This window comes from Polypterus senegalus, chromosome 18, assembly GCF_016835505.1.
Source record: "Polypterus senegalus isolate Bchr_013 chromosome 18, ASM1683550v1, whole genome shotgun sequence".
Taxonomy (NCBI): Eukaryota; Metazoa; Chordata; class Cladistia; order Polypteriformes; family Polypteridae; genus Polypterus; species Polypterus senegalus.
In genome coordinates, this window is record NC_053171.1 from 36,356,805 (window position 1) to 36,497,566 (window position 140,762).

Genomic DNA, 140,762 nt, shown 5'->3' on the forward strand with positions numbered 1-140,762 from the left:
AATGAGACAGACACTGAAGATCGTCTGACAACAGTGGCCTTTTTTGTTTTCCGATGTGGACAGCACTTACAGAACTTGGTGGCTCCTGCTTTCTAGAGGTCTCTTTCTAAGTCCTCTCAATAATTTCTAACGATGGTCAAATCACTCTCCATTTAACTCTGATATTTTAATTGGTTTCTGTCTAATCAGCCCCTTCATTTCAACTGTTTAGATCTCCATTCTTCAGTATTGTCCACTCAAAATGACAGGCTGCGTCTCTTTCTCTGTGTTTTATTCTGTTGCTTCAAACTCTGAAGGACACTATACAACATGAGTGACCAACCAGTTTGGGGTCCAGTGACAAAATAGTGAGCATAGCAGCCTCCCAGTTTCAGGAGTTTGAACCCAGCTAAGTGTGAAGTTTTAATGCTCCCCTCATTGTTCTCCAGCTTCTTCAGTTTCCTCCCACATCCCAAAGACGTGTGTCTGTACGTAATATGGATGTTTGTGTCCCATGACAGACTGGCATCTTCTCCTGGGTTGGTTCCTACTGCACGGCAATGCTGCCAAGGCAGCCTGTGACTGGGCAGTTTGAACAAGCAGTCTTGGGACATGACTGATTCATTAAACAATAACTAATAATATTAAAGTTTTCATTTGCAGATATAGCTAATGCTTTGGACTTGCACTCACATAATACAACAGCTTGCCAGCAGTCTCACCAAACTCTCAAACCACCACTTCTAGAAATCATACAAAAGGGTCATTAAAGAATTAAGCTGCCCTCCACATTTCAAAATAAGCTCACTCCCCTTCATTTATCATCCCATCCATCCACCATCTTATCAGGATCAGCCAACTGTAGATGAAATATCATTGCAATCACAGTAATAAAAGAGGCTCAAGTGCATCTGAGAGGGACACAAAACAGAAAAAGAAAAATGGTTCTCCCAACATTTGGATGCAGATATAAACAGCACTTGCAATGTGACCATGTCTTCAAGACCTGCGGCTCATGCTGAGCCCTCGGTGGATCACCGTCTGTTCTGTATAATGCCTAAAGCCGATGTCACATTACGCGACTTCTAGTCAGACTTGCTGACCGCAGATGCTAATCTCATCACCAAACCATGTCCATCTGAACCAACTGTGTGATTACCTTCCAGCCAGTGACATGTTGTCTTATGGATCCGGTGGTGCACGAAGAATTAACAGGTACACAAGTTCAGATGCAATCTCTGCCTCTTTTTTTCCTTTCTATAGTGGTTTATAAAAATGCGACATCAGAACATCAAGCTTCTCTTCTGTTTGTTTGAGGTCCAAAACACCCACATTCTTTAGGCCTCATCAGTTTTTATACCTTGTACTTCAGGTTGAGCATTCATTGGCCGTCAGCTTGCACAGTTGTCCCTACAACTAAGGACAAATTAAACCCGTTTGATTTTACTAGGATGAGTCACTGGGTATGTCAGACTAGGCGACCGAGCTTGACGGGAGCGAGTCACCAACTGCCTACGATAGCTTAGATTACATAAATGAAGGCTACAACTGAAAATGACTGGAAAAGTCGTCTAATGCAATATTGCCTGTACCTCACAAGGATGCCAGTTCAATGACTCCACTAACTCAAGTTATCGAGCCTGCCAGTGCTCTTACAATCTGAAAGCGAAGTATGCTACACTCTGTTCAATAGCTTGTTATGGGAAAATGGAGAATAAGAGACCTTCCAAAAGAATTGTCCCAATCAACATGGCAGAACAGGGTTATTGTCTAAAAGCTTCTCTCACTCAGCTGCCCCTTAGATAAACTCAGCCTCCTACTTTTAGGTTATGGAGTCTGTCCAGGGTTTCTGCCTCTTTGCCCTCATCTCTAACATTTCACCAAAGGCATCCTATGTACACCATCAAGCTGTGCTTCATCCATCCCTGGAATGCCCTTTATGAACTCGAACAGGGTGAGACCCTCAGACAGACTAAAAGAGTGTGCCCATGCAGAAAGTGTGACAAGCCATGGCACAACCTCAGTGGCCTGTTTTCCGCAGTGCTGAACAAAACGAAAACAAGACATAAAAGTGTTGGGGGGTGGCGGTGGGAAATAATACTTATTTTCAAGTTCCTGGATGTGAAAAGTAGCCGCATCAATTATCACAGAAAAAGAAAAGCGATTGCAAGTGAAAGATGAGTTCAATTTAACGCCAAGTGTGAAATCAAATTTAATATTTAATATTCATAGTGCTCGGCGCGGAGCGTGTTAGTTTAACCGCAGTAAAAATGATCAATTAGACCATGAAAGCTATTATAAACCGAGCGGGCCCTACTGCTGCTGCGGCAAAGCGGAGAGACGAGAGCAGGGAATTAAGACACTTCCAGACCCGCGCTCGATCTTAACCACTCCCCAAAACCCCTGCCCCTGCCCCCCGCCCCTTTGTCGCTCGCTCTCTCTCTCTCTCTCTGCGCTTGTCGGCGGAGGCGCGTTTCATTTTGGACCAAGAAGCGCGGACCTCTGACTGGAACATTTCAAGCTGAAGTAGAAAAGGCGAACTTCAGTAACGAGTGGAGATAATTAATGAGACATTTTCAGCGGCAAACAGTGACTAATTGTACAAGATAGATGGAGCTCAGAATTAATAACACGCGTCGAGCGCGCGCCGCGATCCCCTACCAGTTTAATTTGCCGGGAGATTAAAATTACTGCCAAGTTGACTAAATTAAAACGGGACATGCATACGGTTGTTGTGCGTTTTCCCCTCGTCTTTTTATTTTGGTTTATTATCTCTTATTTACAGACTGCGATCTGCATATCATTTTCCTCAGAAACTTGTAGTGTGACCGAGGAAATTACGGAGATTACAGCGCGGCAGTGGAGGTATCCCATTGATAGCGGCGCTCGCAGCCTCCAGCCACCTGTGGCATTTCGCCAGCGGGGAACTCAGCCTGTTTGCCGGGTCACATTGCGAAGACAGTCGGCGGCAAACACGCGTACTGCTCCCTGGGGGACAAGCCGGCGGCACCTCGTCTTTCGTTTTCTACCTCCCATAAACGTCCAGTCCTGTGGCTTGTCGTCTGCTTGACCTTGCGCCGCACGCTGGACGATCTGCCGTAGCTGCCGGTGTGAGGACTGGTCGGTCACTACACTGCTATGCTTGTCATTTAGTAACACAAAGAGCAAACGTCCGCCCTGTCCGTCGTGGTGTAATGGGCAGGGATCATTTTAATCTAAACGTGCACTTCGTCCGAGCGGACATAACAGCACTGATGTCACTGTACTGCACACGTCATAATATGATACTAATACTTTGTCTGCAGGTGGCCATTCCAGTCCGTTTCTGCCCTATTTACATCACCCACAGTCATTGATGCCATCACTCATCCTGCTATGTTAACAGCATCTGTCACCCTACCTGCCACAACTCGTCATACCCTCCTTTATAGATAGATAGATAGATAGATAGATAGATAGATAGATAGATAGATAGATAGATAGATAGATAGATAGATAGATAGATAGATACTTTATTTATCCCGAGGGAAATTCTTTTCTCATATACATGCTCAGTGCAACAAGAGGAATAAAGATAAGGTAATAAAGAGTTAAAAAGATCAGTAATAATAGTGCAAACAGAATAACTAAATAAAAAGAATAACAAAAAAAACCAAAATATCAAATAACTATAATTATAACAAATAGTTTGTATTATAACTATATAACTAATTTGTGCAAAGCAACAAACAACTATAACAAAAACTATAACAGATATAATAAAACTACAGATTATTAGTGCAAGTGGTAATGAAACGTGGCTAGTGTTTATGCTATAAAGACAATGAGATAGCAGCATGTGATGATGAGAAGGATCACCTACAGAATGAGGAAGAAGTACACCGTCTTATTGCCACAGGTAGAAAGGATTTCCTGTGGCGTTCGGTTCTACACTTGGAGGCAATGAGTCTTTTGCTGTGTGTGCTCCGATGACCCATCAAGGAGGCATGCATGGGGTGAAAGGGGTTGTCCATGATACCGAGAAGCTTTTTCAGCATTCTCCTCTCAGACACCTCCGCCAGGTTCTCCAGTCTTACACCCAGGACAGAACCAGCCTTTTTAATCAGTTTGTTCATCATGGTAGGTTAAATGCCAGGCTGGTGACCACACCTTCCCTCACCAACTGCATGCCCCACCACCCTTCACCCAGGTATATACTGTCTGTAAGTGGTTATGCCATCCTTTACTTTGCTATAAACATAACCAAACTGTGCTTAAGTGGTGATGCCATCCTTTACACTGCCATACTGCCTCCATGTGACCAACCCATCATTTACTTCACTCTGTGCACTGCCAAGTTCCTGCAGACTTTCAAACCAAACTGTGGGTAAGCAGTGATGCCATCTTTTCATCTGCCTTGCTGTCTCCAAGTGACTAAGCCATTGCTTATTTGACATATCCTAATTATTTAGTCTTTCCCATTCTGATTGAGGAAAGGGCAACACGACTTCTCCATCGTGTTCGGCCCCTCATCTGTTCTGCAGCTTCCTCCCAGCTCATCTCCATCCATTCAAGATCGTTGTTGATGGTGACTTGTCAGCCCATTGTTGCTCAACCACATCCATTTTTACCTTCAGATGGTACCCAAGATACAGATTGTAGGAGGATCATTCTCTGTGCGTGGTCCAGCCATCTAAGTCTGCATTCCCAAGTGATGTCTTCAAGCCTTGTCATCCACACCTGTAAGATATAACCACAGGAGCAGGAGTGATTGAGTACTCCGAGGTCCTGCATATGCTAATGGAGACAGAAGGAAAGTCGCAGCAGACAGTGACAGAGGCAGCTGGGACAGGAGCCAGGGAGCGTGACTGCAGCTGACAGTGTCTCCGCCAGATGCAAGGCCTGGAAAAGGTGAGCTGAGGAGATGGAAAAAAAAAGGTGTGCTGGGCTGACGGGTGACAGAAGGAACAGAACACAATGTCTTACATTTTTACATTTGAATTGTGTGAGTTTTATTTATTGTTGATTTTATCCCCACAAATGAGCACTGGTTTTCTGGAGTATTTGACTATTTATTTGAAACACTACACATCAGCACTTTGGGGGATTTGAACCTTTGTTTCATGGGTATAAAAGAACAAGCATTACTGTCCTCATTTGCTTGGTTACGTTATCGACGCTTCTGGGTTCAAATGGCATGAAGGCTGATGCAGCCAACCCAGACCATCACAAGGACAGAATTCTCTTCTAGCTGGCTCAGAGCTCCACCTTGGTGTCCATGTTTAAACAAGACAGAGGTGGTTAGGATCCACGTGTTCCTTTTAACACACCATGCTTAACGACAATGGCATATGTTTCTCCAAGGTTACCTTGGGTGTGGCCTCTAACATGGAAGACCAATGGGGAAATAAAGAAGGTCAGCTTTGACTCTGTTGGAAAGCTTGGGGATGAAGCTTTCTCCTTGGAAGTGGAAGTGAAGCTTAAACTGGTGCAGATGCCATTGCTTTCTCCATCTTCATTCTGTTCCACTTCTCTAATGCCGTTTGCTAGACCCACCCAGTTGTCAACTGTCCTTTAAACATCTTTGACCGGAGGGTGGTAGTTGGCACCCTGTGTCTTCCATGTTACACTCTAACACACCCTCATCTGCTTGATATTTGCTGCTTGCTGTTGGTCCACCTCTGATCTTCTCAGTTTCTTCCTCTTCTGCATATGGCAATATCTGAGGTGAGCAGAACTGATGTGATTTGGGATCCTATTGGTTACAGTTTTGTGTGGGTCAATTGACACAGGTGAACATCTGAGCTGAGCGCGTGGGGACAGCAGTGAGGGTGTCTCTTCCCATCTTGGAATGGTCTTGAGTATCATTATAAAGTAGTAATGTGTCATTTCCCACTCACAGGACCATCACATGAATGTGAAGACTGTTTTCCAAACTCTTTTGTTACTCCTCAAACACAGTCAGAGGCTTTTCATAGGTTGGAAAAAGAGCTGGGGTCTGCAAGTGAATAGTCTGTTTGTTGAGATTAAGAAGAACGCAGATGATACTACCCTGCTGGCAGAGAGTGAGAAGTTGATCCTGAAGCTGAAAGAAGAAAGTGAGAAGATGGGACTTTACCTGAACATCAAGAAGACAAAGATCATGACTACCGCCAACAAGAAAGTCCACATAAAGATCAACAATTAAGAAATAGAAGTGGTTGACAGTTTTGTTTCCTTGGATGTTCCTCGCTGATAACAGTGGCGGTTCAACAGCAGAGATCAAGTGTTGATTAGCACGGGGTGTGCAACCATGGTGAGCATGGACCAAACATGGAAGTGAAAGGACATCTCAGTCACCATCAAACAAAGAGTGATCACTGCTATTGTGTTCCCAATCACAACATATGGGTGTGAGACATGGACACTCATAAAAGCAGATAGAAGAAAAATCAATGCCTTCAAGCTGTGGTGCTGGAGAAGACGTCTGCGCATCCCATGGACAACTAGGATCACCAACAGAGATGTTCTTGATCATATAAACCCAGAGTTGTCCCTGGAAGGCAAGATCACCAGACAGAAACTGACCTATTTTGGACATGTTATGAGGGGCGAATTCACTGGAATAGGAGGTGCTACTCAGAATGGTCAGTAGTAAAAGGGAGCAAGTGAGACCAAAGGACCATTGGTTGGATACCATCAAGAATAACATGGGAATGAACATTAAGCAACTAAAAGAAGCTGTAAAAAACAGGAAAGCATGGCGAGGACTGGCTTACAGGGTCAGACACGACTGAATGGTTGGGGGGGTTTTGATGTTAAACATGTAGAAGTTGGTGGGTACAACAGCTCAGCACAAGTGACGACTACAACATCAAGCAATATAATGATTCTTCTGATGGATCTTCAGACAGGGTGGTGGTGTGCTTGCAGTCCTTTTAACCCGGAGATCCTGTGGGCGAGGTGCTGGGTGGATTGACATCGGGTTTAGTGATCTTCATCTGGGACAGCAAGGTCAGAGCTGTAGAAGAAGTGGGCTCCCATGGTTTCCCCTGACATATCCTCCCTATGTTAAGCCCTGTAGACACAGCCAAAGGAGCACCTGCTTGACCAGCATACAGCAATAGAAAGCCATGTCCTAACTTACAAAGAGATATTTTTCCAAGCATTACACAAGCCCCCACATGCAGCAGAGGAAACGTCCATTTTTTAATGACAGTCGATCCAGTTTCTTCAAGATGTCAAAGAGCACATTACACACAAAGTCTTCGAGGGGAGCTCCCTTAGTTGTGCAGGTAGCCATGTCGTTCTTTAGCTCACTGTATTCACCACCACACCGTCATGAGTTGGCGATTCCACTCTTCAGCTCACCACTGTCGGCGCAGTGCCATGTTTAGGAAAGGCTCCTCAAGCTGCCTGCAGGAGCCCTGCCATGTCCTTATCATCTCCAGTACTCATCCCCCTACCTTTCAATCTGCTTTACACTCTCATATACGTTTGGTGTAAGAGTCTTTTTCAGAAACCTCTTAGTGCAGATGGGCAGCTTCCCACCTAACCAAAGTCTCCAGGATTGTATTGTTTGTGTCCAGGATCTCCCTTCTTGGCTCACATCAGGATAAACTTTACAAAGTGCCTGTCTGAGTTTCCGAGATAGTTGGAATTCAAAATGTTAGCTTCCTCTGCCATCTGCAGATGAATCTTGAACAGCAGCAGCCAATAGACAGTGGCTTGGCTACACAGATGAGATGAAGAAGAGTGAAACTTTGGAGTGCCGCACCACATCTTTCTTAAAATGCTCCAGACAGACAATGCTACTATTGTTCACTTTCTGAACGCATTTATTCAATTACAATGTCAATGCAGACAAGAAAATGTCCAAGTCATTTATCACCTTGTGTCCATTTAAATTAATGAAGAGTGTGGCACAGCTGTAAATCTGCTAAAACTGAGCGATGGACAAGAAGACGACTAGTGGGGGAGACCACCAAGAGAACTTTGAAGGAGATACAAGCTACAGTGGTCTGACTGGAGAGACTGGGCAGACATCAGCTGTTGCTCGGGTAGGGTTGCCAGACGTCCCTTATATACGGGACATGTCCCACGTTTCATCATTTTGTCCCCATCCCGTACTGACCTTTCAGGGACACCCAGATGTCCTGCATTTAGTTCATTATCAAATTTCATAATAAAAATATATCTTTACTACCCTTCTTATGGTACTTAGTTGTAGCTTTATAAGTAATTATACTTTCTTGTCTCAGATTCTGTTGATGAAAATAACCCAAATGTAACAAGGAAACGAGTGTTTGCTGCCTGTTTATGTCTTGTTCAGTTGCTGTGGTTGGCTGAGGACAGAAACACTCTTACCGTTGTGCAGTTCTGTGTCAGCATTGCAACATAACAGTGACTGATAACAAAGTGTGTTGTTACTACTCGCCACGGCCCACTTTTTATTAACTTAAAAACTAATCCATCCATCCATCCCAAGGTGCCAAACCGTAAGTGTAAATCTCGTGATGAATATTCCAGCGAATGGCCATTTATCAAACAAGGCAGAAGCTGTTTTGAAGCAAACTGTGGTGTGTGTAATTGCACTTTCAGTATTGGACTTGCCGTTTCTCGGTTTTGTTTCTTTTCCTATTCTCCATAAGACACAAAACGTTCAGTTTATTTTCTGTATTGCTTGTATTAAATAATAATTTTCAAAATTATTTTCCTTGACATGTTTATATTGTTTCTATTGAATAAGAATTTTGCAATGATTTCATTTTCTCAGAATTTCTTTTAGTTATCTGTATTGCCTGTATTAAATAATAATAATATTTCTATGTTGTCTGTATTAAATAAATATTTTTAAATGATTTCACTTTTACAGAATTTTTTTTAGCTTGTATTAAATAATTTTCAAATGGTTTTACTTTTGTTTTCCTCATAACCCATCAAAATCCTTGCTTTATGTTTTTAACTTATATCTCTACTTTTATATAATGTATTGGTCTGGGAGTGTAGGGAGCATTTATAAATTTATATATAGTAATATAGAGAGAGATTTTAAGAGTGTCACGTATTTCTGATTTTCTAATCTGGCAACCCTATGCACACTTCACCAGTTACAGCTTTATGGGAGAGAGACAAAGAGAAAAAACGCACAGGGCATCTCAGCAGAAGGCACCGTGGAGACCCTTAAGTCAGCTGGAAGAAGGTTCTCTGGTCAGATTACACCAGCATTGACCTTTGCAGCTGTCACACTAAACGCCATGTTTGAACACTGCAAAGTATCAAAATCAAGCCATGGCAAAATCAGGCTGTGAGGACGCTTCTCTGCAGCAGGTCCAGCCAAGTTTGTGAGGCTAAAATAAATGCAGGGACTTCCTGGAGGAAAACCTGATGCAGCCTACAAGAAACCCACACCTTGGGAGAAGATTTGTCTTCTAGCAGGACAACAACTCAAAAGCACAAAACCAAAGCTACACAGGAACGGCTTCAAAACAACATGTGAATGTCCTGGAGAGGCCGAGTCAGAGTCCACATCTCAATCCAGCTGAGAATTTGTGGCAGGACATGGACATGATGGAGCTGACGGCTGATGGAGCCGACGGCTGATGGAGCTCGAGCAGTTTTATAAAGAACAACGGAGAGAAGCGGCAGTGGCAAAATGTGCAGGGGTGACAGAGACCTGAGCACGCAGTCGCAAGGCTGTCATGGCTGCCAAGGGACCATCCACTAAATGCTGACCTGAAGGAGATGAACACTTAATGTAATTAATTATGTTTGTAATTCATTTACACCACTTTGCAGAGATCTGCTTTCATATTAAGTTTAAATAGTATTTTTCTGTTCATCAGTGTTAGAAAAAGTCAAACAAACTCCACTGTGCTTCAATGTTGTATCAGAATAATGTGAAAACTTCCACGGAGTGAAGACTTTCTACAGGCACTGTGTTCCATCATGAACAGCACTTTAACTGTCAGTCTAATGAGAAGATCTGACCACATTCTAATGTTGACGGTTTCTAGAATGACACCTCAAACACCTCCGTCACCATCTTCCTGCTAAGTCTGACCCACTGACCAAACGGCACAAAGTGCGGCCGTCCACTTCGTCCACCTGTCCCTTCAGAATCGAGCATGCGGCAGGAATCATCCCTGGATGGGCTGCAGATCCATCTCTCGGCACATTTACTTACATGAGGCCAATTTAGAATCGCCATGGAAAGAACGTGAAGAGCAGGTAACCCTTTCTGCCCCCACCCCCACCCCCATTACAATAGCAATTTCCACCAACAGCATTAGGGTCATTTCTAGACCTCCCTGAACTAAGTGGCCAATTGGGGCCCTGTGGCCAGTGGGTGGCCCCCTGTGCACACCTACAATAAGGGGGAGATGCAAATGGCCCTGATTGGCACAAATGTGGCATCTCAACTGGGGCAGCAGTGCAGTGAAGACAAACAAGCCCAGCAAGTGTCTCAGTTTTAGTTGTCTGGAGTAAATCACCAGTCTTATTTGAATAATAGTTGAATAATGCAAATTGCTTCAGGTTAGAAAATGATTGACTGGCTGACTGACAGATTGCTACAAATATTGCATTCCATAATTAATTCTAATCTGAAACTATTGTCTCAGTTTCAAAGTCATATCTGTGGTACAGTAAGTAGTATTGCAGCTGCTGCTTGGAGTGAAATCTTACGAGGTACACTTATCACATTCCACAGGGCAGTCTCATCCATCCATTATGGCATGAACTTAATCCGCTACTGGGGCTGCTGTGGTTCCAAACTCAAGGAAGGTGCCAAGCCAGGGCTGGGTGCCAGCAGTTCAAAGAACACATTCACTCCTCACCAGTTAACAATTGCGGCTTCTTCTAACTGGGACGGGGAGCAAAAAACAAAAACAACAAGAAAAATACACACTGGCCTTGCTGGGATTTGTACCCTCGACTCTGGAGGTGCGCTCATTTGGGATCTCCGGATATCAATAAAGTTCTAAAATAGCAGAGTGCTGGAAAAATGCAAAGTTATGTAATAACAATATCAGGATGGGAGAAAATGAAATTTCGGGACAACGTGTAGCGGAAAGATCTAAAATAGCAAGCACCGCGGACAGTCCCACTGGGCAGCTCCAGACTAAAATGCCAGGCACAGCGGGCATATCAGAGGGTTTCGCACCGACATCTTTGACACGCACACCTCATTGATTCGCTCGCACGGCCATTAAAGCAGCGTAGGATGAAGCCGGCCGTGCCTGCCGAGTTCGACATCAACGTTTCACTCCGCACACCGCTGGAAGTGAGCGAGGATTTGGCCATTCACGTGACGCGCCGACAACGAGCCGCACAGAGCGCAGCGCCGTCAAATCGATCGGCGTGCCTTGGGCGCCATCTAGTGGTTTCCATGCAGAATAGAAACAGTCAATCTCTGGCAATGAGCGTGCGCGGGCCGCACGTGCCGAAAACTGCCGTCAACTGCCGTCTAGTTGTGTGAGGACTGCGAGGACACAGTCGTGGCACCGACAATGACAGCGGTGGGCACAAGTCGTGACCCAATAACCCAACAAGCCAGAGGTGAGCTGCTTATTCGGTCAGCTCAGTGGGGACATGGAGATGCCAGGTTTTGTAAAGTGTTCACTGATTTCTGTTATTATAATAATAATAATTATTATTATGAAAAAAGAGATATTGTACATTTTAAATGAAGGTCAACTTTCCCGACCCGATGCGGTACACAAAATTATGGCCGGCAAAGGACGGCACGGCGTCACTTGGGGATGGCGTCATGAGTTGGCTGTAGATGAGCAATTTGGGTGGGGAGTTTTTGCGCCTTGGACCTCGACGGGATTGCCCAATTCACACCCTAGGGAGGAATATTTCAGACAAAATAAACATATTGTGAAGTGTGACAATAAATTAAAACTGAAATAATGAAATGCTACATGAAATTTGCTTTTTTTTTTGGCTTCTCATTTCATTATTTATTTCAGTGACACCGAATGCAGCATGCAATACACCCAATGCCATGAGGACTGTCACTTTGGGTCATCAAAGTGGAGAGGGCGGGCACTAGCGAGTACTGTCTTGTGATTGGTGATCTGTCGGTGCTCAAAGCTGTGACTGTGCAGTTCACTTCAGTGGTGGATACGAGTCCAAGAAAATGACTACACAAAGCACTCAGCTTAATCCAAGAGGATCCGCGTTCATCATCAGGAGCGCTGCATCTGAAGTGTCTGCTGTTAACGTGGCACTTGATGGCTGACGGTTGACGCACACTTTACTAACGATTCACCAATCAAAATGCGAGCCCACCCACTCACCGATGATGGGTGAAAATGTCAGTTTTCATTTCAAGGCGAATGTCATATTGTGTGTGCTGTCACTGAAATAAATACATAAAAACAGATTTTATGAAGGGCGGCACGGTGGCGTAGTGGTAGCGCTGCTGCTTCGCAGTTAGGAGACCCGAGTCTGCTTCCTGGGTCCTCCCTGTGTGGAGTTTGCATGTTCTCCGTGTGTCTGTCCAAAGACACGCAGGTTAGGTGCATTGGCGATCCTAAATTGTCACTAGTGTGTGCTTGGTGCTTGGGTGTGGGTGTTTCCTGCGGTTGGCTGGCACCCTGCCCGGGATTTGTTCCTGCCTTGCGCCCTGTGTTGGCTGGGATTGGCTAAAGCAGACCCCAGTGAGCCTGTGTTAGGTAGGATATAGCAGGTTGGATAATGACTGACTGACTGACATATTTTATTAAACACTTGATTCTTCATGTTCCTATATTGCTGTGTTTCTATGTATTTATTGTCACATTTCATAATACGTTTATTGGTGTATTTCTTTATTTTGTCCCAAATATTCCTTTATATCTACATACATTCTTCATTCTTTTTCCATTCAGTGGGGTTGAGGGGTTTTAAAATGAGGCTCGCTGCATCAGACTTTGGGTTCATTCAATCACCACTAGAGGGCACCCTGGTCCTCTTCAGTTTCCGTTCATAAGATTCTGCACACAACACACTGATCTGATAACTCAGGCCAAGACACAAAGTATTTAGGGTTCAAAACGAACAAATTAAAGTGACGTGGCGCAGTTAAACTGGGTGGCTCGGTGCTGCAACGACTGCCACTTTCTACTTGAACAGCTCAGGGGCCACGGGTTTGATAGCAGATGCCTGGCATGGAGTTTGCAGGTGGGCATGCGAGTGAGTGGCTCGTCTGATGATGACCATCAACCCACTTGGGCTCTAACTTCATGTTCGATGCTGCTAGCGTGAGTGGCCTTTCAAATTAAAAAAAATTCAAAGCTTTTAAAAAGTGGCAGCATATGCCCTGCAATGTCCTGGCGCACCTTTGCTGAATTGAGCTCAGTGCCAGCATATAGGCCCGTTGTTAGGGAGGAGGATGAATGGTGAGGGAGATGGCCGGCAGCTTATCCTGGCCAATACATCCACACTGCTAGATGGAGTCCTCCCTGCAACATAGAGGTGCCCCGGATTCCCGCAGGGCATCATGGAAAATGGAGCTCGGCTTCACAGCCCTACTGGATACCGTGGGGGCCGCTGCAGGGAGACACGGAGATTGTTGTTTCTGTTATAACCCGGAAGTACTCCCAAGTCATGGGGACGGAAGGACAGAAGTACTTCTGGGCTGAAGAAAACTATAAATCTTCATCTGACCCGGAAGTGCTATTGGATCACGTGGACGGAAGGACAGGAGCGCTTCCGGGTCACGGACTATTTAAAGGATTGTGGGAAACCCAGCAAGCTGAGCCGGAGTTGGGAGGAAGGGTGACGGAGCTGCTGGGTGGAGAGGAGGATTATTTATTGTGTTTATTTCTATTGATTATTGAGGATTGTGGAGGTGGAGGTGCTGTGTGCACATTATTGAAGAAATGAAAAGGATTTCTGATACTTTTACCAGGTGTCTGGATGTGTTGACTGTGGATTTGGATGGGCATTTTTTTTTTATAGATCAGAACTCAAGAAAGTTAACTTTCTAACATTTTTCCTTTTTGTATTTTAATATTCAAAATAGACAAAATAGACAAAATAAAAACATAAATTTCTTGTCAGAAAGCAGGGGAATCTGCAGAGAAAAGCCGTGCAAATGTGAAGGAGGCATTCAAACGCCACATACAAAGCAGCCTGCAAGGAAATAACTGCCATGCTTAAGAACCAAATACATTTAATAAAAGTACTGCTGATTTGTTATTTAAGACGCTCCAAATATAAACCGTTTTACTGCCATTGCTAGTGCTAGCCGTTTAAATGTTATGTAAGGTCAGCCCCACACACTAACCTTCCATCCATTACTTAACCATTTTAGTACAATTCAGATTTCGGAGCAAATCCCATTGGCCCTGAGGCTTCAAGAGCAAGTCAGTTCAAATGAATTTAAAAGAAGTTAATTAGCAGAAAAAACAGGTCACTCAATAAGAAAAGGGTTCAAATGAAAACCTGCAGCCGAGGTGGTCCTCCAGGACCGGAGTTGGCGACCCCTAGCATAGAAGACAGAGACCAGGCAAAATAAAATTAAATAATCAAAATGGCCAACGGACTGCATCGCTTGAATGCATTGCTAAAGGTCGAGTTAATTCAAACTGTAATCATCTCCCAAATGGGCTTACATTAAAACTTGCATTAAACCCACCAAACGCCATTCTCTGATGTTCATCACCATCTATGAGATTCGCTCTCAGGATGCTCAAGCAGTTCTCCATAGTCCACCTGTCACTGGAAGGTCAGGCATTGATCGGATGATTATAGTGCATTACCTGCATACATTCTTCTTCTTCTTCTTCTTCTTCTTCTTCTTCTTCTTCTTTCGGCTGCTCCCATTAGGGGTTACCACAGCGGATCATCTTCTTCCATATCTTTCTGTCCTCGTCATCTTGTTCTGTTACAGCCATCATCTGCATGTCCTCTCTCACCACATCCATAAACCTTCTCTTAGGCCTTCCTTTTCTCCTCTTGACTGGCAGCTCTATCCTTAACATCATTTTCCCAGTTTACCCAGCATCTCTCCTCTCCACATGTCCAAACCAACACAATCTCGCCTCTCTGACTTTGTCTCCCAACCGTCCAACTTGAGCTGACCCTCTAATGTCCTCATTTCTAATCCTATCCATCCTCGTCACACCCAATGCAAATCCTACCATCTTTAACTCTGCCACCTCCAGCTCTGTCCCCTGCTTTCTGGTCAGTGCTTTGTTTAAAGATAACAATTATACTTCAGTTTCATTGAATTTTGTCATCATATAAGTTTGTCAGTCGTGACGGATGGTGGAGCCTAGACGCCTTGGTAAAGGAAGGACTGCCTACCCTGGAGTGCTAGATGGCAGCCCCCCTGGGTTGTAGTGGAGCCGCAGATTCCCACAGGGCTCGTTGGGAGTTGGAGTTCAGCACAGCCATGTTGGGTACTGTGGGGGCCGCCGGGGGGTCCTGCACAAGTTTACTTTCTTGGGCTTCCACCACAGCTGGGAGTACTGCAGCATAACAGGAGCGGCCCACCTTCATTTGGAAAGACAGACTCAGGAGGAGGAGGAGGAGGAGGATGAGCAGAGGCAGAAGGAGACAGAGGGAATTGAAGTGCTGCACTGTACTGTGCACTGCAGATGGGAGACGATTGAAAATAAAAAATCACGCGTTGTGCTTACCTTGTGCCTTGCGTCTGTCTGTGTTGGGTTTGGGGAGCCGGTGTGCCCTCTGGTGGCCACAATGTTTATTTCATTAATTTAAATGAAATGAATACAGTAATCCCTCCTCGATCGCGGGGGTTGCGTTCCAGACCCCCCCGCGATAGGTGAAAATCCGCAAAGTAGAAACCATATGTTTGTGTGGTTATTTTTAGATATTTTAAGCCCTTATAAACTCTCCCACACTGTTTATAAATATTCCCCGCACAGTTATACAGCATAATCCCTTTGTATTCTCTTAGATATTAGGTAAGATTCATTGAAATTATGTATGTAAACACACTGTTTATATACAGTAAAACCTAAATATTATTTTAAAGATATCGAGCGTCTCCGATATCACATATATTACAGCCATTACGATAGACAGGCCGTCAGCAATGAATACGTACAATGCAAGAAAAATAGTATACAGTAAATGTGTGTACAGTGACACTAAACGTACGTACATGTACTAAGTACTGTAAGTAGAAAATTAATTATGGTTACTCACCAACAATGACACGATGACTTGTCCGATAACAATGAGTTTAATTTTACTGCACAACAAAGGAGAGCGTTACAGCTCTTCCAAACGAGCCACTTTAGGCGATTGTGTAGCACTGCCGTTGTTCTTCTTCTGGCAGTCTTCAATCCAAATCCCTAAAGCAGATTCCATCCAGACTACTGCCTTATTACATCCACTTGCAACTCGTTTTGCACCCTGGTTAAAAGGACACTGCGGCCATAGATCTTATATTCTTTTCCTCCTTTTTAAATAAAAAGAATCGTGGACTCATTGATGCCGTAATGGCGTCCTACAGCTGTGTAGCTTTTCCCTTCCTTCAACATATCCAAAACGTTTACCTTTTCGTCAATCGTTAACATCTTCCATTGGCGCTTGGGCACGGCCCCTGAAACAGTAGCAGATCGTTTTAAAGCCATAATAAAGGGCTTGACTATGCACAAAGATAAACACAAAAGAGCACAAAAGTTAACTCTTTACAAAGTGAAACACGTTGATGCTGAATGAGCGAGACGAGACTTCCTGGTTAACGCCGCGGAATCAAATTCAGCGCTCCGTTGCTGAGCCAATCAGCACACAGGAACTTAACTGCCTGCTCTGATTGGTTAGCTTCTCAGCCATCTGCATAAGCATCCCTTGTATGAAATCAACTGGGCAAACAAACTGAGGAGGCATGTAGAGGAAGTAAAAAGACCCATTGTCCGCAGAACCCGCGAAGCAGTAAAAAATCCGCGTTATATATTAAGATATGCTTACATGTAAAATCCGCGATAGAGTGAAGCCGCAAAAGTCGAAGCGCAATATAGCGAGGGATTACTGTATGCCAATGTTTAGGAAGCTGTCTTGAAAAAACAGAACTACATGGTCACCATCATCATGCAGAACCTGTTGGGTTGGCGGTTCAAATACAGAGCTGGAGGTTACCTTTACAGTTTAAGTGGTAAGTTGATAATGTTAAATATTAGTCTTGGCTCTTCTCTCGTGTCTCCAGGTTTCAATGTACAGGACTGGCGTAGCTGATTGAATTTTAAGCAATGGTGGTTGTGTGGCGCCATTTTCAGCTTCACTTGGGGAAGCAAAAATACTAAAGCCAGCTCTGATAGCTAACATAAAATACTGAAAAGATTTACAAGAAACCGGTTTACTTGACATTTAACTTTTCCAACATCTTATTCTTAACTAACTGGAGCTGCTGAGCTGTTCCATGCTGAACGAAACAAATCCAAGTGTACTGTTTATGGCTCCCACACAATTCAGCCCATACGCCTTCCACTACTTGAAAGAGTGCAGATGTCATTTCATATCAAAGCACTTGTTGCACATTTTGCACACACACACATTTTTACCGAAGTCACTTAAAGCCACGTGCACAGGCAGTGCGAGCTGAAGTGTGCGGAAACCTACAAGTGGAATGGAGAGAAAACTGCAGACGAGTGCAACCACCTCTCACGATACAACATGGAAAGCAGCAACGTCAGGTGAGGGCAACATCAGAAGTCGGGCCTTCATCATATGAGCAGGACCGGGGCGTCGGATGTGTACAGTCTGTGACGTCTTTTTGCCTTGTTGGATTTTTTTTTTGGTTACACAATGCGCGGTTCAGCCGCTCGCATATGGAAATGCAGATGTATAATTTAAACATATTTTTATTTTCATGGGATCTGTTAAATACGCATCAACGCAACGTATAACTGGACGTGATTGAATTTAATTTCTTTCTATTAAATAAAACGATTCTTTCGAATGTTTGGCTCTGAGATTTATTGTCTTTGCAAAAGCTATTCTAACGGGAAACTGTTAACGTTTTAATACGAATGGCATATCAAGATCTCCTTTGGTGTCTAATGTTATCCTACATTACCTTTCTTGGATACCTCCTTCTTTCTACAGTAATTCATGAGTTGTAATACCGGACAGTGTTAACGGTTGTAGATAAACTTCATGTTATTGTAAGTTGATGTTTTCATCTTCCGCACCATCACCACCAACTGTTTCAGCATAGTCTATTGATACGCATTTAACAAATTTGCCATGTTACTGATCAACATTTTTGGCATTAATTCATTTGAGTTCGTTTCTCGATGATAGGATTGCCCGTGTACTAATTTTTTATTTTGATAACCCTTTGTGATGAAATTCTTCAATAAGATTTGGACAAAATATGTCTTCTTTAATTGGGAACTTAAAGTGAGGAAAATGTTAAAATGTATAAGAGACATATAAGAGCTGAGAGAGTAGGAAGTCTGTCTGACAAAAGCATTCACACGAATGACAGGTGAGAGTACCGTGGTCTTGGTTGAAAATCTGTCTTCCAAAAAGTCTCATCGCGTCAAAGGATTTTTTTTATATAATAGAGAGATGTAATTACATTTCTAACGTATTAATATTTCATTTAACTCTTTTATTGGCTTACATGGTAAGGGTTGGACATCTCACCCCATCAACAGGACGCTCTCCCCGACTGTGATTGTCTGGACTGCTGTCATTTTATCCACAAGTGCTAGTAAAGAATGAACTGAGCTCTGTGGTTAATGGGCCTTCCACCTAGCTACCTCTTCCAGTTTCCAACTCTCCACCACAATCATCTCGGCAGCCCTGTCAGCAGGAGTAAGGCCATCGTCAGTCATGGAGGGAGATGAACGTCCAAATGACTGGGCACTTGGAACAGGCAGTCACGCTATGAAGCTAAGACCCCAACACGCTCACTCAGGTCTACAGTAAATGTCTGCGAGGCTCGTTTGACCCCAAATGTTCAACCCAGGGTGCTGATAGAAGTCCTCCTATTGCTCTGTGAGGCCTAAATGTGATTCACACCTTTATATCCACTGCTGTGTACACAAGAATATGAAAATCCACCCCATAAGCTAACATTTCAATGAATAAAAAAGGTCAATGCAGCAGTCCTTCAGTCAAACTAAACAGCTTTGTGACTTTATTTACGACTAGAGCTGTTCAAGAAGCCTTAAACCATAAATTGATCTTTTGCATCCAATCTCGTGTTATTTCATTATTGTGCTTTTCTCAATTTGATTATATTGATAATGAATCATTTTTATTCTTTAGTCCAATCCCCTTTAAAACCCAAAGGCTCACTCTTCATCTTTCCCACTCAGGAGACACAACAGGGCTTTTGGTTTTACTGAAGTCTTTATTTAGTAAATTAGACTTTGTTTGGGCTCGCCAGGTTCTTCACAATCATAGAAAATTCCATTAAAAACCATCTTTACAAGAGTTACACTGTACAGATTTTCAAAATAACTTACATAAGGGAAAGAAATAAAAAATAAAAGCATTGGACAGCACTTCGGGTATGGTGGCTGAAGAAGAGTTGGTATTAACTGCCAAGTGGAGGACAGGTAGGCCCAAGCCTCCATACTCCACTTACTACAATTCAGGGCAACCGCACTCCCATCAGAACATCACACCCCTTAAAATGGGAAAGGCAGGCCCCCCCGGCACGAGGCCTTAACCCTCTGTACCCTCACACCGGACCCAGGTAGTCAGCTGTGCAGAGGGAGCGATGCATGAGCTGGGGCCTCGCTCATCTGGTCATGCAGGTGAAGTCAGGAGCTCACGTTCATCGTGATGATGGGTCAGTCACTGACGAGGCGGCGTATCTCATCATTCTGCGATTCAAAGCAGGTAAATAATCGATTTAGGAAGAGCAACACAACTGGAACTGAAGAGAGCACATTTATATTTGCTCCTTACACATCTCAGGTGGAAACAAAACCAGCATCTTTCAGTGGAAAACTTGGGGGGTACAGTTAAATATCTAGTAAGACCACCTAGAGGCTCTCGAGATGGCGGATTCTGTCTCTTTCTATTAAGGACACCACTGCCCCCACTCACATTTGGGGGCTGCTCCACAGCAGGTGGTCCCTCCTCTGTCTTGTAAGATGTTGTTGCAGCTGCAGTTCACAATGAAAGGGAGTCGCCCCATGAAAGCAGCTGCCGGGCAGGACAGTGGGAGAGAAGCCAGCACACTCCCAAAAAAAACAACAGGCGGGGCTGCAGATGGAGCCCATCCTTCATACATGCGAGAGAGTGAAAGTTGAAAGACGGGAGATGAATAACCCGGGCAGTGCCTGCTCTGTGACCTTCCGCCTCAGAGTTTAGTCTGCATAGATAGCGTCCAATCTTACTTAAACACGCAGCATCACAACAGGGAGGAGCGCAAACAAGAATCTGAGTCCTCAGCCTTTAGGCCAAATGGTGGACTTGGAAGAACTTGCAGGGTTGGTTTTCTAAGCCACGTGCAACTTCATACCAAATACTAAAAGAGGTGGAGTGACTCAGAAATGTCCCGACAAGCTGTTAAATGTACTATTTACTCACACCCTAAGACGAGGAAGCCTTTTTGTAGCGTCATGTGAGCTTAAGAGTGGGCAAAGCCGTCAACCCGTCCACTTCCTGAACTTGCTTAATGCAATTTAGACACCACACCAGGCAGTAAGCCACCCTAGAAGGGCACATGCTCATCCATGCAGGACGCTTCTTTGTTGGGAGTGTCCTATGAAGAACATTGTCATCGCTGAAGCACTGCTAATGGCCACAGTCAGCAAGCACATTATGGACATGGGAGGCAGCTAAAGGGCTTGAAGGAGGGCAATTCCGAGCCAGACCGGGATGGGGCAGAGTGCACCTTTTCTTTATCTCGCTTTCTGCAGACCGTTCACGGGAAATTCCGCCAGGTGCTGAGGACGTCAATTCTGGTCCCAACACCTTTGATGTCACTTCCGGGTCTGACCCAATGGAGGATGACCCTTCCGGTTCCAATCCCTTTGAGGTCACTTCTGGGCCCGAGCCTATGGATGAAGACCCTTCCGGTTCCGATCCCTTTTGACGTCTCTTCCTATATTGACCTTTAAAAGCCACCACCTTTTCTCTATCCCCTCACTTCTGTTCACGACTCTGATCTGTGCTCCTCAGTACATCAAGTTATTCAATTCTGCAGCCAGGAAATAAATTACGGGTGGCTGCCCCAAACCTTCCTATGACTCTTTGTCGAGTTTGTGACAACAGAAAGGGGCCAACATTGACAAGGAACCAGGATTCCTTTGAAAGAGTTGTATCAGTTCAGAAACACGGTGGGACTGAAGACTTTCAATCAAGATGTCAGGTCACCTTGCAAAGACTTTACGAAAGGTGAAGGTGGTTAGCTATGGTGCAGTGTTTCAGTCTAGAAACACGAGGTGGATTGGCTGCCATGATTTTGTGAGATGGCGTTTAGCACCCCAGACCTGGACAGACGATTCTGCCAGAGTTACTTGAAAGGGGTCCAGTCCAACTTTATCTGTGCCCCCAAGACTGAGGTTAGCTTTGCTGCTTTCTTCCATCATTATTTTCGCTAAAATGGCTCAATGGTTAGTGCTAAGGCGTGTCGGCCTTAAATCCTACAGTTGGCCGCTGACTGTGTGGACTCTGAATGCTCTCCCCATGTTGGTGTTTGGCTCCAGGTACCCCAAATACCTAAGACTCCCCCACCCCACCCCACCATGCTTGCATGTTTCCATGGCCTCTCCAGAACAGCCAGGCCGGTGTCTCAAAGTGGGTCCTGTGACGGACCAGTGCCAGTCCAGTGTTGGTTTCTGCCTTGTAGCCAAAGCTGCTGGTCAAGTCTTCCTCTCCTGTGACACTGACACACCATTGAAATGTGCAGTTCACTACTGGGCTCCCAGTCACAGTGCGTGAAGCTAACTAAACCAGATGTGTTGTAGTAAATGTAGCAGAATGGGAAACAAACCCGCCAAAGAGAAGTGGAATGCCTTGAGTCTTGAATTCAGACTGGCCTGAAATCTACCCAGACAGCATGGCTGACTTAAATGATTATAAATGACGTAACCAAAAGAAGTGAATCTCTGTCTCCTCAAAGGGCATCTCCGTGCCCGACTTAAACATGCACTCCTGATACGGGGGGCCCTGCAGCAAGGCAGTCAATTTGTTGCCATTCACAAATCCCTTCTGTGGTGCCCGCTGTCTAGACAACAAGAGCGCAAAGTGACCCAAAAATACATCGCCTTGGCACGGAAATTCAAAGTAATGACCTACAATTTTGCCAAATTACACAGAATGGATTCATTTTGAATCCAGGGTCCAATGGCAGAAGAAGCAATGCAAAAGTACAGTTACAGCATATAAGGCCTTTGACGAAGACACTGGTGACATTTCTCCTGGCGTGAGGCCGCTGTGCGCGGCCAGTTCAGTTGCTGGTTAAACCCCCAAGGGAAGGCACCCTACCCAGTGGCCAGACCCCCCAAGACTCCCACCCCTTGCACTGAATGTTGCCGACAGCATCACTGCAGACAAATACCACAAAGGTATGTGACTCAAAAGTGAAAATATATTAACATTTCAATTGTAAAAACTGTACAAGAGTCCCAGAGTAGCAAAATAAAAATAAAGAAATTTTCTTGGTTGCTTTTTTTTTGACCTTTACCAAATTTAAAGAGCAATCTGTAAAATGTCTGCTAAAATATTTGATTTCCTTCCACAAAATCATTATGTAGAGGTAGATAGGACAGGTCGGAGTCTACACGACATAGGAGCGGGTGAGGCTGAGACAGAGATGGCGGCTAGGAGTGATAACACACACACAATTCATCCATGAAAGCGTTGGCTCACCTTATGTGAAAAAGCGCTGCCCAGGAATGCCAACTCGGACTAAAGAGCTGCTCGCCCCACCTCATACCTGTGCCCACAGTGATTACTAGAGTGGCAGCCTGCTGCCGTGAATCCTGGGAGCTTCTTTATTGGATCCACACATTTCATCCTCAGTCTTGTTAAACAAAATAAAAGCGATGGGCAGTGTTTAAAAAAGAAAAAGAGAGGCAATGTCTTCTGGTGTCAGATATCCAGGTCCTCAAAGGCTGGCGCTGCTTCTCCATTTCACTTTCAGTGCAACAAACCTCACCTCAGAAAATGGCACCTATGGAACTTCTGCTGTTTCTTTCCACATCTAGCAAGTGTCTGCTGCTGGAGCAGCCCAGCTCAGTCGATGGGCCCCTGAAAAATAAGCCTGGCATACCCCTGAGCGGGACTCAGTTGTGAGGCACAGAAAGGGCAGGATGCATGGAATGCGTGGGTGCCATGGGGAAGTTGGATTTCTGACCAATATTTTGCTGTCTTCTCAGAACACACGTGGCCACAGGGCACAAAGGCATACGTCGGGGCGCCCGTGTCAACGTAAAAGGCGGGCTCACAGCCCAACCAAAGGGGTACGTAAGGACCCACAGTCCGACACATGGGACACTCGCGTTGAGCATTGGACTCCCGGTCTGAACGGTGCCCCCAGTTGTGGAAACCATGCACATGCCCACAGGCCAGATACACCCAAGGTTGCTTTTCCTCCAGTGCTGCGAGGTCACGACTGCGCTGCATGCTTGGAAAAACCAAAGTATTGAGGCCGACAGGACACTGAGGTCGCGCCGCATTGATCTCCTGCCGCAGAGCTTCAATGTGCTTCTGGGTCGGCGTATGCAACAGGCCGTCCGCTGTGCGCCACAGTAGTGTTGCTCCACACAGGTCAATCAGTGAGCCATCCTGCAGCACATTGCTTTCGCTGTCCACCTGCGAAGAGTGGGAAAAAGAAAAAAAAAAAAAATACAAAAAGCTGAACGCATGAATTATGAAATGTCAAAATTATGTCTACGGCTTGGCACCATCAGATGCCAACTTCTTTTTTTTTTCATTTCTGGAAAGGCAGCACTCAGATATTCAGCTCTTGATTCTCAAAATAATTCCTAGCAAAAAGCTGTTGATATGAAAATTCATTCATTTTGGGTTTATCTTTTATAGATCACACAGTACAAGGTTTCATCTCCATAAATGTGCACAATGTAGGATGCATCAATGGACTTCTTTTCATGATTAAAAAAAATAAAAAACAGACATTAAAAAAAGTACATAATTAAAAATAAGCAGCATGTGCACTTCTTTTATTACAAAAATACATGCAAGTTCGGCACATTCGCCGCTGTCTGGCATTGACTACAGCAACAAAAAAAATCTGTGAGTGGGGCTTGTGGTGGTACACTATGGCAGCAGGTGTCACGATTTGCCAAGGTCAGCACCCTGAGGACTCCTTTCAACAATCTGGCTGCGCTTTTCAGGGACAATTTCACGTTCCAAAAACCGGAGATACCATTTGAGCTCATCCCCACATTCCAACTCGGTTGGAATCAGCTGCTGCATGCAAAGAAAAGACAATGCTAAAAGAAAAAAGAATGTGGCGGACCCCCGGCCAGGATGCCCCTGTGATGGAAGGACCAGGGGAAGAGGGTTTTTTCAGGGCAATACCTCCCACCGGAACACGAGAGGGCAACCCCTCTGGCTCACAGTGACGTCACGGGTTTGGGGCTTAGAAGCTCAACCCTGCTAGGGCCCGTGGCCACCACCAGGGGGCACCTGGACAGATTCTGAGCCAGCACTGCCGCCACACCCCTCGGTGACCTATAAAAGGGGTGGCAGAGGAAGAGAAGAAGAAGAAGAAGAAGAAGAAGAAGAAGAAGAAGGAAGGACTGCGATGCTGTATTGACTGTACTGTGAACGCAGGGAACGGGGAAAGCGTCGCCCACGCAGAAAAGAAGAAAATTCAAGCTGGTTTTGTAAAACTGGACTTGCTTGTATGGAATGTTTTCCGATTTTAAATAAACTCAATAAAATGTTAAAAATCAGAAAGGAAGATGTGTGCTGGGGTGTGTCAGGTGGGGTGACTGGTACGCCCCCTGGTGGTCCACACGTGTTTCCATCTGCGGTTGGAATGTGGTATACTGTACAGCAGTTCAGATTCGGCTTTTAGCACTGCGTATTTTACAATATAAAACCTGCCCCGTTATTTACTTGCGCTGCCCACCGATTCAGAATACAATACAACATAACCACATTTAATGACACCAACTGCAGCAAACTATGACAGTCCATTTGTCCTGAATGGTGGTCTCCAGAAGAGGGGATGCAGGCTTCTCACTGTATCCCTCCAAAGCTGTAGATTAAAAAGTCTTTGTGCCTCTCACCAGGAAACAAGCTAGCTCTCAGGGTTTGTCTAACAATGTTGGGACTGATGTGTTCAACCTCCACTTACTTACTTGGTTTATTACATATTCAACACAGAGCTAAAGTACTCGAGCAGTCCTGAACCTTTTATCGTTATGTAATGTGCATTTAGGCGCTGGCTGCATGGAGTCTGAGCAGAAACACTACCCCGCTGCTAGGAGATGGGCAGGCTTTGCAATGCCACATTTGAAAGCTCTTAAGTCCAGTCCTACCCATGAACTAGCACGCCACACAATTGACTAATTCATTTCCCAGTTTGCTTCAGACATTATAAATATTCAAGCAGTTTTTCAGCACGCCATTCCTCTACAGTCCAGCCAAGAGTATTTGCTATCAGATTGCGGTTGATGCAAAGCTACAACAGCTTCCATCCAGCAGGGGGCTCCCACCTAATTGTTGTATACATTTCATTAGACAGACACATGAAACACTTCGTAAACAAAGACGAATTCAAGAAAAGAAATTCAAATCCCCTCCCTGCGGCACTTAGCGATTATCATAATCAAGCCTAGAAGACAGCTCCTGCTCAATTCACAGCACCACCTTTCAGGCTTTAAAATGTTTAGCGTGAGGCCGTGTGCTCTCTCTCAGTGACCACGCCAGGCTGTACGGTTTCTCCCGAATAACCCTTGACGTTCCCCTCTGCTGACTCGTGGTTTCCCCCACTCTACATCGCCCTGCCTGTTTGAATGAACTTGCAATATATAAACGCTGTGTCTGACCTACCAGTTTCCCCCTCGTCTGTGCTGATCGAGTCTCCCTCAGTGTGTACACATCTCCACAGACTGAGATTTCACGCCACACTCCAGGTCTCGATTCTTCTGTAAACCCACCCCTTGGATGCATCACTAGCACTCCATTGGTGGTCAGGCCATCCATGTGTCCATCGGGATTTTTCCACTTAGCCGCCTTCTCCTAACAGTCAAAGACAGAAAGAGATGGCACAATGTGACAAAATGACCAAATACAATGGTGTGCCTGGTAAGGAAACAAACACTCTTCTGAAATATAAATGGAAAAAAAAAAAGACTTTTATAATTTATTAAAAGTAAACCTCTAACTAACATTGTCTTAATACCAACAATGAATCTATAAGCCATAATAAGTGCTAAACATAGAAAATGGAAACAGACTAGTGCTCTGTTCATACACATGAATAAGAAAAAGGAATTCTGGGAAGAGCTGCCAGAATTCGCCACACTCTTTCATACCTCCACCACACTCACCCCCAGGAAGATGTTCTTTGATGAGTCAAAGCCTGCTGCGTAGATCCGAGCTCTGTAGGGAAAGTTACGCTCACAGACAATTCGGCAAGCAAACCGAGAGATGGTGCTCTGTGTGATGGGACTCTCCTCACCGGCATGACCCCCGGACACCGTATCTGTCACAACAAAGTCAATCGGGCTTTCTGTTGAGCGGCCAATCTGCAAACAAATAAAGGGATTAACAGAAACAATAAAAGCAAGCTTCATACTACTCTGCTCAACGAAAATTAACACAATGTAAAAAATTGCAGCTCTACTGTCCACACTGGTCATGCTATGGCGAGCGTCAGTGAAACCCACAATCCACTTCTACCATTGCTAAAGAGGTAGAAGGAGAAAATTCAGTCGCCTTCTGCTTACCTCTATGAGATCACAGGCCGCCCCTTTCACACAAGTGATAACCTTTTACCCACAATTCACTCCTTTTTTTAATAGGAACACACAAATTCTTAAAGCTGGTGCCACAGCACAACCTTTCTAATTGAAGAGCTCAGTTCCAAAATCAGCTAAGTACAAAAGATACATTTTGGAGATAAATAGGAAAGTCTGGGTCCGTACTTAGCAGATTTTGAAACTAAATCCCTAAAACTATAGCGCTACACTGTTGCAATAAGCAGGTTTTGAAGCTCAAGCATATTTTCGGCGCATGACCAACTGCATGAAAAGTCACAATCACGTGTTCACTAAATTTTACCAGAAGGTGTAATTAGCAGATTTTGGAACTCACATCTTCAATTATACTTGCCCAAGTAAGTTGATAAGTTATACAGAATTGAACAGTTCACCTACTGCAAAAGAAACAACAGTTACCGTATATACTTGCGTTTAAGTTCTCCCACGGAGAAGACAGAGTCTGATTTTATGATCGCTTTTTTGGGTTTCAAGACCCGACTTCTACACGAGTATACAGGGTATCTCACACTCTGCTGGAACTGGGGGAGGATTTTATTCACTTTTTCCACAAATGAAACCAGAAAAGCCAATTGTAACCATTGTTTATTTAGCAGATGGTTTTACCCAAAAAAAAAAAATCAAAATACATTTTACATTTAAGTACAAAGTAAAGAGGAAACCCAAAACATAATCAGAATTGCCAGTACTAGATAAACTAGGAACATAAAAAAAAAAAGGAGTTGAGCGGTAATTCAACACATTTTCTGACGCTGAACAAAGCAACCAGGTAACCAATTTAATATCAGGGTTTGGGCACTATGGTACACAGTTCTCTAAATCTTATCTCGCTATTCTATTCAAGTTTTCCATCGTGTTTGCGTTATTCAGCCGTGACCACTCCCCTCCACATCGCTCGCCCAATCGTTACTCCTGCTGCACAAATCCTCTCTCCATCCCACCCCGTGACACTCTCAGTGCTAACTTGCCCTTCAACGCAGTCGGTTACAATGGCAAGGCGGAAAAGCAAATTATCAATTCAAGATGTCGGATTTTCGATTGCGATACAAAAAAAAGGTGTCAAGAGCAGATAAAGAACATTGAAAAAAAATGAACAAAAAAAGAGCATATAATAAAAATCAGGAACAAAGAGAATTGTCCAATAAACAAGACAGAGAAAAATATCCCAAACGGAAATGCAAAAAAAACCCCAACATTTATAGAATGTAAGTTAGAGGATAAAGAAATTCATAAGATTGTTTTTGACGAGGCATTAATTTAATTTGATTGTTTATTTACTTTTTACTACATTTTATTATTCATTGCTAATTGAAATTGACAGCTGTAGTGAAATACTCAAGTAGCTGATTTTCCATCTATAATAACTAAGGACCAAACCGTGTTCCTCCTGCACCCCGCATAATCTTCTATATACCGTCTCTTAAACAGAATCGCTTTTTGCAACGGAGGGGCGCCCTGACACCCTTTGAGCGGCTCAGCAAGAACAAACAGCATCTTGAGTTAACTTAGGTACTCTGTTTTTCAAATTTGTAGTAAAAGATGATAAGAAGTTACAAAGAGCCCCTTTGAGGAGCATAGGAAATGTATGACCACAACCAGCCGTCGTGGCACACTCTCTACCGTAACCAAGAGGGTCCGTCAGTTGAGAGTCTGACCTAAAGTACTGACAGCCAGAAGTGTTTCCTTGAACTGCTGCTTACAGATATTTCTAATTGGAGGGGGTGGCCTGTTCCAAGTTCAGTCCAGGGAAGAAATTTGTGTGCTAACGTTTTCGATTTTCCTTTCCACCAACATTCCAACAGTAGCTTTACATGCTGTAAATACCAGGAAGGGAGAGTTGGACGAGCCCTCCCATGTAACTCTGCACCAGTCATTGAAAGAGGGTCACGGCAGCTGGAGCTACTTTGTGATGACAGAAAAACGATGATATGTGACCCACCTATACAGTGACCTCTAACCTGCAACATGGGAAGGGCTTTAAAAGGCAGGAAACAACGAGATCTGCTCTGCTCAATCACTCGTGGATAGCCTGGACTGCTGTGGATATGTGATGGGAATTATCCGCACGCTCCACTGCTAGCTTCAAGTCAGTGTGCATAGCTCAGATGTCTGTGGGTTAAACAGCAGATGCTGCATTTTTCCCTCTGTTATGGCAAGTAAGATCAACTGTAGGTTGCGAAACACAAAATTGTCAATTAGAAATCACTATTGTCATGTCACATATTGTGAGACGTTTATCTCTTCATTACTACTAGAGATTATATGTGTTTTAATAAGCATACTCTAATGTATTTTGAATTATAAAATCTAAAGGTGTGGCTGTTAAGTGGTGAAGTGTTTTTAGTAACTCTAAACAAGTAAATAATTTATACATAAAAGGGACTGAAAAGAAAAACAGCGTGATCGAGCAAATCATGTTCTACAGTATATTTGTGTTCATTCGCCCTACAGTTTCCTTTACTCGTAAAGAAATTACACTTTCAAATAAAGTTTGGATGTCATTAAGGACAAAAGGAGATGATGAAAAGGAGGGAAACACGGCCTGACAGGAGGGAGAAGGACAGACAAAGTTTTATTGGCAATAAGGATGGAGACACAGACGTTAGAAGTCAATTTTAAAGAGAGATCAGGAGAACAGAGTTAAGTCGCAAAAAAGTTACCTGCCTTTTTAGCACTAAATAAAAAACACTATTATTATTTTTTAATTTTAGGAGAGAGTTCCCTAAGACAATTCATATAAACCTTCAAACTTTACCCACACCAGACAGTGTACAGAAGGCATGGATTGCCTGGCATCCTTACCCACATGGGTGGCCCTCCTTTTCCTGTTGGAATGATAGAATTTAAAGATGGAGGGATGGAGGGAGGGAGGGAGGGAAGAAGGCTGCCTTCTGGAGAGCAATGTGCTGGGAGGAAGCCGTCCTCTGCTGGGACTCGCATGTTTATAATTGTAGGGCTGCATGGGAGTTGTAGTCCCAATGTGTATCCCTGCAGGGCTCCTTGGCTGCCACTGGAAGAAGCTGCCAGGAGGAGATTCCCTGTAACTAAAGAGGTTACACCCAACCCAGACGTTTTTCCTGGGAATACAATATTACGTAATGGAAGTACTTTCAGGCCCAGCATAAAAGAAGCCGCCCCACCTCTCCCAGGGGTCAGGAGAGAAGGAGGACAAAGCTTGCCTGAAAAGTGGTGGAGGAGTACAAGAGGAACAGCAGCAATTGATTAAGGAATGCCTGAAGGGGCTTTAACAGGCCCTGTTTTCTGACTGCCACCCCCCACCAAAAAAAAAAACCTTGCAGGAACAAAATGTAAGAAGTCTTAGGAAGGGCAGTTCAGAGAGACATTCCCTACCAGGCAGGTTGGCCATGCAAAGGGTGTCAAAAAATAGTGTAAATTACAAAACACAAAGAAGTGCAGTTGCGGTGACTGTGAAGAAAACGAAGCCTTGTGGAAAGTAAAAAAGAAAAATCAAAGTCTTTTTGAACTTTTTCTTACCTGGAACATGTCTGTTTCCTTGTCTGGAGAATATTCAACAACCACCGTCTGGTTCCGTGACAACGTGTAAGAAATGCTGTGCAGCCCTTTTACACTCACCGTCTGCTAAAATAAAAAGAGGAGGCCTTGACGTGAGAAGGTAACAGTTACTCTGTTGATAATATGAGGTTTTACTTCAGGCTAACGTGGCACTTAGTAGAGCTACAGTTATGGGGAGGAAATAATACAAAATGTACACCGTCCTGTATACTGGGCAGAAGCACACAGTAAGGCAGGGGGCTCCAGAAACGGTGTACTGTAGCAAACAAAAGTAACGTTTTTAAGCCTGGCTATATGGAATGAAGGAGGTTAAGACAGTGACTCATTTAAATATGCATAAGTAGCTTTGATTGGTCCCTACTGTGGATCCAGCCTTTTAAATCTACAATGTAGGCAGCTGTGAAGCAGGAAACAAATGAATACTAAAAGGTGCTTTCTGCTTAGAGGAGCCCACACTGCCATGCACTGCATGTGGCCAAAGGTAATTGTTAATGGCAATTGAACTATGCCCATCATCATCCTCACACTACAATAATGTTCAGCTTCAGGATACAGGAACAGATCTACAGATTTCAGTATCAAATATGGGAAAGCTAAACCTCAGGGCTGAGAATTTGAACTTGGCATTCAGAGCTGCTGATGATACCTCAAGTTAAGAACATTCAAGTGCCCGCCGCTCACAAAGGACATTTCCAGAGAAATCAAAAGTCCTACTGGAACAGCCCCATAAAGCAGTCCACTCGCTCGAAAAACTTGGCTGCCTGACACAGCGTGAAGGACGAATTCAGTCTGCTGCAGGTAATTAAGGAAATGTACTGGCAGAGAAATCTTTTATTTAGCTTTCAGAAGAATTACTTGACTGATAAAATCTTTTGTTGCACTAATGGAGATGATCTTTGATAGAGTAGTACTGATAACCCCAATATCTATGTAAAAGGACGAAGGTCCAAGTCTTTAGAGTCCTAATCCTTCCTCTTTTGCTATATGGTTACGAGACATGGACGCTATCCAGTGACCTGAGATGAAGACTGGACTTCTTCAGTGTTGTGTCTCTTCGGAGAATCCTTTGGCACCGCTGGTTTGACTTTGCGTCGAATGAGCGGTTGAGTCCCGAATGAGGCACATTACCTGCACTGTGAGGGAGCGTCAGTTATGGCACTACAGCCATGTGGTGTGAGAGTGATGTGGCTGGCACGATGCTCATTGGTGAAGACCTGAGTGGCTGGACCAGGCCAATGGGACACCCATGCAACACCTGGCTGTGGCAGACAGGTGGTCATTTCCAGAGGGTGGGACTGGACCGCATGTCTTCCTGGGGGGTTGCCAAATGGGATCCCGAGCTGTTTCATCATGTGCTGTACCAGTGCGTGCTCCCCAACCTGACCTGACCTGATAGAGCAGGCTGGCAATGTCAAGCATGTATGTCAACAATAAATAACTGTAAGCTGTGTGGTGTTACAGGTCCACAGCTCGTTGAGCAAAGGCCATTTTTTTTTAAATAAGTAATCACCGTACTCGCGGCGGCTTAGTGAGGGGGACGTTGGGCCATAGCAAGCCACGGGGCGATCTGCAGTGTGGGTGTTTTTCACCGAGTGCACAGGTGAGGGACTGCCCACATCCGTGATTGTTCCCATGGCTAATGTGCTGCAGCTGCTATGGCACCTCGTATTATAAAAGAAGCGCGAGTCGGATAGAGGAAAAAAAAAGAACGAGAGAAAAGGAAAAGAGGACGGAGGTTACAGGGAGCGAGAGAGTGAGTAAGTCGGTGAGAGAGAGAGACACACACGGAGTGAGTGGGCGGGCGAACGAGCGCTCGTGGGCAGCTGCGAGGAAGCTGGGTGTTAGGCCGACACCCAGGTGTTGGAGTTGGATGTCGCTCCCGCTGAGCGAGTAGGTAGCGGGAGTGACCAGGGAAAGGCGACTGGCCGCAGAAGACCGGAAAGGCAGCGGGAGTCGTGAGGCTTGGAGCTGCAGTCCTTGGTGTGGGCGTCCTGGAGACCAAGGAGTCCACGTCTCAGGCCTGGGAGGAGTGCCAGACCGAAGCCAGGATCGGGAGGTCTCCAGACCTGTGTTTGAGTTAGAAAAGGGCAGCTGCAGAAAGAGCGTCTCGCCTGTTGAAGGGCCCGTATGGGAGAAGCAGGTGAGACGCTAACCGAAAAGAAGCACCGAGCTTGGCATTGTTGTCGATTTTAAAAACTGCTTCCCATTAAACATTTTAACCTCGTTTTAAAGGAATTTTTTTTTGTGTATTTTTAAACCTCCACGTTTTTCTTTTATTGGATTGTTTATTTGAACTTTGAAAGCACTGCACTTTATTGAACACTGTTTTTGTTTGATGACAATTTTAATAAAAGCACTTTGCACATTTATACCATCCTCTTGCTCAATTGTTATTGCCTCAACTGTCTAGCTCATCTCGGTTATAACTATTGACGGTGTTAGGTTCAAGGGCTCCTGAACAGGAATGGGAGCATGGAGTCGAACCCGCATCGTCACAAGCTGGACCAGGGAAAAAGAAAACTCAAAAATGACTGGACAAACTACTTTAGCTAGGATACGTGGGTCAATACAAACAAACCCATCTTCACCTTGTAACCTGGCATTTCAGGAGACCCAGAATGCATTTGCACTATGTTGATTTCTACAACCACTGTTCCCATGGGCACACCAGACTCTTGTGTAAGCACCGCAGCATTTCCAGGCCACATGTGAATACTGTCAATAATATCTGCTGGTGACACTACATACTGAGATAGCAAAGGCAAGTCATTCAGAAATGTATGTCTCAGTCAAAATATCACAGTAGCAAGATATGTTCAGGGGTTGGCATGGTTGGCCAATGCTGTGTTTTAGTTCAAGTCCTTGCTATGGCGAATAAACCGTATACACAATCTAGGATCCTGACAGTGTCAGAAGACTCATAGCCATTAAAACAAAAAAACAAAAGTCATCCCAAAGGTAACTAACTCTGAGTTATGAACTGACCACAAACACAGCTGCTGCCGCCATACATGAACAACACACCTGGAAGAAAGGTGTGCAGAGAGCGGAGGACAAAGACACGCCAGTGAGATACCAAGCATGGACAACTGAGGGAACTGCAAGTGGTGGCACACACGTCATCGCTGAACCATTCACGACTAGGACATCAAATTATTTTAGAGTTATTCCCAAGTATCCAAATGCATCATCACTTCTTGGATTTATTTGAATTAGGTTACAGATTGTTTTTCATGTTTTACTGAAAAAGGAAAGTAAAGTAAAAATCCAGGATTCAATGAACACGAGAGCCGTTTCAGCAAAAAGCACATGAAGTTAATGTTGTGAGGAGCAGCAAACTCACAGCAAAACAGGCTAATGATGGGTAGGCCCAGAAAGGAGACAGTGCCAAGTTGTAGTGCCAGCCTTTCATTTATGGGCTGCCTTTTCAAGTTGGTGATCTATCTGTCTTTGTTTGTTGCACCCAGAAAGAAGTACCCACCGAAAGTTTAAGAAGAATGTCTACTTCTATAGTTACTGGAAACCGTATAATCGGCCTCAATCTAAGACTTCATTTACCCATTTGGTGAAACCAACCACAAATCTAAAATGGGCTGTCATGCTGTCCAGGGTTGGTTTCTGCCAAGAAAAGGATGTGTGAGGATGTTACGATAGAGGAGGTTCATGCAAAGAATGATTAGAGTGTTTAACACAGCAGCAAAATGGAAACACCAAACGCAGCAATGAGACGTTTTCCTGCTAGCTCGGCGGCGTCCAGGGACACACACACCCCAGCATACCTTGCCATCCTGCACCGTGTTGAGAACGTGCACTGTGCTGGGCTTCAACCCGTTGGCCCGGACTCTTCTATAAAGGGAAAACCGGCTCTTTCTTCTTCCTCTGTCACCGTTTGGGAGAGAGCCATTGTATCTGCAGAAGACAGAATGTTTCATTTATTCATTATATAACACAAAAATAATACTAATGTCATATACATCCTGAATCACAACTTGTTCTGGGCCCTTTATGTCCGGGTGCTTTTGGTAGTTACACGAAGATTAACCTGATCATCAATGTCCTCTGAAAGGAACCCTCAAATATTACAACTGATTTCGTGATCGAGTCAAATGACTTGCTAGTGTTGGAGAACCTCGCAGTTAAATACTCATAGAGGATGGAGACCAGAAATCACTCAGGAGACAATCATTTTTAAAAACAATGTAATAATTAGCGCAAAACAACACAGATACCTTGTTTCATGTTCCTTATTTTTAATTATTATAGAAAAAAGAACATTAGAGGGTGAGCTCAAGTTGGATGGTTGGGAGACAAAGTCAGAGAGGCGAGTTTGCGTTGGTTTGGACATGTGCAGAGGAGAGATGCTGGGTATATTGGGAGAAGGATGTTAAGGATAGAACTGCCAGGCAAGAGGAGAAGAGGAAGGCCTAAGAGAAGGTTTATGGATGTGGTGAGAGAGGACATGCAGGTGATGGGTGTAACAGAGCAAGATGGAGAGGAAGAAGATGAACAGCTGTGACAACCCCTAACAGGAGCAGCCGAAAGAAGAAGAAGACCAAATACTACTGCAAAATAATTATCTTTAAGCAGAATAATGCTCTCACCACAAGTGCACTCTCTCACTGGATACGTTTCAACATCCAACTTTTTATTTTGACCTTAACAATCCACCATTCACACATTATTAAGTATTCTTCCAGCAGCTTTGCCCAATTATAGAACAACAGACAAAGAGGGCAAATAAGAACAAAACAACTGAGGACTGATCTTGCATCACTTTCCCTCTTGTCAAACTCATACATGCAAGTCAGGGCCCACCTGTACGATTATTACGCCTGCTTTAACAAGGCTGGGCTCATTCAGCTACACAGAGTCAGAAGCAGACTTTCATTTCTCACAAAGCGCTGTCACGGGCTGAGCGTCCCTGTCAGATCCTCTCAATTTATGTGCCCCTCAATAAAAAAAAATGACAGTGAGGACTTTTACTGCAGGACCAGATTGTGGAAAATGAAATTTAACCATTCATCCATCATCCAACCCGCTACAGCCTAACATTTAATGTACTTTATATATTTACTGTATGTATAAGTTGAGTCTTGAAACCCAAAAAATTGATCATAAAATCAGACCCCGACTTATACGCCTGTTCAAATTTTTTTTTTACATCTTCTTGCCTCCTCTAATCTCGCATCAGTTTCTCAGTAGCATTGAATTTTATTGCAGCAGCACAGTTACAGATTTCTTTCATTACTTCAACGACTTTTAATTTAAAACCAGCTTCATATTTTCTTCTGATTGAATGCTCCATCGTAGATAAGGGATCCTCTTATTATAAAGGGGTATGAGGGTGTGAGATACGAAAAACATAAATCAGTGCAAATGTCACTTCGGAATAGTTCGGGTATTACTGTGTGGTCACGTAGGCACAATAGACAGAGAGGTTAGGAGCCCACGCTGATACAGCACATTGCCACACCCACATAGAAAAGAAAAGGCCGTGTGCTCCTTGGTTACGCTCTCAGGCGGCTGTTAGCATATCGTAATCCCTTGTATCAATAGTGCGAGTCTTCCACACTTGACTTATATGACCGACATTATACTGTGAAATCAAGTCCCGACTTATCCGTGAGTATATATGGTAAGTAAATGTAAAGTATTACACATAAGTTAGGTTTGAATACACAATGGGAGGTCTGAAAATCGAGAGGACACCTTATGAGAAGGATTTAGCAGTCATAGTGGACTCTAAGCTATCAACTTTTCGACCGTGTTCAGAAGCCATTAAGAAAGCTAAGGGAACGTCAGGTTATATAGCGCCCTGATGTGTGGAGTCCAAGGAGGTTCTGCTCAGTCTGTATAACACACTGGTGAGGCCTCGTCTGGAGTACTGGGTGCAGTTTTGGTCTCCAGGCTACTAAAAGGACATCGCAGCGCTGGAGAAGGTCAAGAGAAGATCAACTAGGCTGATTCCAGGGCTACAGGGGATGAATTATAAAGAAAGATTAAAAGAGCTGAGCCTTTACAGTTTATACAAAAGAAGATTAAGAGGTGACATGACTGAAATGTTTAAAATTATGAAGGGAATCAGTCCAGTGGATCGAGACTATTACTTTAAAATGAGTTCATCAAGAACAAGGAGATACTGTGTGAAATTTAACCTTAGTTTCCAACTCACATTAGGAAGTTCTTCTTCACACAGAGAACCACAGACACTTGGAATAAGCGACCAAGTAGTGTGATGGACAGCAGGACTTTGGGGACTTTCAGAACTTGACTTGCTGTTATTTTAGAAGATGTAAGTGGATAGGACTGGTGAACTTTGTTGGGCTGAATGTCCTGTTCTCATTTAGATTGTTCTAAAAAAAAAAAAACTGCCAACAGCCACACAACTCCATTAGCCTCCATCCTAGTGCGAGGGTCTCAGTAGCCTAGCCATTGGCTTCCACTCCGAATGTCATCTCTTCTTGTTAACTGAAATTCTTGTGTATTAATCAGATTGGTTTCCCCATCCATTCTCACTTTCAAAAATAAAAAAAAAAACGACTTTTACTTCTCTTTGAAATTCAGAAAGATGCTTTTTGCTGGGGGCAGCACGGTGGTGCAGTGGGTGGCACTGCTGCCTCGCAGTAAGGAGACCTGGGTTTGTTTCCCGGGTCCTCCCTGTGTGAAGTTTGCATGTTCTCCCCGTGCTTGCGTGGGTTTCCTCCCACAGTCCAAAGACATGCAGGTTAGGTGCACTGGCGATCCTAAATTGTCCCTAGTGTGTGCTTGGTGTGTGTGTGTGGGTGTGCCCTGCGGTGGGCTGGCACCCTGCCTAGGGTTTCTTCCTGCCTTGCGCCCTGTGTTGGCTGGGATTGGCTCCAGCAGACCCCTGTGACCCTGTAGTTAGGATATAGCGGGTTGAAGAACTGACTGACTGACTGACTTTTTGCTGTGATGCAGTCTATGCAGTTTCTACACTTCACTTCAATTGAATAAGTTGAGAATTTTATGTTCTTCATTGGTTTTTTTTTTCTTCATTTGCCATTTAAGGTGTGGCGGATGGCCAGGGCCCTTACCTGACCGGGACGCCTTAGTAAAGGAAGGGCCGTGGGAGAAAACAGGCACAGGACATTACCTCTCGTGAAATCTTGGGAAGCTGAGGTTAAGTGGCGCCTCAGATTCCCACAGGGCTTCATGGGAGTTGGAGTTTGGCACAGTCCTGTTGGGTTGTGTGGGGGCTGCGCGGACTGTACAGCCGTACTTGGTTGGGCGTCTGTCACACCCTGAAGTGAGTACGAATATCCTGGGTGTTTGATAAAAGCAGCCCCCTGCCACTGCTCCAGGACCAGAGTGAGGAGGGAGAGGACTTGCCAGGGGCAGTGGAAGCAGAAGACAAAGAGACTGAGAGGAGAGAAGAAGAGACGACCAGTGCTGCTCGTTTTAGTATTTGGGACCTGCTGTGCTTACGTTTAGGTGTCTGGGAAATGGCTGAAAAGCGTCAGCCCCGTAAATAAAAACGGGTGTTGTGCTTTTTTTTATTATTATGGTTATGCAAGAAAATGTGAAAATTCTCTTCTTGGCTTCTTCCATGGGCAAAAGAAAACAAAAAAAAAGAATGCAGAGAGAAAAAGTTCAATTTCAACAAACTCAGAACATTTCTAATAAGGTGCTCAACTGCTTAATAAAAGTGATGCCTTTAAAAAAAATAATTAGAAGAAAAAAAAAGGGAAAAAGAGTTCTAGGGTTTCTAATCCTGTCCAGTCCACCCTTGCCAGTTTTCCCAGAAGGTGAGACTTCCACTGGACGGTATTTCTGAAGAATCTCCCTTTAAAGACCCAGCTTTCCTTAATTTACAAACTGCAAGGTGAGAGCCGAGACCCCACGAGATCACACGAGCAGTCACGGCGTGCATCACAATGTGAAATTTGCTCATTCACACTTTTTTTTCCTCGATTATTAGTTTTGTGAAGTGACATCTTTAACGCTTCAACTAACTGTGCACGTGTACCTGCGTATGGATAATGCACACTGTAGATACCTGCTGTTCATTTTCAAATGGCCATTTCCAGGATAACGGTTTCCTTGACATTATTCATGAATGATGTACTGTATGTTCACTACAACAACTCCTTTATGGAAAGAGGTTTCCAGATGTGAGTTTTCATCTTGATATACAGTGACACAATTACAGTAGCATTTAGTGTCATTCTATCAAAGGTAAGTCGGGGGGCAAACATGATTCAGGTGAGGGGAGTCTGAATCGTACACTGAGGGGGTCTTTCTCAGTAACAAAAGAGCAGCAGAGCACAGCACTTGTTATCACCCTGTACATACACACTTCTTCACAACTAAAAGCTTGCTGCGGTTCTGCAAGCTCCTGCCTGGTTGAGTGCCAGTTTTAAACTAGGCCACAGCATGGCCTCTGGTCGAGTATTGTTACGATTTACTGATCTGTCCCAAGACCCGCTCCAGCAGAGACGCAACAATGCACTACGCACCGTCTGCTCCACCATCCACAGGCAGCTCCCGCCTGCCACGTCCTACCCAGCACACAGCTCAGCAGGTGCAGGGCACTGTAGGCAACAGCCCATCTGTTCACCAAGCCCACCCTTTCTTTTTATCAGCCCAAACCAAAAGAAAAGGCAAAACTCACCAGTAAAAGCAGCCCTAGAGTGTACAGTAGATGTGAAATGCACAAAACTGCTGGTGGTACCAAGTAGTATGTGGGACACATGCACTGCACGGCTAAAAACAAAAAAAAACATAAGTTTGGCCCACCAGGCAGATTCATCTTGGATAAGCACAAGCAGTAAAAAGCCAACCAAACTATGCAGACGAGGGCCCGGCCAAGTGAAGGAAAACCACAGAATTTCTATCACCCGTGCATCAGCATAAGAAAGGCAACAGAGCGGAGTGCTTCGGCCAGCATGGCGGTCCCATGAAACCCTGTCAGTGCAATAATGAGGCACACGACCACTTAGAAAACAGAAGGCAAGCGATTAGTTACATGACCTGAAGGGCCTGCGGCTGGACGCCGTCCTTGAAACAGCTCGACTAGGTCAACGAAGTCCATAAGACGCATGTTGAAAGAGCCAGGGCTTAAACTGCATACGCATTCTAATTAATTACGTTCTTCCCCTTAACCAAACTGGGTCTCCAAAAATCATCCATTAGGCCAGACACAGATGGGCAGCCTGCTGCTTACTGTCCAAACAGCACACAAGTATGCGCTGATACGATAAAAACGTCCCCACAAGTGAAATCTGAGTGCATCAGCAAGACAAGAGACATTCTGGCCTCCAAAAGGCCATGCCTTCTTATCGCAGACCGCTTAACCTGGGCTTGACGTCTAACGCTAGCTGCACATTAGGTGATCAATAACAGCAGCAACTTCCAGTTCATTTCTTTCTGACAGGGGGCTGGGATTTAACTGGCAGGCCCTTTTGAGTAATTACAGTGCAAGCCCATCTCCATTCACCAGCTGTCCTGCTCTGCTGGGACTCCCGAGCATACGCCATCAAATCAAACCCACGGACGAATCCTCTCACACCTGCCTCTCCTTTTCTTTCCCTGTGGCCAGTGATCCCTGACAAAAACAAAGCTCTGGCAGAGCAAGGGACGGAGAGGCGAAAATAAGACTGAGCCAAAAAGGCACGGAAAAGGAGGGAGTGCCACACAAAGCAAGCGAAAGAGAGAGCCCCCCGGCTATGACGACATGGGAAGACTGCTGAGCAAAGAACTAGACGTGCGCCCGTCAGCTCTCCAGCACCACAAAATGCTTAGCAGACGCACTCCTAGTCCAACTCAAATAAACTTCGGTGCATAGTAGATACTGGCAAAGCCAAAATAATGTTTAGTAACAAATAAAGTTAAAAAAAAAAATGTGTGATTGGAGGGTTGTGTGCGAACTAAACTGCCTTAAGTACAAACACAGGAGCCAAGTGCCAAGTGTGAAGGAACACAAAGGACGGATCAAGATGCTTTGCACAGGCAGTGGAGCCACCATCCTTAATGGTGATTACACCATAAGCTCATAAAACAAACCTAACTTTTGCAGTGGCTCCCCTTCAGTAGTAGGGAGGAGTGGAGGTTGCCGGTTCGAATCCCATAAATGCCAGAAGTGACTCTACTCCATTGGGCCCCCAAGGAAGGCCCTTAACCTGCAATTGTTCCATTCTGGGTATGACGTTAACCTGCATTCAGCCCTGCAAGCAGGTCCTTCAACTTGCAGGTCATTGTAAAATACCTCACAGTGTTCCATCCAGTGTGGTGCTGAGGTGTCACCCGTTGCATGGCTGCACTTGGATCTCAATCCAGGTGGTTCGCTGTGTGGTGGGTGTGCTGTGATTGGCACATGCTCCCAACCTCCTCCTCCTCCTCCCTTCAGTAGAGGCCAGGGAGCTACACTGTTATTCAGTAACATATTAAGAGCTAACAAGAATGTGATTCACCTCTTGTAACTTCAAGTAGGCTACACCTTTAAATCAGACTTGCATAGCACAAACCCAGGTCTCCTTATCATCTTCTCACTCCTATCATATGTGTCCTCCTTGCAGATTTTGCCAGTCATACATGATTGTTAAGGATGCACAGAACTCTGAATGAAGGGAAATGGAGGAAGGACAGAGGGATACACAGTCACTACCATCTCTTCACTTAGAGTAGACGAGAGGCCGCCTGATGTCACTTTCGGGCCTGGCGTGTACCACTAGCAGACCCATCACTTAACTGGCACATCTACACCCAAAGCCATGGAGGATGTACACTTTATATATTGTATTCACAATGACAATGCCAAAAGGAACATGAAACAAGAGTTATTTTTAGGTGGGGTCACAAAAACTTTGAGGTTCTCTTTATATTTGTGGTGACGAACTACAGCATTGATGCCATGCAGCAACACATCTTTGCTTAATAAATCTTTGAAAAGCTATAGAGTTCTAAGGGTCTTGGTAAGGAGCACCGTATTAGACCCTGATAATAAAGACATCACTGATCCACACCTCAACTTTTACTCCTCCAAATATGTAAACTCAACACAATGTTCACAGATCAAAGTCTAGCTCCGGAGATTTTATCAGCCACTACCTCCATCCTCCTCAATTGATCATAAAAAAAAAAAAAACGCACACTCATTCCAGGAATCAAACCAAGTACGGCTCCCCAGAGTGGTGTTAATCGCCCAGAAGTTCGATAAAGCCATGGATAATACGAGGGAGAGCCCACGGCCAACACCACCACATCTTCATTAATCCAACTGCCCTGTAGGGCAGGCCAGTGAAATGAAGACTGCGGATCCAATCTTCCCTCCTGGGAATTGGGATGAAAGCCTCTCGGCACTGTTTCTGTTTCTAAACACACGGCAAAAAAAAAAAAAGAGAGAGAATGAGCAAAAACAACCTGCCCATATCTATCACTGCAGGGCAGAACAAAGTGAGCTTTTATTACTCCATGCTGAATGAAAGAGGATATCCCTGACTACTCCCTAAGCAAGTGCAGGGCTTACAACATGTGCATTGTCATGGTGATGGTCCTACGCTACACAGGCATCGTTAGGGTCAGAAGAATGGTAATAATGTCACCTCATTTATCTTCATATTTTAGTTGGGAGTAGTATAATAACCATTCATTCTCTATTGTCTTTGAGGAAACAAAAAGAGTTTTCTTTGACCCCAACCCCCACCACTCAGATAGACAATTCCTCTCAAAAGCACTCGGCTCATAAACACAAGGACAAAGCAGTGAGGTATGACCGGAGATGGGGATATCATGTATGGCAGCAGATTAAGCAAATAAAGAACATCCTACATTCCTCAAGTACATGCCCATTGCAAACATTTCTGTAACAAATACAAGCAGCAGTTACTAAGGAAATCTCCATTTCCCAACAAAATATTCTGATAACTCTCCATTTCACACTCGTTCCTTTCACAAATGGTATTTACCAGTTAATTTCTGCAGGCACGTGGGAGGAAAGAATGAAAAAAGGTCACCTGCAAATCTCAATTCTGTGATTGCTCACTTCCATAACTAATATAATTCCTTTGAATTCCTGTGAATGTCAACAAAGTTCATTAGAGAGACTTGCGGACTGAAGAACAAACATCCGTAACTAGCTAATGTAAGGCAAGATTTAAAACGGACAAGTTATGACCCGAGAAAGTTCTACTTGGTCCAAACCACGGTGGGTCAGCTCGTCACCAGGGGCCTCATGCATAACGCCATGTGTAGAATTCGCACTATAACATGACATAAGCACAAAAGACGAAATGTGTTTATGCACAGAAAAATCCAGACGCAGGAATCTGTGCGTACTCCAACTTCCACGTTCTTCCGCTACATAAATCCCGATCAGCGTGAAAACTAACGCTCGTGCACGCGCCTTCTGTCCCGCCCCAACTCCTCCCAGAATTACGCCTCTTTGAATATGCAAATCAATATAAATTGCCCTTAAGCTCAGCCTTCTGTGAAAAGACAATGGGAAAAGCACGGGGGAAAATATAAGAATTTCAGCGAATACCAAGTGGAGGCAAAGAAAAACGTAATATTTGTTTAATTAAACCGTGGTATAATCAACAAAAGGAAGTTGATCGAGTGACATAGTGTGTCGGAGAAACTTAAAAGCTCACGTTCACAAAATCGCACAGTGCCCGAAATAAAAAAGTTGTCAGATATCAAAGTCGCCGTGTAAAGAAGAGTCGTAGCCCAACGTCTGAGTGTCATATGAAAGCTTATTAGGGTACGGAGAAAAAAAAAAGGTACACAGTGGGGAAAAAACCACGAAATGTCAACTTTAATCTCGAAATGTCCACTTTAATCACATAGTTTATCTTGTCATTAAAGTAGAACATCATAAAGTTCATCTTAAAATCATTTAATTTACTAGTTTCTCAAATCCCATCGTAACTAAAGTGGCACGTTAAATGCTTCGCTTTGTATTTGATCTTCAATGTGCTATATGTGTGTGAATCACTACGTGCTTTTGTTCTTTCTCTTTCTCCGACAGGACACAGAATCCATTACATTCGTGATATTACAGCTCTCTGAATAATTAAAATACTGAGTTGTATACGTGATATCATTTTCATGATGACTGGAATGAAAGCATGTTATTAAACATGAGAACACGATGGCGCAGTGATTGTTCATACCTCACACAAGATGCTGGTGCGCCATGTGTGACCTTCGATGAAATAATTTATTGTAGCAGTACTGTCTCTTTCAAACGTAGAAACCACCAATTCCTGTCCTTATTTTTCTTTCCCCAAAACCATCTGTAAGCTTATAACGATGATTATTCAAAACTTTTAAGGAACATTGGAATATCTTCATAGTACGAGTTTAATTATTCTGTCTGTCTATCCTTCCAGTGTCGCGCCAGCCTCAGTAAATAACCAGCACAAGGGAGGGACAATACGTGAACTTGCTAGCGCTGCAGCACCGTGTCCTCACATGTTTAAATATTAACAGTACAGATTATTTAAATGAAGTTAAAGTTTTATCTGTATAATATAATCAACATATTTTGCTGCATTTCATCTTAGAAATGATATTGTCATCATATTTAAATACGCGCTTTATAAAGTGCCGCAGGTTGTGCGATATTATAACTGTAGTGCAAGTTTACAGTGTGATGGTATTTACAGTTCGTTTACAGTTCTTGGGATGAAACTGTTTCTGAACCGCGAGGTCCATACAGGAAAGGCTTTGAAACGTTATGCCGTGGCTGAGGCAGCGTGGGCTTGATGCTGTATACCAATAATTCTCTTTCCGATCAGCTGCTGCTGTGATTCCCCACTCAGATACAGTGATATAAATACTCTGAGTGGTGCAGTGAGAGTAATATGGAAAAAGATGATCCTCTGTGGCAACCCTTAAAGGGAGCAGCTGAAAGAAGAAGAAGAAGGTGCAGTGAGAGTAACAACGTTAAAGCAGTTATGGTATTTGGAATACTATGGCTATTCCCTGGGCCATTATATTGTTACAGGTTAATTACAATCAGATGAATTACACTAATAAACAATATGCGGTTAGTTTCAGTGTATTTGTAAAGCCGCGTCAGGAATGTGGTTCTAAGAAATAAAGGGTAACCACACAGAAACAGTAGCACTGCTTTGACGCTGGGTGCCGCCAGTCTGCAAAACTGATCGGAGAACTTGCGTACGACAGGGTGTGAGGTACCGTGAAAACGTGCGTGGCTTTACACCAAGTGTAGGTTTTATACATCGCGTTTGAACGTGGAAACGTTCTTACGCAACATTACTGTGCGTACGCACCGTTTATACATGAGGCCCCTTGAAGTGGTAATGTGCTGTCCGCTTTACAACCCCCATTTCTGGCTAGTGAGGGGCAAAACACATTTGTGCAGTGAGAGAAGAAGCAGTGACATTAGGCCATGCAGTGCTTGACTTGCACAAGTGGAATGTTGAGCCTGAGAAAAGTGAAAATGTGGCAGCATTCAGTATGTCTGCCCATACCTGCACCTTCCTGTTTGGCTCGGCTATTTTTCTCATTCAAAGCAGTGCACGTGTCTCAATTGCATCTTTGCAACTAGTTTAAGAAACTCGCCAACCCCCATACCTGCGCTACACGCTAGCCTCCTTGCGGTTCTGCCACTCGCGTATGGGGATGTGGATGTACAATTTACTATTTTACATTACAGCAAGTAATTAACCATATTAAAAAATAGTAAAACGTAATAATTTGAATGTAAATTATGCTTCATGTTGCATTAGAGTTATTCTTTGCATAATATGATTTTGTTCTGTTTGGCTTTGAAGTTAACATGTGAATACTTTTTAAACTTACATTTTTACTATAAAACTTAAATAAAAACAATATTTTGAATTAAATTTTCATCAATGTCGCATTGAATTTTGATTCTGTGAACTTTCATCGTGAAAACGCAACGTATAACCGTCTGTGACTGAATTTCGTTTCTTTCTTTCTATTAAATAAAACGACTTTTTTGAATGTTTGTCACTGTGATTTCTTGATTGTCATAGCAAAAGCTATTCTCACGGGAAACTGTAAACATTTTAATATGAAAGGCATATAAGATCTCCTTTGGTGTCTTATGTTATCAATGTGAGATGTACTACATTACCTTTTTTGGATACAACCTTCTTTCTATAGTAATTCGTGTGGTGGAAGACAGGACAGTGTTAATGGATGTTGATATTCACCGTGATATTGCAAGTTGATGTTTTCATCTTCCGCACGATCACCCCCAATTGTTTCAGCATTGTCTATGGATACGCATTTAACCACTTTGCTGTGTAAGCGATCATCATTTTTGGCATTAATTCGTTTGACTTCATCGTTTCTCGGTGCTAGGATTGCCCGTGTACTAATTTTTTCTGTTGATAACCCTTTGTGATGAAATTCTTCAATAAGATTTGGACTTAATAACTCTTCTTTAATTGGGAACTTAAAAGTGAGGAAAATGTTAAAATTTATAAGAGCTGAGAGAGCAAAATTGTGTCTGTCAAAAGCATTCACATGAATGAGAGGTGAGAGGACCGTGTGTGTGGTTGAATATGGTTGAGAGGAGGGTGTTACTTGAAAAAATCTCTTGAAAAAGTCTCGTCTCGTCCAAGGATTTTTTTTACATAATAAAGAGACATAAGTAAACATTTTCACTCACCAATAGTTTCTCTTTTTCATAAGAAACACACAATTAAGGAATTTCCCCCAGGTTCTATATGACCATCTCTTTGTAGGAGAGAGTTATATTGAACTCTTTTTTTCAATCATTTAATAGTATCCAAACAAACAGTAGCCAAAGCTGAAAAAGACGAACTGGAAAAAGTACCTCTGACTAATTCATGTTCAAAATCATATCCTCTGAGCCAGTCCTTGTAACAAAAATGTAAGACTGAGTACATCATTGGGTGCGTGAGCTCATCAGAACATGCAGACTTTCAAAAATAAACTGACCTGACAGCACAGATTTTGCTAAAGGAGGAAGCGGGAGAAGGCCACATGAATGTAGAATACGCTAAATCCACAAAGAGAGTGCATGCGGTTCAGATTCTGTGCTCTTGACGATGCCAAAGGCACCAACTCAGTGGCTCCCGACATCAGTCCAGCAAAACAAAGCAAAGGATGAAGGGACAAAAACACCAAAATGACCCAAGTTCATTGGCTAGTTAGAACTCAGAGCTCCTTACTGCACTCCTTGTTTTGCGCGTGACTACTTCAGCTTTCGCGACCGAATTACTTGACTAAAACAAAAAACACTGATATACCTCGTGATGGACGGCCAGTGTTTCAGTCTGGCCGGGACGTCCCTCAACTAGAAGAAAGAGCCTTTTTAGGGCACAACATCCCCCGGGACGCTAGATGGCAGCTCCCTTGGACGGAAATGGTTCCCTGGATACCCGCAGGGCAGCATGGGACATGGAGTCCGGTTCTTCAGCCCTGCTGGGTGCCGTGGGGGAGCTCACTAAGAACCAGGGGGATATTACTATGACGTTAACCCGGAAGTAGGTAGGAGTCACGAGGACAGAAACCCGCAGTAGTTCCGGGATACCTGAAGAAGGCATTTGACCCGGAGACAGAATACTTCTGGGTCATGGACTATAAAGGGTTGTGGGAAACACCAGCAGATCGAGCAGGAGTTGGGTGGTAGAGGACGGAGCTGCTGGGAGTGGAGGATTGTGGGATTATTGTTATTGTTTATTGATTAATTGAGAATTGTAGAGTGTGTGGTGCTTTTTGCACTATATTTGAAGAATATTATAATTAAAATCTTCTTGTGCTTACACGTGTGTCTGGTGGGTTCAACGGGGCAACAGCGACCCCTAGTGTCCACAACCTATTTGTTAGAAAGGTAAAAAATATGTCACCCTGTGTACTGTGTTAGTATTTTTTGCTTCCTCTTATGTGTTGTAACTCCACAGCTGTACAGCGCATTTTGCTGCACTGGTAAATGACTAAGAGAGGCGTTTCACTGCCATCATGCGGCCTCCTTCACTAAAGATGATGATACAAGGATATCTCATGAGAGTTCCAGTACTAATTTAAATTGAAGTTTAAAGATCTGTATTAAAAATAAGTATATATTCAATTATATTCAAATGAAGGTTAGAAATTCTAGGCTCTACATGTATCTTTATTCTTTATATTCATACTATTACTAATATTTTTACCTTTTACTCAAGGTCCATTTGTAAAGCATGACATGCTTATGACCCATGCACTGTCGCTTAAAAGCACTGCAAGTCTATATGTGCTTCACAAAAAAAATGACTGAATGTACAAAATGCAGTAGCATAAAGATATTTAATAATCATAACACTGAGGAAATACTTAATCTACCAAATGATTTACACACAGCAATTTACAAAAATTTGGCTCAAACGACTTTGAATGGTCATCATGAAGCTACCACAGTAACAAACAATACAAAGCACTGAAATGAGAGAACGGACCTCCCAGTAACCGCGACCACCTACACTTAACCGGCACCCTGCAGAACCCAGTTTTTGAACAGTGATTTGATAAGTCAATTCAATGTGTTCCACTTCTAAGCAGGTATACGGAGACTCAGGTGTTTATGGTGTTCATCGATTTACGTCTGAGCTGTGTTCCTATGATTGTTTCAGCAGCCCACATCACCCTCACCTTGAACAACACACTTCAAGTCTTGGAAAAGTAAGAAACCAATCTTGTAGTTAGTCAAACACTGCAATTCACTTTGTATCAGCAGTTTCAGCCAATAAGGATTTGTGAAATTTTAATAACTGTGGTCATCTTATATATAAACGTCTACAAGTGGAAGTGTGCATGTTGGTCCGTTCCAGAAGTGAGAGGTGGAGTCGGGGTAAGAGCTCCGCCACTGAGAAAACAGAAAACTTGCTTAGCTGCTCATAACACCAGCGGGGCCAGCACATCAGCAAAACGAAACCTCAGAAGAAAGACAAAGTCGCTTAACTTGTTAACATCAGCAAAATGGTATCCCTTTTAGTTTTCCTCCCGCCGCTAATGCACAAGTGATGTGAGCACGTCAGTAAAACGAAATCTCAGAAGAAAGACAAAGTCATTTAGCTGCTAATGCACAAGCGATGCGAGCACAAACAAAATCCTCCTAGGAGAGAGATGCCCAGAGTAGTTCTTTTCAATGACCTGACATCTCTACATTTCAGTTACATTTAGTTTCTAGGACCCCGGGCTTTTTACACAGCTAGTTAAATATAATGTGCCTTCTATAAAGAAGTCACGGCAAGCTGTTTTGAGATGTTGATCTAACACTAGGCCATAATGCATTAAAATGCACTAATAATGAAGTAAGGCCTTCTCACAACTCTCACCCCAATTCAGGAATTTAACTTACATTGTAAAGCAAACAAAAATGTTCTTACTTACTACTTAATTATTAAGCTAGAATATGTGACTCAATCAAAAAAGTGGATGTTGTTTTGCAGGAATGCCTTTTATGAATGTTATATAAATAAGACCTTGTATGAATGCCTTTTTATTCCATTGTTCAATTATTTAGCATATCAGTAAGAGTAGAGTGTGTCAAGCTGGCAGCTAACTAATACACAGACCATGCGAAGCTGCGTATTGGCTGACGTAACATTGCTGACACTGAAAGTTCTCTTGAAAATGGTGATTTTAAAGCTCTTGTAATACTGTAGTAATAGTAAAGCCTAAAATATGCCAATTATTTCCTGCTGTCACTAATGAAACATGCTTTTGTTTTTTTATAATTGATGTTAACAGGTATATGATAAAACTGAAATAAGTTAGTGATCTTAGGTTCAAGAATGAAATAAAATGGGATCGGGGCAGAATGATACATTTCAGGTGGTGGAGAGGTTTGTACAAATATATTCTGTCATACAACTACAGACCAAGAAGCAGAGCGGTGAGTGGAAAAAAGTGCATTGTGAAGGAGTGTGTTTGAGAAACACAAGCAGTCCATTTAACTAATAACAATACAAGATGACCATTCAAAAGGATGAAAACTGGGGATCATAGAAAAACAAATTCTGTACAACACTACCAAGCATGTCTGGAGTAACAGAATGCCAAAATTAACATGAAGTAATAAAACTCTCTTTCTTTTACATTCCAACGTCCATTTGTTCCTTCAAATACACTTGAATTGTGACTGACATTCAGTCTGACAGCCCTAATTTGCAACTCGACATCCATAAGCACAGAAGCTACACTTGCAATGGTAGAATCACCCACTCCGCTTCATGACTATTCTCTGCGCTGGTAATCAGCCCCACTGATTGTGAACGTCATTCTTTTTTCAGTTCTTTACAACATTTTTTTTCTACTGCACTGCTTCATTATCAACAAGAAACACACAAGTCAACATGAGATTAGAAGACTAAAATAGTAAGACTAAGAGCAGTTTACTTCTCAAAACGGAGTGGTGCTGGATCAAACTCACGACCTTTTGATTCCCAGTCGGCAGCTGATTCTATTGCGCCACGGAGGCAGTCATAATAACCGGCTGTCAATGTCGCATGTTAAGGCGGCTGTTTGTTTCTGCAGTTATATTTTTGAATAAAAGCGTAATTGTTGTGTTAGATTTGTACCTTCTGTGAAAGTATTTCTTGGACACTTCAGGCTTCATCTATACTAATAAAAGGCAAAGCCCTCACTCATTCACTCACTGACTCATCACTAATTCTCTAACTTCCCGTGTAGGTAGAAGGCTGAAATTTGGCAGGCTCATTCCTTACAGCTTACTTACAAAAGTTGGGCAGGTTTCATTTCGAAATTCTACGCCTAATGGTCATAACTGGAAGGTATTTTTCTCCATTAACTGTAATGGAGTTGAGCTGCAATGGCGTGGGGGGCGGAGTTTCGTGTGACATCATCACGCCTCCCGTAATCCGTGAACTGACTGTCAGCGCAGTGTGTAGAAAACCAGGAAGACCTCCAAAAGCGCTTAAGAAAACATGCATTATATAATTGAGAAGGCAGCGAAACAATAAGAAGCGAGCGAGTGGCATATACTACCATATTCATGAGTGCTGATACCTCGGAAAGAAAGCAAGGTGCACACCTAAACTTTAAATTAAGTTCATAGACAGGCTACGCTGGCGTTTCACATGCCCACAGGTAATGCGGGATACAAGTTTAATGAGAGGGCGCGGGATATAAGCGAGAGTTTTGATCACTTTATAACTAAGTTAAAATTGTAGGTGAAGGGGTGTGCTTATGCAAATTCCGAGACTGTGTTTGTGGGGATTGACAGTTAAGGCGGGTGGGGGAGTCACGTCATCATCTCCCCTCCCATTCATCTCATTTGGCTCTGAGCTGAGCTCTGCAGCTAACGCCGTCTTCGAAGCAACTTCGTCAGACTGCCACCAAATACTCACAGAAAAATCCACAAGTTAATACACACGCTGTCTCTAGAGTTTCTCCACACTGAATCCTCCAGGCACTACTTACAAAAGGTTACATTGACAATCGTGTTACGTTATTTTTAAAATCTTTCCTTTTCTTAGCACAAGCACAGCTGAGAAGCTTCGATGCATGTGCTCCATAACGTTAAAAATAATGCATTTAATCACACTTTGCATTACAAGCAAAGGGAGCTTTTGTCAATGCATGATTTCCTGGTACACGATTACATTGATCAGCGCATCCCGATTCATTTTACCCTCGCACCACCTTAGTTTGAGAAGAAGTATGAAAAATATGAGGTTAACACAGAAAAACAGATCACCAATTCAAGCTTTATGAATAATCGATTAAGCCATCAATAATTGTTTTGGTAAAGCCATCCTCCTTCCATTTTATAATTTTTCCGCCATTAGCCATGATTAAATGAGCGGTAAATAAAGTAAGAGCAAAGCGAGGGTGACTTATTTAGGCAGGCATATATATGACAGCAACACTCATGACAATGTCAATCATGTTACGTTATTATTAAAATGTTTCCTTTTCTTTTCATTACTTCTTTAACACACTACTTCTCCGCTGCGGCGGGTATTTTGCTATATATATAATATATGAATTACCTCCAAAGGCTGAGACTTTTGATATCATGAGCGTGTCTGCAAAACTGGGGTCTCCTGCCCAGCAAAAGTCGAGCAGCCAGCGCGTGCATAGCTGTGCCGGCCTTTGAGGCGCTGACTGCGCTTCTGCCTTAAGTCAAAGTGAGCACTTTTAATTTTTCATCCTCCCCTGCGCTATAGCCCAGACAAGTGCAAACACGGGACCCCTTTTCTACACCACGGCAAAATAATATTAAGGCGATTCACACTTTCTTTTGCATATACGATTATGAGGTCCTACTCGGATTATGAAGACACGCGCAGTGGAGGACTGACAGTGCCATCACAGCCGATTAATGGCGGGGCGTCTCACCAGTCTACACAAGACCCACGCGACTGTCCCCAAAAGGCGATCATAGCGTCAGCGAACACATCTCTCTATACTATATAAAAGAAAAAGGCAACTTTCCTTTCTTTACACCTTTTTTCCTTTTATCCCAAACCAAAGCCTTTCTCTCTTAACACTGCAGAGGACACAAAACTAATTTTCTTTAAATGCGGTAAGGCACATTACCAGAGGCACAAATTTGAGCGTTCACATAGAAAATGTAATTTCTATACCACAGCCGTCGTGTAGTGCCTTTCAAAAGGGATCTACTACCGAGAGATGATCCATATACATTTTAGCTGCTGTTAGTTACTTACCTGTTGTGTTACACAGTCTTTAAAATGTAGTTTACCAAACCACTCCAGTAGTGCTCAATGTACCTGTACTTCTTAAAACGTTAATGTTTTACTGTTTAATAACTTATAGACTATATTTCATTATTTTTCCCTTGCACTCAGTGACCAAAGCTATACACACACATACACACATACACACACACACACACACATATATATATATATATATATATATAATACACATACATATCTTCATATCTACATATCTATATACATATCTACATATACACATATATATATATACATACCTATCTACATCATATATACACACACACAAATTATATATATATGTATGTGTGTGTGTGTGTGTGTATATATGACAGCAGCAATCCAAGCTGTGAGAAAACAGTAAAAAGGAGGCGTGGCAGGCGTGTGGTACATTTTCTGATGCAGCTAGGCGAAAATAACTTTGTGACGCTGCCACCAAATACACAAAACAATTACTTTGACAATCATGTTACATTATTTTTAAAATGTTTCCTTTTCTTTTTCATAACTTCTTTAACACATGACATCGCTAGGCGGGTATTTTGCTATATATATATATCACAGCGACACTCATAACAGTGACAAAACAATTACATTGACAATCATGTTACGTTATTTTCAAAATGTTTCCTTTTCTTTCTCTTTCCTTCTTTAACACACTACTTCTCCGCTGCCAAGCGCGGGTATTCTGCTAGTATAGATAGATAGATAGATAGATAGATAGATAGATAGATAGATAGATAGATAGATAGATAGATAGATAGATAGATAGATAGATAGATAGATAGATAGATAGATAGATAGATAGATATATAGATAGATAGAGATAGATATGAGAACAACACTCATATCAATGACAAAACAATTACATTAACAATCATGTTACATTATTTTTAAAATTTTTCCTTTTCTTTTTCGTACCTTCTTTAACACACTACTTCTCCGCTGCGAAGCGCGGGTATTCTGCTAGTACATTATATAGTTTATGACTACATTTTGTCATCTACTAGTAGAATATAAAAAACGTTTCTGTTTTAACAATGTGTTAACACAAATTACTGTAGAAATGGAACAGACATGAAATGCGTGTGTTCCAAATAACGATCTATTATTTCCACTCTAAAACTCCACTTCACTCCCAGAAAATCAATCAAGGCATGAGCTGGAAGAAATTTGTTCACGTTCTAAGTCGGTGGGGGGGATGGAATAGCCGGCTGCTTGCAGCCTGATTTTTATCAGCACATTTAGATGACAAAAGATGCTGGTGGAGAGCTGTGAATGATTTTAAGAAGCGATTTAAGGTGGGACAGATTTACGAGTTTTTTCGTAGGCTCTGGTAATTCTAGTGTTAAGAACTTAGCAATGAAGTAACAAGGAGCAGAATACTAAATCATAGTGATGTCTTCAGATGAAACTTCGAAATGATATTATGACTACCGTATATACTAGCGTATAAGTCGAGTCTTGAAACCCGAAAAATCGATCATAAAATCAGACCCCGACTTATACACCCGTTCTAAAACATGACACTTACATTTTTTTTTTTTTTTTTTTTTTTAAACATCTTCTTGCCTCCTTCAATCTCACACCAGTTTCTCAGACGCATTCAAATTTGTTGCGGCAGCGTAGTTACCAATTTCTTTCGCTACTTCAACGACATTTAATTTAAAACCAGCTTCATATTTTCTTCTGATCTAACGCTTCATCATAAATAAGTCATGCTCTTATGATAAAGGTTTATGAGGGTGTGAGGCAGAAAAAACAGTAAATAATGCAAGCATCGCTTTGGAATAGTTTGGGTATTCGGACACAATAGAGCGAGAGAGAGGGAAGGAGGTTAGGAGCGCATTGCCACACCCTTATAGAAAAAAAAGGCTGTGTGCTCCATGGTTACTCTCTCAGGTGGGCATTAGCATATCATAATCTCTTGGACCAATAGCGTGAGTATTCCACATTCGACTTATACGACCGACATTATAAAATAATGGAAATTATACAGTAAAATCAAGCCCTGGCTTATCCGCGGAAGAACTTAAATGCGAGTATATACGGTAGGTTTCAGAGTCTGTAGAAAAACTGTGGAGTTTCCGAAACAACTGCAAAGTATACAAATCTTGATAGTTCATGAACTGCCATATTCAGTAAAAGTCAGTGAAGTTGTTGTTAGAACTCCTGTCGTGCAGCAGAGCAGGTAGGCGCCGACCATTCAGTGCAACAATCTGAAAGGCAGAAAACCCCACTAGGGAAAAGACTGCTTACAACATTAGAGAAATGGGGACATTTTATTAAACACTTCTGTTAACACCCAAAGTGAGACTCCCACCAGTATCGTCAATTCAGCATCAAAAGGATTCAGATTCAACAGAAGTTGTTTCTTTGCAGAAAAAGAAGCCCGTAGAAACAAAGATAGCACTTTCCCTATCAATATATTTAGTAAAATTGAAAATTAAATATCTGTCTGTCTGTTCCTTATATGTTTACACACCATTTGAGCCATTGGGGCCAAACTTGGCAGATTCACTTCCTGTGCCCCTACGAATAACATGGCTACCCAGAAACAACAACAGGAAAGTGAGAGATATTCTTGTACAAAACCAAAAGTGTGTTAGATTTTTGTGAAAATTAGAAGATTGGTATGCCTTATTAAGGTATAAAGAGCCCGTGTTCCTATACAGGTTTTTGGTTTAATAGGCCAAATTTCCTACGCATCCCACGGTGGTGAAGTCATATCAACAATTACAAAAGAAAGTTTTTGCTAACATTCCCAGCAACTACAGAAACAATAAATAACTTAGTGAAGAGCAATGTTGGCATCACAAAACGATAATGTTGGTAATATTCGTCTCATTGACACGGCCATCGGTAGCCTGCAGGATGGATTTCAGCCAGCTGAGTGCCTACCTCGTTAGAACCATCTGGTATGTCACCACAGAACTTGGTTTTTAAAACATGGAGACAAAAATAATAATATTGCATGATCTTGACCCTGAAGAACCAGCGTAAGAGTATGTGTGATGAACTTAATACGATTTGTTAAAGACTGTGCGCCATAGAAGACGACGTGCTCAATCCACACGTACGTCTCATACCCACTTATGTACTTCTACATGAAGTGCAAGGACGTCTTTCACTTTCCTGTGTGACTTGTATTTTAAGACGGCTTAAGGTTAATTGCTTGAAGTAGCTGCCATTACCTTAAAAATGAATATTTTTCAAATGGCCAACTGTATTTTGTTTACTGTAATCACAGTAAGAAACAATAGTTGTTGCAACGAAAACAAAAATGTTGCTCATCAAAATACATTTGAATAATAACCATAATTAAATATTAATGGTAACCATAATACATAAATATGACATATTGTGATAAATAATAGGAATTTTAAATTATCGGAAGAAAATATGAAGCTGGTTTTAAATTAAAAGTTGTTGGAGTGGTGAAAGAAATTGGTAACTGCGCTGCTGCAATAAAATTCGATGCGTCGGAGAAACTGGTGTGAGATTGGAGGAGGCAAGAAGATGTAAAAAAAAATAATAATAATAATTAAGGTTCGCACTTTTCAAAGGGCATATAAGTCGGGGTCTGATTTTATGATCGATTTTTCGGGTTTTAAGACCCGACTTATACAGTGGTGTGAAAAACTATTTGCCCCCTTCCTGATTTCTTATTCTTTTGCATGTTTGTCACACAAAATGTTTCTGATCATCAAACACATTTAACCATTAGTCAAATATAACACAAGTAAACACAAAATGCAGTTTTTAAATGATGGTTTTTATTATTTAGGGAGAAAAAATCCAAACCTACATGGCCCTGTGTGAAAAAGTAATTGCCCCCTTGTTCAAAAATAACCTAACTGTGGTGTATCACACCAGAGTTCAATTTCCGTAGTCACCCCAGGCCTGATTACTGCCACACCTGTTTCAATCAAGAAATCACTTAAATAGGAGCTGCCTGACACAGAGAAGTAGACCAAAAGCACCTCAAAAGCTAGACATCATGCCAAGACCCAAAGAAATTCAGGAACAAATGAGAACAGAAGTAATTGAGATCTATCAGTCTGGTAAAGGTTATAAAGCCATTTCTAAAGCTTTGGGACTCCAGCGAACCACAGTGAGAGCCATTATCCACAAATGGCAAAAACATGGAACAGTGGTGAACCTTCCCAGGAGTGGCGGCCGACCAAAATTACCCCAAGAGCACAGAGGCGACTCATCCGAGAGGTCACAAAGACCCCAGGACAACGTCTAAAGAACTGCAGGCCTCACTTGCCTCAATTAAGGTCAGTGTTCACGACTCCACCATAAGAAAGAGACTGGGCAAAAACGGCCTGCATGGCAGACTTCCAAGGCGAAACCACTGTTAAGCAAAAGAACATTAGGGCTCGTCTCAATTTTGCTAAGAAACATCTCAATGATTGCCAAGACTTTTGGGAAAATACCTTGTGGACTGATGAGACAAAAGTTGAACTTTTGGAAGGCAAATGTCCCGTTACATCTGGCGTAAAAGGAACACAGCATTTCAGAAAAAGAACATCATACCAACAGTAAAATATGGTGGTGGTAGTGTGATGGTCTGGGGTTGTTTTGCTGCTTCAGGACCTGGAAGGCTTGCTGTGATAGATGGAACCATGAATTCTACTGTCTACCAAAAAATCCTGAAGGAGAATGTCCGGCCATCTGTTCGTCAACTCAAGCTGAAGCAATCTTGGGTGCTGCAACAGGACAATGACCCAAAACACACCAGCAAATCCACCTCTGAATGGCGGAAGAAAAACAAAATGAAGACTTTGGAGTGGCCTAGTCAAAGTCCTGACCTGAATCCAATTGAGATGCTATGGCATGACCTTAAAAAGGCGGTTCATGCTAGAAAACCCTCAAATAATGCTGAATTACAACAATTCTGCAAAGATGAGTGGGCCAAAAATTCCTCCAGAGCGCTGTAAAAGACTCATTGCAAGTTATCGCAAACGCTTGATTGCAGTTATTGCTGCTAAGGGTGACCCAACCAGTTATTAGGTTCAGGGGGCAATTACTTTTTCACACAGGGCCATGTAGGTTTGGATTTTTTTTCTCCCTAAATAATAAAAAACATCATTTAAAAACTGCATTTTGTGTTTACTTGTGTTATATTTGACTAATGGTTAAATGTGTTTGATGATCAGAAACATTTTGTGTGACAAACATGCAAAAGAATAAGAAATCAGGAAGGGGGCAAATAGTTTTTCACACCACTGTACATGAGTATATACGGTAAGTTTTATCTAACAGAATACGTTTTAAAGTGTCTATTCCTCTGTAGTCCCCTCTCTACATAAAGACTTAAATATCATTCAGGCACTGCTGTCCACAAATTGTATGACCCATAAAAGGCCAGAAAGCAAACAGAAACTTCTGGAATAGATTAAAAAGTTAAACAAGAGGACTCAAGATACCCCTTGAAGATAAAGTATCTGCCTTGAAGTACAGGTCAACAAAAACAAGACTCTGAAATCAGGACAAACCAAAGTGAGGAAGTGGTCTGCAGAATAAAAGTCTGAGAAACCGGATGAGAAAGGACAGAAGGAATGAAGATGGCACACAAAGAAAGCATCTGCTCACGTCAGAGGTCTAAAACAAAATGAGCAAGATCGGAGGCAGGTAGTAACAACTATACTCACTGTGGCACTGTAGGCATTGGGAGGCCGTGAATGCTAAGGGTCCAAATTGAGGAGTAGCGTCATGTACTGCGTGTCCATATCACCGAATGGTTCTAAACACAACGCTAGAATATAAATTGAATAATATACCAACCTGGCAAAGCTCTGCCAAATAAAATGCCCAAAATTCCCTGTACCCATAATTTGATCACCGGCTAGCTGAGGTAAGCATTGATGACCGATAAAAAACAATCCAACAAACCTCATACAGCCACAAAATACAAATCTTTACGCAGAGTCTTGTGAGAAGGACCTGGTCAGACATGTAGATGCACTTAGTCTCTGGTCCAGATTACATTCGGCGACCCCTGCTAACTGCTGAGCAATTCAATCACTGAAATAAAAACTGATGTGATTAAAACAACCTTTGTTGATTAAATTAACAAGTAACAGCTCTGATCACAAGTACCCAACTGACAAAGCACAGCTTGAAATAAATACTGCACTTCACGGCAACAGCAGCAACCTGCAATCTTACTGGAGTCATCTATAATGAAAACGAAAAAGAACAAGGGGAAAAGTGTAACATTGTGAAGGAAGGCGGTGGCGGGAGGTGGCGAGACCAAGACGACTGGCGAGCAAAACAAGCGCATCTTTATGTAAATCCGCCAGGAACAGCCTGACACCTTCATCACACAAACCAAGATGTCAGACTTACCTGACACTTCTGATCACAGCTTACAGGTCAGATGCAATCCACATGAAGATAATTAAAAAGCCATTTATAAGTCAGAGTTACGCAACTGTCAATTTCAACAAAGTTCACTTTTTGTGACTTTAAATTACAATTAATACATTTTTTTTTATTTATACAAGGCACCTTTCTAAGCACTCAAGGACACCGAATAAACGATAAATAAAAATAAAACACATTATAAATAACTTAAACCATCAGAAAATATAAAAATGAAAACCAAACAAAGCCACTGTAATCACAGTAAAAAAGCCATTTTAAACAGATGGGTTTTAAGTTTACATTTGAAAGCTGAGAATGATTCGCTATTTCTCAGCTCAGTAGGTAGCGAGTTCCAGAGCTTGGGAGCAGAATGGCTGAATGCTCAGCTCTCCATGGTGGTTAGACGGGCGAGAGGGAAGGTCAGATGGATGGCGGAAAAGGATCTATGGTTATGGGAGGGAATGGCAACATGAAGGTCTGACAGATATGGAGGGACGAGGTTATGAATGGCCTTAAAGTTAACAGCAGAATTTTAAAATCAATTCGAAACTTAATTGAGAGCCAATGAAGCTGCAGCAAGACCGGAGTGATATGGTGAATAGACGGGGTTCGAGTAATGATGTGAGCTGCAGAATTCTGGACTAGCTGAAGCTTATGGAGAGATTTATTTGAGAGACCAAAGAGGAGTGAATTGCAGTAGTCCAGACGAGAAGTAACCAAACTGTGAACAAGAATGGCAGCGGTATGGGGAGTGAGGGAGGGGCGGATGTGATTTAATATTACGTAGGTGGAAGTAAGCAGACCGGGGTGTGTTATTAATGTGAGATTGGAAAGATAAGAGTACTGTCGAGGATGACACCCAGACTCTTGACCTGAAGTGATGGGGAAACAAAGCCCTCTAGGAGATGCAGGCAGGAACATCCATCTATTATCCAACCAGCTATATCCTAACTACAGGGTCACGGGGGTCTGCTTGAGCCAATCCCTGCTAACAAAGGGCGCAAGGCAGGGTGCCAGCCCACCGCAGCAGGCAGGAACAATAATTACTCAAATGGCTCCAAAGATTCTGAAGTGGTGCTTACCAAGATTTCAGTAGTAACCACACCTTGTAACTACCTGTAGGTAGTGGAGTACAGAAACAGGACGGATGATTAAAGTGTGAGGAGCCAGCAGTACGTAGAAGAGATGTCTGGTTAAAAGTGAAAAAAATAAAATGATGGCCTGGCACCCTGTTCTAGTATTGGTTTAGTGATGTTGGTACATGTGACTACTGTATGTGTAACCAAGTTTTAGACAGGGCACACTGTATACACAGAAACAAATTAAGATCACATCCTGCACCAAACGTCCAACACAATGGCAACTGGACAGGGGATATTAGCAGAGATGTCTGCAATTGTTTAACAGTTTGGTCATGGATTCGATGCACGCCATAATTTAGAAGAGTACTTTTCGTTAGGGCCATCTTAACACATGGGCACGTTGGGCTAATCTATGTATGTTGTGACTTGCCGAGTGGCTGCGAGGTTAGGGTTACCAGTGCACTGCTTTGCTTGGGGGCCTGTAATTCTGTTGCGATGGCCCTGATCTTAGTGTTAACTGGTAGACTTTAAAGAAGAAGATACTACCTAGCTACACATACACTACGTCATTGAAACTGTTTATGCTACATACAAGTGTCGACATTCTTGAAGCAGCCTAAAGTCTCAGTAATGGTTGTCAGAGTTGTATTCCTTGCTCACAGTGCACTATTTCAGAGACTTCACAGCACACAAACGCATTAAAGTATTCTTCTAGGGCACTGAACGTAATGCAGACTTTCTGTGAACCGCTAGTATACGCTGCTGAGTCACATCATGCTGCTTATTTCAAACTGATGATACACTGAACTATTGTTTGATAAAGAGATGTCAAGCTGCTATATCTCAGATTGTTTAGCACTTGCACAGTCCCAGCTCTCATCTGGGAGGCACACTCCTGTTTGGACCGTACCCTACATCAACCACCAACAGGTGAAGTGAATGCCATCAATTATCTCATTACAATGGCACCTGACAAGGAAGCGGATATGTCAGGCAGCAAGTGAACAGTCGGTTCTTAAAAGCAGGAAAAATGAGTGACTTTGACAAGGACCAAATTGAAATGGCTTGAAAACTGCATCAGAGCATCACCAGAACAGCAGGTCTTATGGGGTGTTCCCACTATGCATTGGTTAGTACCTACCAAAAGCGGTCCAAGGTTGGACAACCAGTGAACCGGCGACAGAGTCGTGAGCACCCAAGGGCCATTGTTGCATGAGGAGAGCAAAGGCTAGTGGGTCTGGTCCAATCCCACAGAAGAGCCACTGTGGAACAAATTACTGAGAAACTTGATTTTGGCCAGGACAGATCTTGCTGCAGATGGGGCTGTGTAGGCACAGACTAGTCAGAGTGCCCGTGCTCCCTACCACCCAAAGTGCCAACAGTGGACATGTGAGAGTCAACACTGGACCATGAAGCAATGCATTGTGGTTTTCTGGAGATCATATGGACAGCCAGGTGTATGTGTGTCGTTTACCTGGGGAAGAGATAGCAGCAGGATGGACTATGGGAAGAAGTTGAGCCAGCACAGGCACTGTGATGCTCTGGGAAATGTTCTGGTGGGAGACCCTGGAACCTGACATTCATGTGGATGTTATTTTGACACATCTTACCTCCCTACCTTAAAGTATGTGCAAACCAAGTACGCGAGATTCCCTGATGGCAATGGCCTCGTTCAGCAAGATAATGCACTCTGCTGCACTGCAAAAATTGTTCAGGAATGTTTTGAGAAAGATGGCAGAATGTTCACGGTGTTGCTTTGGCCTCCACATTTCCCCAGATGTCAATCAGACTAAGCACTTGTGGGATGTCCAAGAAAAACAAGTCCAATCCATGGAGGTCCCACCTCGCAACTCACAGGACGTAAAGGACCTGCTGCTAACTTCTAGGCAAAATGTCAGGGGTCTGGTGGAGTCTGTAAATGAAAGAATGCTGAAGGTTTTGGGGCGAATGAATGAGCTGCTAAAATACAGCAGAGGACAGGGCTTATAGCAATAAAAGTCTTCTAAGGCCCAGTGAGGTTACCTGTGGTGGATGGTGATGCTTTTATTTCATTTGGTGGCCACCTCTCTCAATCCCACCTTCACGTCTATAGAGATTCTCAATCCCCAGCACTCCAAAATGGCATGATGAGAAATGCCATCTACTGCTCCTCAGCAGTGGCAGTCAAGCCCACCGTTAGTGCTGCATAGCAGGCAGGAGACAAAACGTCACACTGCATTGAATTTGTAGATGCCCAATACTGCAAATACAAAATATGGCCTTGTAACACATATTGAATGACAATACTAGGGGACTGAAATGGAGTTCAAAGGCAAACTTGAACATCTTTCAACAAAAGCAGGGGATTTAAAACACTGACAAACTACAACTGAGGTATGACACGATAAACTGACAGCACTTGGACACAACCGGGATCTACCGTCTGTGCAACGAGGTGAAGGAGAAGTTGTTGGCACACAACGTTACTGTATGTGAACACGAGCTGCGACAGCAGGTTAAGTGGTTTACTCACACACTTAATTCAGCAAATCACACCATCATTCCATAAAAGCACTGCTGCTTCTACAGTCTTACTTTCAAATCAGACTCCACTGGAACTGTCAAAGCACAAACATCACTGTGCTGCAAAAATTCTCATGATATACTCAAATGCTGCTGGAAGAAGCAAACTGCAGTTCTCACAAGCCACCGATGTTTGAGTTTGAGACTTTGATACACCTTTACAGGGGTCAAGAACAGCAAAGAGGAATCACCTGCACAGTGCAGTGGACCTTGCATTGCCCTCGACAGCACAAGTTCAGCATGGTGGACAGAGAAAGCGGCCAAGTTGCCGATGCCACGTCTGTACTCAGTGAGCGTATCAAGTGCAGAGGACAGTGTCACATTGGAGAGGCCTCAGCTTCATCTGAACAACACTGCACGTTCTTCAAAGATCTAGTCAGGCAGGACACCCAACTACTGAGTCAGCAAGGCACTCAAGTCAGAAATAAAGGCCACTGCTGGAGCAATGCTTGATGGTAATTCAGAAAAAAAAACAAACATTTAAATCTGGAAAGTTCTTCACTGCAGTAAATTCATCGTCACGTGTACAGAATACAGTGGAATCTTAAGCGCAAATATTAATCAGCGTGCAACATGTCTTATTTCGCTACAGTAGAAATATTATGTTAATGTTTAAGATTATTTTTGTGCACTGATTTGTATTTGTTTTGTTGTGTTTTGATTTATGAATGTCTAATGATAAGTAATTTCATATCATCGGATAGAGATATGCAAAATGTACTGTTCAGCTGGAATTGCAATACGAGTTGTATCATGGGATAAATGTATTGTCTGACATCGACTATAAAGATCACCATTTTACTGGCTCTCATGGGACATTTCACTTATCGCTACTGGTACGTCTGTCACTGTATGCTGCCATAAATAATCATCTTGATGTTTACTAGCAAAGCGTTTATTTCATATTGCAAAAAAATACAGCAATGACATCTTTGAAGAAACTTAAAGGTGCGCTGACAAAGTACAAAGCTTAAAAAACATTCACGCAAGTATAAGTGAGTGTGAAGAAACTCAATGACAGGTAGAGGCCGTTAGGTTAGGTGTAGGGTTAGGGTGCTACAGAGGACATTAAGATACCATGAGAGGAGATATTAAGGCCTTCATCCCGGTCCACCAGGCTCTCCATCTGGGATAACAATTCTAAACAGTGGCACATAACATTTAACTTTACACAATAGTTTGTGCCATTTTGTACAGCAATTGTAAATAACATACAGGTAAAATTCCATTACAACGAACTGCCAGGGACCTAAAAAATATTTCATTGTAATGAAATTCTGTATTTGTTGCTATAGTGTTTTCTTTAACTTGCATCCAGGCGTTTGCAATCATTTCAATAGCTTCTTTCACGTTCATTTTCATCTCCTCCTGTCTACAAGTTACGCTGATGAGAATGTTTCTTAGCATCTCTTTGCGATAATACACTTTCAGGGTGCAAATGATGACCAAATCCAATGGCTGAAGCACTGCTGTGCAATTGGGTGGGAGGAATTCAATGCGAACATTATCAAAATGCGGAAGCCTGTTGTGGGCAAAACAGTTATCAATCAGAAGCCGAATCATTCATTTCTTCTTCTTCATATTGTGAGGTTTCTGAACTCTTTTTGGATCCCTCCCACCCAACAGGAGCATCATGCTGAAGTGCGTCCCGAAGTGCGATTGCCGCGTCTGTAGAAGACTGTTTGTCCGTTACCGGGGCAGGACAACAGCAGACTCACAACGGTGCAGTGAGACGCCACAGAAGTGAATCATAAAGATTGGGGTCACGCTATAAGTCCCTGTCTTACACCCCAAAACACGAGACTGAGTCTCAGTACTTTAGCAAAACCAGCTTTATTCAGCTTGAAACAGGAACAGCACCGTTATTTAGTGTAGCGTGATCTGCCACTCTCCTATACACAGACACTGCAGTCAGACAGGGTTGTGACCAGGTTAGTGGCCAAGTAATCCTGTTACCTGCATTTACAATGTTCCTTGCATCACCCATCAAGATCTTTTCTGTTTGCTTCAGTGCCGAGCCGCATCAGAGCTCTGAGCCTGCTGTTTCTCCGGCAACAGATAAACAGTCTTCCACAGACATGGTGATCCCACTTTGGGACGCTGTTCCGCATATTGTCCATTTGGGAGTTTAGAAACCTCACATTTTCTTGAATGAGTGCCGCATTAATAGGAATCTTTCTTGAACGAGCATCACTGAACCACATAAAAACTGCTTTTTTTGGTGTCTTCAAATGCAGCAGTTCATATATGTTTGCAACCCGAGATTTTTCTTCTCGTTTCACTGGGCCTTTGAAGAAAGTTCACTGACAACATCTTTTTTCTTTTTGCCGCAATCGAGAGCTGCAAAAATGTAAAGTTTTTTTTTCCCTAATATGAACTGTTATTTCGTGTGTGCCGTTTCTATAGGAGGGTGACAATGAGTTAAATTCCAATGGATGTTTTTCAAATGTTGATGAGCAATAAGCAAAAGGTATCACTGAAAACCATCGAAAAAGAAAAAAAACAGTACGAGGAAGGTTCAAAGAAAGAAAAAATGACAGTGTTTCTGTTTGCGGATTGTTGTGTACAACTGAGCTGTGACCACAGAACTAACTGCTCTGTGGACGATTCATTCAGGTATTTCAAGTTCTTTTGGGTACTTCATTGTAATGAAAGTATCTGCTGAATGTATTTTGTACTAAAGAGATTTCTATAGACTCCTGTCATATGGGGAAACTGTCGGGACCATCAAAATACTTCGTTGTAATGAAAATTTCGTTGTAAAGATACTCGTTTTAACGGAATTTTACCTGTATTAACTTTGGAAGCTGATATTTTTTAAGTTAGTTTTATTTCCAAAGTATTTAATTTGTTTAAGTGTACACTCAGTTAGAGGATACTTTTAAATTATATGCCTGATCATTTTTGTGCAAGTAAAACTGAATGCATAAAAGTTGTACGGCAAAATTAAAACTCCTAATTTCAGTAATTGGCACTTGACTACTTGACTATTGAAATATACAAACATGGCATAAATAAAAATATGAAAGTACAGGTTTATCTTAGAAAAGTTTTGTGAATGAAAACGGGCCCGACAGTAACGGCAACAGCCAGATGTCCCCAGTTTCATTTCCATCAGCTGCTTTTGGAGAGCACACCACGGTTAGCAGGGAGCAAATTATGAAAGAAAGGTATAGGTGTAACCATAGAATATGAGGGACTCCATAAAGTATTAACAATACCCATAAATCAAACGGGAGTCTACATTTTCCTCTCCCAGGTATTTATAGCTGCACAAAGAACTTTTGCGAATGAACGTTTGATTCACGTATCTAAAAGTAGAGGCAACTGTTACATAAAGACGCCCTCCACTACTTTATGAGGAGACGTTTGTCTTGCTCTGAGGTCTGTTCGGAATGAGGTATGGAAACTGATGTGAAGTTGATCAAGTCATGAGGTACTGAAACGTTTTAGATTTTCAACTTTTGAGTTAAACTGCTTGTTGTTACCACTATTGTTTAGAACATTAAAATCATACAGGATTATCACGGTGTTTATTTGTGGATGGCCCTTGTGCAGACTCATTCCACCAGTCTGTTCCATTAAGAGAAAGAATAAACTTGAGCACAGAGCTGTGCAACTTTGTTTCTTCAAGAAGCAAAGGTAAGATGTTGCTTTGGTTTATAAAGATTTAGAGATGTTCATCTTTGCAACATCTGTACATTCTAAAGACTTGAATAAACAGTTCCATGTACAGAAAGACAGACAGACAGATTTATTAATCCCAAGGGGAAATTCACATACTCCAGCAGCAGCATACTGATAAAAGACAATATAAATGAGGGATAAAAATGCAGCTAAAACGACAACAGCTTTGTATAATGTTAACATTTAGGGGGTGGAATTGAAGAGTCGCATAGTGTGGGGTCTCCTCAGTCTGTCAGTGGAGCAGGATGGTGACAGCAGTCTGTCGCTGAAGCTGCTCCTCTGTCTGGAGATGATCCTGTTAATTGATGCACGTGAACACTATGACTACTTAATGGAGGGAGTGTTGGTAGGCAGATAACTTCATGGCCTAGTGGTCAGGAAAAGAACAAACCACGAGCTGCCAGCTAAACAGCTCTGTCAGAAAGGGATTACTTCTTATCACTCTTCCTCAAAGAAGAAAATAGCAAGCAGCAGACATGCCATAAGGAACACAGGAGACGTCTGCAAAGTCAAGGAGCACTGCTGTGGTACACAACTGGCCCACACACAGTGCTTTTTGTTTTCCTTCCTTCTCTTATTCCTGGTTTTATTGTCCAAAAAGTGGCGAAGAAGATGACACAGATTACAAGTACAAGAGTCTGCAAATAAAGTATTAATAGCAAGACGACATCCCAATGAGCACTTGATCACAATTTCTGAAAGTCACAGTTAACAGGGCTACCAGACAACTTTCTTCTCACAATTTTTACAACATACCCTTCTGGTCATATTAGCTGACAAGTTTAAAAGGCATAGCTGAAAAAACATGAATGAAATTAATGAAAGACAAAATTCAGATGCAAGCATCAATAGGCTTTACTCCCTAGGAATCAAGTTACCCAAACTATTCTATAACATTTCAGTAATTATTTACCGCTCTGATGTTGATCTTTCTGATTATAAAATTACGACAGCAACTGACAAGAAGAATTTATAATTAATTGCAGAATTACAGTATTTGTGGGTTCCTCTAGAGTGCCTCTTTCTCTTGCATGATTTGGCTCAAAAACGAATCAGCACATCTTCATCTCATAACAGGTTTACGTTCCGAGTTTGGTGTTTTTCTGTCCGGCCTTTATAGCTCTAGACCGTCCTCAATGACACACAGACAGACAGACAGACAGACATCCATCTGTTTTCAATATTAGGAGACCCTAAACATCCGAGATCGAAATTTTTGAAGAATCTAAGGCATTCGCTTCTCCCTCATAGACGATAGGTCACGGTGAGGGAGGGCGGAGAGCAGAAAGCGCTTACTGAAATTAGTAAGTTCTGCATGGTGCATGCATGGCCCATAAACAATCACCATCGCTGAATTATGTTACCAGTCAATATTTTCATAACAAATAGGAATTTTCCATAATCCTATTTTAAATAAAACATTTCTTCATAATGATGTTAACATCTTGCTCACATAAAAGCTATGTGCAATAATATTCCTTTAAAAATTTTATTCATTTAATTTTTTTATTCAAATATTACTAGGCACACTGTTGTCTTATGTTGCTTGTGTACGCACAGCACTTTACGTTCGATTACTCAACCCATTAGGCAGACTGCATAGGAGAACTTGACACTTTCATTCTTATCAGTCGTCTAGAAACTCATTTTGGTGTTTTTCAGGAAGGGGTTGCTGTTCGATGTGGTGGGCTGGCGCCCTGCCTGGGGTTTGTTTCCTGCCTTGCGCCCTGTGTTGGCTGGAATTGGCGCCAGCAGACCCCTGTGACCCTGTAGTTAGGATATAGCAGGTTGGATAATGGATGGATAGGTTGCTATTCGAATGGTTGCCATCTTCTGAACAGCTTGTTACACGTTTTGCACGTTATTACTACATTTCAACAAACGACCCATTTTTCCAAAACTGATGCATTTGTTTTCACTAGACTTCTCCTTGTTCTTAAAAAAAAATGTGGGCCCGGCATCAATATGGCTATAGCATATCAGCATTTTAATATGAAAGTAACAAGCCCATAGGACTGTACTGTAAAGATGCCTGAGTAATGACTGATTTTACAAACAGCTGACAGGCAGTAACTGCTACACTGTTTTATATATATTGTACAGTATCATTTATAAAAAACTTGTTGTCTGTAATCACTGCCTCAGAGCTTCATTCATCGCTTCCTAGGCCGTGCCTGGTTTTGTATCTACTTACCTGGGTGGATTTTGCTCCCAAATCCCCGAGGGTGTATATGCTAAGTTAATTGGCGATTGTAAAATGACCCAGAGTGCGCGCATGCATGCAGTGGCCTAACATCCCACCTTGGGTCGTTTCCTGCTCCAAGAACAGGCTGAACAGACCCCTATTCATTTAAGGGGGTTTAAGAATGTCATTCTACTTTGAATCACAACTTCCTGAATCACTACGAATGTAGCAGGCAACAATGAAAATACAGTGTAAGACAATACTGTAAACAGGGTCTCACTTTTCTCTATGCATTCAGTTTCTAACAAAATAAAGTAATCAGGGAACCCCAGCTTGAGAATATATAGACATGGTGACTGAACAATTACAAAGGACACTTCGACTGAACTCAAGGGCACCTAGGAGCCCAAGAGCCACATTTTGATCTGCTGTGGAGTGCCGTGCCCCTAGTGCTGTTGCTCACTGCAGCTCCTTTTTACCGTTTCTCTTTGGGATCTACAGACGTCCTCACTTTACAGAATGAAAATCCAGTCACATGATATAAATTACTGGTGTCTTATGGATGGCGATTACCATCAAAGCATTCATTCTTTCAAAGTCTGTGTTTAGCTACCCCGTCACAAACAGTCCAGCAAAACAGAATGGAACAAAAATGATTGCAACTGCTATCTTTGATTGTCTGTTAGTAGGAAACACTTGTGGACAAACCATTGACAATCTTTTATTTAATTGACAATGTTTTATTTAAACTGCTAAGTTTCACGAGCTACACTGAATGTATCACCAATCCCAAGCAACACTGACTCAGCTGCCATTCACAGCTCATCCCGACTGACACCCATAAAGAATCCCACCAGCATTCATGCTACCAGAGATGAACTGACATGACACTCTGCATCTCCAGCACGGCTCACGGTCGCTTCAGATGTTACTCAGTGTATGCAGCCCTTGGCGGCTGGGCAATGGCAAAGGTGCTCTTCAGCAACTAAAACTGCACGTCACAAACTACTGTAACAGCAGCAAAGAGTGAGACCGAGAATGAATGGTCAAGGACACAAGCAGAGGTTTCCATTTTTAATACAAAGATCACTGTAATGTGTGCCAAATTTACATTCTTTAGTCTGTCACTTGATTTAAAGAGCCATGTGATGGTGCAACCTGCAAAAGAGGCTACCAGAGGAAACTATTTCTCTCTATTATTAAAAAAAAAACCTTGGAAGGTTGGTAGGAGACGAGATGTGATTTTCTCAGAGAGACACTTTCACGTCCCGCAAGACGCATCTTTGTGCCAAGAGATTTAACCTCGCCTGGAGCCAGAAATAAAAGACAAAGTAGAGTAGATGACAAAGTAGAACGTCGTAAAGAATTCAAAAACGTTTCGTGCGATATCACATTCAGAGCAGGTCAGAGATATTGAAAGGACGAAACTTTGAAAGTCTCAGAAAAATTATAGCAAAGATCGCATTAGCACAAACAAATGGAAATTATGACTCGGTGAAATAACGTAACAGCGAAAAGAGATCAAATATATGGAAATAGGTGATATGACAGAAGAATGTAGATATCGTTCGGCTTTAAAGTTTAAGTCGGAGATTTTTAGATGGTCTAATTTGTGTTGCCTGCGGGGAAAAAAAAGTACCGTTTCTTCCCAATGAAGAGGGGTATCCGCGAGAATTAAAAGATTCCAAAAACGTTAGCGGGACACACATGCAGAGCAGGAATAGTACAAAAATCTCAAAAAACTGATAGTAAAGATCACATTAGCGCAAACTAATGAAAATTATTACTCAGTGAAATAACAGAACAGTGAAAACAGATTGAATATATGGACATACGTGATACGACAAAAGCTCGCTGCGCGACATGCAGATCACGCGGCACGGCAGCAGCAGCAATCCAGCAGCTGATCAAGCAAAGAGGAGGTAAAAAAACAAACTGGATTTGTTTCCCATTGTATCACCGTTTAAGAGGGGGTGTCGGAGGAGCGACCGCGTCTCCTTGGGGTACGTTCAGCCCCCCTCTTCACAAGTCGAGCGGCACATAGCACAGGCCAGGGGGTCCTCGGGTTACAACACAGTTCCGTTCCTACAACAGTGATGTAACCCGAATTTTGGTGTAAGTCGAAACACACCCTATCCTAAGAAATTTGCAAAATCATAATCTAGAACATAAAAACACAACTAAGCCACAGAAAAAGGAAAAGGACATAAATATACTGTACTGTAGGAACCGAAAAAATGAGTGAAAAAAAAAAAATCCTTACCTTTATTCCTTCTCACATCTCAATTTTTTAAAGTTTTTATGGTAGTGAGTGTTGTAAACTCGAAACGTTGTATGTCAAGACGTTGTAACCCGAGGACCCCCCGTATATACATATTTTTTTTTGCTATGAATTTTGCAATTACTTGACACAATTCTTTCAAATCACATGAAAATGGCTTCAGATTTCATATTTTATCTCAAAGAAAGAGTCAAAATACACTGAAAATATGCAATACTGGATGAATTAGCTTTCTGTGCTGACTAATGTCATTCAGACATACACTCTGAGTGGGGAAAAATAAAACGCATACAAGTTTATATTTTAGGCTGACATCTTTATCCAAAGTGACTTACAACATGTATGATACAACTGGTTACATTTCTTTTTTAATTTCTCCAGGTGGAGCACAGGAAGGTCGTGTGACTTGCTCAGGGTCACACCATGTCAGAGGTGGGATTTGAACCCGCAGCCTCAGGGTCTGGAGTCCAAAGCCTTGACCACTGCGCCACACGGCCTGCTGCCCTGGCTCTCCATGTTCTAACCCTGCTGAGTGATGCAGGTGAAGGAGATTGTCGAAAGCACTGCCAGTGGCCAAGAAGGGGCTCCAAATGAGCTGCACCCACTGCCCCTGATCACAGAATGGTGATGTTAATCAATACAACAAACCGGGAAAACTTTGGAGGAGGCCTGAAAATGAATTCTTCTGCCTGTGTTTAAGCTTGGGGGCCTTCATCACTGGATCCTCACGGCCCCTAACAGGGAACAGTCCATTGTGAGGGCTCCTTTCTCCTGCTGCACATTTATTTTCTATATGTAGCTTGCTCTTTTCCAGATTAATAATTTATACTTATTCCACTGAACAATTCATACACCATTTGGGACTGTAACCAAAAATCTTTGGAAGAGGAAAAATATGTATAAAAGAAATGTAGTCCCAGTAGGGCCCCAAACCTTCCAGCAAGAACTACGATCCCCAAGTGTTTTTGGAATTACAAGAAGAGTGCCATCTTTGGTTTGAAAGGGCACACCACTCTGAACAGGCTTTTTTTGGCTGAGCACATCATTCTGCATTTTAGACATCAATGAGCAATGAGGAACAGTGGGGAGGCCTGCGCCACATCTACCAGCTGGCACGGCTGTCCCAGCACAAAAGATTTGACAGGGGGCACGAGAAAAGGCCAATCAGAGGCTGCGAGTCTTTGGTCCCTGTCACTAAACACTAAAAGGAAACCATCCTTGCGCCATCATGTAAACACTAACGCAGCACCATACAGGGAATTCATTAATCTGTTTGAGTGCCCCAGACTGACAGGCACAGAGTTACAGCTTATCGAAATCACAACTAATGAAGTGCTTGGCTCCCATGGTATGCAAAATGCCATCCCAGAAGGGCATATGCAAGAACACAACACTGAGCACAATTTAAACTTCACCTGCTTTGCCAAAACAGCAACTGTCCTAACCATCAACAGTGGAACAAAGGGGTATCAGCCAAAACGGTGAGGGTGCTGCCATTCAGGTTTATGCTGTGCTGGTGATTAGAATTCTAAGGCACTGGACTGAAACTATAAGGATTAAGGTTAAGTCACCTCACTGCTCTATAGCAGATTTACAAACAAAACAGATTTCCATTTTGCCTGAAGAAGGGGCCCGAGTTGCCTCGAAAGCTTGCATATTGTAATCTTTTTAGTTGGCCAATAAAAGGTGTCATTTTGTTTGGCTTTTCTCTACATTCATAATGGCTAACATGGTACAACACCCTAGTGCTATTTAAATGATTGTAACATAGCCTGATCTTCTAGCCTGCTTTGAGAAAGGGCATCAGCAAAATGTACAATAATAATAATATTAATTAAAGCCAAGTCCAGACCATAAAACAATGACAGGGTGACATATGCACAACTCACAGGAAGCAAGAGGGCTCAAAAGCAGAGAGAGTGGGATTGGGGGAACAGAAGCATCACGGCAGAAAGCCAACAACACGAAGGATCTTAAAAGTGAAAGCAGAACGAGTTTCCTAGGGGCAAAAATTACAATAAAATAATTACTGAAAAAATGAATGAAGAGGTCTTATCTACAAATTCAGGCGTTCACTTCAAATGAACTACTGACAACAACATGATGTTTATCACAGAGGAAATGTTTACAACTAACACAACATGCAAGAATAGTCATCCATACCCACGACTTCGCATAGCAGTGAGGGAGCTGTGGCCTATTCCAGTGCTGGGCACATTCACACACATACCCACAATTATTCATTTTGGTCAAGTTTGGGGTCACCAGTTTACCTCTCATGTACACATCCAAAGGTGTGCAGGGTGGCAATGCAGCCACACAAAGTCTCACACAAACATGGACAGCATGTGCAGGTTAGACATAAGCTGTGACCAGGGCCACGTCTTGAACCCAAGCTCCAGAGCAACACTAACCACTATGACCACATACAAACCCCAAATACCCAGAATACCCAGACCAGTCTGCATGACTCCCATGAACAGCACGCTTTAAACAAAAGGCAAAGCAAAAGCACAACCGAGTGAACCACAAACATACAGTACATACGGAAAATGGCCTTTCATTTGCCTTTTCAGGGCAGGGCACTGGCCAGCTCCTGTCTGTTCCACTCTGCTGAGTTCAATGCCCCAAAGATGGCTTAGCTCTGAATGATGGGGTTTTTCATTGAGACCCAACAGTATTGTTATTTTAAAGCATTTTTATTTTGAAGAACAATTCCTTGTTCTCTGCGGTGGGCTGGCGCCCTGCCTGGGGTTTGTTCCTGCCTTGTGCCCTGTGTTGGCTGGGATTGGCTCCAGCAGACCCTGTGACCCTGTAGTTAGGATATAGCGGGTTGGATAATGGATGGATGGATGGATTTCTTGTTCTGTTGCTGGTCTCCACACTTTTGACTAACACACATTGGAACTGCTGCGCACATTTTGAGTGACGCTTACAACTACACACCAAGTGGAATTGTTAAGAAGCTACACATATTAAAAAACCTCTGCAGATCAGTCTTTTGAACAACTAAAATGTATTTAATTATATAATGCAGTACACTTTAAAGTGCTTTGTAAATGGTAAAATAAAAATTTAAGTTACAACGTATCCAGAACGGATAACTTTCTACTGCAGGTTGGGTTGCACAGTAAACCGTATAACCCCAAATTTTAAAATGGTACAGTGCCAGTATTTTGGAAAAGGAACATAAACTTTTCTCTCAATCTCCCCTCCATCAAACACACACACAGATTCCCAAAAACCTTCCATTAACACTTGCTATCACAGTCCCCTTCACAGACAGCCGTAACAAATTGAAACTACACGACTGCGACTTAACGGGGCCAATACCTCTGAAAAACGGCGGAGGTATCGACGGCAAATCGAGTTACAGAACACAGGGGTTCCATGACAACTGGAGACAGAATGGGAGACGCTATACCATTAAGAGGACGAAAAAAATGCATAACCACCCTGGTCACTTGATGTGGGTGAGATTCCACACATTCTGAATAACAACTCATAATCACTGAAACACAGGAAGCAGGCACGTTTTGGCGAGGTGGGGAATGGGGGCGGGGTGGGGGTAGTAAGGGTCGCCTTGCTTCATATAGGAACGGCGTGCATTCACTCTCGGAGATATTTTCTGGGTGGAGGATCACTTAAATTGGAAACATTCCAATGGCCAACCTGCGATCGAGGACTGCACAAAAAGTGCTGCCAGTTCATGAAAAAAGAAAGCACACCACCTCAAGTCGAGTCCTGTTACAAGAACTGTGATTCACTACTTATATATAATATCTTAAAAATAATGATCATTGTGTGCAACAAAGAAATCCGAAACCCCAATCAGTTCTTCACGAGATATTTGATCAAAAAACGGGACATAAAGGAGCAGCCTGCATCCGGACCACAGCAACACCACAAAAATAAGAGCACGTGCTCAATCCGAGACCACACAGAATCTTTGGAACGTCCCTCGATCTTCATTTCGATAAAACCGCAGAAGATCACCACTGAACAACCACTTACACTGACTCTCGAATCTAAACAGGAAAGAAATGCAAAACAGCTACTGAACCGCGAGGAAGCCTTAACAGAACCGGAATTGGGACACAGATGCCGGGCCGCGCAACCTGCTTTCACACAAAAGAGACTTCAAAGGCAAGGAAATGAGCGCGCATGGCACCCCAACCCCAGCAATCAGCCTCCATCCAGGAAAGCAAATTAATTGCTCTGAAATGTCAATGTGCGCGAATCGCCTTATATAAGCCATGCTTAGCTGGACTTTTGCTTTCCCGTCCTCCAATCCGCTCAGGCTATATAATTCTTTCCCCAAACCTACTGTTAATGCGCGGCTTCTACTTCTACGGACTTGAAACAAAGTACTGTCCGAAACTGGCACCCCCCCCTGATTTTTTGGCGTAGGGAATCTAATCACATATCCCAGGTTTCTTAAAACCTGGCAGCTGGATCCCCTTGCTTACATAACATTAGTCGGAAATATTTGCTAAAATACTCTCATGATCTCGGGCACATGGTTTAAAAATGCCAGTGGAGGTTTAGATGTTCATCTTGGTTTTTAAGTAGCAAACGAATGCGTAATTTTATGATTCAGATGCAGTTTAGGGTGTTTCAAAGAGGTTTAACTTTGTACAGTTGCGCAGGGAGGCGGAATCCCTCACCCAAGTCAAAAGTAAAGAACACCATAATACGCGCAACAATCAAAATAATGTATTCTCGATCGCCCGGAACGTCGCCCTGCCGTGACGCGTGAAATAAAGTTGGCACAACCGCAAGTGTGTCTTGCACCCAAAAAAGCAGCCAAGTGTCTAAAGTGGAGTACGTAAACTCGATGTAAACACTGCAGTTCAAGTCTTTTTTTTTTTTTGCAACTGCGCGAGCACAGCATTTCAGCTCCAATGCGAACATCCTGCCGAGGCGTCCTGACTTACCCCAAAACGACGATTTCCCCGTATTTGAGCGGCTCTTTAGTGGGGGCGCAATGCTCCTCCTGACTGCTTGAAAACATGGAGTGATGGGGGGGCGCTGAACAAAAACTACGCAGCTCACAATTCACTCCGGGTTTGTGGGAAAGAACACTCCAGCACAGAGATTTCCCCTCGGATAACGTCGAAGTAGCATTCAGAAAGCACAGCAATTCAACGTAGCCAGATCACTGGTTGCCTTTCAGCATTTCTGCTCAGTCTAAATAAGTGACACACAAACAGCCGGGAGTACAGTGCAGCACGTACCAACTGAGGAAGTAGTGGGGGTGGCGAACTCAAATCTAGTAAAATATTTGGACTCGTGTATTTTTTGGAAAAATAACAGCGGCAGAAATATGAGAATGACAACAAAAATCAGTGACCTTTTAAAGTCTGATCCAAGTTAGATCTTATATATGCAGATCGTGTTTTACTGGGTCTCTATCCACCCCTCGGAGTTCGTTGCTCTCAGTGAGCCACTGTTATGTAAACAAGACCAGGAGTGGAGATTCTTAAAGGTGCCATACGATAGAACGGAATCCTTAAAGAAGCACCTTACAGGACTGTTTACACTTTCATTAATTTGACATCTGTGTCATTTAATCCTTCGAATCAAAAAATGGAGGGGTGATTATTAATTTACTTAAATTCTATACCTAGCTTGGAGACCAGACGTGTCGTCGTCTGAGTCGATCTCTTGTACTGCTCTTTAAATACAGCCTCACAAGAACAAAGGTTCTGTTGAACAGTTTCCTTCCATTTCATCAGAAAAAAAAATGGCAAATTAAAAAAAAAAATGTAATGTTTTTAATTGAACACAGAATATCCACCTGACGGTTTATCTGTTTTTGCACCTTCTGTTCAGCACAATGGCTTGGAGAAACCAAAGCCCATCATAGTAAGCAATTAGCATAAGACGAGCTTGAAACCAGACTGGAACGAATGTGTGGTTGCAACAATGGCTCAGTGGTTATAGTTTCTGCAACACAACATCCAGTAGTCTGGGCTCAAATTCCCGGAATTATCACTGCTGATGCAAATATTGCATTGTCTTCTTGTCTCAGTAAGGGTTTTCCTTCCACTTTTTTATGATTTGCAGGTTAGATTGATCGGTGATATTTTACTGCTCTGCTGTGGATTATAAATGAATGTCTCCTGTGCTAGAATGGTGCCTTTCCTAAAACTGGTTCCTAACTAGTGCCCGATTCTTCTGGATAGGCTGCAGCTCTACATAGCCCATAACAGAAATATAAAGGGCAGAAAATAGATGGATGAAAGATTGATCATTTAAAAAGGTATGGACACTCACCCTAACTAATGCCGGAAAAGATTTAATTTACATAAAATTTTATACCCATGAAAAATTAATAAATTGATTTTGTAAATGGTTTCTGGTAGAGACAGCAGAACATGCTATTAATAACAAGATTATGGACTACCAATAATATCACTAATAATCACATTATTATTAATATTTATAATACAATTGATAACAATAATAACAATCATAGCACGGTTACCTAATAGACTCAGACTGGGTTTAAATCCTATACCTGGCCATTATTTATATCATCTTTACACTTTCTCCCACAGTCTACCTGAGTCTTCCCCTTAACTCTCTGGTTTCTCCACAGACGTGTGTGTTAAAGTTAAGTTTATGTGGCAATTCTAAATGTGAGCGTGGGTATGGGTATGCATCATCCCTATAACTGACATGTATCCTGTCCAGGGTTAACTCCTGCCTCATGCTGGTGTGATAGGTTCAGTCACACTGTGCTTCTGAACTGGATTATGCTGGATTGGAAATATCAATTTCTGATTTAGTAATAGGGGGACATGCTAGTCAGCAGTGTCTTGGCCCACTCACATTTTGATTTAAGATTTTAAATATGTTAGATAAATCAGCTGTTCTCATCTAAAGTTTTTTTTTTACATTTAAACTGCATTTAGAAAATGGGAAAAAACTCGCATGAACAGTGGGAGACAATGCAAAGTTAACACATAAGGCACTTGAAAAAGCAAGTCTCTAGAATATTAAAAAGATAATTCCTAGTGAGAGATGTTGGGCTATAAAGTGATAATATTCATCAATATTCATCAATAAGTCATTTCAAAGTTAAAAACTTATTAATTCATTTATTTAAAATATGTATCAAATGTACTGTGGTGGGCTGGCGCCCTGCCCAGGGTTTGTTTCCTGCCTCGCGTCCTGTGTTAGCTGGGATTGGCTCCAGCAGACCCCCGTGACCCTGTAGTTAGGATATAGCGGGTTGGATAATGGATGGATGTATCAAGTGAATAATTAACAGAAACACCAAAAGCCACACAGGAGTAATTATATATCATAGAGCTTGCAGAAACACCACACTATATGAAGGTAACACAAAGGATTACCGAAGCTTTAAAGACACAACTAACATGGGGAACTGTATCTTCCTTAGTAGATATTATTATCATAACAACGAGAGAAGAGGAAGCGCTCGACTCCATTCATACACAAATGGCACACAGCATGACAAAGGGCCTCCATAGATTAATAAACGTATTACATACCGTATATGCCTTACACAAGTATACAGACAAAACATAACACGGAAAAAAATGTTTAAATGGCATTTATTCATAGTGGGTGGGTTTTGAGAATGCCTTTATTGTTCGTACAAGACACAGTTTTCTTGGTATCAGAAGGCCCCGTTTTAGCTGCACAAAGCTTCCCTTTAACACATAACTTGGTCCACAGTGCCAACCCCACAACCTCAATTATCCATTGTTTTGAGCTGAAATGTGAATTTGTTTGTAACTAAATTCTAACTATGGAAATTGGTATATAAATTTTAACTTCATGGATTGATTGATTTAGTTGCATTTCCACTAGCCCAGGTTTCATATTTATTATCTCCATCTTTATTAACTTTTAGTGTCTAGGTGTATTTTAACAGCCAGCGGACACACTGTTGACCTTCATGTGTAACTAGAAAATATGACTAAATATAGTGTATAATGGGTAATGTATATTTCGAGATGAAACAGAAAAGCAGAGTAGTACTTGTGAGTTAATGCAGACAGAAGCCATTTATCTGTTCTCATCCTCATGTCTCATTTGATACCATTGACCACAACATTCTTAGAAATCATCTTAGTCAATGCGTGGGCCTCTCTGACAGTGTCTTAAATTGGTTTGAATCCTACCCGCCAGATAGAAACTTCTTTGTTAATTGTGGTAATTATACTTCAAAGATCCATGATATTCTATATGGTGTTCCACAAGGCTCTTTTCTGGGACCACTGCTCTTTTCGATTTACATGCTTCCGTTAGGTCAGATTATCTCAGGGCATAACGTGAGCTACCACAGCTATGCTGATGATGCACAGCTGTATTTATCAATAGCGCCTGATGACCCTGACTCTCTTGATTCACTGACATAACATTTTACTGGTGTTTCTGAATGGATGAGTAGTAATTTTCTCAAACTAAATAAGGAGAAAACAGAAATCTTAGTGATTGGCAAAAATTAATATAATGAAGATATTATAAATAACTTTATCCATTTGACTTAAAAGTCAAGACAAAGGTAAATTATTTAGGGGAAATTATTGACTCTGACCTAAATTTTAAATCACATATTAATCAGATTACTAGGACAGCATTTTTTCACTTAAGAAATATAGCAAAATTTAGATCCCTTATAACTTTTCAAGATGCTGAAAAATTTGTTCATGGTTTTGTTTTCAGAATCAGCTTTATTGGCCAAGTATATATACATATACAAGGAATTGGAGCCAGGTTTTACCTTGCTCTCTGTGCATGTGTATGTGTGTATACAACTGTCACAAAGTAACATTTCTACATATACAAGAAAGAGATATAAATTTGTATATACATAACTACATGTATGTAGGAAATGTGCAAAAGACTATAATGCAATTGTGCAAAGTCAGAATAAATACAAACTATGGAATATGGAATAATGAAATAAGATAAGCAGTTACATTATATACACACGGTGACCAGTTCAGTACAATGGATGATAGTTATTGACTGGTTTATTGCACAAGTATTATCTCTGATGTTGTGAGATTAACTTAAGTATTCATGAAAGTGATAGCCTGTGGAAAGAAACTGTTCATATGTCTGGTAGTTTGGCGTACAGTGCTCTGTAGCGCCTACCAGAGGGAAGTAGTTGAAAAAGATTATGACCAGGGTGTGATGGATCTGCAATGATGTTTTCTGCCCGTTTCCTGACTCGAGATCTGTATAGGTCCTGAATGGAGGGCACATGAGCACCAATGATTTTTTCTGCAGTCCTGACTATCCGTTGTAGTCTGTTTCTATGCTGTTTTGTAGCTGAACCAAACCAGACTATGATGGACGAGCAGAGAACAGACTAGATTACTGCAGAGTAAAACTGGATGAGAAGAGCCTGAGGCAGGCTGAACTTCCTGAGCTGATGCAGGAAGTACAATTGTGTCTATATTTTGGTCGGCTAGATTACTATAATACACTCCTCTGAGGACCACCCAAAAAAAACATCAATCGATTGCAACAAGTGCAGAATGTAGCTGCTAGAATCTTAACTAGGGAAAGAAAACCTGAGCAAATCTCTCGAGTTTTGTTGTCACTACATTGGTTACCTGTGCCATTTAGAATTGACTTTATAATTCTGCTTATGGTTTACAAAGCCTTAAATAATCTCAATCCATCCTATAGTTCAGAATGCCTCTCACCTTACACTCCAGACCGTAACCTTAGATCTTCAAATGAGTGTCTGCTTATAATTCCAAGAGCTAAACTTAAAAGAAGTGGTGAGACAGCCTTCTGCTGTTATGCACCTAAAATCTGGAATAGCTTACTGATAGAAACTCGCCAGGCTAATATGGTGGAGCACTTTAAAACACTGCTAAAAACTCATTATTTTAACATGGCTTTGTTAAAGCTTCATTTTAGTATAACCCTGGTATTCTGTATATGCATTTAATTATTTGTTCCTTGACTCTGAAATCTGTACTAACCCCTCCTTTCTCTGATGTTCTTTTTCCAGCTTTCTGTGGTGGTGATCTGCGCCCCCCACCACCTGATCAGGGCGCCGTGCAGCCCCTACATTGATGGATCGAAGGCCAGAGGTCTACATGATCATCATCATTGTGTAATTCTTCCACGTGGAGCCTGAAAATCATGAGGACTGACTGAGATCATTTATGTTTGGTAGAATGCCTAGAAGGGGCTGGGTGGTCTCGTAGCGTGGAACCTCTGCAGATTTTTTTTTTTGTTTGTTTTTTCTGTCCTCCCTGGCCATCGGACCTTACTTTTTATTCTATGTTAATTAGTAGTGCCTAATTTTATTTTTATATATCGTCTTTTTTCTCTTTCTTCATCCTGTAAAGCACTTTGAGCTACATCATTTGTATGAAACCGTGCTCTATAAATAAATGTTGTTGTAAGCACAATCACACAGACTTAAGGTTGAACGATGTTTTCAACATAGTTGTAGAGAATTAAAAGGTTTCAGGGCATTTTTAGAAAACAAAAAAATGAAAACAAAAGAAACAAATTGAAGCAGAAAAGAACTGATGCTAAGTAAAGATGTTGTGGTGGCGAAGCAGGAAGTTTTGCTGCCTCCCAGGGCTTGGACTTTGGTTCAGTTGACAGCGTGTACTCTGTAGAGTCTGGATGCTCCGTCCATATTCACTTGGGTTTCCTCTCACTCTCCAAAGATGTGTTGTTAGGTTGACTGCAGACTCTAAGTTGGCCTGATGGGAGTGAATATCCCCTACAAAGATTTAAAAGCAGAGCTCAACTCTACCATATCTGTATCTGTTGCTGCTGGGATTTGGCTTTGCTCGCTGGTTACTCTATATGGCGAAAACCACATTCAGAGAATGGGTGGCTGGCTAGATATTGAAGAGGGGTGAGGCCTTAGAAGTCCTAAAGTCAGATGAGAAATGTATGTATGTATTTATGTAAGGTGAGAGACCAACTTAGCAGAACTGTTTGATCAGAGGATCAGGCACACAAAAATAATGTTTAAATTGGTGACTTTAAAATTCTAATTAATTTTTTTTGCATTTACTCAATTATATGCTAATGTATTGTTTTAACTTTGATTTATATTTTAAAATAGTGCTCTCATTATTCCAAAAATAAAGTCACCAACTGTGTGCTTCTTGCATGTTCTCAATTTGTGTTCACGTGGGTTCATCTCCAAGAAACACTAATTTTCCTCCTAAATTCCAAAAATTAACTGGCTAATCTAAATCGTATGGCCTTGTTGCTAACCCTACTAGGATTGGCCCTGGACCCAACCCCACCACCACCACCGCCGCCCAATAACTGGATAAAACGGTATTGAAAATATAAGAATGGTGGAGTGGCCCTTAGTGGGTAGGTCTTCCATTCAGCACTGGCTTCTGGCGTGCATCTAGTACTGTCTGGATTACCTCCAATTGTCTGCTACAGGAAAATAAAATGAAGTTTCTGTAAATGAATGAATGAGTGAATGATATACTGTATGTGTTTTAAGGTGCCAGAGTGGCAGAATAAACAGGATTGTCAAATCACAGCAGTAGGACTCTACGTAGGGTTGCCAGATGTCCCTTATATATGGGGCATGTCCCATATTTGATAATTTTGTCCCCTGTCCCATACTGACCTTTCAGGGACCCCCAAATATCCCGTATTTGGTTCATTTTAAAATGTCGTAATAAAAATATATTTTTACTACCTTCTTACTGTACTTAGTTGTAACTTTATAAGTAATTATACTTTCTTTTCTCAGATTCTCTTGATGAAAATAACCCAAATGTAACAAGGAAACGAGTGTTTGCTGCCTGTTTACGTCTTGTTCAGTTGCTGTGGTTGGCTGAGGACAGAAACACTCTTACCGTTGTGCAGTTCTGTGTCAGCATTGCAACATAACAGTGACTGGCAACAAAGTGTGTTGTTACTACTCGCCACGGCCCACTTTTTTTCTAACTGCCCGTACTGTATTAAATAATAATATTTCTCTGTTGTCTGTATTAAATAAATATTTTCAAATTATTTCACTTTTGTTTTCCTCATAACCCATTAAAATCCCTACTTTATGTTTTTAACTTATGTCTCCACTTTTATATAATATATTGGTCTGGGTGTGTAGGGGGCATGTACAAATGTATACATATAGAAATATAGAGAGAGATTTTAAGAGTGTCCCGTATTTCTAATTTTCTAAGTCAGTTCCTGGCTGGAGTCCTCTCTATGGAGCTTGCATGTTCTCTCCATGTTGACAGGGGTTTCCTCCAAGGAGTTTGGCTCACCCCGACTGTTCAAATTTATTTTCCTGGATTAACCGCTAGCTCTAAATTAATTTGACTCTGTGAGTGGGTTTGTGAACGTGCCCTACAATAGACTGATAATCCTATCCATGGTTGGTTCCTGGCATGTGCCCAGTGCTGCCAGGATAGACACCAGCTCCCTGCAATCTTAAAATGGATAAGTAGGTCAGAAAATTAATGCTTAGATAGATGGATGGGTGAATGAAATGAATGGAAATATGGAATCTTTTGACAGCTAGTCCACTTTGTCTTTTACTATTCTTGTTGTAATATTCATTATACTGAAAAGTCTAAACTGATATTTCTTTTTTTGCAATACAAGTGTTGAGTCTCTTATTTCTTTGTATTCACTAGTCAGCCCCTACCAGCGCACATTCATACTTTATATACTCTCTAAGTAAACTAAAAGCATGTCTTTATACAGGAGAAGAAACTACAGTTGCTATTTGGATTTGATTTTACTTTGCACCTAAAGTTGGCAGGACAGACAGTGGTTTTCAACAATGCAGGCTAGAAGAAGGCAGTTTCAGAAAATGCTTCGATACATGCTCTTTAACTATTTGGCAACACTCAGTTTTTTACCAGTAAAACAGCACTGAGGTTGATGAAGAGCCTTAAGTAAAGAACATATATGAGCCAGAAAGGTTAGGACAATCAGGGATGGATGAGGTATATTGATAGATGAGACATCATGGTTAGGTGAACCAGTAACATTCAGGGCTCATTTTTGGAGTTGAAATCACCATTCATCTTTTGATCTTTTTTTTTATTTATTTTTTTTACATTACTACAATTTAAGCTAGACTCAAATACAAATTATTTGCACTTTGAGGCTACACAGTGAGGCTACAAATGTAAGCATTGATGAAAGTCAGTAATTTAAAGTTACTATTAATTAAGAAGGCGAGCCAGAAAGGAGGCCAGAGGACACTCCATCAGTCAAACACTGGAATGTATAGGTCCTGTCTCAACAATGAACTGGAATCAAAGTACAAGCCATTTTTTTTACCTATTGTGGTACTGTGAGTAGGAATGTAAAGGAACACAATTTCCGTCACGCTCACATGTTCACCACATTTTTGCCCCCAGGGATGGGTGCTCTTACGTCCACCTTTATGGTGTCCATAGCCCAGCTGAGACACAATAAATTGGTAGAGGGAAGGAGGGGTGTGGCTTCTGTCAAAGTTATTGATTAGGTCTGACAGACCACGTCTTTGAAGATGAGGCCCCCTCCTCTGTCCGCTGGATCGTTCCATCTTTATATATGGGGGTGCAGGGTGAGTCTGCTCTTAAGTTACATTCCCAGCTCAATCTTAATGGGATTCAAGTGTTCCTAAAAAGCTGCAGATATACACATGGGATTTGCAGTACTGAAATGCCCTGCCACCCAACACCTGGGAAGTTCAAAACTCTTTTGGTGAGAAAGAAGATCACAATGGGAGGGCGAGTAGTGCCAAAGTGGCTTCGACTCCAAATGAGTAGACTGGCCTGCTTAATGGCTCATAACAGAGCTCCAGGTTTGGGGGGTGCAGATAGAATTAACATTTCACTAGTGCTTTTTCACACAAGGCCATCAACAAAGCGTCAAACAGTCTTCAGACTAACTGCCGGCTTATGAGCCACTCCCTCTTTGTCTTGCAGGAGTGTTTTCTTTATTAAAGGCATATTGATTAATTGATACCAGTTGACTCTTTTGATTGTGCAGCATTGTTCTTTGAAACCACGCAGTGAAAATGGCAACATCCTTCCAGCTCGTTCTTTCAAGGTCAGTAGAGATCTTGCAGCAGAATGTTCAAATTTTACAGATAAAGGCTTTTAGCTCTACCTGACTTTATTACCCCTCTGTCAAGGAGACAATGAGTCCACCTACAAAATACTGGTGCAACCAAATGACACAGAACATGCTGATATTACAGCCCAAAGTCTGGCCATAGCCTTTCAGCACAAGGCCTTTTGCCAGTGCTTTAATGAGTAGAATAGCTTTACTTAAAATATGCATCAAAACATCAAGATATTATCACAGCTTTGAGTGATTTGGAGGTGTTAATACTTGAGAACTGTTTGGACTAATCACAAGATGGCTGTCAAACTGTTACCAAAGAATTAAAATACTCCAGCAGCATGTTTTTATATCTTAGACCATTTAATGCCCAGTAATGATAGTGCTCCATTAATAGCATGAGCTGCGGTGGGCTGGCACACTGCCTGGGGTTTGTTTCCTGCCTTGCGCCCTGTGTTGGCTGGGATTGGCTCCAGCAGACCCCCGTGACCCTGTAGTTAGGATATAGCGGGCTGGATAATGGATGGCTGGATAATAGCTGTATATATACTGTAGACACGCACACAATGGGGCTTTGTCCCCTGCTCACTTTGCTCTCCAACACCCCCAAAGCCTGTGCTATGTGCCAGCAACTTCACATCTCTGCCACTCGCGTATGTGGATTTCACTTTCACCAAACAACAAAACTTTTAATTCTCGCAGATACGCCTCTTCATTGGGAAGAAACACTACTTTTCCCTAATGGCAACACAAATTAGACGATCTACAAGTCTCCGACTAAAAGTTTAAAGCCAAACATTATCTACATACTGTACTTCTGTCATATCACCTATGTCCATATATTCAATCTCTTTTCGCTTTTACCTTTTCATCAATATCGCATTGAATTTTGATGCCGTGTTTAGAATTACATCGTGACAATACAACGTATAACTGCCGTGAGTGAATATCATTTCTTTCTCTCTACACAAACTGTATATGACCATAGCATTCACACAAATGAGAAATGATTGAGCCGTGTGTGTGGTTGTAAATGTTTTAGATGTGGACGAGAATTTTCCAAATCTCTTTGCATAAAGTCTTGTCTCACAGGGCTTGAAATTTTCTCTCGTGGGATTTCACTTTCACCAAAATGACAAATCTTTTAATTCTCGCAGATATGCCTCTTCATTGACAAGAAACACTACTTTTCCCTGATGGCAACACAAATTAGACGATCTACAAGTCTCCTACTTAAACTTTAAATCTGAACAATATATTCAATCTCTTTTTGCTGTTCCGTTATTTCACTGAGTAATAATTTCCATTTGTTTGCACTAATGCAATCTTTACTATAATTTTTTTGAGACTTTCAAATTTTCGTACTTCCATTAAGTCTAACCTGCTCTGCATGTATATTGCGCCAACGTTTCTGAATTTTTTACGAAGTTCTATTTTCTCGTCTACCATTTGTCTTTTATTTCCATCTCCAGGCGTAGTTAAATATCTTGGCACAAAGTCTCGTCTCATGAGACGCGAAAGTGTCTCTCTGAGAAAATCACGTCTTGTCTCTCTTCCCAAGATTTTTTTTTATTATAATTGAGAGATACGCACACATGTGTATGTGTTAGTAAAGCAACTGCAACATCACTCTGTACATGTGAAGCACCTTGGGATGAGGAGGCGAGACATAACAGTTTTAGACCGACATTCAGGGTATTCCTGGAGGCTGAAGCATATCCTGGCAGTGCTTGATGACACTGCTCAAGACAGGGTTGTACAGAAAATTACTATCAAACAATATATTAAATAAATTGTACCTCAAATTGCTCATACATCATGAAATTATACATGCTACAAACAAGTTACACAAGCCAGCTATACTGTTTCTTTTATTATCTAATAAGCAATTTAAAGATAACACTACAGTATTCCAAAAGGTCCACCCATTACACTCATTGCACCCAAGACAAGAATCAGCACTGAATGGCACACCCATCTATACCTATACTCAGCCATTTTAGGGTCATTTGTTAAATTAAGTTACATTTTTGATATGCGACCACAAATTTGGCTTCCCAATGAGACACCAGGAGAAGAAACCAACCTGAAGAATGATCAGGCTGAGAAATGAAGCCAGGATTCTGAGGCCATGAGGGAACACCTTTAAAACTATACTAAATTTATTACCAAAATTGAATAAGTCAAATACAAATCTCTCTCTCATTAATTACACTTAATCTCACACAAGTAAAAATATAGAAGAAGTCAAGCCCACAGCCCCAGAGCCAATGCCCTCACCCTGTAACAAAAGTGAGGAATGCAGACTTGCAGGTCAGACACAGCAGGCAACCGTCAAACATGGCTTTCCCCAGACAATAAAAGCTTTAGCTGCAAAGGGAATTTACATGGCAATAAAAGAAAGACACTGTCATCAATTACAATGATAACTGCTAATTCCAAAGCCAGCCAGTTAAGCAATATGAATGGACTCCTAGAAGGTGATCCAGCCAAACAGAGTCCTATTATGTTGTTAAGGGCTGCTCTTTGTAATGTACCCGGGTTTTATGGGGTGTTAACTGAAAGTCAAATATGACAGTTCATGTTGACTTGAGAGCACATGATAAACGGTATATAATATCCTTCCAGTTATAGATCATATTACAGTTTTTAGCACATACAGTATACATAAAATAAGATATGGTGTATGTGTGTGTGTGTGTGTGTGTGGTGCTGGCTGGAGAGCTTGGGTTTTAAATAAACAGTGAAAAGGAAAACATTTACCTACATAACTGTAAATACTACATAAGCCGCTTTAGGATATATATTTTATATGCATACCAGTAACGGCGCACTGCACGTTACACTTGACTTGCGCATTCCTAGTTTTCATTCTCTTTCTCTGTAAGTTTAGTATTCGTTTGCTCAGAGGTTGATGCGCTTGCTGCTTCCTGAGCAGCACTTGTTTTCTCCATCAAAGCGGCCCGCTTCTTCTCTTCTTTCGTCAGCATCTTTTCGCATTAAAACTGATTATATCAGTGTTTGGAGTTGCAATTAATTAGTACATTTTCCTTAATTTTTCACTTAAGCTGGCACTTAAGTCTTCAATGATTTAAGATATGCAGAGGTAGGGGAAGTGATGGCGAAGGTGCTAGGGAATGAGAACGGTGCCCGTATGCATGCACCGCACGGCTGCCCTGCTGGCCGCTGCTGAGAGTTGTTTCTACAATAAAATAAAAATAAAAAGAGGAATAACCTTGGAGGTCAATCATCACCCGGAAAGTGGATAGTAGACGTCACATAGTATATGGATACCAAATTTCAGGTCCATAGGTCAAACGGTTTGCGAGCTACAGGTGATTTAAAATCCTGGACAGACAAACGAACAGCCACGGTAGTGCATTATATATACATATTAAATTTAAAGTTTAGGTTAGCAAAAACTGAAAAAAAGGAAATATTAGAATATTACAAATGGACCTTCTTCAAGGAAATCTAATAGGTTACAACCTACAGATGATCCGCAGCAATTAAAGAACATTAAGCCTTACAAGTTGAAGCAAACAATTTACCCAGGAGTCCCATCTTTTGTGGATTACTAAAAAACCCACTGCCTGTCTTAAAGCAGAGCTGGAAAGAACTACTTGGACAATATTACACTGCATAATGGCAAGAAAACAGCAATTAACAAATGAAATGAGACAGAGAGAGCATTATTACCCTTACAAGTGAGAGAGGTTAGGAGCGGGCACTGATACGGCGCATTGCCGCACCCACCACACGACAAACCAACTCAGGGTCCCAGATTAGGACCCGAGTGCAGCCATATAACGGGTGACACCTCAGCACCACACTAGTTCAGATGGAGTGGAACCAGTGGGAGGTTATTTTATGGTGGTTGGATTGCCAATTCCGCCACCAACCCCCAAGTTTTTCACTGCAGGTTGGGGGGCCTACATGCCGGGCTGGATGCAGATTAACGTCATACCCTTGACTTTAAAATTCTGCTTATGGTTTATAAAGCCTTAAATAATCTCGCCCCATTTTATATATCGGAATGTCTGACACCTTATATTCCAAATCGTAACCTCAGATCCTCAAATGAGTGTCTCCTTAGAATTCCAAGAACAAAACTTAAAAGAAGTGGTGAGGCGGCCTTCTGCTGTTATGCACCTAAAATCTGGAATAGCCTGCCAATAGGAATTCGCCAGGCTGATACAGTGGAGCACTTTAAAACACTGCTGAAAACACATTACTTTAACATGGCCTTTTTATAACTTCATTTTAATCGTAATTTAACTTAATCCTGATACTCTATATGTTCAATTTCCTCAAAATAACTATTCATGGTGGCTCTAAAATCCGTACTGACCCCTACTCTCTTTTCTGTTTCTTTTTCCGGTTTCTTTGTGGTGGTGGCCGGCGCCACCACCACCTACTCAAAGCTTCATGAGGCTCCAACAATGATGGACGGATTAAAAGGCAGAAGTCTACGTGACCATCATCATCATCAAGCCCTTCCGTGAGAACCCTAAATCCAAAGAGGACTGTTTCATTTATGTTAGGTAGAATGCCCAGAGGGGACTGGGCGGTCTCCTGGTCTGGAACCCCTACAGATTTTATTTTTTCTCCAGCCGTCTGGAGTTTTTTTGTTTTTCTGTCCCCCCTGGCCATTGAACCTTACTCTTATTCGATGTTAATTAATGTTGATTTATTTTATTTTATAAATTGTGTCTTTCATTTTTCTATTCTTTAATATGTAAAGCACTTTGAGCTACTGTTTGTATGAAAATGTGCTATATAAATAAATGTTGTTGTTGTTGTTGTTACCCAGGACGGAGCAATTGCAGGTTAAGGGCTTTGCTCAAGGGCCCAACAGAGCAGAGTCCCTTTTGGCATTTACGGAAATGATGGAATGGAGACGAAGGAAGACAAAAGGCAGTAGTCCACAGTGCCACCCCTGGTTCAGCAAGTCATTACCATCACCAGAGACCTGAAACTACCTCCCATGTGTAGGTACTTGATTGTATACGTTTATAAAGTCAGGAATGAAGCTGAAATTTACTTACGTCCTCCAATCTTCAAGTACTGAGGATTTTTCAGGGTCTGCTGTGGAGAGATTTAAAAAAATTACAAAAATTAAACTCAAACACTTGTTGTAGCTTGGAGAATCTCTGTTCACCAGTTGAGCAGATCTAGTGACCACAGTGAGCCAACTAACCAAGGCTAGAATAACAAGTTTAAAAGGCCCAAAAAACAACACTAACATATTATGAACGTGACATATGCCAACAAAAAATATGGAACAGGAACTGAAAAATACATTTTAAGAAATTGCCAACTTTTTATTGGGTCAACTTCATGTTCCATTTTGTTCATTATTGTATTTCAATGAATGTAACAAACTAATTGACGAGCGCAACATCACATCTGCAGTAAAAGAACTTTCTTCTGATAGAGCAGTTAAAGACATTTATGCCAAAAAGGTGACTAACTGAATGTTTTGGGTCTGCATATTTGCACTAAACAAAGGTCTGAATTTGTGTTGTGTTTTGGGTCTAATTTCATGCAGTGGCGTCTTCGTCCTCCACATGTTAATATCAGTCTTATGAGATGCCACAAAACTGGACTGCACATTGCTGCGAGAAGCAGCCATATTAGCCTTTTCCTGACCATCTGTAAGGTGTGTTTAAAGCGTCAAAGCGAACTTTATTGTCATCTCAACCATATACAAGTATACAGACAGACGAAATTGCGAAACTCAGGGTCCAAAGTGTAACAACATGAAGTGCAAATAAAAAAAAAAAAAATTAAATTCAAATTAAAACACAGACAAGACAAGACATTGTGAAAAGACAAGACAAAGAAGTAGCAGCAATATGACGTGTAGTAAGCAATATGAACATTGATGCAATGTATGGTATTGTGCAATCTAGATACATACATATAGTCAATAAATATGCAATATAATAAATAAATAATAGATATAGATAATAGAGCACAGTGTGAGGTAGTACAGAAATGGCTGCCTGACTAAGTGTATGATAATAGTTGTTTAATGACAGGTAAGAATGCAACACAGCAGAAGGATGTCAAAGTGCAGGGTGCAAAATACTTTACAGCTTGTTCACATCATCATGTTCAGAACGTTTTCACCAAAACAGTGTCTCTTGTTTCTCTCTCCTTATTTAAAGTTTTCATTTCGCTGCATCCCTGGGCTCTCATTTTGAAGGACTACCCATTTAGTTTTTGTTCTCTTTTCCAATACTTTCCATCAAATGTGCAATCTCATGAAAGTAACCTGTAGACCCCTGTTCTAATTGTGCCCTAACCACTCATATATATATATATTTATTTTTAATATTTCGAGGACAGAATGGTGGTGCAGTGGGTAGTGCTGCTGCCTCGCAGTAAGGAGACCCGGGTTCACTTCCCAGATCCTCCCTGTGTGGAGTTTGCATGTTCTCTCCGTGTCTGCTTGGTTTCCTACCACAGTCCAAAGACATGCAGGTTTGGCGCATTGGCGATTCTGAATTGTCCCGAGTGTGTGCTATGTGTGCGTGTGTGCCCTGCGCTGGGCTGGCACCCTGCCCGGGGTTTGTTCCCTGCCTTGTGCCCTGTGTTGGCTGGAATTGGCTCCAGCAGACCCCCGTGACCCTGTAGTTAGGATAGAAGAGGCCACCATACCGCCATATTTTAAATATGCATACATACATACATACATACACACACATAAACATACATACATATATATATATATATATATATATATATATACATATATATATATATATACATATATATATATATATATACACATACATACATACACACAATGGGGCTTTGTCCCCTGCTCACTTCGCTTGCCAACCCCCCATAAAAGCCTGTGCTATGCACCAGCAACTTTGCGTCTCTGCCCCTCACATGTGGATTTCACTTTCACCAAATAACAAAACTTTAAATTCTCACGGATTCTCACTCTTCATTGGGAAGAAACACTACCTTTCCCTGATGGCAACATGAATTAGACAATCTACAAGTCTCCAACTTAAAATTTAAAGCCAATCAATATCTACATACTTCTGTCATATCACCTATGTAGTTAGGATATAGCGGGTTGGATAATGGATGGATGGATTTTATTTCGATCTGATAGTATAGGTTTAGGGCAGCACGGTGGCGCAGTGGTAGCGCTGCTGCCTCGCAGTTAGGAGACCTGGGTTCGCTTCCCGGGTCCTCCCTGCGTGGAGTTTGCATGTTCTCCCTGTGTCTACACGGGTTTCCACCGGTGCTCTAGTTTCCTGGACATGCAGGTTAGGTGCATTGGCCATTGTGTAAATTGTCCCTAGTGTGTGCGTGTGCCCTGTTGTGGGTTGGCACCCTGCCCAGGGTTTGTTTCCTGCCTTGCGCCCTGTGTTGGCAGGTTGGATAATGGATGGATGGACATAGAAACAGCTGTAAGGTGTATATCGAGTCAGCTGGGTTGTTTTCTTCAGAGGATATGTCATTCGAAGAATAACATACTCATTTAACACTTGAATTTTTAATATCAATGATAACTTTGATTACTCCAGCTATAATGGCAGTTCAGGGCTCTAGCACAGAGTTATGTCCACTGAAGGACTACTCAAAAGTAGGACACAGCCTTAAAGGATGTGCTAAGGACTGTAGTTATATAAATAAGTAAATCAGCGCCTTGACTGACTTTTTCAAAGTAACAAGCAGGCTTTAGTAAGATAAGCACAGAAGTAATGCAAAAAGGGGCATATCAGAACAGACATCTTGTACTACCATGCCCTCAATGACATAATCAGCAACAAACAGGCAAGACTGATGGCCTTGGGCTAAAAAAAACATCAGCACTGGACACTAGAATCTGATAAAACATCTTATCTGATAATCCCAGTTCCTGCTGATTCATTAGGACCAAGTCTGTAGATGTATGGATCCACCCTGCTGGTAATCAACAATGCAGGCTGGTAGGTGAGATGGATGTATGCATGGCACATATTGGCACAATCAATTCAAGGAGGGCACCATTGAACATTTCTGATGAGATGTACTCCTTCATGGCAGTAATGTGTGAATAGACTTCTTAAAGCAAGATAAACTTACTAAAACATTAGAAAAACCATGGAAATGTTACAAAAACATGACATTGGATTCTGGGTAATATAATGAATTTAGCTGATCAGCTATGAATCTATTTGACTATCTTTGGAATGAGCGGTTTTTGCATTAACTTATCTACTCTTGGTTTAGGGACAGGGACATTTTGCCCATTTTTGACTTTACCTTAATGAAATTCAGGACACTGGAGCTGCAAGATCCACCGGGTCACCAAAACACCCAATGTTACACGTTTACACATCCAACTGCTTTGTAACCTGCATATCCAGTTTGGGGTCACAGTGATCCAATGCTTATCCCAGCAACAGTGGACTAGGCAGTAGTGAAAAGTACAGTTCAATTCAAAAGTATTCAATAACCGTTTTGTCTCTGATTGGTTAATATGCAGACCCTGTGATGGGCTGAGGCATTGTCAATGCGGCTACCTGCTTTGTGTCCAGTGCTATTGTGATAGCCTCTAGCCTATTATGATCCTAAATAGAATACATCATGTTTGAGAATGTGAGTATGTACAGATATTATTAGGAGTCGGTCCTTCTATAGGATTTGTCTGTTCCCTTTTGACTTGTGTACTTATTGTTACAGCAGCAGCAACAATTCATTTTTGTATAGCCCAAAACCACACAAAGAATGCCTCAAAGGGATTTATAGGCCCAGTATGACTGACAGTCGCCCAACCCTGACTTTAAAAGACGACAAGTAAAAACTCCCAAAAACCCTTGCAGGAATAAATGGAAGAAATCCCGAGAAAAGCAATTCAAAGAGAAACCACATAACAGGTAGGTCGGGCATGTAATGGGGAGGCAAAAAATGGGGTAAACACAACACACAAAACAGAATACAAGTAGTCCTCTTCACAGAGCTAGATGGCCAATTCTATCTTTGCCACCTCAGTAATACAATATAATAATACAAAATAATTTGTTATTGCACAGCTCTCCTGACCAGGTTCGGGCACAGAGCACCACAAGAACTCTCCAAGTATAGATTATACCAGTCACTAAAAATGAAAGAAAGAAAGAAAAAGAAAGGAGAGAGAGAGAGAGATAGAAAAATACACAGAAAACAAAGTAGAAACTGATTAACTCGTAAATGAAAACCAACACTTTCTGTCCTTTAACTAATAGTAGAACTATGGATAATTAACAAAAGAGGAGATGCAAGTAAGAAAGCGAGTCAAAGTCAGACACAGAGTCCTGGAGACTAGTGGAGTAGCTCGGAGGGTTGGTCAAGGGGGGGCATCTGTCCCCGGGCACAGCATCCAGGGGGCGCCAAATTGATGTTACAAAATTTTAGAATGAAATGTTTTCCATTCTTAAATGCACTAAAAAGTAAATAAAAAACATTCACATACTCAGTCCATCACTCCATCAGTATGAGGATATCTTTTTCTTTTTTTTGTCTCTTTCCGATTTCGAAGCACATATTAGTTCTGTGCTAATAAAAACTGTGGGCAACGTTTTCCCTTGCCCGGACGCGGGTCACTGGGGCCCCCCTCTGGAGCCAGGCCTGGGGCTCGATGGCGAGCGCCTGGTGGCTGGGCCTGCACCCATGGGGCTCGGCCAGGCACAGCCCGAAGAGGTAACATGGGTCCTCCTTCCCATGGGCTCACCACCTATGGGAGGGGCCAAGGAGGTTGGGTGCAGTGTGAGTTGGGTGGTGGCCGAAGGCGGGACCTTGGCGGTCTGATCCTCGGCTACAGAAACTGGCTCTTGGGACGTGGAATGTCACCTCTCTGAAGGGGAAGGAGCCTGAGCTAGTGCGCGAGGTCGAGAGGTTCCGCTAGATATAGTCGGACTCACCTCGACGCACAGCCTGGACTCTGGAACCAATCTCCTTGAGAGGGGCTGGACTCTCTACCAGTCTGGAGTTGCCCCCGGTGAGAGTCGCCGAGCAGGTGTGGGCATACTTATTGCCCCCACTGGAGCCTGTGCATTGGGGTTTACCCGGTGGACGAGAGGGTGGCCTTCCCTCCGCCTTCGGGTGGGGAAGGGTCCTGACTGTTGTTTGTGCGTATGCGCCGAACAGCAGTTTGGAGTATCCACCCTTTTTGGAGTCTCTGGAGGGGTTGCTAGAGGGCATACCTTCTGGGGATTCCCTCGCTTTGCTGGGAGACTTCAATGCTCACGTGGGCAAGGACAGTGAGACCTGGAAGGGCGTGATTGGGAGGAATGGCCCCGATCTGAACTTGAGTGGTGTTTTGTTATTGGACTTCTGTGCTGCCACGGATTGTCCATAACGAACACCATGTTCAAGCATAAGGGTGTTCATATGTGCACTTGGCACCAGGACACCCTAGGCCTCAGGTCGATGATCGACTTTGTGGTGTGTCGTCGGACTTGCGGCCATATGTCTTGGACACTTCGGGTGAAGAGAGGGGCGGAGCTGTCAACTGATCACCACCTGGTGGTGAGTTGGCTTCGATGGTGGGGGAAGATGCCGGTCAGACCTGGTAGGCCCAAACGTGTTGTGAGGGTCTGCTGGGAACGGCTGGCAGAGTCCCCTGTCAGAAGTAGCTTCAACTCCCACCTCGGCAGAACTTCAACCACGCCCCGAGGGAGGTGGGGACATTGAGTCGAATGGGCCATGTTCCGTGCCTCTATTGTTGAGGCGGCTGACCGGAGCTGTGGCCAAAGGTGGTCGGTGCCTGTCGCGGGCGGCAATCCCCAAACCCGTTGGTGGACACCGGCGTGAGGGATGCCGTCAAGCTGAAGAAGGAGTCCTATAGGACTTTTTGTCCTGTGGGTCTCTGGAGGCAGCTGATAGGTACCGCAGGCCAAGCGAACGCGGCTTCGTTGTTGCTGAGGCAAAACTCGGGCATGGGAGGAGTTTGGAGAGGCCATGGAGAACGACTTTGGACGGCTTCGAGGAGATTCTGGTCCACCGTCCGCGCCTCAGGAGGGGAAGCAGTGCAGTGTCAACACCGTATATGGTGGGGATGGTGCGCTGCTGACCTCGACTTCGACGCTTGTGGGTCGGTGGGAGGAGTACTTCGAAGACCTCTTCAATCCCACTAACATGCCTTCCAATGAGGAAGCAGAGCCTGGGGACTCTGAGGTGGGCTCTCCCATCTCTGGGACTGAAGTCACCGAGGTGGTCAAAAAACTCCTTGGTGGCAGGGCCCCGGGTGGATGAGATACGCCCGAGTTCCTTAAGGCTCTGGATGTTGTAGGACTGTCTTGGTTGACACGTCTCTGCAACATCGCATGGACATCGGGACAGTGCCTCTGGATTGGCAGACCGGGGTGGTGGTCCCCTCTTTAAAAGGGGACCGAGGGTGTGTTCCAACTATAGAGGGATCACACTCCTCAGCCTCCCTGGAAAAGTCTATTCGGGGTTCTGGAGAGGAGGGTCCGTCCGATAGTCGAACCTCGGATTCAGGAGGAACAGTGTGGTTTTCGTCCTGGTCGCGGAACAGTGGACCAGCTCTTCACCCTTAGCAGGTCCTGGAGGGTGCATGGGAGTTTGCCCACCAGTCTACATGTGTTTTGTGGACTTGGAAAAGGCATTCGACCGTGTCCCTCGGGAATCCTGTGGGGGTGCTCGGGAGTATGGGGTACGGACCCCTGATAAGAGCTGTTCGGTCTCTGTACAACCGGTGTCAGAGCTTGGTCCGCATTGCCGGCAGTAAGTCGAGCCCGTTTCCAGTGAGAGTTGGACTCCGCCAGGGCTGCCCTTTGTCACCGATTCTGTTCATAACTTTTATGGACAGAATTTCTAGCGCAACCAGGGTGTTGAAGGGGTCGGTTTGGTGGACTCAGGATTGGGTCACTGCTTTTGCAGATGATGTTGTCCTGTTTGCTTCATCAGGCCGTGATCTTCAGCTCTCTGGATCGGTTCGCAGCTGAGTGTGAAGCGGCTGGGATGAGAATCAGCACCTCCAAATCCGAGACCATGGTCCTCAGCCGGAAAAGGGTGGAGTGCCCTCTCAGGGTTGGGGGGGGGGGGATCCTGCCCCAAGTGGGGGAGTTTAAGTATCTCGGGGTCTTGTTCACGAGTGAGGGAAGAATGGAGCGTGAGATCGACAGGCGGATCGGTGCGGCATCTCTGTCTCGGTCTGTCGTGGTGAAAAGAGCTGAGCCATAAGGCAAAGCTCTCAATTTACCAGTCGATCTATGTTCCTACCCTCACCTATGGTCATGAGCTATGGGTAATGACCGAAAGAACGAGATCGCGAATACAAGCGGCTGAAATGAGTTTCCTCCACAGGGTGTCTGGGCTTTCCCTTAAAGATAGGGTGAGAAGCTCAGTCATCCGGGAGGGGCTCAGAGTAGAGCCGCTGCTCCTCTACATCAAGAGGAGTCAGATGAGGTGGCTTGGGCATCTGATCAGGATGCCTCCTGGACGCCTCCCTGGTGAGGTGTTCCGGGCACATCCAACCGGGAGGAGGCCCCAGGGAAGACCCAGGACACGCTGGAGGGACTATGTCTCCCGGCTGGCCTGGGAATGCCTTGGGATTCTCCCGGAAGAGCTGGAAGAAGTGGCCGAGGAGAGGGAAGTCTGGGCTTCTCTGCTTAAGCTGTTACCCCCGCGACCCGACCTTGGATAAGCGGAAGAGGATGGATGGATGGATGGATATTAGTTCTGTATACCCAACAGACAATAATTTATCCCCTCCACTACTCTAACATGCTTGACTCTGACCCAGAAACATTTCTGATGTTATTAAACAGGTCGCGTGAATGACATGAGGCATTAGTGTATCATTGTCTAAGTTGTTGCAAACGCCATTTCTATGTGCCAAGTGATTTGTTTTTATGTTTTTGATAGAAAATTGATTGGGCTGTGGTGAAGTATTCTAGTAGATGGCTGCAAAAGTCTCGACGTTTCCTCATCATATTTTCACACGAATAAATTGTAAGTAATGCAGTTTTTATAAATATATAATTACTTTGCTTTATAATTTGCTATATATTTTCTTTAAAATCATTTTTATATGCGGAAAACAAATTTTTTCTTACAAAAACTAATGATGGATTTAGATTTTAAAGAACACGAGATGGCATTATTTTCGGAGACTTATATGAAATTTTTTTCTTAAAATACTATTATTTTAAATACATTTTAAAAAATGTTCTTTCCCTTCCCCATTGCATTTTGGCAAACAGGGGGGGCGCCAAATCTTCAGTTGTCCCCGGGCACTGAAAACCCTAGCTACACCTCTGCTGGAGACCTTGGTCAACTACCCCCTCCTGGACCTTCGACAGCAGAGTTGGTGCTGGGCCATTTAATCTGATGAAACGAACCTTCTATCTGATGATTCCAATGCCCTGCTTTATCGGAGATGACTTTTCACAGGCAGGAGAACAACTTGGCTGCAGTGTAGTGGCTCCAAGTGCCACATCAGGACAGGACACCAAGAAGAGAAACAGAATATAGAAGGTCAGTAACTGTTAATACATGTAGTAGTACTTCTGTTTCTGTACAAATAAATAACCAACAGAAATACAGCGTGCACAACTAATCAGCAGCTCTAGTCAGGGTATGCCTAGTCTTCAGCATGCATTTAAAAGCTGAGACTGAAGGGACACCTCTTATAGTAGCAGGCAGCTCATTCCACAGCTTCGGGGCCCTGTAACTAAAAGCTTAATCTTCTGCTATTAATCCTTGGAATCATAAGCAGGCCGGAGGCTTGAAATATCAATGTGCACTCTGATTTATAAGTAATGATACAATCAGATAACTATGTAGGACCATGGCCACTTGAGGCTTAATATTTTAAATGGAGGATTTGGAAATCAGCCCTAAACGCAACTGGGAGCCAGTGTAAAGACTTAAGAGCTGGAGTTCTGTGCTTTTATCTGCTGGTTCTTGTAATAATTCTTGCAGCAGCATTTTGAATTTACTGAAAGCAATATAATGCAGATTTGAACAGCCAGTGAATAAAACAATGCTTAATTTTACTTTTGCCACTTGAGTTCCACAGCATTTCATGTTTCAACTTGCTTGCTCTCCCAGACCGTAATGTCTGCTTTTTTTTTTTTCACTTTCAAACAGAATAAAAAAAGGTGATTACATCAGATAATTATTTTGTTATGTAAGGAAGCAGCATTTCCTTTTAAAACTAAAAAGATACACAAAATAGAACTTTGCAGTAGTGCATATCACAAGCAGAAAGAGTGCTTGGAGGGGTGTGTGGACTACTACCCACAATAATAGTAGAATTAAACAAGATTAGATAGGAGACGGTATGAGGGTGGGCGGGTGTGTGTGGGGCAATTAGAGATGTACCACAGTCATAATTTGCTCTTCATTTTTCTAGACAGGAAATCCCAGATTGTTCTTGCTTACCCTACTTGTGAAGTGCAGCAGGTATATTGAGACACGGGCTGGTCTCTCGCTCTCTCATCATTTATCATCAGACTTCACGGAAATCTCATTCCTTCTTAATCCTTATAATTACTATGAAGAAAACATAATTGTTAATTACAGGTTTTGGGGAACAGCTCACTCAAGACCTAGGATTAGAACCACCCAAAGGGGAATCCTGTACAGAGTTCACAAAGTCATGGCACACAAATAGAATGGAAATGGACAGCGGGTACATAGCTGTCCAGAGAGTGCTTACAAGTCTAACTGGCATGTCCTCTTACTTCACAATCACATCAAACCCCTATGCATTCTTAACAGCCATTCATGTTCCAAATGTGCTTACTGTATTTTTGTACCTGTTTCGTTGAGAGAGCGATTGGTGCTATATTCCAGCAGCACTGATTGATATTAACCCATCACACAATGACCAGGCCAGAACACAAACTCCAAACTCTAGAGCTGTATGGCAGCAGTACAAGCTACTTTGTCATATTCCCCCAGACACTGATCCTGGCAATGACAGATACGTCCTGGTTGCTTCCAGTTGCTGAGAAACAATGCTGTAAAAATACAATCAAATAATATGACTTCCTAAATGTTGGCCAAATGCCTCATGACAAGACAGCACCAGGCATGTACCACTCCTACAGGTAAATATTGACACGAGAAGGAAACGCCTGTAGTGTTTCACCTGAGATGGTTTGCCGTTTGCTGTGATCTGGCTTGGGCTTGCCTGTTCCTATGAATTCAAAGAGGAGTGGCCTCACTCAGCTATAAATGGACAATAAACAAGTTCAATGTTACATTAATCTTAGAAACAATCAATGGCTCTTAACTCAAGAAAAGCACAGCTAAGGAATAGTTAGTTTGGTTAGAAGCATGCTTCTTGGTCCAAGCCACGATTACTGTATTGATATAAATATATTTCATGGGGAGACAGGACTTTGAGATATACAATAGAGGGGAGACATGCTTTAGAGATAAAATTCTTAGAATATAACAATTTGATTTTGTGGTGGGCTGTGCCTTTTAGCTAGTAGGACAGCTGGAATCAGCCAAGGTATTTAGAGAAATGTGCAGGAGGAGTTTTATTTCACATTCAATTTCATATTAAACATTTACTTCATTAAACGTCCATTTTGTTTATTATTGCTTTAATGCTAATCTTTCCATTGTTTAACATTTTTTCCAAAAATGTTTTTGGTCTGATCTTTATAGAGTGCACTGGATCGTGAAGCTAGTTAAGTGGTGCATGTGAATTAAGCACCTTGTCTCATGTTAAATATGGTGGGCAATGGGGTGGGTGGCATTATTTAAAATGCCTGCCCTGGCAGCACCACACCATAGTCACCTAATGATAGATGATGTAGCAGAGGAAATAAATGAGATGAGATAATGGCTGTAAGGACCTCCGCATGTGGATTAGACATTGCAGTTGTTTATGATTGAGCAGCTTTAATGTATAACATCAGCAAAGATAAGAGAAGACTAGCTCTTTAATATGACATCAAAGTCCACACTGGGCTTGCTTAAGCACACAGAACCCTGGCATGACCCACAGAAGAGCCTGCACAATTCTAGATATTGATGAGGAGTTTCCTTAGGCTGCTTAGATTAAAAGATGTATCACAAAGTCATTTACATGAACATATGTACCTATCAGAGCTGCTAGACGGATGAACTTTTGATTCATGGTGCATGAGTACCCTGTGCTGTGTTCTTCTTGTTTCTGTATGTCATTTTGCATTCCAAGTAAGAGACACTTAGCGGTGCCACCATGCCGCTGATCTACAACAGTATGCTTGTCTAAGTTCAGTTTGCTCATATTATTTAGTGTTATGTTCTGGAACAAAACAATGTTACACCTGTAGACAATAAAGGCCATGATTCATAAAGTTTGACCACAATTTTCTACCTTCCACAAGCAGCAGACGCATACCTACCATTTCAGAAGTTGTGGAGAGTAAGTGTTCGTGTTGATATGCACCATATTTGTAGAAACAGCTGCATCTTTCGTGTCAGTTATTTTTGATTTTTACAACTCTGCTCACAAGGCTTGGGTGAGGACGTTCTTACTTTTAACTGATTCAGAATAAAGTAAAATTGTTTGTGATCAATACAATTTTTAACACCAAAAAGTGTTTAGGTGGGTAAAGAAAATAACCTGCAGAGAATGTGACACTAACGGACTTTAATAGGGGATGCACCATGGAGAGATTAGAACAAAATGGATATAACAGTTGTACATTAAAGAATCAAGATGTAGAGTGAGGGGCTTGAGATAGTTTCCCTTCAAGATTTAAGCTACAAGATGGAGGTTAATTTACACTAGTTAAAAACATTCATATGACAGTTAAATAAAAATAAAAAAAAAACCAATGGGGACATAATCACTCCTTAAAAACAATAGCCAGTACATGTTCCAGCCATGCAGATTATACCTGTACTAGAGAGATTGAACTGAAATGCATTAAAAGCCTGGTATATAGGAGTCAAAGAAATGACACAGACGCTAATCAATTGTGCTGTTCCAGGAGAAGACTGAAATGAAAAACGTTCACAATAAACCAGAGCTGGAATTCGTGAAGCATGAGCAAGAATCTGCAAAGGGAAACAAGTTAGTACATGTACACATGGCACAATATTCAGGTGCACTTGGGATTTTATTCTTTGGAAAATTGAAACATTATAAAATGATATTAATTTACATTATCAATAAAAAAGGTCGATGTTTATTAAATGTTTCTGTAACAATAAGTCAAATCTAAAAATAACACTGCAATTAAATCTATTACCAGAGTTAATAAAATACATGTTTTTAAAAATAGTTAACAATATTACACAGTTAAAATGTCAACCCAAACAGGTTTGTGGTGGCTGATAGATCTTTCATGGGCAACAGATTGCAACTCAAGTGATAAAAAATAGCATCATTTGATTTACTTTTGTTAGTTGTGGGAGTCTATGACTAATTGTAGTTCATATTTCTTAATGATAACATTTTTAAAAATAAGTCTGAGACTGAGAGTTAAAATCCAATTTGAAGTCTCAAACTAAAACTGTTGGTTGCAGTGGTCCACAATGGACAGCACGTTACAGTGGGCTTTGTCAGAGAAATGCCTGTACTGAATCCTGACAGTCTATAAACATTTTAACCAATAGATTGCTTTCAGTGTATTATTTATTCACTGTATGCATAACGGCTAATACAGCCACACCTAGAGAACACCTTGCCTCTTCAATTAATCAAGAGAAAAGTTAATGAACTTTTGCTTTCCTCGTTTGAATTGTTTGCACTTACAATTAAGAAGATCATTTAACTGACATGGTACGAATTCAACCAGCAGAAGAATCGAGTTGGCAGTGCAAAGGTGTGCTAGTCTGCTAGTGCCGCTTCAATAGCTTGTACTGAGGATCTAGTTTACCATCAGATGTGTGAAAGACAAAACCGGTGAAATCACCTCTCACAAGGTAAATTCTGAAAGGTGGCACAGAATGTTAAAGATAGACATGTCCAACTTTTTAATGGGCTTTTTTCAGATATCAAAAATTTGTTAGCATGCTCTCTCTATTCAAGATATCTTGATGAAAACGGAATATCCCTACAAGAATCCTAAAAGGAAATGTGCACCAAACTTCAACAAACAGGACCAGTGGAAGCAGAGTTGTTTCATGCATACGTACAAACATACAGTACATAATTGATATGTGCAAAAAAAACTATAATGTACATTATATATTGAAATATCTTTTGGATTATATTAAATTATTATAGAAAATGTGTCTTTTACATATCTGTGCCATATAAGGAAAGGTTCTGCATGAGCAAAGTTTTTTTGTAAAGGTCAAAGGACAGGATATAAAAGAGGAAATAATGGTAGGCTGCATCAGTGATGATTTAGAGGAGTAAGGGGTGATCCAGAGGACTGAGACCGACAGCCAAGGATCTGCAGGTTTTTATTTTCAATTGATTTGTGGAATGTTCAATTATTGCTCATGTTATATTGAATAAAAGACGACATCTGTTATTAACTCTGAGGGCTGAATATTTTTTTCGAAAAAAAGTTTCTGAAAAGCAATGGTTTCACACAGAAATCAACATGAAACGTCTGTTGCTGCATGCTGCGGCTGCCAGTTTGCCAAGAATGCGTGGCAGACTTGCTGCCAGGCTGTCTTTGCATGGCTGTGGTGGCAGCAGCCGTCACGGTCGCAGTGCATTGCAATGTGGTTTCTACCTCTTACCATTGTTAAGAGGCAGTCCTCTTGGCCAACATTGTCGTAGGCGTGCCAGCTACACAATTAGCTGTTGACCAGTCAGCTGAAGCTGGAACCTCACATTCTTGTATCAAAACCAGAGTCCGGCAAGTCATAGTCCAGTTCAGAGATAATAGGCAAAACTTTGTCCACGGAGTATTTTGCTTTACACATTCGCTTTGATCTCTCGCCATTACGTCAGTGTCAGTTTTGCACCTTACTACTCACACAAGCGCAGGAAACATCAGTCAACCCAATGAAGCTAACTTTCCTTCTAGCAACTAAAGTCCAACTAAAAGATAACGGTTTGTTTTGGCACAGTTTACAGTTGATTACCATCGTCAACTCCTCCTTTTCACAAAAGTCAACATCAGCCCTAAAAGAGTTAAATCTGCATCCCGTCTGAATCTTCGCAAGGACACAACAACGTTGACAGTAAGTTATTTTTGCATTATACATGAATGCATCTAAAAAGTAAAGAAGGTTAGAGACACAAAATTTTGACTCTTTAGCTTTTTATAACTATTTCCCCCATACCTGGATTGATGCTTTTTTCTGTATCATTATATGCATGATAATTTTGCTTTCAGTTTTAAAATGACAATCTTTTGTGCTAAGCCATGACAAAACACAGGAAAGCACAGTGATGTAATAGTTAGCACAGTTCATAGCTCCAGGGATGTGGGTTCAGATTTCACCCCAGTCACTGTGACGTTTATGTGTTCTCCTTGTGTTCAGGTGGGTCTTTTTCTACTGCCCTAATATTTCTATCACATCCCAAAGACTAGTAGTTAAGATTAATTAGTGACTCTAAAGGTTGACATGGTGCACTGACCCAGGCCCAAACTTAACTCTCTCATGTCCTAATAATGGTTTTAATATGCTCAGGAAGTGAGACAGATGAGGATCATTTTTCATTTGTTGCATTTATGTATTAAATATCTGAGACTGTGAAGTGAGCACATACCATCCACCACAGCCAAAATTATGTTAAAACACAACAAAAAACAGGAGGAACTTGGGGTTGCTTCCATCTTTGACAAATCCACAGCTGAAGCTATAAAATAGATTGTGCTCTTAACTTTATTGAGAACTTCAAATTAAAAAAATGGATGGCTAGGTGATGAAAATGGGAACACCGAATAGGGTAGACTGCAGTCTACAGAAATCTCCATCTCCCTCCAATATATGTGTGGTGTTTGCACATTCTCTGGTAGCCATGTGAGTTGTTCTGGCAAATTCATAAGATAAGCTGATTAGGTCAATTGGTGACTGTAAGTTGGCCTAGCATGGGCCATAGTGGAGGTAAATGTGTGTAAAATTGTACACTGCAATGAGCTGCCACCTCATCTAGGGATTGTTCATTCCTTGTCCCTATGGCTGCCAGAAAAGAATCTGGCTCCTCTAAAATTAAAATATGAACCTTTTCAAAAAGAACTGTCAAAATGGATTCATTCACTCCAAAAATATTCTGTGCTTAATAAAATGCAGTTTTTAAACTCAACACACACTAAATTCCTAGATGAAGTTCCAACGGACTCTCCTCTGTGTAACAATGAACAGATGGCGTTTTCAGACTATCAGAGTAGGACAGGCCCTTAAAACTAATGATGGGCTTTTTGGCTCTTCTTTTTAGTGGCCCTATATTTTTGGTCAGGCTCTCTGCACTCTGTAATCCACATGTAGGCTCAACCAGCATACGTTCAAGACTGAGCATAACATCCGGCATTTGAATTTACTGTGCAATACAGGTTTTACCACCGAACCCAATATCTTATTTAATTGCTTCACCATGTCACCAGAAACAAGACAGTTGTGTCAGTATATAGCACATGTCTGCAGCCCACTCAGATCCTGCTTCTCATGGCACAGGGCACTGTATCCCTGCATTCACATTTATTAGTCTCATTCCCAGTGTTTGTTATCCCCCTTCTCCATATGCTAAATTACAGTTTTCTGTTTATTTTCTGTCATTTTATGTTTGCTTCAAATTGTGTCATACTGGCTAAAACAATGGGCTTTAAACCTCAAGGCTGCTCAATTTCTAAATTAATATCAATACATAATTATAATGTCTGCTCGTCTTGCACGTCAGTTTTGATAATGGAGTCAACCAAATGTAAAAAAACATTTACCTCTCTTACCTTGCTATTTATTATATTTGAGGTCACATTATAAACAATATTTTCATGGATTACAGAAACGCACAGATGAGCATTGTCCCTTCTCTATTCTGTGTTCATTATTCAGCTAACACTGTAGTTAAATACAAGTTTGGACTCTTGGAGGTTAATCGTTAGTAGAAGCATTCATTATTTTTCTTACCTGCTTACTGAAATCCGTGTCAAGTTGATTTTGGTGTGTTAGAGATAAAACTACTCTGAACATCATACTGAACACTCACATAAGCCATTTACCCTAAAACACATATCTTCACTGGGATTCTGGAAGAAAGCCAGAGGACATCGGAAAAATAATGTGGGGAGAACCCCCAAACTGCACAAACACTGCAGAGTAAAACAATGGAGCTGTTAAAAAGCCGTAGAACCATTTTATTGTAACTTTAAAACACAAAATTAAATAAGTTATATTGGTGAACTCCTGCAAACCTTTCAAGGTTAACATTAAGCTCACTGATATTATCTTTTGAGAGTTAAAGTGTGAAGATAAACTGACACTGATGTATATTTCACTTATTTTCACAGATTATATCATCATATACACATTTATTGTCATTTTGCAAAACTGTATACATTTCTGAGATGTCACTAAGGTGTCAGTCACAGGTACAATGTCCGTTAAATGTCTCTTAAGTTTGCAATGCACTTGTTTAGTTAAAAGGGGAGATGCCTTTTAGTCTGCAGGACAGTTTGAAACTGCCAAGGTAGTTAAAGAAGTGTGTGGGATGTGCGAAACAGCAGAGTTTCATTTCACATTCAAATTTAAAATCACAACACTCAACAAAATGATCTACTTGACTGAAACTAAGGCAGTTAAAAATGTATTCATTTTTTATTGTTTTCACTTCATATTTTATTGATTTCTAAATGATCCTTTTCATTATTTTGATATTTTTTATTTATTTAGATTTTCCCATTGCTCTGAAAACGTCCTGTATTGTGAAGCCTGAATCAAAATAGGTGCTGCATGTGGACTACCTCTATCAACCCATGCCTTCTGAGGATGTATTTATGTGGGCTGCTGCCACAAATGTGCCATGCCTCAGGCATTACTTACATAACATACTGGCACTGCCCTATGTAATACAAGAAATGTAATGAGTTACTAAAGGGCTAATTTCTGCTAATGTAATTAATCAAATCCCACAATCCCTCTAGCTTTAGGTCTTTGTTTTTCTAGCATTTCATTTGTTTCTGATGCTGGAGTTCCCATATTTCATTTCAAACATGTACGTGTGCTCAGCAAATGACTAACGCCTAGATCTAGGATTAGTTCCCACCTAGCAATCCATGTCACCAGAATAGTATTTAGCCCACTACAGTCCTAAAATGAATAAAGAGATAACAACATGGATAAATCTTGCCCAGTTCCTCACAGTCACTCCCTACCTTAAAAGTATAAATGGTGCTTAATCTGTTGAATTCATTAGATAATCATTTAGACTTACACTGTATGTTTTAAGAACCAACCTCCACATTAACATACCGTATGTATCAATACATCTTTTTTTTTTATTATAAACTATGTTTGCCTTTTATGATGGTTGGAAATGTAGGATATTGTGATTAAGAGAAGAATTATCCTTGTATAACCATTTCTAAGAATTTTTCAACTTATATTTAGATAGGTAAAAATCAGCTACTTGTATGATGTGCATAAATGGTTTCCAGTATTTATTTTCTTTTTGTTTCCTTTTGTGTCTCACATATCACGTTTTCCTCTTGTAATTGGGTAAACTGTCACTCCCATTTTCCACTGTGATCATTTCTATTAAGTGAATTTAAAGACAGGTAAAAGGTACAGACTTTTGGGGGGCTGGGGCCTGAACAGAGCATCCTTTATAATAAAGTTATCTTAAATCCTGGATTATTTAGGAGTACTAGAGGAGCATAATCATACTAAAACCTGTACTGTACCACAAACAATATTATTTCCAAAATAGACATTTCTTTAAAAATGACTCAATGTCATGGCCACTTTACTCCAATTAATCCCAAGCAGGACCCTGACTTACACTATGTATTCTTTAGACTGTTGTGATTTGGCCCACACTAAAGTCACTTCCATTCAGAGAATACACAAGTCCTTGATCTAGATCCCATTAGCTCCAGTGACCAACTGAAATGTATCAGCTTACCTCAGGCATCATCTTTGTTTTTGTTGGTTCAGGGTGAAGGGTTGGTCATTTACTTCTGACAAAAATTAACATTATGTTAAAATTACAAAAAATTACCACAATCTGGTACTTAAGAGCTCCACAACCTCTTGACCACACAGTCATTGGATCAACACAACCTCAAATTAACACAATCCTAGGACTTCTACATTGTCACAATGTCTTCCACAACCTTCCATCCTCCAAAATTCTGCACGCTGTGAAAGCACCTGAAGAAGATAACAGTCACATTTGTAGCACTGACAAGACATCAGCTGAGAAAGAGAGAGACAGGGTGAGAGAAAGAGAGAGAAAGTAGCCTAACCACTGCACCTGCATACATTGTGCCACATTTCAAATGGGGTTTTCCCAGCATAGCCGACAAGGCTTCTGTAGTGAATGATTATTTAATTATTTAGTACAGAGTCTAGTTTTGGTGTGACTGGTTTGTTTTCATTATGTTGTTGCCTTTGAGGTGATAATGTAAGTAGAACTACCTTCCCACAGTACATTTCCCAACAGTGAACCTGATCCATTCGCAGAACTAATCTCTTCTTTCTGGACACAATTGACAAGGCCCAGGTGACATAACCTTAACACAGTCTTTTGGCCAGTCTACCACACCTGCTCTTCTGATCTAGGTGTAAGAAACTGCAAGGTGCAAAAGATTAATTCACAGTAGCTTGACTAGATAAAGATGGCACAGACAGAGGTTTGTTCTGTAATCATAAAGGCTTCAGTACCATATAGCTACACCTATAGCATAGAATGCCACTTGGTGTTTCTGCGCTGAAAGACAAGAAAACAAAAAGAACCATTGTACTGTATTTTTGTTTCATCACTTTGTCCTCTGAAAATCACATACAAGAATAATCATGTTAACTGCTTATCCTGTAAGGGTAGTAAAGGAAGAAGTGATCCCTGCCACAGCCCTACTTTTATTTATAATAAATAAACAAATAAATATTAGTAAGGATTTTGGGGCATTATGTGAGAATGGCTGCTCTATTCTAGACTAAAACATAGGACAAGTACATAAATAACAAGGAGGATACTGGAAAATGAGGAAGCAGTAGCAGAATGTCATAAAAGAGATTAAGTACTACAAATCACCTAATAGAGTTAGGAAACTGGCATCTTCAAAACTCTGCTGCACATCTCAAAAAAAATCAGACAAAATCAGGCAACAACATGATCTGCATACACAGGAGGATTCTGGGAAATATTTCTGATTGATAAAACTTAATTACTGTACAGCTTAACAAAGATTAAACATATTGATGGTTATTATCCAGCAGATGAGCTACATAATTGGAAAATAAATGAGGAGGCCTATAAGTAGTGGGCAATGAGTCACTCATGACTTTGTGGGTCACTGTGCCCCAAAGACATGTGTGGTATATTAAATGGTGAATCTGAGGTAGCCTGTTGCATGTAAGTATGGACAATAGTGTGCACAGTCATGGATCAGCAGTAAATCCAGGTCTGACTCCTGCTTTGTGCCCAAACATAAAACCCCTATGACCCTGAACTCAATTAAGACAGACTGAAAATGGATGGATGTGTTATTATTGATGGCTTCCAGAGCCTGACACTGGTGCAAACGTGTGGTGCTGCACTGGGGTCAGGTCCAAATGATCCAGGGTTCAATGAGTTTCTGTGTCTATCAGATCTTTAGGCATCAGCAGGAGAAGCACAGAGTGGCATATCGGTACTCTTTATGGGGGTCACCAGTTTTACATTCTGTTGGCTAAACAAGTGGCACGCTCATCCTCTTGTACAGAGCTTTTTGCCAGCTTCACAACAATAGAATGAAAAGAAGGGATTGTGAAGCCACACTCTTTTGTTCAGCTGAAAGTAGCAGGTAAAAATAGCAGGTACTTTCGGATGAGCGTAATTGCAGGCATTGTTCTGCCAGGCTCTCAGCAGCATGGGAAATGAAGAAGCTGGCATCACCATCTGTGCTACACATTTACTAGCATGAACCTGCACAAGTGTTAGGGCCAAGACCAGGGTCAATGTCTGCCTATACTTCTCTCCTTCTACATGCCAAATTTGAAAAAATATTATAGAATGGACACTCCAAACCCTAGAAACATGACTTGAACATTTCTCATGGTGTGAGGTCTACATGATTGATGTAATCCCTAGACACACACCCCAGCCAGCTCTTAATTAGCACTGCTATCTAATTGAATTCCAGGGCTGTCAATAAGAGCTAATTAAAGAAAGCAGCACTCATGCACCCAAACTGGGGGTGGTGATAAAGCAGAGGGCAGGCTAAACACTTACATGGAGCAGTGGCAGTAAAAGAATACACAAGGATTACTATGATCTGAGGGACAGATAGAAAGTTGCTCAGTGTTTATTAGGAGCTAGTTAACAGACCGAATGAGAGGCTCGGTTTACCAGGACCTGTGGAGGAGAGAAACAGCAGCAAAATGCTTACTGGGAATTGTGAAACTGAAGAGAGTCCACAAAGTTAAGATCCCAAGGGTTAAGTGAGACCTCTGGAATCAGCTATTCCCTAAGGACTGCTGGTGGTAAGGGGCCTCAGATACATAAACAGAGTTTTTGGGAGAAAATGGTGTAGTCAGAAAATCAATGGGAGATTTGGGGGAAAAAAGGGGGGATGAGACTTAACAGTAAGAGAGCGGCATAGAATGATTATTGAATGTAACACAAGAGAGGTCAAACTAAATTTTACTGAAAGCCGTGTGAAAGGCACGCAGAATGATTACAGGCAACTGTGGGAGAGGAAGTCTGAATGTTTGAAGCTCTGAGATCCATGAGGAAAGCACATCACCAAATTTAGTATGCATCTGGAATACTCTAGTAGGCTCCTCTCTCTCTGGTATGCTGATAAAAAAGGGGAAAAATATGCACTGGGATGGGATCTGTCATCAAAATGATCTTCAAAAAGTATACATCAGTTTTTGGACAATGAGATCCTCACTCAAGTAAATAAAATCTGATAAAGGCCTGGAAGCTGTGTTGCTCTGTTCTAGACACAGGGTGGCAGCTTTCAGCACACAGATTACAGAGGTCAAACTAAATACTGTAAATCAGGAGGGTGCATGGAGATCTGAATCTGGGCCATCATGCCCTTTTGCTCTGCAGGTCTCAACTGATCACAAAGATCAATTAGAAATGTAAAAACTACTCTCCACTTTTCATCACCATGAAAAAACTGCTGCCACTGAGTAAAGTAGTCAGGCATCTGCATAACTGAATAGGGCCTGGAGATGAACACCAGTAACACTTTAGTTTAGGTACTGCAAAGATTAATTTATTACTCATTTACTTTTATGTAACAAGGGCTTAACAAAGGCTTCTTTTGATCTTCATAACACTTATAAAACATTAGTAGATTGGTTATTCACCTCTGTGCAGTATGACATATTGACATGATGGTAAAATTACATTGTTTATATGAAGAATTTGCAGGTCTTATGCTAAATATGTAATACAAAGAGAAATGTGTCTCAGTTATGTCACCTCAGGTCACTCCAAAGTAAAGGTATGTTAGTAGTTCACATTGCAGAGGTGAATACAGCTTTGTAAGTTTACTGAAGACCTAAAGAAGTGTATGATAAGGTCTTGTTACATAATAGTAAATGTGTAATAGATGCATTTTTGCAGTACCTAAACTAAAGTGTAACCTGAAAACTTCAGTCAGGACAAAAGCGGGGTTCAAAACCAGGAAGTTAAATGATCAGTCATCTAAAACCCAAATTATTAACCAGAGTGTTAAGAACCCAGCAAACAAGTCAGAGTACTGGGTACTCTTTTAAAAAGCACATAAGAAAAGTCACAAACTTGGCACATGATTTGGCCTGTGAAACTCGCTTAAATAACATTGTGCTGATGATGTTATGTGATGTAACTAGAAATCTGGAGGCCTGTCCTTGACTACAGACCATAGCATCTAGGCAACGGATTGCAAAATGGCAATGCCCTTAACCAAGGTGAATTCAATACAGGACTGTAAAAAATATACAATCAAAGTGGAAGTTGAACTAAAACTTAAAGTAAAACTAAGTTCAGTAAGTTTCAAAACCATAGAAAACAAATAAGTTTCCCAAAAAACTTTAGTAAGCTCAGAGAAAAGTTCATAGAAAAGGCATCATACCATCTTGTGCGCAATATCAAATACTTCTTTAGGGGTAAATCTGAGAAAAACGGACTTGCTCCCTACATTGAAACTAAAGAATTCCTTCCCATCATACCCAGGCTGGAAACAGGTTATTCTACACAATTACTCCTTATGACTCCTAGTGGAGTGAAATCACCTATTTAATTTTTCCTTCGTCTACTTAGGGAGTCAAGGCTGGGGGGCTGTCATTGACCACTGAGTCATTTCTTATGTAATTTTAGGCTATAAAAAAATAAAATATTGTTGCTATTTATTCCACCCCTAGAATGGCTATGAGGGAGCAAGAGGTGTCTTTGGTTACAGAGACCACCGACTTCTCAGCAATACCCCATCCATTCCACTTTTGGCTCAAGCAGGCAGTGAAGCCTGTAATGCTAAGCCAACAACCAGTCACTATAGAATAAGAAGCCAAAAATAAAAGAGAAATAAAAGCCGACTGCAGCCAGTCAACACCCTGTGCCCCAGAAGAGGTGTGCTCAAACATGGTGTACCAAAGCAACATCCAAAGTCATATATTAAACAGTGTTCAAATGTAGGGTACCAAATTCCAACATGAAAATAAAATCCTTAAAAGTTACTGAATATGTCCACTTTGAAGCAGAAAAGATTTTAAGAAAAAAGTGCCATTTGCATTTCTGAGGCATGCTTGTGACAACAAAAGTAAACTGGAAATACATTTAATCACAGATTCTTAGTACTATTTTTCTTGAAGTAATGATAAATTTCCTGTTTGCAGATCTAGGGGCCATAGCTTCTAAAAATATCCAAAATATCCAGCATCCACCTTATTGAAGTTACTCCCCAATAATTCCAGTAAACAAAACTCATTAACAATTATAATATCTAGACACTCCAATAGGGACGATTGTTATGACCTGTCTCATCTACTCCAACAAAACCACCTCACTTTGTACTGGCAGTTCAGGTTTAAATATCCCTCTTGGTACATCCTCATTCACTATATTAAAAAAAGAATATGAAACACAGCAGCACAGATACAGACAACTATATACAATCACTGATATATACAAAATATAATTTTTGATGTTTTATTGTAGCATGTAATTTTGAGCCTCACAGTTTCTCCTAGGTAAGATGGTGCAAGATATGAAGTTGCCCACAAAATCCTGAGGAAGCTCAGTTATGGAGGAAAGTTAAGCCTCAAAATGTCTCCTCATGTATTCCGGGTGCATCTCAGCTAGAGCTAAACCTCCCTGTTAGTCTATACACTTCTCATTTGCACCTCTGTAAATCCATCTATAGGGTCAATAGGAAGTGGACCCTCCAAGGACTCCTCTCAAGCTTTAAAGTTACATTTTAGTAAACCCAGGTTATGAGGTCGGAGAGGCAACAAGAGACACAGCTTTCCAATTACTTCTCATGTATCGCAGTCACTTCTCAGCTACAGTACAAGCTATGAGGGTAAGCTGGAAGAGAAGCCTCCCAAGTTCCTACTGAGACAAATGAAGTATATAGGAAATTAAAATAAAACATTCTTCTACTCCCGCCTCATGCCTGATTTACAAACCAAACAATCCAGATATAGTGGAGGAGTATTATAGAACAGTGTGATGTCATTCAAAATGTCACTTTTTTATATGGCTGTCAGATTCTCTTCTCTTAACGTTGTCACTGGTGAGTTTTCAATCACATCAGTCTCTCATGTTTTCTTCATTTGGCTGCATGTACATTTCTTCACCACCAAAAGTGCACCAACAAGTTCTGCTATGCAGCATTAACAAGGGGAGCCCTCTTTGTAGCTTTCCTGAGTTTGCTTGCTGCAGCAGCTGTCCAGTTCTTTCCCTCCTATAAAGGCATCACAAAGGTCTCAGTATGAGTAAGAGCACTGCCAGGCATCCCGCATTAGGAAGCACGCAAGCACTAACCCACGCCTGAGACTTTTAATTCAGCGATAAAAGGGCTCTTTGCTGAATGCGTCTGTTACATAATTGTCCATTGTGCAGTTGGCAAAGAGCACGTGCAGAGGAACGCAACTTGGCCTGCCACGCTGGGTAGAGAAAAAAAAAAAAATTGAGAGAGAAAGGGACGGCTGCTCGAGACTGGCAGAGAAAGTCAAAGTCCAACACAATGCAGAAAGGACAGAGAGTGAGAGAACTAGTTAACCAGATACACAAATTAGAACACAGATAAAGCCAATCCTCACATGTCCAGGTAATGGCAACATGAATGTTTGGCCTACACAAAACACCCTTAGACTGATAACACAATGCATCGTAAGAGAGAGACACATAACCAAGTGAGTCAGAGTAGGAAGTAGGCAGATGGACACAAAGAAAGCACAGGAGACAAAGAAAAGGGAGGCAAGCTCATGCAGCAAATTTCTTTATACTTACACTTTCTTAAAGGGACGTGGCATACCCTGTAAATAAATTGAGTTTCATCACACTATAGTTAAAACAGGCTATGAATTCAGGACAGGATGTGACAGAACACTCCATTTTCAAACATGCTTAATGTAATTCTTGATGTTGCTGGTGGATCAAATATTAATTACTATTTAACATGTATTTTCCCATCCTGAGAGAGACTCATTTTATATTAATGTGATATACTTAGTGTTAAGTGTCGTGCCATTGTGTTACTTTTAAAGCCAATTCTCTTAGGGAACTTTACTCTATTACATAGTGTCTTTCATAGTATTACTAGATTGTGACATCCTAGCTAAATAAAAACTAGATCGATTTGTGACTGTAAACTGCCTCAGGATGAACAGTTATAGAAGTGAGAAATATACTGGCTTTATATCTAGGGCTGGTTTCTACCTTGCATCCCCACTGCTGTTAGGTGAGGCTGTGTCTCCTTCACCGTGTACTGGATACAGTAGGAGAGTACAGTAGGTATATGGATAGATATGGGAATAGTATGTTACTGTTGCTAATTCAAGTTACCATTAAAATGATGGATTTGGGAATGTGGGTCTATATTTCTGTTGAAACATCACAGGATTTAAATAAGGAAAATGGGGCGTTTAGATGCATAGATAACAGCTAGAGAGCTGGAAAGAAAGGCAGAGTTAAGCCCAGGATAGAGCTGCCCTGCATCTCACTGACATCAGTACCAACTGGCTCCAGCTGACAGTCTCCTCAATAATCACCATCTGCCAAATTAGGGCGGCAGACTGAAATACTGCTGTGAAAGGCCCTAATCCCACAGTAATTGGCAGGATTTATTTTTATTTTCAAATGTTGAGAAGCAATGTGTTCTATTGATTAAAACTCTGGACTGTAAACAATAATGATATCAGTTTTGTTCCTTCTAAAAAAGTATTCAGTTATCTTTCCAGCACTCAAACTGCAAAAATATGGAAACAACTGTACTGTGTACTTAATGTTTCATAAATCACTTTAGAGAAAGTGTTCGGTAACTAAATTAGGAAGGGTGGCAACATATTTGTACTGAACTCGTATGAGTGAGGCATGAAACAAATTAATCCACTGCTCAGCCAGTCACATGCAGTGCAACCAAATGAAATCTGAGGAACAAATAACCTCATTCAAAATCAAGAGGAAGAAGAAAAAAAATATATGTATCAACCATGCCAGGCCAAGCATGTGATGATGAAACCCACAGTACGCCCCTCAGGCAGAAGTGTGGACCCATGAATACATTAAGGATAGAGCAAAGGAGGAGCAGACAAAGCGTCTGGAATGTCATGTTAGGAGAGAGTATCACAGCTGGAGGGGTCTAAGTCTTCACTGACCTCATGGCACATTCCTCATCCTTTATTCTAGCTGGAGACCTGGGGGAAGTATTTTGGAAATTCAAGGTAAAGCAGAATAATGCTTTAAGTTTGATCAATTATTGAAACCTTTTTTTTCATTACCTAACTTCACGCCACTAAAGGCATGTACCTGTATATGTAAACAGTCTCCATTCTAATATCCTGACAAAAAGAAAGCCTAATTACTGAAGTAAAAAAAAGAAAAAGAAAAAAAAAATCCTTCACAAAAGTTCTAGGTTTTTGTGTTTTGTTTTACTTTTTTTTCCTTAAGAAAGCATTATGACAAAAATATCTTGGTGCCCAGTTTAGAAAATACATGTTTAGTAAGCAGCAGAAACTCTTGCTGCCAAAGCACATCTGGCACAAAGACTTAAGAATAAGAAGTTACACCGATAAAGGGACAGACAAGGGAACAAACACTTAGTTATTGCTACTGCTGCCATCTACCGTTAGGTGACTATAACAAAATCTCCCTTAATGGTCAAAGTTTATTTCCTTCTGTGCATTTCAGCACTGGGGATACTACATATGTAATTACAACCAGTTGAGAACACAAAAACTATGAATGCCTAAATGGCCAAATTGTTATCTTCACAACGGTGCACCAGAAGTCTGGTTTGACCTTCGTATGAAAATTATGGAATCTCAGCTGGCTGAATCTGAACTGTCAGGTTAATGTCAAAGGCAGATTTCAGCTTCAGACACAGTTCCAAAGAAACTGGTATTCACTATCTCACACTGTGGTGGTGTGTGAACATATACTTATAATGGTGGTGAAGTTACTCTCATTATTCAAAGACACATTCCTAACCAGGAAACTGCATTCCAGAAACTTTCAATGGATTAACCAATTCCAGCATGAAGATTGGAAATATGTCAGGAATGCAAGCACTAGGAAGGGACGGTCAGAGGGAGGGAACTGCACTCTGCTGATATGGAAATGCCACACTCTTCTGCTTATAAACACCACCAAGGCTGGCTATGTGTATATTTTCATGTGACTTTCATTATTGTCACAATCTGTTTATAATCTTAAGTATTCCATTGACAAGCATCAACTTAACACAGCAGATCACTTGCCTTCCCCTTTAACTTTGTGGGGACCCAAAAAATCCAGAGGTCTACACACCCCAAGGTCAAAATAAAGGAATCAGAAAATAAAAACATGTGCCCAGACCAGAACCAAATAGGCTAATAGCTCATAATATATGCCTTTTGGATACACTTACAAAAATTGGAATTCTGTAGGAAGAGGAAAATTCATTTTAACTTGCACACCAAAATACAGCCATAATAATGTAAGAGGGGGAGCAATTTAACGTAGTTAATAATTTACCTGTTTTGCCTTTAGCAATGCCAGAAAATGATTAAATAATTTGGTAAGACTTCTAATTTATTTATTTTACCTTTTTCTGTTGAAGAAGTGGGTTCTTCAGTCATTAGTCTTACATCAAGTTAACGGAGGCACTCTTATTTAAAGAAACAGAATTATAGAATTTAATGATAAACACAAGGATTACAGAAATATAACTGCATATTTATATTAATATATGACAGGGCGCGGATAGACTGTACATACAAACATATAACAGAGAGGCTGGCTGTTTACTTGCTATTTGGAGTTCTAATTTATCTTGGCACGGATAAATGGTTTTACTAAACCAAGTCTTTAAAGATGATGTCTAATGTTGGTGGAGTTACTTTGTTGCTGCTTCAGGTTCAAGTGGAGGATTTTTTCTTGTGCTGGAGTGCCCTCTATCTCTTTGCTGTGTGATCCTTTGTCTGTAGTGTGCAGTGTTTTCCTCAGTTAAGTCCTTTGCTGTGTCATCTGCAGCTTCATAGGGAAAAGCATAATTCTTTCCGGCACAAGAGTTTAGAGACTGAAAATCCCTTCTTGAAGGAATGGCTACTTCTTAGTCTTTTCAGACTACCGACAAGCAGCTTTGGCTTGGCAGACTGGATCCCAGCTTTCTGCTCCATAAAGAGAGAATATTGACAGCTTCAGCTTCCAGAAAGAGGACAGTAGCTCATCTGCTTTCTTGTTTCAGAAACAAATTTTAGAAGGTCATTTCAGAGTGTGAGAGAAGAGTGTGTCCCTGAGATGTTTCTCAGAGTGACCTCAGAATTCTCCCGAGAGATCAGGGAGGCCCGAGAGAATGGGTGCAGGTAGTTTATAATAAGGCACTCTACCCTCTTGTGATTGAATTAAAGTCACTTCCAATTACAAAATCAGGGTCTTCTCATAGCTAAGTTATTCTTTCTATACCAGCTGTAGAGATTTTTGTTCTTGGTTATGTCCATTTCTACCGTCCTGGCTCAAGAAGTCTCTGCAAAGGGGTCAGTGCAACTCTTATTTACACCCTTTTTATAAGATGAAGTACAGGCAAATCTAGGTGCAACCTGGAGATTAATCACTTATTTTGGAATGTAAGTGGGGGAAGGTGCAGCTGGATGTCTGTTAAATTTGCTGCCTTAAAAGGCCTGGTGTGCCACTAAAGCCTATCAGAATGGGCAATGCCTACTATATCTTACAGTGCTGCTGTCTCAAATCCTTCTCTAAGTACCTTCTATTAAAATGCCCACTTAGTCTGGTTCTTCTGCACCTTGGCAATGAGTTACAATACTCCAGTAGGCATATTAATATCCATGGCAATTGTTTTTAGCCATATAATTGTCACTATAAACGCAAACAAAATCAGCAGGCCCAGAAAATCCCACATTTTGAAATACATATCAAGGGATAAGTACAAGTAAAACTTTGCAAAAGATACAGGAATAATCTGTAGACCAGATATAGGAAGCTTCACCATAAGATTGGGGAGAAAAAAAGCTACGGCACTACCAGTGGATATACATATCTCTAATTGTTCATTATGGATACTTATGGATCATTCCTGTATGCAGGTACTTGCCCTGTATTCTCATGGATTGCATGACTTGTAGGAAGTGCTAAAACAGAAAAAGACAACAGAGGTAGCTAGCAGACCAGATCTAGGAGGACATCTTAGATTTTTGGCTATACTGCACTACATTTTACCTTTAGTGAGTCAGACTGGCATTGAGCTTTCACTGTGCTTAATAGTAATGAAGGAAAACATCACATTACACTAAAGTTGCTTTTACATGATGGTGCCACTTGGATTACTGAAAAACTCTCAAGTGTTTGAGTTAACTCAGTATGCTTTTTATTTTTCAGTCACTGCTACTGGAGTTCACTGTTTATAGTGTTTACCTTTAAAACTGTACAGGCGTTAAAAGACATCTATATATCCTCTACAGGGTGCTCATTAGTGGGAGCATCCCTATTTCATTCCCCACCTAATATGGAGTGGACAAAATACTGATACTGACTAGCTGTGCCACAGGTCTGCCTGCAAAACTCAAAGTCCTCCTAAGGGCAAGCTGACAGACCTCTTCTATTCCGATCACTTAAAGAAACAACCATAGAGCTCATTATGAAGAGCATAAGATATGAGCTCAACAAAGAACCACATGAGAAACAATTAAAAGTCTATTCCCTAATATAACTAAGCTTTGTGTACATGGTTCATTCCAACACACTTTTTGGTGAAGTTTGCCAATGTGATGAAAGTGAAGTAAAGTGCCAGCTCTTTCATTTACCAATCATTTGGTGTGACTAGAGATCTCTGGCATCAGCAATTCTTTCGTTCAATGCCACATCTCTAGTAAAATGTTAAAAACGTTTCCAGAGAGTAATGAAGCAACCATTCCAGCTGCAGCTGATAAGCACAAGACAGTCGTACCATCAAACCACTAAATTCCTAGTTAGATTAAAGCTATAAAATTCTTACTCGACTAGAAGGCTACACATCAAGAGTTTTAAGGTGTCTCTTTTTAATCACTTGCATGGGAAATTCTCAAAGAGGGTGACCAACTCATGTCCGCATTTCTGAATTTGTGGCCAATACTATCAAAGTCTATTAGACAACACCTGTGGACTACACACATCCTTGAAAATATAGGTCTGCTTAATAAAGGCCACCTGTTCTGTTACATTCTAATTATCATCTTGTAGAAACATGGTGCCAACTTCATGTTATTCCGAGAGCCTAGTAGGAAAACAATTTGGAGAAAACAAATGACTTCTGGAAACTGGTTTATAAGAATTAATGTAAACTAAAAAAAAAAACATTAACAATCACCTTAATTTCCAGCATAAGTGAACTAGTTTGTAAACGAAAAATAAGTCTTATAATTTGTGTTGTCTGGGCACGCACTACAGCCCAGTGGCTAAGGTGTTGTATTAAATTGTTTACAGTAATTTCACTTCAGCCTTGCTGTCAGGCCTTCACTAAGCAGCATTTTCTGGGAGTACTCCAACTGTTAAATAAGAAATCAATTGTCTACAATTCCTAGAAATTACAATAAAAAGGTCTAAATAACATTTACAAGCAGTTGGTGTGGCCTAAGGCCAAAAGCATTTGGATGCTAACCACAAGACTACATGCTCAATCTTCAGTTCTTCCTCAAAAATTAATCCTTAGGTAGTTCTCTCTTGCCAGCAATTTCAAACGCAGAAAATATGGGAACTGCAGTGTGACTCCTAATAGGCACAGGATGGTGCATACTTTATGATTCAACATATACATACAATATTTCAAGTATGCATAAATGTATACAATTTTGACTTGAATTAAACTAAATTGCAAACAATACAGCTAGGAAATAAAAAAAAAACACAAACAAAAATGAGGCATACCTTTTTATTTGAACTAATTAGTAGGTTCCCAGGCGTGAGCATAGAACTGGGGGACTCTCTATCCATTGTTGCTCTTGTTATGAATCTGCTGACATTACTTAGAGGAGAACACCTCATGTGAGACAGTGAGGAGACAAATATAATGAATAGCTGCTATTATAATTTAAATTGAATATTATTGAACAGACCATAAAAAAACTAAATCAACATGCAAATAAGGATCAAATGAGAGATTATCAAAAATAGTTAAAATTAAATAGTTAAATTTCATTTTGCATTTTCTATTTTTAGCTCAAAAACAGTGTTCTACTTGAATGTACAACACTTACATACAACATACAAAAGTATTTTTTAATTGATGGAAGCATGAAAACATTTTTAAAGGAATACTCTAACCAAAAATGGTATTTTTTATGGTACTTACCTCATGGGGTTTAGAATAAGTTCTTACATAATGGAGTAATAACATTAAACAATGTAACAGGCATCTATGATGACCGATGCTGGATAGCAGCAAATATTGCATTAAATGTGTTACATAATTTACACATCTGGGAACTTCTACATGTATGCTTACTAAAATATTGTTTAAAAATACTTATCCTAGAAAATGTTCTCATGAATGAAAATGGAACGCAACTCAGAGAAGAATTTGAATTGTAGACCTGTCTCCCTTTACATTTATATTCATAGTAGTGAGCCACAAATGGAGTACCTATGGACTATATAGTGGTAGTCTGTGAAACTACACAGGTGAATTGACCTTCTGCTTGTTGAAACATCTTGGATATCCACAAATCCAACACTTGGCTCTTCTAGACAATGTTTCTACTTGCTTTTCTTTAATTTTTAATCTTTAGTTTTAAATGTCTCCCAGTGCATACTTCTTGACATCATATTTTTTTCTAACAAGCTCTTACTGGTCTGAACTCTGACCAATGAATGATACAGGTTGGTGGGTTTTCAAATTAAATGTTTGGGTGCACTGTGAGAGCGTTCCATCTTCATTTATGAGAGCATTTCTCAGAAGTGATTATTTAGTAATATTTCATCATATATACGCTATTGGGAAGTCATGAACACACAACAGTACAACTTAACATGTGCATTATACAACAAGAATAATGTAAGAGTTCTTCATGGATTATTCATATTGATTGCTGCGGACAGGTGCTTATGTCATTACAGACTCCATACTGAGTATTTCCATGGCATAAAAAACCCACTTTTTTCTGAAAACTTCCCCAAGTCTGAATGCAAGTTTGAATTTAAGCGTTACAGTGAAACATTATTGCATACTTAGCTACAACATATTATTTGTACTTGTATAGGAATTAAGATCAGCTCCATAAGAATCTCAGCTGGGGTAAAATTCACACTGACTTACTTCCTATACTGCTTTTATGTGGACATTTTGGATTTTGTCTTCATCTAGATTAATTTTTATTGATATTCCAAGATGCATAAAATCATTATATGCAGAGATAATGAGTTCCTCCTAGTCACCATAACATGGTCAATGAGTGTTTTTTCTCAAATAAGTTATTAAAATTCTAAAATATTTAAAACAGGTAGTTAATGGCCACTGCTCAACAAACCACTGTTAATTCACCCATATAGAACCCCAATTTCACTAGCGGAAGTTTGATTTTTTTACAACCTATTAAAACGCAGACTTGCACGCTCCAACACGTATTTAAAAAAAAAAAAAATAATAATTCATGCAAAACACAAAAACACTAGAAAACAAAAAAGGCATATTAAGCATCCCTTTTATTTTTACTTTCACCTTTTACAAAAAAGAAACCAACGGATCAGTATTAATTAAATTAGCTGTAATATGTGGAGTGTTGACAAGAGATTAAAGACAGAAGACATTTGTACCCAAAAGTAAAAATTTGAGGTGCCCGACAGAAAATTTCTCACATTTTAATTCTGGTACAGCCATGCCCACTCTCTGCCATTCTGCTCTTCTGAGTATCTATGACAGAGCTTGAACCCAAGCCAAGAAAAACAGGTGCAAGCTGGTAAATTCTAACCTAGTAAGATTTAGCCACGTATCTTCCCCCCTACCCAAGTAACAAAGCCAGTGCTACAAAGCTACAGATTGTTGGTTATCCCAATAGCACTGTAACCAATTACTGTATAAAGTGAGTGTTCTTTTAACAAAGAAATTTTCTAAAAACTCACAAATATTTAAGACGGTATATCTGTAACAAGATTTTAATGGAAAAAGTAAAGACTTGTATAAAAAGTGACTTGAGCAGGAAATAGAAGAGATGAAGATTTTTTTTATGTCCACCGCTGTCACCATGCGCTTCTCTTCCAGGTTCAGTACTTTGCCCAGAGGGACAGGCATGTACTGTACTTGTGATCCAACATTCAGTGTTCATGACTAAAAGCTCAGAAAGGGAGAGGTGAAGGAGAACAATGGAGACTGCAGTAAGGCTGAGGACCCAAAAGTTCCTGGGTAGGAGTTACATTTCCACTGTGAGTTTGTCTTCATCCTAAAGGATAAATAAAAACTGAATGAGCATCATGTGACATTGCAAATGGTCTTAAGGCACTCTTGTTAATCCCAGAAATCAAGGCATTGAATGCCCGAATGATTAATCATGTAGGAGCCAAGTTACACAGTCACAGTTGCTCACAACCATTACAAGGTGGAATGTAGACTTAATGACTAGCACCACACATGCCATCTCTTACCCTTTGGTGCTTGCTTAGCTGCAGGTTGACCCCATGCAATAGCTGCTGCAATTCTCTTACTGTCTGATTCAGACTTGTTGGCAGACTCTCCTTCTGATCCATCTCCACCTAAAAAAGTTACAGACAAACTCAAATGTCATCAACTTATCTAGTGAGAGATACAAGGCTACCTAATAATGACACATCTCACTCCAGGATTAAGTAAATAAATTAACTGTTACCTTCATGAGCACTACACACACTTACCTTCTCTGTAGTTACACTGTTATTTTCTATGAGTCCCTCCTCCATGGTCTCTCGAAGGATCTCAGCTTGTATTAAGTCCAGAGACTGTTGGGCCTACCAGAAAAATGGAGAGAAGCAGAGAAAGGCAGTGCTCTGTAAATCAACAAAGCCAAACTTTCTAAATCAAAAAATACATTTCCTTGTCCTTATTGGGACAGCAAGAAACTTCAATTTTTTTCCACAAATAAATAGGAACCTTGGTTATTTTAAGTAAACCCTGATGTTATAGCATGCACCTCCAACCATCCCTATTTTCACTTCCTTCGTTTGTGTCTCTCCAGCTCAAAATCATGCCACACATGTCTGATATTTAAGCCAAGTAAGCATTCATCAAATAGCTTTTATTGGCCACACCCTTTCCTAAACCACTTTCAAAATGTCTATGTAGTTACATCAGGTGGACTATGTTGACACAAATCTAAAGTCTTTTTTCATATATTACAATTATATTCACCTTGTACAGGTCAACAGCAACTTTTTTCCGCTCACGTTCTTCATCCTCCAACTGGGCTAACTTTTCATTAAGCTGTAGTTTTAACTGAAAAAGACAGATTGGTTAATAAGTTAACGGCATTCAATCTTGCATACTTAATTGTGGCAAATGTGCAAAACCTACAAGCAAATGACTATGGTTAGTATGCATTATAAGGTGCTTTCCAAAAGACAGCTGGTGAGACAATACATACACATGGATCACATGCACTGAAAGAAAGGCCCCTTTCACTCCAAATGTTAAAACCCAAGGCAATCCAATTGACACCAGTTATGCTGCACTTCACCCTGTCCATACTAAGGCTGGACAGTTTCCTGATCTTACCAAATTCAGCTCTTCATTTTGTCTCACTGCCTCACAATATGAGCCGTCAAGCTTGCTCTGTAGTTCAGTCAGCAGATCTTTCAACTGCAATGAAGTGTGAAATCAGTTTAGAAGCTAACTCAGAGGAGAGCTGAAAATGGAGCAATCAAAGCAGAGAATTTTTCAGAATTGCTCTGCAAGTGCTGACCTTTTTACACTGGTCATGGAGGTCATGCCGTGCAACACACCAAGACAAAGAAAAGAGCATTTTCTATTTAGGAGCAGTCTTGGATATTTTCTCGTTTACACACACAGATAATAACAACCCTGGTGAATGAGTAGGTAAGTCTGGCAACTATCCCGCTTTGTTCCACTATCCATGTGTGTAATGGAAGAGGATGATTTACCAGCCATCATTATTCAGTCCTTGGATCATTTTTTCAAATTTCAAAAATTAAACTGGCAGAATCCTTCCAAGGTAGAAAAACCAAAAAGCACCCTCTGATAAAGTTAATTTTGCTGGCTGCAGCCGCACACTGTCTAACATGGATGTGTCAAAGCTCCAAATGATGACATAGGGTTTGCAGGTGCTACAGTATAAGAGTACATTATTTACATTTTGAAAAATGTAGGCTGAAAGGCAACATTGTGTTAAACAGCTATAGACAGGTACTTTACTTCATCATATCCTACTCCAAAATGTCCAATCTGAAGTTGCATCTGTCATACTGAAGTTTTTTTTTTACCATAAAAATTCCACTCATGCCTATTGCAGTCAACAAAGGACTGATCACATTTGTATCCTTCCTTAAGAAAAGATGGTTAAAAAAATGTACAGTAAAAATTAATTACTACCACCTTCATTTTGATGTCAAAAATATACCTCAGAAACACGGAAGTTATTTTCAGAAACTGGAACTTTTTCTGGTAATTTTTTAGGTGTTTTATATTTGCTGTTTTACCACCATATAGCACCTCTATAAAACAATGTAGAAGAAACATTTTTTTATAGTAACAGAAATGCTTCATTTAACAATACAAATTAATAATCGTCATTATACTAAAAAAATAATATTTACTTAAAAATAATATTTAAATTAATTTTGACTCATCCTTCATGTAAAATTTAACTTTAGGCAATAAAGTGGTCTAGCCGGTCACCAAACTGGGAGGGATTACAGTACTTGTCTGCAGTTAGAAAGAATAAATACAGGGCTTTTGGTTTTGTATATCCTAGCTCTTTTTCATTTGTACCTTTGTTTAGTAATGCTGGGTATTTCACAATCATGTTTTGAACAAATCCCCATAAGGGTAGACAAGGAATACCAACCTTTTCCATAGCTCTAATAACTTAAGTGATCATTAGGTCACTTTTCTGCACAACAAAAGCAGAAACAACACATTTAGAAGAAAAACCCATTTAACAGTTGTGTAAATTAATGATCATAGACCATTGAACCATGGGTTTGTCTTATTCGTAGGCTAGACTCCATTTTTTGCTTCACACATTTTGAAGTTTTTCAAATAGGAGTATAGTCAGCAGACACAGGGAGAAGAGTACTACATTCACTGTACCCCTGGAATTGCTGCAAGGAAAAATTCAGTTCTAGGAAGAGCTGTGCATTTTCATTTGACCCACCTCCCTGACTTCCGATATGTAGGTGGCACTCTCCTGTCTTGCCATCTCCAAATCTGTTTCAAGATGCTGCCTCTCCTGCCGCAACTAAGAGAAAGAAATAAGATCTGAAAATGTGTAGTAGCTGGCAATTGAATCCATCATCAGACCTTCACATAAACAGCTCTATTTTGAAGCAGTGGATGAGAGCTACAGTACAAGCTGCATAGTGCCACTTTAAGGAACCCAAAATATACAGAGACAGCTACCACCTTAGGAAACGAGAATCAAACATGACCCTTCCTGAATCCGCCTAACTCCCTGCCAACACCCTCTCACCTCCCAAAGTGGCATAGTTTTGTGAGAGGAGGATGAATCCCTCATTACAAGCACTTGCTTATGTAAACTCAACCCATGAATTAAAAAATGAGATCAGAAAAAATTAGTACACAAATATTTTGCATTGCAATATGCTGGTCAGCCAAGTAAATACGGGTATGGATCCACAACCACAATAAAACTTCAATTTCTATAATACTACTCACATTTTCTAGTTCTTTATGCTCGTCATTCAGCCGCTTAACCTGTTTCTGTAGATCTTCTGACTTCATATGCACCTAGAGAAGATGAAGGGATATATTCCTCCTGTGGAACCTCAACATATCCAAGCACACATTAAGGGTGACTTACAGATTTTTGTAATAAGGGGTCACTACAGCAATTTCACACTACGAGTAGGCACTGAACAGGAGGCTGAGACTTCCCTTGTTTTGTTACTAATCATGCTCTTCAAAGATCACGTCTTAGCCTGAATGCTAAACTCAAGTGTCATGATGTTAAGCAAAGACCACCTTACCTGACCCAGCTCACTCACGGCAGCCTCCAGCTTGCCTCTCCAGCGGCACTCCTCTTGTTCCACACTATTCTGTAATCTCTGCAGAATGCCCTCCTGAATAAATAAAAAAATAAAAAAAGCATGGTTGACACATGCTGTATATTTCACTTTAGACTAATGACTGTGGCAAGTATGAGTCTTGAAGGTTACCGTTTCTGCCAGCACTTTCTTATATGTGTCACATTCATTCTGAAGCACTCTATAACTTTCCTCAGATTCCTTTAACTCTTCCTCCAACAACTGTAGAAGATGAAGAAAGAAAAAAGAAAATGTACCCGAGACAGATGGTCTGCAGCAACTTCTCTGTTAGTTATTTTATATTGCTAGAATCAATATAACTTCCATTTAAATCTACAGTACATTAACCTTTAACTTAAAATATAATTTACAACTTTAAACCCCTGCCCAGTATTTGTTAATACCACATTTTGTTTGCTGTGCTGTTAGTGGCACTTCAAGCTGGTATACTTGATATAGCACTGTAATCCCTGTAACGTATTCTATGATGGCATGAGCCATTAATAATGTAACAGCTAATTTTTGCTTGACATATGCCAAAAAATCCATCACATGTCAAAGTCACTTCCACGCTTTCCTTACAAAGTTTTTTGCCAGCCTGCCAAAAATAAAACTGTGTCTTTAATTCATTTTTTGTTTCAAAAGCAGAAAAAAAACACAATATGTTACACAGAATTATTCTTATTCTAAGATTCCCCTGGCTCTTTGTGAGTAGATGCAAGTCCAGGGTCCAAATACAAGACTTGTCAGAAGGCCCAATCAGGCTGTAGCAATTGAAAGACATGATCAAAGTGCTCACTAAATTCTTCATCTACACCCCCAACCATTACACCTTAGTTTTCAGACTGCTAAATATGTCAATTAATATTACAAAATGCAATCACAGTGTTCAAATTTAGGTAAAAAAATACTCGATTTGTAAGAAATAATACACTTAAAGCTTACACTGAATCAGAATAAAGATTTATTATTTTAAAAAAACAAAACTGCAAACAACTGCTCATTTTGCATACAGCCAAAAGAGATATGTATGACAATTTTTAGAATGAAGAAATATTCTTCTGGGTCACTGTGCTATTAGTGTCAAAAAGACACATAAGGGGCCCATAGCTGAGGAGCAGCAGCCTACTCAAACTGTGCTAAACAGAAAAGAAATGCACTGATACATTATCGCAAATGTATCAGAAACTGCACAGATTTACAAGTTGTTTACAACTTTCAATGAATAACATTGTTCTGCAATTGCTGCTGAAATAAGAGACAAGAGTCAATGCTACCCCAGAGAACTTCACTGAGAACACCCTAAGCAGGCTTTCACCTGTAGTTACTGTGAATGAACTGTATAGTCAGAACTCTCTTAGAGTAAGCACACTTTTATGAGTGTAACAGTAAGATCGGACACTGGTCAGGATACATACTGAAATATCCCAACCTTGCAATACTAAGTCACAAATACAAATGATAATACGTCACTTATACAGCAAGTTTTTGTACAGTATTAACAGAAAGGTGTCTTCAAGGAATGTCTTCAGATGAAAGGCTTACATTGGTTAATGAAGACAGACAGACATTCTTTCAAATTTGTTCTAGTAATGTGACATATGCGTTCAGGAAATATTTTCTATGAGGCTACTTTATTCTCTACATTCAAAGTTAAACATGTTTGATCATCATCAAGAACAAGCACAAAGGAGGGCTATTTTTTAATGTTCATGACATCCTACAAATTGATTTACTCATCTGATTCCTTTGAATTTCAGTTATATTTCAGTTTGTTTCCAGTGTTTGTGGTTAGGAAATATACTACTACCCATATGGTTCTCTACCCTTTTGGAATTTCTTTTCTGAAAGAAACCTTGCTTGCTGCTACTCACCTTGAGGTTCTAATGAATATATAATACAATTGTATAATCTACATACTTTCCATAATGTTTGAACAGATTAAAACCTTAAAACTATACCATATATTCGGGGCTACATAAGTGTGTCCCTGCAGTCTCCAGACAATACCTTAGCTTTAGTGTTTTCAGCATTTGAAAAGAGTACATCTCTTGCAGCTTCTTCAAATTCCTGTAGCAACTGTGAATGGTTCTGTGAGCAAAGAACAGACAAAATTTGTTTGTAAATGAAGGTCTGCAGACAAAGTAAGAATAAAAGACTGGTAGAGAAGGTACTGAATGACTATAGTACTAATACTTAGTTCTCCACCAAAAGGAGTTATAAATTGTACATTATTATCCATAAACACTAATGTTACAAGGACAAAGTTACAAACTGCAATAATTTCTGTTAAATCCCACAAAGAGATGAATGTGACATACTTACTGACTGTTTACGCAGAGGTAAAGTTGGAAGTAATTTATGAAAAACATCTCGCATGTGGGCTTCAATGGATGACAGTGTTTTCTGATATTCCTGTCAAAACAATAGGAAGACTGTCACAAATAAGCCCTTTAAAATAAGATATGCTAAAACAATGTCATTGTAACACCTAAATAGATATAGATTGATTAAAAAAAACTAAATTTCAAGGATAAAAAAAAATGTGTGAGATGCCACAGTTCTACAATTCTTGCTTCATAATTTCAGAAAAAATGTAACCATGGTGGTGATCATTTATAGAAGAGTGTTATACAGAAGACACAGAAACCACTAACTTATAGGTATGGCTGCCGTAGCTGTCAATCAGATGCATTTTCTGGAGGCAAATGGGTACACAATGTTAAGTAGGTTAAAAAAAAAATCTTATTGACTGAGGTGAAAGGTAAGAGTTTTCTTGTCACAATTCAAAGAATTCAGATAACATTGTTTTTTTTTCAAATTGCCTGACTAGGAGTTCCCATTCTGAAGGGTGTTGAAGAGAAATGTCCAATTGGGAAACTCTTTTTTTCTTTCTGTTCAATAGCAATTGCACTTATCATTAGAGATAACGCAATTCTCATTTTAAAAGTCATTTAAGAGATATTCATTGAGGATGCAGTTGATCTCAAGGGAGTAGGCAACAAATATGTTAAAGTTTACTAGGGAAAGTTATTATAGAAACTGTAACAAAACCTTAACCTAATACAACGAGAGTGCATACACATGTGCTTCTCCTTAGGGGATCAAGTTTACCTGATTTACACTATTATTGTAAGAATATTGAATCAACCTTTACTACAATGCATTTGTATGACATTAAGTGAAAACCAATTTCAGATTCCGTACCTTCTAAATAATGTAAAAGTAAAATGATTAAAAACAAATGTTCAGTATTGCTGCATATAACTACAATTTTACGGAGTTCTGCTTATTTATAATACCAAAGGATAAATAAAGATGCGTTCAACTCTGAGTCCATCATTAATTGGTACAATACACAAAAACGTAATATAAAAAGACTATAATGAAAGTTTTAAGACTGTCTTAGTTGAATAATGCATGGCTTAGGCGAGCACTGAAAACTGCAATCTATGTATGGGGATGATCTAAAAGGTTTGAGCCTAAACCCTTATTTTATACTTCTGATTCTTTAAATGGCCAAACAATAGCACATCTAATTTACATATAAATACACTAGGTTTCTAGCATTCCTGGTTCATACTGCATGACATTTTAACAATAAAAACCAGTGTACCTTTACAGATTCATTCTAATCTAATTAATGTATACCAGGACCAGACTCCTTCATATTCCATAATAAAGAAATGGGCTGAAAATGACTTGAAGATGACCCGAGTTAAGGTTGGAATTAGTCATTAATGAATGATGAAAATGATGCAATAGTGCAGTGAATGATAAAGGAGAATCTAAAAGTGATAATGTGTGACAGAGAGATGCTACAGGAATTAGTGGTAGAACTGTCTGAATTCATTCTTAGTGGACAATTAAATATGAACAAGGTCTGTGTGTGTTAGGTGCACAGAATGTTGGCCTCCGAAATGCAGACTTACTACATTCAGTGGTCCTATAACATTCTCAAGTTAACGAATTTAACTTAATGAAATTTAAAAAGAGAGTCAAAGTAGGAAATGAAATTTGGATCCATCGTTATTTGTCAAAAACTACTATGGAAGCATGGCAGTTCTTGAGCAACAAAAAAAAGCAAAGTCAAAGCCAATTGCTTTCAAATTTTGTTGCAAGTCTAGCCCATATTTATTACATGTCTCAAAATAGTCACATAATGAATCAATATAATGCAGATTTGCTTTGGTGTTTGCAGTAGTTGATAAGCTGAAAAGCAGGGAGAAAGCTGCTGGTGCCTTCTTCTCCATTGTCCTTTATGTATTGCTGTCCCATCAGGGATTAATACAAGGGCTGTTACAGAGTTTGTGATTACAGCGATTCCAATACTGTCTTGGCTCTGTGATACCCACAAAACATATGACCTAGTGAGCCAGGTACATGATAATATTGTTCACAATTCAGCATCTTGATCTGAGTACATTGTGGAATTAAAGAAAATGTGTGTGATGCACCCTTTTCAATTGAGTTAGACTATGATTTGTACATACTGATGAAGCATGCATGGTATTGATTGCTGGCTTCCTTTAATTTTCTGAAATTCTGAGTGACAAGACCTTTTCCCAGTGTTGTCTCAGATTATCTTGTGGAGCACTCTTGTGAAAAACATAGGTCAGGTTGGGGGATGGTACCTATACACATTTCTTTCTGCTAGAAACAACTTCCATTGCAGATACTGAGGGAAGATTAGGAAAGTCATATAGGTTTCTTTAGACAGTCTCTAATTGACATATAGTAATACAAATAAATAAATGAAAGGATGTATTGGAGACAGTTAAAAGGATGCAACCATTGTTAATACAAAATAGTTAAATCTTCTAAAATAAAACATCTTCCATGTGTTAAAAATTACAATGATTAAAAATGGCAAGAAAAGGTCATTTGTAAAGATGCAGACTTTTTGTAAGAGGTCAGCCTTATAATATGAATTTTTGCCACAATCAAATCTAGTGAGTACTAAACCATCACAGTTCTGCATAGCTGATGGTGTTAGTGGTGTGGTGTACACTAATATAAAGACAGTAAGCCAATGTGAGCTGTCATCTGACATTTTCACAAGTAAAATCTTGATCATTGTGCCTTTCATCTTAATATGGATGAATATGATTTGAAAAAGAAAAAAATATATATAAATTTGCTGTACATATGCAGGAAATTTCACAAACAGAAAAGTCATTAGACATACAGGGTGAGACAGAAAGGATGGACGTTTTTTACAAAATCGTTAATTTTTTCTTACAAAGAAATTTATTGAGAGATTTGAGTTCATATTGAAATAGCATTTGACAATTTGTAGGGATGGAAATGCAGGTCTAAATGCAAAATATGCCTTACTGAACGATTACTGAGGCCAAGTTCAGAAGAATGCTTCCGAGCAGATCGACTTGGACTGCGCAGCAGGGCTAGTCGTACACTTTCCACATTTTCAGGGTGCGTGCGTTAGGTAGCCCCGGCGGTCTTTTGTTCATTAGTGTACCTCGTGTACAAAGTGTTTTAACCCAACGTAGGATAGTGTTGCGAGCGGGAACAGCTTTATTTCTGTGGATATTGAAATGGCAACGAAAGCTGAACTGCAGTAATAGATTGGTTGTTCTTGACAAAACAGTCATATGCAAAAACGCGGTGTTCTATCGTCCACGGCTCCAACTAAAAATACGATGGATAATGACTGGCATGACTGATAAATAATGGCAATCAAATTGTAAACTAAAAATTTCAAAGTGATCCAATGAATCAAGTTTTTAAAATAATATGAACTTGTATGTTGTTTTTAAAGTACTCTTTATACCTGGGGATTTTAGTAGAGTATGACATTATTTTGTGCTAAATTAGCAGAGCTTTTCCATTCTCAATCACTTCTAGCTTCTCATGATGACATGCAACACACATTCCTGATGGTTAAGATAATTGCATATTTACACATTTGAATACATTAAACTCATACAAAGATTCCTACTACCTTTTGAAGTAACAGCCATGAGCAAGAGTCACATGTGAGGACATTTCAAAAATGCAGTTAAAGCTGTTATCAAGTGTAAAAAAATCTGCATACAACAAATTCATTCTCTCTGACTGAGGGTGTTGCGGACATAGCTGCTAATGGTGCTGTCTGAAATGTATTAGTTTAGCTTTATTGTCTAACACACCTGGTTTGGCTGTAAACTGGAAGACCTTTCATTTTTCTCTTTTGTGTTTGCACCTTGAAGACTAAACTCTGTGACATAAAAGAGCAATTTCTGCAGAGAATACTTTTTCTTTATCAATTATTTACTGTATATTTTACAGTTTTTAAATTTTCCATTGATCCCTTTAGCTTTCTGCATTTTTTCATACAACATCAATAATGACTGTACATTATTTGTGTTAAATGACCGATTAGTTTTACCAGTACTTTCAAGAGCTAGATGTCATTACAAATACAAATTCTACTTAGAGCCTAACACTGTTTTTTGAATTTTAAGTACAGAGCAGTCGATGAGATCTGTTGAAAATTAATAATGAATTAACTATTTGTTATTATAAGACTATTCAGAGTAAATTTAGCTTTTTATCTGGGAACTGTTTTGTAAAAAAAAATTAAAGTCCTTTCTTAAAAACATACACATTTTTGTTTATATAGTTTTTAGTTTATTTCTATACTGTTCTTTTCTCTATAAAAAGATGATGGGTACCTTGTGACAGTGATTTGACTGGATTATACAATAAAATATAATTTGAAATCAAGGACTTAGTAAAAACAAGTAGGACGTAGTCTCTGGAGGGGAAAAAAAAACAAACTCAGTTTACTCTAAAGCTAAAATTGTGTAACCCTGCACAATACCATAGCACTCCGTATGAAAAGAAATTTTACTTAATGCCTTTTACATTAATATAAAAAAATGGCTGTTTATCATTTGAAATGGCTGTTAATATATGAAAAAGTCCCAGCTTCTACAATATACAACAAGTGATTTATATCATCTAATTTGAGTTTAACAACATTATTGATAAGGTCCCATGTGAAAGACTAAAATTGGGAATTGGGGCACTATGTGTAGAACGAATTGAACGAAGTATTGCAAGGGAAGGGCTATAATGCTAGGAACCCTATTAGGTGATGTTAAAAATGGTATCCCTCAGTGACCAGTGCTGGGGCTGCCGCGTTATTTTTACTAAATATAAATGGATCTGAATAGGAATATAAATCACAAGCTGGTTATGTTTGAAGATGATATGTGCAAAAGTTGAATGGGAAATAAACTAGAAACAGCCAAATCATTACATAGAGACTTTGACAGAATACTGTTGTTCTTCACATACGAAACCACAGACACGTGGAATAAGTTACCAAGAAGTGTGGTAAGGAGTTGGACATCAAGTTGAGCTTTAAAAGGCCCTATTTTGGAGAGATTAGGTGGATAGGATTAGCAAGCTTTGTTGGGTTAAATAGAATGATCTTGTCAAAATGTTTCTAAATATCACATACAGTAACCAAACAGGATGCTTCTTACATAACAAATAATTTGGAAACGGCACAAAAGCTGTTTTACAAGCATCACAGTATGGAGGAAAAAGGTGACTAAAAACAGGTGTCAGCATTCTCATTTTTACCAAACTGGAAAAATAAATTACTTGATGAGGTTTTTAGAAAGGAAACAAATGATACTTGTCCAAAAATTGAATGGAAAAAATCAGCATGATGTTCCATTACTGAACTAAAGCTGAAAGAAATATTTAGAGCATATTAACCTGGAATATGCAAGATTGTGAACATGCAAACACATAATCATAACAGTACATGCAAAGGTCATGAAGCAGCTCAAATTGATACCATGGGCACATGTGCAATTTAAAAAAAAAAAAAGCTGCAAATAAAAGCACAATGTAGACAAAATAAATAAATAGCAAGCTTGTGATGAAAAGGGTCACAAGAGAGCAATGATTACAGGCCATGGATTATTAACTGAATGGTGCCATCTATCTAATGAAACTTTGAACAGGATTAATGTTGAGTGACTTCTCATTTCCAGACAATATTCTCCATTTTGCATCCAAAAGAAGCCCAGCTTAGTATGTACCTAATAATAGTGCAAACTGGAAGCAATATATTTAAATATTTAGCTTCTAGTACTACTTATTGTATGTGACACTCTGAGGGGCTTAGTAGAATTCAGTAAAGTAGGAGGCAGTTAGGTATAAGCAACTCTAATTTCCAGATGCATAAATATAAAAAAAAGCTACAAAACAATTATTCAAGTGGAAAGTAAATCATTATTGCTTCTTATGGTCTATACTGCAAAAATCAACAGCACAGTTCCACTTTCATATTAATTCTACTGGAGAAAACCTTTCTTGTGCTACAAACTAAATAAGCAAAATATTTGTCCCTTCTTGACTTGTATCGTTTTCAATGCTTGTCTACCCATCCAATGGTTTTCAATAACAGCCTTAGGCAATCTCCACACAGCTATGTTTTCATTCAGAAACAGCATTTTAAGCAAAATGATCTCCATCTACACTAGTGTTTTCATATCGTTTACAAAAGTAACATCACCCACGCTAAAACGACCAGAAACTTATGATGTAGATGATCACCTACACTGGGCATGTGCACATCACTGACCTGGGATTTATTACAAAACTGCAGTGACAAGAAAATTACTTGCCTTTTGTGCAAGTATGCAACATTAAAACCATACAAAATGCAATTTAGATGCTCACAGGTAAGTAACACAACAAGCACTACAGAAAGCAGCTCCTCTGTTTGCTATGTTGGAATATGGCTTTCTTCCATGAAAGGTGACCAGTTAAGGAACTGGATGTTGTAATGAGCAGGATCCAATCAGGGAAGGGAAACATAAGAATGAACAAATCAGAGTGCGATTAAAGTCTACAATTTCACTCGTCCACATTGCAATGCTAAGCTGGCTGTTTCATAAGAGAATGGAGAGTGATTTCAAAAACTCCATTTTCAACAGTTACAAATGCTGGGGTTTGTCTGTGTTTTTCCTTTGTATTTTTTTAAATGAAAATGGAATAATGTGGACGTAACTTTAAGTTAACCCCAGGGACATTTATAGCACTGTGGTAGCCCAGATGGGATAATAATCGTCATTTTGGAACTGCAGGCACTGTATTAAAACTAAGCTGTAATCTGCCTAGGTTACATGTTTGTGCTTAGACTGACTACGTTAATCTGTAAATGAATTCTTTGGGGCTGCTTAACAAAGACAGTTTCTTATCTAAATCTATGTATACATTTTTCTTTGTTATCTAAGAGTATAATCTTGGATAAAAATGACCATATCATTTACAATAGTAAAGGGAACTGGAGACAGCAAGACACTGCACAGATAAGGCCCCAAGATAAAAGCTTTTAGGCTACTGGTTACATCTGTGTATAACATCACAAAGGTTCAAAATCCCAGGTGGTGTTCTGACATAAAGAATTGCTCAACCGAGAGACCAAGGGGGACATTGAAGGGTGAAATGTTAAGAGAGAGACTCTACTCACCTAGATATTAATGATGCCCATCTATGCCAGCCTGACTACTAAATTTAAACAAGTCATCTGGGAAAACACCCTCTTTTGAGAATGATTTTTTTTTCTTTGCCACTTGACTTCTCATCACTAATCTTCAGTAACCTTTTTGACTAAAAAGCAAGGGAGCATTTTTATTTAACACTATATATAGAAACTTTACTATCCATTTGTATTTTCCACTATATTTTCATCCACTACTGTTACATCATTATTAATAAATGCTGCTAATCTTGAGTGATTGAAATAATGAAGCAGATTCAAGGCACCTGGAGTGAGGAGACTGCTAGAATTAGAAGACTGTGGGAAACGTACCAAAAGAGGACAGCACAGTGGAAGTTAGGCATTATTGGTTGGTAAGAGGCACTAACCAAGGTGTGATAGCCTTTATTGTGTCTGGGTTATTCCCAGATACTAAGGTGTGTTAGCATTTAGCTCTAAGATTTGCCTGGGGACACTTGAAGGTGCAGATCACAGATTAAACAAAAAATACACACAGAGCGGCGCTAATAAAAATAATTTAGTTCCTATTCCAAATATCAATAAGGCACATAGCATTCATCTCTGCACCTCCGAAACATTAAATATGGCATTATTAAATGTTAGAGCTTTAACTAACAAAACGTTTTTTATCAACAATCTTATTAGTGATAAAAAAATAGATTTTATTGCACTAAGTGAAACGTGGCTTAGCTCAGGCAGCGGCTGTTTTAATCGAATCTGCCTCCGGATTACAGTTTTACTCGTGCAGACCGCCAGGGAAAAGGGGGCGGATTGGCTAACATTTACTCGAGCGATTAAAATGTAAAGATGTCAGTTTTGGTAAGTTCAAGTCCTTTGAGTATCTCGCCGTTGTTATCCATGGAGATTCTCAAGTTCTAGTATTATCCGTGTATAGACCTCCAAAATATAGCGCGTCTTTTTGAGGAATTCTCTGACTTAATGTCAATTTTAATTACTAACTATGACACACTCCTAATAGTTGGCGACTTTAATTTTCATATAGATAATCAGTGTGATCTAAAAGTAAAAGAATTTATGAACCTCCTGGATTCTTTTGATTTGAGACAACTCATAAATCAGCCTACACATAAAGCAGGTCATACGTTAGACTTAGTGATTACTAAAGGACTGAAAGTTGATATAAAGCAGATCATTGATATTGGTCTATCAGACCATTTTCTTCTACTTTTAATATAGAAATAATGATAAAAGAAAGCATATTGTTAAAAACGCTTCTTTGACTCGCAGCAGCTTTAAAACTTACAAACATTTAAGCAATCAGTCCGTTTATAGTGCCAGCTATAATAGCGAGGATAATGTAAATAGTAAGGTGGAAAGATTTAATACTAAAGTGAGAGCTGCTGTTGACATAGTTGCACCTGAAAAGACAGTGAAAAAATCTTCTAGCATTGTTATACCATGGAAGACCCAAAGAGTGTCTGATTTAAAGAGAACATGCCAGAGCTGGCGTCAATGGAGGAAGACTAAACTTACTATCCACTGAAATATTAAAAGTCAAAATAACAGAATACAATAACACTGTCCGTCTTGAGAGCTGCTATTTCTCAAGATTATAAATAACAATGCTAGTAATCCCAGAGTCTTATTTTCTACAATTGATCGCCTACTAAACCCAGGTAACTCAAAGGAATGCCTCCTAAGTGCTTCCAGTGAAACCTGTGAGGCTGTGCTGTATTTTCAATCAAAAATTAATGATATTAGAAATAACATAGTATATCCCCCAACACTAAGGATCCTCCTAAACCCCAGCATCCTGTTATAAACAAATTAAACTCTTTCACTAGGATAGATTTACCTGATTTACAAAAATAATATCTCAATTAAAACCCTCCACCTCGTCCTTGACCCAATACCAACAAGGTTTTTCAAAGAAGTATCAGGCGTGCTAATTGATAATGTTCTGGACATAGTAAATTCGTCATTAGATACTGGGGTCTTCCCAGACTGTCTTAAGACTGCTGTAGTTAAACCCCTACTTAAGAAACATAATCTTGACCCCTCGCTCTTGAAAATTTTAGACCCATCTCTAACCTGCCTTTCTTAAGTAAAGTTCTGGAGAAGGCAGTCATTATGCAGTTAAATGACCACCTAAATAAACATGCTATTCTTGATAAATTTCAGTCGGTTTTAGAACAAATCACAGCACAGAAACTGCACTCGTTAAAGTAGTAAATGACTTTGGTGAAATGCAGACAGAGGCCATTTATCTGTTCTCATCCTCTTAGATCTGAGTGCTGCATTTGACACCATTGATCACAATATTCTTAGAAATCGCCTTAGTCAATGGGTGGGCCTCTCTGGCAGTGTCTTAAATTGGTTTGAATCCTACCTGACAGGGAGAAAATATTTTGTTAGTTGTGGTAATTACAACTCGAAGACACATGATATCCATATGGTGTTCCACAAGGCTCTATCCTGGGTCGCTGTTATTCTCAATCTACATGCTTCCGTTAGGTCAGATTATCTCAGGGCACAACGTGAGCTACCACAGCTATGCTGATGACACACAGCTGTACTTATCAATAGCACCTGATGACCCGATTCTATTGATTCACTAACACAATGTCTGACTTGTATCTCAGAATGGATGAATAGTAACTTTCTCAAGTTAAATAAAGAAAACTGAAATTTTAGTGATCAGCAATAATGGATACAATGAGGCTATTAGAAATAAACTGGATACATTAGGATTAAAAGTCAAGACGGAGGTAAAAAGCTTAGGGGTGATTGTTGACTGTAATCTGAATTTTAAATCACATATTAATCAGATCATTAGGACAGCATTTTTCACTTAAGAAACATAAGTAAAGTTAGACCTCTTATATCACTGAAAGATGCTGAGAAATTAGTTCACGCTTTGTTTTCAGTCGACTAGATTACTGTAGCACTCCTCTCAGGACTACCCAAAAAGACATAAATCGTTTGCAACTAGTGCAGAATGCAGCTGCTAGAATCCTAACTAGGAAAAGAAAATCGAACACATTCTCCAGTTTTGATGTCACTACACTGGTTACCTGTGTCATTCAGGATTGACTTTAAAATTCTGCTTATGGTTTATAAAGCCTTAAATAATCTCCCCATCTTATATATCGGAATGTCTGACACCTTATATTCCAAATCGTAACCTCAGATCCTCAAATGAGTGTCTCCTTAGAATTCCAAGAACAAAACTTAAAAGAAGTGGTGAGGCGGCCTTCTGCTGCTATGCACCTAAAATCTGGAATAGCCTGCCAATAGGAATTCGCCAGGCTGATACAGTGGAGCACTTTAAAACACTGCTGAAAACACATTACTTTAACATGGCCTTTTATAACTTCATTTTAACTTAATTTAACTTAATCCTGATACTCTGTATGTTCAATTCATCATAATAACTATTCATGGTGGCTCTAAAATCGTACTGACCCCTACTCTCTTTTTCTGTTTCTTTTCCGGTTTCTTTGTGGTGGTGGCCTGCGCCACCTCCACCTACTCAAAGCTTCATGAGGCTCCAACAATGATGGATGGATTAAAAGGCAGAAGTCTACGTGACCATCATCATCAAGCCCTTCCGTTAGAACCCTAAATCCAAAGAGGACTGTTTCATTTACGTTAGGTAGAATGCCCAGAGGATACTGGAGGGCCCCTGGTCTGGAATCCCTACAGATTTTATTTTTTTCTCCAGCCGTCTGGAGTTTTTTTTTTTCTGTCCCCTGGCCATTGAACCTTACTCTTATTCGATGTTAATTAATGTTGATTTATTTTTTTTTATTGTGTCTTTTATTTTTCTATTCTTTATTATGTAAAGCACTTTAAGCTACTGTTTGTATGAAAATGTGCTATATAAATAAATGTTGTTGTTGTTGTTGAAGTGTCGAAGATAACCTTGAGATCAAAGTATATTAATCTTTAGGGCTGGATAATATTTAGAGACACCTGCGTATTGTTCAAGTCAAAGCTACTGCGTAATTAAGTGGAGTATTAAATAATAATAGACTGTGCAGTCACTACTTATAATTAGTGAGCATGTAAATAAGGTTTGCAGTGTGTTATTGTTTTTGCAAGATTATTTCTAAACTTGCAGTAACCCAGCCACAGGGGATGCACAAACCAGTATGTTTCTTCGTGCCGGTCCCAAGCACGGATAAATGGGGAGGGGTTACGTCAGGAAGAGCATCCAGTGTAAAATTTTGCCAAATCAATATGTGGACAACAATGCAAATTTCCAAACCAGATCAGTCAAGCCCCAGGTTAACAACGACCGCCACCAGTAATGTTAGCCAACAGGATGATGGCCGAAATTGGGCTACTGTTGGCCGAAGGAGAAGAAGAGGGGGGAGATTTTTCCAGAGGTAGGAGGAGAGAAAGAAAGTAAAGAGAATGGAACTGAGGGTAGGAACTTTGAATGTTGGCAGGATGACTGCTAAGGGGAGAGAGTCAGCAGATATGATGGAGAGGTACAAGTTGGATTCTGTTTTATTCTGGTGGGGGAATACATTCAATAAAATGTCTACTAATAAGATGCTCTGGACTGATCCGCTATGTGCTGGGTCAGTCGGTCTCTATGGCGGTAGTGTGGACAGTGGATGTGTGGCAATGATTTGTTCTATAAGGGTGTTCTCATCAAAGTCTTCATTGTTGGCAAAGTGCAGATATTTCATAATTAGTGAAAACCTAAACTCAGACATAATTTCTCCAAAGAATGTCAGCACTGACAGCACTTTTATAGCCCAAATGATTCTTGGTTCGAATGCTTATACAAGACGCATCTGTACAGTTGCCCAGACACAGTTAAGAAAGCAGTGAACTATCCCCTCACAATGCACATATTTTTTATATATATATATATATATATATATATATATATATATATATATATATATATATATATATATATATATATATATATATATATATATATATATATATAATAACAGTGCATCCGGAAAGTATTCACAGAGCATCACTTTTTCCACATTTTGTTATATTACAGCCT

At 40.8% G+C, this 140,762-nt stretch overlaps 2 protein-coding genes across 7 annotated transcripts in view; both read right to left on the minus strand.

The window, feature by feature from the left end:
- Positions 1 to 19,244: 19,244 nt before the first annotated feature.
- peli2 (pellino E3 ubiquitin protein ligase family member 2) lies at positions 19,245 to 75,457 on the minus strand. 2 transcript variants are annotated; one of them, XM_039741069.1, is made up of 6 exons: positions 75,170 to 75,457; positions 34,160 to 34,289; positions 30,342 to 30,443; positions 26,397 to 26,594; positions 25,897 to 26,085; positions 19,245 to 23,685 (listed from the first exon to the last, which is right to left on the minus strand). In XM_039741069.1, exons 1-6 carry the CDS (start codon positions 75,244 to 75,246, stop codon positions 23,107 to 23,109), a joined length of 1,275 nt encoding a protein of 424 aa, XP_039597003.1. In that variant the 5' UTR covers positions 75,247 to 75,457; the 3' UTR covers positions 19,245 to 23,106. The 2 variants fall into 2 exon arrangements, with proteins under 2 accessions (XP_039597003.1, XP_039597002.1); XM_039741068.1 differs by having other exon boundaries at positions 30,342 to 30,446.
- A 46,220-nt stretch (positions 75,458 to 121,677) lies between these two features.
- ktn1 (kinectin 1) overlaps positions 121,678 to 140,762 on the minus strand; it is a 143,866-nt gene continuing 124,781 nt past the window's right edge. For 4 of the 5 annotated variants that reach the window (XM_039742025.1, XM_039742027.1, XM_039742023.1 and 1 more), the window contains 11 exons: positions 128,566 to 128,655; positions 128,251 to 128,331; positions 126,373 to 126,462; positions 126,184 to 126,276; positions 125,873 to 125,944; positions 125,352 to 125,435; positions 123,734 to 123,817; positions 123,371 to 123,454; positions 122,878 to 122,970; positions 122,632 to 122,739; positions 121,678 to 122,429 (listed from right to left, as the gene is read on the minus strand). In XM_039742025.1, coding sequence (XP_039597959.1) covers positions 122,400 to 122,429; positions 122,632 to 122,739; positions 122,878 to 122,970; positions 123,371 to 123,454; positions 123,734 to 123,817; positions 125,352 to 125,435; positions 125,873 to 125,944; positions 126,184 to 126,276; positions 126,373 to 126,462; positions 128,251 to 128,331; positions 128,566 to 128,655 — 909 coding nt within the window. In that variant the 3' untranslated portion in view covers positions 121,678 to 122,399. The remainder of the gene's footprint in view (positions 122,430 to 122,631; positions 122,740 to 122,877; positions 122,971 to 123,370; positions 123,455 to 123,733; positions 123,818 to 125,351; positions 125,436 to 125,872; positions 125,945 to 126,183; positions 126,277 to 126,372; positions 126,463 to 128,250; positions 128,332 to 128,565; positions 128,656 to 140,762) is intronic. The other variant, XM_039742026.1, reaches the window with a different exon arrangement.

Excerpts from the sequence above, each read along its gene's own strand:
- peli2 (XM_039741068.1), bottom strand. The coding sequence starts at position 75,246 with ATGTTTTCAAGCAGTCAGGAGGAGCATTGCGCCCCCACTAAAGAGCCG. Across the intron at positions 30,447-34,159 it reads ACACGGTGCAGGATGGCAAG|CAGACGGTGAGTGTAAAAGG; the intron begins GTATGCTGGGGT and ends TTTTTATTTTAG. Across the intron at positions 26,086-26,396 it reads CAAAGAACATCTTCCTGGGG|GAGAAGGCGGCTAAGTGGAA; the intron begins GTGAGTGTGGTG and ends TTTGACTGTTAG.